General features: G+C 41.9%; 2 protein-coding genes, 1 non-coding gene and 1 pseudogene across 6 annotated transcripts; 2 read left to right on the top strand and 2 right to left on the bottom strand.

The window, feature by feature from the left end:
• Window positions 1-24,792: 24,792 nt before the first annotated feature.
• CNOT10 (CCR4-NOT transcription complex subunit 10) lies at window positions 24,793-89,787 on the bottom strand. Of its 4 annotated transcripts, none has more exons than XM_059939077.1 (19): window positions 89,507-89,787; window positions 77,015-77,109; window positions 75,944-76,105; window positions 70,657-70,807; window positions 68,054-68,196; window positions 65,047-65,133; window positions 64,409-64,492; window positions 62,825-62,942; window positions 59,749-59,898; window positions 57,429-57,631; window positions 52,918-53,039; window positions 50,965-51,141; window positions 49,933-50,013; window positions 35,236-35,349; window positions 31,641-31,771; window positions 31,040-31,075; window positions 30,716-30,843; window positions 26,199-26,274; window positions 24,793-25,233 (listed from the first exon to the last, which is right to left on the bottom strand). In XM_059939077.1, exons 1-19 carry the CDS (start codon window positions 89,526-89,528, stop codon window positions 25,082-25,084), a joined length of 2,232 nt encoding a protein of 743 aa, XP_059795060.1. In that variant the 5' UTR covers window positions 89,529-89,787; the 3' UTR covers window positions 24,793-25,081. The 4 variants fall into 4 exon arrangements, with proteins under 4 accessions (XP_059795060.1, XP_059795061.1, XP_059795062.1 ...); XM_059939078.1 differs by having other exon boundaries at window positions 49,933-50,010; XM_059939079.1 differs by having other exon boundaries at window positions 68,054-68,100.
• TRNAG-CCC (transfer RNA glycine (anticodon CCC)) lies at window positions 48,045-48,117 on the top strand. The gene has a single exon. It is a non-coding gene; the product is annotated as a tRNA-Gly (tRNA).
• A 25,640-nt stretch (window positions 89,788-115,427) lies between the features above and the next one.
• Window positions 115,428-115,976, bottom strand: LOC132374076 (small ribosomal subunit protein eS10-like; annotated as a pseudogene).
• A 3,987-nt stretch (window positions 115,977-119,963) lies between these two features.
• LOC132374075 (small ribosomal subunit protein eS27-like) lies at window positions 119,964-120,221 on the top strand. The gene has a single exon (XM_059937573.1). It carries the CDS (start codon window positions 119,970-119,972, stop codon window positions 120,219-120,221), a length of 252 nt encoding a protein of 83 aa, XP_059793556.1. The 5' UTR covers window positions 119,964-119,969.
• Window positions 120,222-136,845: the final 16,624 nt, after the last annotated feature.

The following is a 136,845-nucleotide window of genomic DNA, read 5'->3' as shown; positions in this document are numbered from 1 at the left end:
GTAGTACGCACGCGCGCCCCACGCGCCTCGAGTCTCCCGCGCGCCCGCCGAGCCCGGCCGCGCTGCCGGCGCTTAACACGCACGCGCGCCCCACGCGGCCCTGGGCCCTCTTGCCCCCGCCTCGCCGGGCCTGGGCGCCTCCAGCGAGCTCCTTCTCCGGTTTAGCCGCGCCGTAACGCGGGACCACAGGTCCCCGCGGGCCGTCGTGAATTATTCATCGGCAGGAAGATATTAGATGTACCCGCTGCCCGCTCCGCGCGAGCCGTCGTGCAATGCTATCCGAGCTCCGCGCGCGCCCCGCGCCCCTCCTCCTCCTCGCGTCCGTCCTCTCTGAAACCTTGGCAGCGAAGGGGGATCACATTTCCTTTGTCATCGGGCCATTTCGCCCTCGCGTTGGTCCCCCCCCTCCGATCCCGAGCCGCGGGGACGGAGCCTCCACCGGGGCGCGCCGGAATCAGTGGAACCGGCAATGGCCCAGCGCGGTGAGCTCGGGAGCCGCGTGGTCAACGCCGCCGGCCCGCTCCCGCGTCATCTTCTTTCTGAAACGAGTCGCCGAGCAAGACTCGGGTGGCCCCGGCAGCGCTGCTGCGCCTACCGGGCTTTGCTCGCGCCTTGCGCCCTGGCCTCCTGGGGCTTTGAACAACTCCCCAATTCGGGTTGCCTGCGTGCACGCGCGCGCGTGCCCCCTCTTTCTCTGCTTTGCCGCCTCTTCCTCCTCCTCCTCCTCTCAGTACGCTGGATATTGGGACTGATCGGAATTCGGAATCCTTTTAATCTCCAAAGGAGCAAACTCACTTCCGCCCGAGTGCTGGGAGGGGGCTGGGGGAGGGGACACAGGGGAGGGGGTTCCAGGCAAACAGGAAACATTAGCCCTCTCGGCACGGCTCGCTTTTGTGTGCTCCCTCCCTCCTCCCTCCAACCTCCTCCCTTCTCCGGGCCGCAGGGGAGATGAACGCCCCCGGGCTTCAGTGTGACGACCTTTGAAACCTTCCGAGCGAGGAGTGGAGAGCGACTCTTCCGTTTATTTAAAAAAGAAAAGATTTCATTCTGAATCCCGGTTCTGCAGAGGCTGATATCCACTGCCCGTGAGATCTGGGGTCCCCCCCAACCAAGACCTTTTTTTTTTTTTTTTTTCCTTTTTACGTTTTCTTAAAGACTGCATATCTGTGATCAACACCAAAACATCACGCAGTTGGAATTAAACGAATCTGAATTTTGATCTGCGGAGGGGCCGGTTTCTTTTTTGAGTTTTACTGGGGGGACGTGGGGGGCAGAGGGCAGCTGTTCTGGGGAGGTTCCCGGTGAAGGCCCCGCGGCCATCTGGGTGGTGCCCGAGGCTGCCTGGGCGGTTCTGGGAAAGGAACTCGCTGGGCCCTGGAGAGAGACTAACTTGGAAGAGTGGAGAGGGCCACATACCAGGATTTAGAGGGTATTTGGTGTGGAGGCCAGCGGGTGGAACAATTGTCCCCGTCTTAACACCATCAAGCTGTGACTGACATCTTGGGTCCCACTTCTACAAGCAACAACCTGGATGAATCTCAAAAACATCATGTTAGAAGAAAGGAGCCAAACACAAGTTCGTAGTGTGTGATTCCATATACAGGAAATTCTAGAACAGGCAAAACTAAGCTTTGAGGATAGGAAAAGAATGCTTGGGGGTGAGGTAGTATTGACTGGGAAGGGGAATAGGAGAGAACCTTCAAGGGTCGTGAAGTAGAAATATATTTGTGTGTACATTTGTCAAAACTTATAGATCTGCCATTTAAGATCTGTGCAAAATTTCACTGTATGTAAATTATACTTAAATTGAAAAAAAAATAACTTGGTGTCCAACCTAATAACCATGCCTGTATCATAAAAGTGAAAGAAAAAAGAAAAAACACTTTATACACAATTCCAGCTCCCCTCTGAATTTGCTCACCAGAATTCAGGGAGGTTTCTGAGGAAATATCAGCCTGGAAAGAACCCTTAGATCAACCTGCTGGACAAACATGCTGAAGGCCCCAGGCTGCAGAATCACCACACTAAAGGGAGAAAGCCATTGTGGGGCCCGGTGCTGTCCTGAGATGGGAAGAATTCTAGGACAAGCTAGCAGCCAAAGTCCTCAGCTGCTGTCAGGAGGGCTCTCCTCAGCACCTGGAGCAAATCTAAGCTCAGTGAACATTCACCGAAATGTGTGAGGAGTGCAAAAATTATTATCGAATAAACGCAGAACATGTCAATTGTATCTCAATAAAACTGGGGGGAAAAAGAACAGATTTCCTTCTTTGACCAATGAAAGAGAAGTAAACACTTTATACTTTAAATGTTAGAACTAACACAACATTGTACATCAACTGTACTCCAATATAAAATAAAAATTTAAATAAATATTAGGAGCTTTTCACGCAACTATTACCAATATATGTTTGTGTTTCTTCCACAGTTTGAGACGAGCGTGTAAATGCGTACATGCTTACACATGAATTTTCCTACAGAATTTTGTATCATGCTGGCCTTGCTTCAGCAGAGGTGTTGTATGTATTCTTTGGTTTTGTTTCTTTTCCTTTCTTTGATTGTTTTTAATTTCTTTCCTTTTCTTTCTTTCTTTCTTTCTTTTTTTTTTAAACAAAAACAAGAGGAAAACAGATGGGGGAAGAGAATTGCCAGAAGGAAGATGGCCCCAGAGGGTCAGAAAAGGGATGGGCCAGACCTGCTGTCTCCCTCTTGGTTGGCCCCACCCACCAGCATCTAAAAAGGTTTAAAAAAGATGACCAGAGAGGGGGAGGGGAGAATTAGCAGTCCTCCTGGTCCTATGACTCTAAATATCTTGCAAGTGGATGGCAGAGATGGAAAGTCAGCTGAGACATTGTGGAGGAGCAGGAAGGCTGTAACTCCAGAAAGAGGAATCAAACTCGACAGCAGTTGGTGGGTTAGTTTCCTGGGGACAATTGCTCAGAATAAGCCAAAAAGAAAAGAAAAAAAGAAAGAGGAGGAGAAAAAAAGGTCTTGATTTCTATTCATGAAGTAGCTTCCCCTTCCTTTCTTGAATTGACAGGACATTGCCAGGAAACAGAGCTGCAGTGTAAATTGTTAAATTAGCACTTTTCTAATTTCCATTAAGACTTAATTTACCATAGGTGGGAAAGAGGGAAATTTTTAAAGCAACTAATTTAATCCCAATTGTATAGAATTACAGTTATGATTTTTTAAAATATGGTATAGTGATAAAGAACAAATTAGGATGAGATTTTAATAAGACCATAGCTTATCCATGAGAGGAACAGGAGCCGTATATCCAGATGAAAGGCCAAAGACAGTCCCCTGCTGTAAACTAGTATTAGATTTTTCACTGCCATCCTAGCCAATAAACACCCTTTCTTAGCAAGGGAGGAGCAAGCAGCCGTCCAGTTTTCCCTAACATTAGAAAGAGAGTATGTATATATCTTTCCTAATCCTGAAAATAAATCATTTGTATTTTAATCAGTAACTACTTATCAAAAGAAACCAGCCCTAAAATGATGTAGGCAGTAAATTTGCAGTCTTTCTCGAATTCATCCATAACCATATTTTGTTTTCAAAGATGACACTGGCCCCTGCTGCTCCCTCAGGCCTGGGGCTGGGGTTCCACCACATTTCCATCGAAGTGAATCTGCATCTGCTTTTTGCATCTGATCCTTTAATCAAATATTTGATGCACCCGCTTGTTTTGATGTCAAAGTTGCACCTTTCACCATCATCCTAAGGGTGTTTTCACATAATTTTTAAATACATAAATCACCAGAGTATTCTTTTTAAACATTAAACACACATTATATCACAATAACTCTTTTAAACCAGTGGGGGTTAGGGCCAGGGGGTACCAGCCGAATAGACTACCCGTGAATCACTGTCTGCCTTCTGCCAGCTGAAGGGGAATAGCGTTCGACACACCAGGCCAACTCGTAACTCTGCCCTGACTCCGGCCTTGGGGTCATTATGAGAAGTGTGTCAGCCGCTTTCAACAACCCAGAGTTCAGAATAGCAACAAGTAAGAGGATATCATGTAAGCTCTAGTCACCTAGAACTTCATAGACTATAGTAAAGAAGCTTGAATTGCACATAGGACAGGTAAAAGTCAACATCCAGCTTGGTTAGTTAAATTAGTTCAGAGCTCAGCCAGGCTTATATCCCAGCTCAACACTCTTTAACTGTGTGACCTTGGGCAAGTTACTTAACCTCTCTGTGCCTCCAATTTCTCATGCGTATAGCAAGGGACTGGTGCAAGTACCTAGCCCATCAGGGTTAAATGAGCTACTAAATGTACAGGGCTTAATATAGTACAGATCACGTGTAACTGCCCAAGCACACAGTTAAATATTAGCTTTCTGTTTTCTTTATGGTTATTCAGCAGAGTGGTTTACTGCCTGCCTACCCCTTAAATTTGTCATTGCCTAATCACTACCCTCCCCTGGACCTCAGAATTTCAGGCAACCAATCATGTCCTCTTTCCCCTCCATAATAGAGAGTTGTGGTCTCATCTCCTGTCACTCACAGCTCAAGACCTCGCAGTGGCTGCCTGTGGCCCACCACGTTTAAGCTAAGCTCTCAGCCTACATTTTCTTTTTTTTTGGCCTCACGGTGTGGCATGTGGGATCTTAGTTCCCCGACCAGGGATTGAACCTGTGCCCCCTGCATTGGAAGTGCAGAGTCTTAACCTCTGGACCACCAGGGAAGTCCCTCAGCCTACATTTTCTAAAATGAAATGTGTATCTTTCATAATAAAGGGCAAAAAACTATAAAAGTTGTTTTTTAAATAAATATAGCAGAAAATCAAAAGCTACATAAATCAGTACATACTGTTAAGCCCGACCATTCCTTCTCATTCCTTCTGGAGAGACCCCGTGGAGGGTCCTGAGTCTACATGGAAAGGGAAAGGGGCCCATTTTAGCCCAGCCTCCCAGCCATCCCCACCAAGGTACCAGGCATGTGAGTGAAGCCACCTTGGATCCCCTGGACAATCCCAGCCTGAATATAACCCAGTTGGTTCCACAAGGCTTCACTCAACTGAGCCAGTCTAAATTCCTGACCCACAAAATTGTGAAATACAATAAAATGGTTGTTGTTTTAAGCCACTAAATTTTGGGGTCATTTGTTACACAGCAATAGATAATTGGGACACTCCACCCCCACCTGCCCCATATTTTCTGCCAGATTAACATCCCTAAGTTTCTTTTTTCTTTCTCTCTCTCTCTCTTTCTCCCCTTCCCTCCCTCCCTCCCTTCCTTCTCTCCTTCCTTTCTTTCAAAACAGCTTTAGGGAATTCCCTGGCAATCCAGTGGTTAGCACTCTGCACTTTCACTGCCGAGGGCCTGGCTTCGATCCCTGTCAGGGAACTAAGATCCCACAAGCCCCTTGGCCAAAAATTTAAAAATAAAATAAATAAAACAGCTTTGGACTTCCCTGGTGGCACAGAGGCTAAGAATCCGCCTGCCAATGCAGGAGACACGGTTCGATCCCTGGTCTGGGAAGATCCCACATGGCATGGAGCAACTAGGCCCGTGCGCCACAACTACTGAGCCCACACACGACAGCTACTGAAGCCTGCGTGCTGCAACAACTGAAGCCTGTGCGCCGAGAGCCCGTGCTCCACAACAAGAGGAGCCACCGCAATGAGAAGCCTGCACACCGCAACGAAGAGTAGCCCCCGCTCACTGCAACTAGAGAAAGCCCGCGTGCAGCAACGAAGACCCAACGCAGCCTAAATAAATAAATAAATAAAACAGTTTAATTGAGGTACAATTGACATACAATAAATAAACTACACGCATTTAAAGTATACAGTTTGAGGACTTCCCTGGTGGCGCAGTGGTTAAGAATCCGCCTGCCAATGCAGGAGACACGGGTTCGAGCCCTGGTCCAGGAAGATTCCACATGCCACGGAGCAACTAAGCCTGCGCACCACAACTACTGAGCCTGTGCTCTAGCGCCCGCGAGCCACAACTACTGAGCCTGCGTGCCACAACTACTGAAGCCCACGCGCCTAGAGCCTGTGCTCTGCAACAAGAGAAGCCGCCACAATGAGAAGCCCGTGCACCACAATGAAGAGTAGCCCCCACTTGCCGCAACTAGAGAAAGCCCGCATGTAGCAACGAAGACCCAACGCAGCCAAAAATAAATAAATAAATAAATAAATAATAAAGTATACAGTTTGATAAGTTTGGATATATGGCTATCACCACACCAAGAGAATGAATACATCTCACCCCCAAAAGTTTTCTTGGACGCCCTGAAAAACCCTCCATGTAACCTCTCCCCAGGCAACCGCTCATTGCTTTCTGTCACTATAGATCAGTTTGCATTTTCTAGAGTTTTGCATAAATGGAACTATATAATACGTATTCTTTTGTACACTTTGTACTTTTTTTCGGGTGGTGGGGCTCTGGCTTCTTTCACACAGCATAATTACTTTGTGATTAATCCATGATGTTGCATGGAGCAGTAATTCCTTTCTTCATATTGCTGAGTAGTATTCCATGGTGTGGATGTACTGCAATTTGCTGATTTACCTGTTTGAGGGATCATTTGGGTTGATGGGTCATTTGGGTTTGTTTTCAAGTTTTGGCTATTACAAATAAGGTTGCTCTGGGACTTCCCTGGTGGTCCAGTGGTTAAGACTTCGCCTTCCAGTGCAGTGGGTGTGGGTTTGATCCCTGGTCGGGAACTAAGATTCCACATGCCTTGCAGCCGAAAAACCAAAACATAAAACAGAAGCAATATTGTAACAAATTCAATAAAGATTTAAAAAAATAAGTTGCTCTGAACATTCATGTACAAATCTTTCTTTGGACACATATATCTTTTCTCTTGGAAAAATACCTATTCATGAAATGGCTGGATCACATGGCAGGTGTGGTTTTAAATAGTGGTTGTACCATTTTACATTCCTACTAGCAGTGTATGAGAGTTCAGTTTTGTCTACATCCTCACCAAACTTTGTGTAGTCAGTTATTTTTTTAATTTAATTTTAGCCATTCTTATAGGTGTATAGTGGTATCTCACTGTGGTTTTAATTTTCATTTCTCTGATGTCTAACCTTCTTTTCATGTGTTTATTTACAAATCATAGATCTTCTTTGATGTAGTGTCTTTTTAAAAAATATTTATTTATTTATTTATTTGGCTGCATTGGGTCTTAGTTGCGGCAGGCGGGATCTTTCTTGCAGCGCACGGGCTTCTCTCTAGTTGTGAGACGTGGGCTCCAGAGTGCCCGGGCTTAGTTGCCCTGCAGCGTGTGGGATCTTAGTTCCCTGACCAGGGATCGAACCTGTATCCCCTGCATTGGAAGGACGATTTTTAACCACTGGACCACCAGGGAAGTCCCTGGTGCAGTATCTGTTCATAGATTTTGTCTTTTTTAAATTGGGTTGTTTGCTGTCTTACTGTTTGAGAGTTCTTTATATATTTTGGATATGAGTCCTTTTTCAGATACATGCTGTGCAAAGATTTTTCTCTCAGTCTGTAGCCTGTGTTTTCATTTCCTTTTGAATGAATTTTATATTTTGATGAAGTTCAGTTTATCAATTTATTGTTTTTTAACAGTTTTCACAGCAAAATTTATTAAAAGAAGAGTGGTTTTGAAAAGTCTAGCATCCGGTGAGAACTACCATCCACAACATTATAGCTGGGAATTTTTCTCCAAAATGTCACGGTCAAGTAACACAATGGAACCATTAAATCTTACACATGCACCAAAAAACTAGCACATTTGACATACAGAGCAAAAAAGGGGACCTCATGGATTAAAGTTTTATGTGTTCATCACATACATTAAGACAGCTTATTTTGTTTTTTATTTTTAATTTTTTAAAATTTATTTATTTATTTATTTATTTTTGGCTATGTTGGGTCTTCGTTGCTGCGCACGGGCTTTCTTTTAGTTGCGGCGAGCGGGGGCTACTCTTCGTTACAGTGCGCAGGCTTCTCATTGTCATGGCTTCTCTTGTTGCAGAGCATGGGCTCTAGGTGCACAGGCTTCAGTAGTTGTGGCACATAGGCTCAGTAGTTGTGGCGCACGGGCTTTGTTGCTTTGAGGCATGTGGGATCTTCCCGGGCCAGGGCTGGAACCCATGTCCCTTGCATTTGGCAGGCAGATTCTTAACCACTGCCCCACCAGGGAAGCCTGAGAATTCCCTTTAGATGTAAGCTATCAAATATTAAAGCGGAAGAAGAATCTGTTTTGTTAACCACAGATAGTTCTGCAGAAAACCAAAGGAGTTTTAAAGAATAAAGCCCTCTAGCAGACAAGTCTTAACATTAAAGATGCAAAGGGTTAAAACACTGGAATTAAAAAAAAAAACAAAACAAAACACTGGAATTAGAACACATCAGAAGAAACTTGTCACTGAGGACTTCAAGGCTACAAAATATGCTGACAAAACTGTCTGCGATATGTAGACTAAGACTCTTGCTAATTTTTTGACATTTACTTACTCATGTTACAGCATCAACTTTGGCAGAATCACTACTAATAAACTCAGAGCATTCCTGGCCCAACTGTTCCATCACAGTGGCCAGCGCACAGAATTCTCTAAAGACACTGTGTAAGCTAGAACATTGAGGTCAGACACCCAAGGACCAGTGCTTGAATTTAGCAGTAGAATGCTGAAGAAGCCAGAGCCATGTCAGTTTATTCTTCTAGGGATTGTGCTTTTGTTATTGTATCTAAAAAGTCTTTCTCTAGGCCTTGTTTTCCTTTTCTATAAAATTGGGATAAAAATAGATGCTAATAAATTGGGAATTTGGGATTAACAGATACACACAACTTTATATAAAATAAACAACAAGGTCCTACGGTTATAGCACAGGGAACTATATTCAATATCTTGTAATAATCTATAATGGAAATGAATCTGAAAAAGAATATATAAAAAGAATATATATATATATATATATATATATATATATATATATATATATATATAGCTGAATCACTTTGCTGTACACCTGAAACTAACACAACATTGTGACAAGACCTTGCTCAGTGGGACACTCACCCCTGAAACCCTGAGCTGCTGTAATAGAGGTGCCATGTGGAGAGGTCCTGAACATTTGTAATGATGGATGGAGAGACAGACAGATAGGTAGACAGATGGTAGATGATAGATAGATAGATGGATGGATAGATAGACAGACAGATAGATGGTAGATGATGAATAGATAGATAGCTGGATGGATGGATAGATAGATAGATATCCAGAGAGCTCCAACTATTCATGTCATCCCAGCCAAGGAACCAGACAAGTGTGTGAAGTCATCTCTAGATGATTCTACCCTCAAACCCTTAGAGTCACCCCAGCCATTCAGGTCTTCCCAGCTGAGATTTCAGGCATCGTGAAGCTGACACAAACAACCTCTGCTGTGCCTTGTCTGAATTCCAGACCCCCGTAATCTGTGAGCATAGTAAAATGGTCGTTGTTTACACAACTACATTTTGGAATCATTTGTAAAGCAGCAGTGGATAACTGGAGCATATACCATTATTACCATATGAAAAAATGTGCCTATTCAAATTAATGAAATACACTGTATTTTGAAAGTAGAGCCAGTAAGATGTGCTGATGGCTTGGATGAGAGAATGATAAAAATCAAGAGGTGGGAGTGGGGATGATTCCAAAGTTTTTGGCCTGGGCAGTTGCATACATGGTGATACCATTTCTTGAACTACAGAATGCTGGGGGATTGAATGAGTTTATGCTGATCATGGCACTAAAATTGTGCAACTTACGTGTAGGACAGAATACAATTCCTGGAGAAGTCCTGACTGGGCTGCTTTGGGACCTGTGTGCCCTCAGATCTGTTCCCTGCCCTTCCCAGCTCCGTTCTGAGTCGCAGAGGGCCTGATCCTTGCAGCCCTACTCCCCAGGTTCCTGAGTCAGCTGGCTTCTGGCTGGGTTTGGCCAATAGGAGGCTGGCAGCTGATTAGAGAACTGGAAGAAGGGAAAGGCCAGGGCTTTCTCCCCATCACCCTCTCTGCCTTGGGTGGCAACTCCAGTCTCCAGCCATGATTGCATCTCTTCCTGGCTCCATCTCCAGGCCTGCTGTGATTTCAGCTTCTAGCAGGGGACCCCTGGGTTCTGATAGCTCCATCCCCTCCTTTGATCCTCCACCCAGCAGAGGTGTGGTAGCAGCTTCCTGCTCTAGCTGACCTCTGAGTTCTACCACCTGTCCTATCAAACCTCTCCATTCAATTCCCTCTGTTATAAATATGTAAAGCCATTTCTGTTTTGCTGGGTTGCCCCTGACCGTGGCACTCTAGGCTGAGGACTCAAGTGCAAGTGTGCAGGCTCCAGTGAGCGGCAAACACCTTGCCCAGCCCCACCTGGGGCAGACTCCCAGGCTCCAAGGTGTTTACCAGACCTTCACCTTGGGATTTGCTCATTCCTGACCTCTGCACTTTTGTACCAGACATTCCCCCCATCTGTGTGCAAAATGTGGTTTCTGCATATCCGAGGCAATCCCTGCTCCAACCCCAGCTCAGAACCCGTGGCCTCCTCTAAGCCTGTCACCAATGGCTCACCTGTCCAGCCTCCAGCCTGTGGCCTTGGCTCAATGAAAAATCACTTGCTGACAAATCGCTCAGTATTGCATCCTGTCTCCCACCTCTGTGCTCAGCAGACTGGCCCCTCTACCATTGCTCCCAACTTCCCTTTACTGAAAAATTCCTACTCAGTCTTCAAAACCTACTTCAAGTGTCCCACCTGGGGAGTAAGTAATTTCTGGCTGGTTTCCTCCCCAGACCGAGAAGCAAGCTTCCACATTCCTGCTGCTGTCCCGGTTCCTGGCAAACCACACTGCAGTCATTTTACATGTCTGTCTCCCATATACAACTGCTAGCTCCTTGGAGGCGGAGCTAAGTCATCAGCTCTGGTCTGGGCACCGGTGGCCCTCAGGGACTCTTGGTTGAATGCTGGCTCTGGACGCATGGTTGACCATGGATTTTCAGTGATTGTAGGCAAATGCCTTCAGTCTTCCCAGTCTGGTTACAAGCTTCTCTTAGGAGGTTCCTATTTCTTGTGCAGCCTGTTGGTACCTATTTTAGGGCTTTTTTCAGGCAGGAGGAAACCAATAAATGTTGCCATCAGACATGAACATTTTGTCTATTTCCTTTAGTACCACACCTTTTCTTCCTTCCTTCCTTCTTTTCCTCTCTCCCTTCCTTCCTTCCTTCCTTTCTTTCTTAGCTTTTATCTTTTCTTAATTTATTTAGTTTTACTGATTTGTATTTTTGCTAACTTTGTATTTTGAAATAATTTTAAATGTAGAGAAAAATTACAATAATACAAAGAACTCCCATCTATTCTTCTAAAGGTTAACCTTTTCCCCATTTTCATGATCACTCCCTCTCTTCCTCCCCATATATATGTATTATTATATACATATAATATGTATATAGTACATAATATATAGGTATTATATATGTATATATGTTCTATGTGTAGCTATGTATAAAATACAGATATCTATAAAATAAAATACGTATATAGATTAAAAATTGTTTTTCTGAACCATTTGGGAGGGGGTACGATGCCCTTCTCTATTCCTAATCACTTCCTGTGCCTTTCCTAAGAATACAAACATTATCTTATGTAACCAAAGTACAGTATCTAAATCAGGAAGTTTAGCATTGCTACAAGACTACTATCTAATCCACAGACTGTATTCACATTTCACCAGTTGTCTCAATTATGTCCTTTCCAGGCCCATTTGTTTTTCCCTTCCCAGGACCCAGTCTGGGATCACAGGCCGCCGTCCATGGTCCTGTCTCTCCAATCCTCTTTAATCAGGGCAGACCCCTAGCCCTCCTTTGTTTTTCGGGACCTGACTTTTTTTCTTTTTCTTTTTTTTGGCCATGCCATGCAGCATGGGGGATCTTAGTTCCCCGACCAGGGATCGAACCCATACCCCCTGCAATGGAAACCCGGAGTCCTAACCAATGAACTGCCAGGTATTCCTAGGACCTGACATTTTTGAAGCATTCAGGCCAGTTGTTTGGTTTCCTCACAGGTTTCAAAATGCCCCCTAAGATTTCACCTCTCACCACATTGTTACCCAACCCTCTTCTTGTCCAGACTCAGGGGAGGACTCTTTGCAGGGCCTTGTAAAACCTTAAATAAACGACACAACAAATTCCACTTTGACCGCTATCTTGTTAAAATTCCTCAAAAAAGTTAACTCATTGGCCCCAAAGTATCCTAACAAAAGCCAGGCTGTACTTGTATTCCCCCTTCCTCAAAGGGTTTTATGTGCTGTTTAATGATTTTTCACAAATTGTCTTTCTTGCCCTTAAAGTTGGATTAATTGAATTTTAATTCAGTAGGATCACCCTCTAAAAAGAGCGACACTGGCTCTGCAGGTCAAGTTAGGGCCGCTCGACCTAATTAAGGCCTTTCTTGAGCGGAGTGGGATTCTGAAGGTTAGAAAGTCCAGCCATGCAGCACCCTAAACTCATCTCTATTTTGGATCATAATGAAGAAATCCCTTAAGAATTCCCCGGCGGTCCAGTGGTTAGGACTCCGTGCTTCCACGGCTTGGGGGCATGGGTTGGATCCCTGGTTGGGGAAACAAGATCCTGTAGGCTGTGCAGCGCGGCCAAGAAAAAAAAAAAGGAAAGAAAAAGAAAATGAAATTCCCTTTTCCTTCTCAGCTAAGGAAAACCTGGATGGCCTATGAAGGGAAGCCAACCACCAGGGCTTTCTGGGCTCCATCTGCTTGCCTCTCATATTTAAGGCTCTCGCCTTCAATGGGCTGGGGGGGCTCCTCTTATTAGTCCCCTTGCTTCCTTTAAAAATTTTTTTGAACAACTAAACATAGTTGAAATTTCCAAAATACAAAAGACTATAACAAGAAAAGTCTAGACTTTCTCTCCCGAATTCTGGCCTCAATCCCAACCGTCCATAGCTGTTTCTGGCTCAAGCCGGTTTCCAGAGGACTCGAACCCGTTTGCTGTATGAATTTTACTGCATGAATCCATGGATGAGGGACCAAAGCTTGTTATTTCCTCCCAGAAGAATCCTGCCCACTGTTTTCCTCATCAGCCTGGTCTGGACTTGAGTTAAAGATAGATAGATACATAGATAGATGAATAGACAGACAGACAGATGGGTAAGACCACCCATACTCAGAGTTCTATAAAACACTGTGACATCAAGTGGAGAGGACAATTATCACAGTACCAGGCTAGCCAACAGCCACTCCACTTCTATGGCCTCTGAGGCCAAATGAGGGGCTGCTAGTGACCTCAGATTCCTGATCCACAAAGCCACTCTATTCTTTTTGTTTTTGTTTTTTGCCATGCCACGCACCTTGTGGGATCTTGGGTCCCTGACCAGGGGTCCAACCCGGGGAACAGCAGTGAAAGCGCTGAGTCCTAACCACTGGACCACCAGGGAATTCCTAGCTGCTGTTGGGTTTTTCAGGGGTTTTCACACTGTTCTTGGGAAAGACCAGAAAGGAAGAAAACACCTATTTCCTTCTCTGAGAGAGAAGGCCTGGAAAAGTCAGAGGCTCCAAGCAAGGGGCAGCCAGGTGAGGCCCTTTCCCTGAAAGGGAGGGTGGTCCTAAACCAGAGCAGGACCCTATGATCCTTGCCCCCCATGTCCTCAGCCTGCCTTTTTTTTTTTTTTTTGGCTGCACTGCGCAGCGTGTGGGATCTTAGTTCCCCGACCAGTGACTGAACCTGCATCCCCTGCATTGGAAGCACGGAGTCCTAACCACTGGACCGCCAGGGAATTCCCCAGCCTGCCTTTTGTCTATGGAAAAACTTTAGCCAAAGAATAAGGTTAATCTGAGAAGTGAGAAAATGCAGAGAATAAGTTTAATCTGAGAAGTGAGAAAATGCAGAAACAAAGGAAAACAGTCCAGCAAGACTAAATAATAATAGATTAGTCATTAAGCAGAGTCAAGGACCTTTAGTTTCTTCTCAAGGGGCTATAGATAATATTCTGAGCCATATCTATAAGAAACGGCTCAGAATATTATCTATAGCCGTCTTATAGATACTGAAACCCCCACCAGGTGGAAGAAGCTAACTACATGATGACCAGACTGTAGCCATGGCATAAGCTGCCACAATTCCAAGAATTGGCCTCAAGGAAATGGTAATAAACCGACCCTGGAGCTGAAAATTAGCTGTACTTAAAACAATCAAGATGATGGTGGTCAGCGCACCTATGGTCAACTAATCTATGACAAAGGAGGCAAAGATATACAATGGAGAAAAGACAGCCTCTTCAATAAGTGGTGCTGGGAAAACTGGACAGCTACATGTAACAGAATGAAATTAGAACACTCCCTAACACCATACATAAAAATAAACTCAAAATGGATTAGAGACCTAAATGTAGGACTGGACACTATAAAACTCTTAGAGGAAAACATAGGAAGAACACTCTTTGACAAATCACAGCAGTATCTTTTTTGACCCACCTCCTAGAGTAATGGAAATAAAAACAAAAATAAACAAATGGGACCTAATGAAACTTAAAAGCTTTTGCACAGCAAAGGAAACTATAATCAAGACGAAAAGACAACCTTCAGAATGGGAGAAAATATTTGCAAAAGAATCAATGGACAAAGGATTAATCTCCAAAATATATAAACAGCTCATGCAGCTCAATATGAAAAAAACAAACAACCCAATCCAAAAATGGGCAGAAGACCTAAATAGACATTTCTCCAAAGAAGACATACAGATGGCCAAGAAGCACATGAAAAGCTGCTCAACATCACTAATTATTAGAGAAATGCAAATCAAAACTACAGTAAGGTATCACCTCACACCGGTTAGAATGGGCATCATCAGAAAATCTACAAACAACAAATGCTGGAGAGGGTGTGAAGAAAAGGAAACCCTCTTGCACTGTTGGTGGGAATGTAAATTGATACAGTCACTATGGAGAACAGTATGGAGGTTCCTTAAAAAACTAAAAATAGAATTCCATATGACCCAGCAATCCCACTACTGGGCATATACCCAGAGAAAACCATAATTCAAAAAGACGCATGCACCCCAATGTTCATTGCAGCACTATTTACAATAGCCAGGTCGTGGAAGCAACCTAAATGCCCATCAACAGACAAATGGCTAAAGAAGATGTGGTACACATATACAATGGAATATTACTCAGCCATAAAAAGGAACGAAACTGGGTCATTTGTAGAGACGTGGATGGATCTAGAGACTGTCATACAGAGTGAAGTAAGTCAGAAAGAGAAAAACAAATATCGTATATTAACGCATATATGTGGAACCTAGAAAAATGGTACAGATGAACCGGTTTGCAGGGCAGAAATAGAGACACAGGTGTAGAGAACAAATGTATGGACACCAAGGGGGGAGAGGGGTGGTGGTGGGGTGGTGGTGGTGGTGGTGGTGGGATGAATTGGGAGATGGGGATTGACGTATATACACTAATATATATAAAATAGAGAACTAATAAGAATCTGCTGTATTAAAAATAAATAAAATAAAATTCAAAAATTCAAAAAAAAAAGAAAAGATGATGGTGGTCAGACCACCGATGACCAATTAATTTCAAGATGACGGTCAGAGCTGACTGTGCTGTTTCTGCATGTAGCCCCCTCCCTCGCTCTATAAAAGCTCTTGCCCACTGATTGTCAGTGGGGGGAGCGGCCTTTGGACAGGAGTCCGCCTATCCCCCTAAGTTTCCGGCCTCCAAAATAAAGCAAGCTTTCCTTTCCACCAGCCTTGCCTCTCTACTGGCTTTTGAGCAGCAGGCAGCTGGACCCACTTTTGCTAACAGATTTTGGTTCCCAGCGTGAGGCTGGGCTCTCGCGTTATCTGGCTCCCGGGTTTTCCCGAGTAGGGCCGTCGCCATGAAGACGCGCCGGGATGGTTGCGAGGAGCTTCCTGGTCGTGGCTTACTGGACCTGCCCTGAGAGCGGTTTGGCGGGGACATTGCTAACAGCTGCCCAAACCATTTGTTTCGGAGCTCCTCCCTGTTTCCCCCCTGCTCGGCACTGGCTGCCAATGTACGCTTTTCCTTGGTGGAACGGAAAGATGCCTCCGAACGAGCTGACGAGCTCCAAGACCAAGTAAGTCCAGTGGTGTGCACACGGCAAACTTCTCTTTTGAGCACGAAGTGCTATTTGGGCATTTTGCCAACTGGTTCTGATGTGTGTCTGACGTTGAGGACCGTTTGTGTTGGGAAGTGCACTTAGAGAAAGCTAGCTTGATAAAATACTGTTTTCAGAATTCTGATCCTGAGAGAACAAAAATATGCCTAGGAGAAAGCTTGAAGTTAACTCTCATCATGTCCTTAGAATACAAACAAAGCCCACTTTGCCTGACTGAGACTTAAGCCTTGGGTTAATTAGTAGAATTTCAAAAGATGTTTGGGTTTATTAAATATGTATCTTGTACCACATTAAAGAGAAATTATGATATGAGAAAAATGTAAGTTTTTAGAGGTTATAGAATATATTCATTAAGTTTGCCAGTCAGTAAATGCTGATATCATAGTTCAATTACTTGTTTCTTGGTTTTGTTAAGGCTTTTAAGGGTTAAAAATTGTAATATGTAATTAAAGCTACTAAAAATAAGGGAAGCATTTCAGTGTGTAAAGCAAGTAGGATATGTGTCGTCGGTGAGGGAAGGTATGGAGATATTTTTGTTGAGGAAAATGATGATAATAATTTTGTCCTAGAGCTGTTTGTTTCTGGATGGGAGAAAAATAAGGGATAAATCATATGGATACAAAACGTGATAAAACATTTGTGAAAAAAGGGAACTTTGAGAAAAGAATTTTATAAGTTGTCAGGAGCGATTAAGATTAGATTGGATTTAATTAGGTAAATAAACTTTGTTACTAATAGTAAGCTGGTACAAGACTGGAATTTGTGTTTGTTTTTTCTTGTACATGCAGGCCCCTTGGCCCTACTACTGACTGTAGCAACAGGAGCCACGAGGTCCAAGGACTGAAAGGAGGCTTCTTTCTTTCTACCCCTCCCACCCATGCCAGTTCTAAAAGCCCTATGTGAGCTGGAGGTCCCCAAAGACCTGTCCCCACCTGCAGATGCATTAACCCCCAACTCAGGACTGCTGTCCACCCTGTGTTTCACCATATGCGGGTCAGGCATGAACAGCCATGGCCAACCCCTTCTTTTTTTTTTTTTCTCTTTTCAACTCATTTATTTACTTGTTTGCTTGTTTATTTATTTATTTATTATTTTTGGCCACGTTGGGTCTTTGTTGCTGCATGCGGGCTTTCTCTAGTTGCGGCGAGCAGGGGCTACTCTTTCGTTGTAGTGCGCGGGCTTCTCATTGCAGTGGCTTCTCGTTGCGGAGCACAGGCTCTAGGCATGCGGGCTTCAGTAGTTGTGGCGCACGGGCTTAGTTGCTCTGCAGCATGTGGGATCTTCCCAGACCAGCGCTCGAACCTGTGTCCCCTGCATTGGCAGGCAGATTCTTAACCACTGCGGGAAGCCGGGCCAACCCCTTCTTACCACCGTGGTGCTTCTTCTGATTCCAGTAGGTTTCCTCCAACCAGCGTCTTGGCCACGGCCCTGGGTCTGCAACCACTTCCCATACCTCCCAGATCCTTCCCTTTCCAGTGCTCAGTGCTAATGAAAGCCACAATCAGTAAATAGCAATACAAAGTTGAGTTTCTCAATCCAGGAAGAGTGCCATTTTTAGAAAGGGAAATTTGGATGTCTTGGTGCTTTCCTTTTTGGGTTGTTTTGGGCGTTGTGTAAGGATAGGGGTGTTGGAATCTCAACAGACAGGGTAGCAAGAGCAGAACATTTAAGAAACCAGGGTCTAGGCTTCTGAGGAGAGGTCCTTCAGCTGGGGAGAGGAGGCGTCAGGAACGGAAGCAATGGCCCCCTCCTCATAAAGATGCATGTAGTCATCAAAAAATAATCAGATAAATCAAGATGGAGGAAACTTCTCGAAGACCATGGCCTGGAACCCTCAAAGCCATCAATGTCATGAGTGACCATAAAGGTTGGGGGAATGTTCTGAATTAAAGAGGACTTAGAACAACCAAATGAAATGCAGGATCCTGACGTGGAAAAACAGCAACAAAGGGCATTTTGAGGACAACTGAGAAAATTGAAATATGTACTGTGTCTTATTAAAGACAGTTATTATAATAAAATTATTATGGTTTTGCAGAGAATGGCCCTCTTCTTAGAGATACAGGCTTAAGTATTCAATGGTGAAGCATCATCATGTCTGCAGTTTACTCTCAAAAGTTCATTTGAAAAATAGAGAGAGAGGGAGACAGAGAGAGAGAGGAGAGAGAGAGAGAGAGAGAGAGAGGGAGGGGAGAGGTGTATGTGTGTGTAGTGTGTGTAGGGGAGAGAGAGAGAAAGAGAGAGGAAGAAAGCTAAAGCAAATGTTAGCAAAGTGCTAACTGGTGAATCTAGGGTATAAAGGTGTTCACTAAACCACTTTTTCATCTTTTCCATAAATTTAATCTTTTTCAGAATAAAAGGTTGAGGGATGATAAGGTGAAAATTCAGAAATGCAATTTGTAGTGCTTTCCAGACAATTAATAGCAAATAAATAGTGACTCATTCTCCCCTTCTCTGAAATTACATACACCCTATGCACAGGGTCTTTGGGGGTGGGTGGGTCACAAGCGCTATGACTTCCATGGGACCCAAAGAACCATAGTGTCTGAGAGCTGAGACTTCCCTGACAAATGACCCCTTGCCTACCTCAAATTACAGACCACTCTCCCTCTAGCTGAGACCCACCGCAGTGTGACAGGAAAAAAGAAAAAACACACACACACCATAGGAACTTCTTTCCTAGTTTTATCTGTAACATGCCCCCTATGGTCCAGTCACCTGTAGTTGTCTCCTGCCCCTCTACCTGCCCACCTGAAGTGACACTTCCTCCATGAAGTTTGTTCTAATTCTTGGGTCCTTGTCTCCCATCCTCATGTTGGCTTGGAGCTCTAGAGGCAGCTATCCAGAGAAGGTACCTTGATGGAGTTTGAATATTTGATTGACTGGACATGCAACGAGCGTTTCACATTGTGTCAACTGGAGAAATATTTATTAATGGCTTTTGGTGAACACATTTCCCTGGTCCAATTATGACATCAAACCTTGTCCCTGACTTTAAGGTGCTTCCAATTTAGTTGTGGAGATTAGACAAACACCTTGAATAATTAGCTGAGATTGTATTTATTTTCACTATTTCCCAAAACTCAGAGGCAGGAAAATACATAAACCTTAGAATAGGATGAAAAAGTTTTCCCTTCAACCACAAATAAAGTAAAATAAGAAAGTAAAAATAAATGAAATGAATCAATGAGATAAAATGAATAAAATAAAATAAAATAATAGAGAATATAAAAACAAAGCAAAATAAATGAAATTAAGTAATGAAATAAAAGTAGTAAACCAAAATGAATATGAAATGAAATAATCAAGTAAAATAACGAAGTGGAATAAGTGAAATAAAAACGAAATAAAAGGAAATAAATAAAAATAAATAAAGCTAACACAATAAATATAAGAAAATTAGTAAAATTTAAAGGAATGTAATTGAAGAAACACCGTAGCGATCGGAGGAAACAGTATGTTGGACAGGATCTCGTTTTTCCGCCTACATCTCTGGGGCCCCGGGTGTCGGCCAGAGCTAACGCGCGGCGCCCTCGGGTGGGGTGGCTTTCCGAGCTGGTAAACGTGGAGTCTCGCCGGGGACGAGGGGTCCCCCGGGTCGGCACTGTCTCAGCTCCTCTGGGGCTGGTTCACTGCGCCGACACTGCTACCGGCAGGTGGCGCTCTGGGCCCCGAGGCCCGCCCGCGGGACCACCGGCCCCGCTTAACCCTTTGGACTCTTCCCTCCCCCCGCCACCTGAGGGCTCTCGGCTGCGCCCTCGGAGGATGAGCCGCGTAATGGTTACTTTGGAGCCCATGCAGTGTCACATCAAACGCAGGGTTCTTGCCACAAGAACATTAGTGTGAAACGGGACTGCAGGATGGTTCATGCAACGCCTTGATCTTCCTCGATGGAATAAATTGTGTCATATAAAATAAAGTGTAAAGTAACATCTTGAAATTGGAGTAAAAAAATTCACCTGCCTGGTGCCTCAGGGGAAAGGATATTCATTCAGAAAATTCCAGAATAGCTACCTGTGGCTTTAGCGGGGACTCAGTGATGGCAGAGGACGTTTGCAGGCGGCCTTCCCTCACCCTCAGTCTCAGAAGCCCCCAGGAAAGCCGTGCTGCGGGGAGGGGAGGGGAGCGTTGGGGGTGGGGACGGGGACCGGGGCGCCCACATGCAAATGCAGCAGTGACAATCCGGTCGGGCGCCTCCGTACCTCCGGGAGGCCGAAGCTGGAACAAAGCGTTAGCATTTTCTACATGTGAAAAGCCCGCATTCCTGGGCGGGGAGGCCGCGAGGGCGCAGCCCCCCTCTCCCCATTCACCCTCCGGACCACACAGAGCGGCTCTCGCGCCAATTGCTCGAAGGTTCGCTCCAGCTTTTCTTTTGACTAGGGCGATGCATACGAAATGTAGATATTTCCCTAAACGCCGGCTTTGACATTTAATGCGATCCTAAGTAGCCAGAAATGTGGACGGGATTAGGAGGAGGCTTGGGGCCCACAGGGACACTTGGCCAAATCCGCCTAAATCCTCCAGGACGATTGTTTGTCACCACACGGATCCCCTTTGCCCCAAATGAGGGGACTAATGAACTTCGCTGCCTCCCCCACTCTGGGGCACTCCCACTCCCACCCCAGGGCCTGCACGTCGGCCCGGTTCTTCCCAGGGAGGAAGGGAAGCTGAGTGTGTAAACTGCTTGCTGTGTGTAGGTATAGGTTCGGTTACTTTAGGCTGGGCCAGCTGAGTCTGACCAGTAACCCACCCATCCTGGGTCAGTATTTAACTCACTTGATGAGGCTCAGAGGGTCAAGGATGCTGAGGCCCCGTGAACCCTGGGATTATGTTAATAAGCCGTCCCCACCTTGAAAGAAGTAGTTCCTGTGACACTGCCAGACCTAGAAAGAAAGCACCCAAAGTTCTGTTCTGCAGACTTTGTTTATCTAGAACAATCCACACACTGTATAATGCACAGCCCTGTCTTCAAAGTACTCACAATCCAGGAAGGGGAAGGAAACATGACAAAGAACAGAACATAGACTGAGCCTGAAGATCTGCCAGGTTACCACGGGGCTCCGTGAAAAGTTCACCAACCCGGAACACGCCTCCAGTAAGCACATGTGGAATGAATGAAGACTTGGGATGTAACAGGTATCTCCTTGGGAGTTAGTGTGAGACAGCCAGGATGTGTACACACTGAAACTGGAACGAAGTTCTAGGGAGTGGAAGAGACTGAAGCAAAGTCCTAGGGATGGGAAATGGTGACCACTTTTGGGAGACAGAAGATTCCAGTTTGGATAACACATGGGGTGTAAGGGAGGGATCAACAGCTCAGTAGGAAGAGGGGAGCAGTTACCATGAAGAGGCCCCCAGCGGGAGTCAGGGCTGTGCTGTAGGCAGTCACAGGCCACAGGCCGAGGTGAGGAGGAAAGGGTGGGGAAGAGACCTCTTGTCATCCAAGGATGAGGGTCTGGGTGAGGCAGGTAAGAATGGGATGAGAACACAGGATGCCAGTATCTACTGAACAACTCCTACAGCCCAGACACTGGACGTATCCAGAGTGAAGGAGACAGCCATTTACCTGGAGGAGTCCCCCTGCTCTCTACCACCCAACTCCACAGTGTCAGTGGCTCAGAAAACAGTTTCTGCTTTGGTTATCCCTTATATTACACAGTAAAAAATTATAATAGAGTTCCCCTTTGTACATTTGGAGTTCATATCCAGCAACAACAATGTCCAGGACCTTAAACCTCATTCCAAGCCAGTGAGGTAGGTACTGTCAGTGTCCTCCTTTTACATATGAAGAAACTGAGGCACAAAGAAGCAAAATAACTTGTTCCAGATCAAGCTTGTCCCAGTGAGAGAGCTGAGATTTGAAGCCAGTCCAAGAATCTGGCTCCAGGGTCCACAATGTCGTCGGTCACCTTTCTCCAGGTGGCTTCCAAGAAGGGGGCTGGATGGGAGCCTGAGAGAGGCAAGGCTGAAAGGAAGGCAGTGTCAGTGTCGAGGGTGACTGGGCTGAGCAGGTCCCTTGGGCAACAGGAGGGTAAGTGAACTCACCTGTAGTGAATGCCCACCCGGTGCCCTTTGCATTCATCATCTCGTCTTAATCTTCACACTAGGCCCTGAGGAAAGTTAGCCTCGTTGTGCAAACCCATCAAAAGCCTCGAGAGCGATCAAGTCATTTGGGCTGGGTAAGGGGCAGAGCTCCCAGCTTTAGTCGATAAGGGGTTCTGCGTGGTGGGAACAGGAGGTGTGTTGTTCTGAAAGTGGGGTTGGGGTGCAGGTGGGGCAGGAGAGGCCCCTGAAGGCGCTGGCTCCGCAGGGGTGTCGTCTTGTGGGGTAAGGGCCTGGGCAAAATGCAGGACTACTCCAGCTCTTCTGAGGGTTCATGCCTTGCAGTTCTGGGGACACTCACAATCACATTCTCTCTGGGTCTGTGAAGGGACCCATGCAGTGAATTTTGCCCCATTTTGCTGGTGATGGAGCCTGAGCAGAAACTAACGAGGCTCGTCTCAGAATTCACAACCCCATCAGATATGACACCACCCTTTGAGCACCTGCACCTGTTAAACTACAGAATACCATATACCATAGAAGAAAAGGTATGATCAAGGGACACAAAGGCGGGGGAGAAACTGGGACAGCTAGGAAACACTTCAAGGACGTGGCACCTAAAACTTCTCAGCACAGTTAGGATTATCTCCGTTAGCAGACGTGGTGCTAACGGATTGGGGCAGGAAAAACAGGTGGGAGAAGCCATCTGGCTGATGGACTCCATATGACAAGTCACAGAGGTGAAGAGCTTACATGTACTGTGCCCAGATCTGCCAAGGGCCACTGTGGAAGGCAAAGCTGGGCTGCTGGGATCATAATTTGACAACACATCATATATAGAGTTCTCCAGTTGGGAAAACACTTCACTGGCTTCCCCGTAAGATGTGCAGGGCTGTCCCAGCACCGGCAGCTAAGGATAGCTACATGACTTGCCCTACAAAGGAGAGGGAAGCCGAGGTCTGCTGGGGGTTTCTGGGAAAACTTTGTTCCTGATGGTCTCCTGTCACGATAGGCTGCCTTTGCCCTCTTCTTCTTGCCTTCAGTGCAGATGTAATGCTGGAACATCCTGTGCCCACGGGGACAAAAGCCCAAATGCTGAAGACAGTGGTGTGAGAAAAACAGAGCTGAGTCCCTGATGGCATCACTGAGCACTAGAGCCAAGGCCACCAGCTGCCTACAAACCACCTTCTCAAGTGAGAGAAAAACTACCTTTGTTTAAATCACGGATCCATTTTGTGCTACTTGCAGCCAAGAGCATTATTTAACACAGCGACGTGGGGCCTAATCTGCCTCATAGCTATTCCTGCTTTCCCCCCAGACCAACCTGCAAGCAGGAAAAGTTCTAATTTTTTTGAGATTTCTCCAAAGATGTACTGCCCTCGAGTACAATTACAGGCCTTCTACCACCATACACTACCCAAGACCCTGTGGGTTCCCAGCAGTTTATGAAGCATGTGGACTCTGTCCAGGAAATGCCCTGGCTAAGCAGTGCTGCTACCAGCCTGCAGCACACAAGGGGGTCCCACGGTGCTGCTGCTTGTCTGGGGCTTGGGAAAGCAGCACCTGCAGACTTGGACCAGCACCAGTGCAGCTTACGGGTCCTACTCCCATCCCATTTGGAAAAGCCTTCTTCAAGAGGCCCAAGGGAGCTAGGCCACCTCTGTTTCCTGTATCCTCCTGGAAAGAATCTACTCTGTATATAAAACAACTGCAACGTGGCAAAAGAGCAGTTGAGCCCTTGTGCACATCCATCCCGTGTTCAAGTGAAAGAAGAATTGCTCCCCTTCTCTGAGTCATCTGTGGGCAATGTCTAGTCACATCACAAATACTCAGTTCTTGTGTAGATCCCTAACTAAACTGTTTGGTATCAGCAACAGAATAATTCAGATAAAGTTTCGGATAAATTCATGTGCTTATCCAAACACTCCCCTCTCCAGTTGTGAAACCGAGTAACCATGTAGATTCAGCTAGTGTGTTTCCCTATCTGAACCTGGTCTCCAAAGTTGGGAACTGAAGAGATGTCGACAGCAAGGGATGATCCTAAACGGCAAGCTCTGATGAATCTACCAAATGTGCTCTTGACAAGGGGTCACCCAGTTTTTCTAAAGCAAGCCTGTAGTGTGTTTTGTTTTTCCTACTTACAGTTAGTGTATCGACCCTATGGACAAATTTTGGCCATGTCAATCCTGCAACACATACCTGTCTTGGAAAGAAGCTTTTAAGTTCCTGTTTGCATTTCCAAAGGGGTTAGCAATGAACCTTGAACTCCCTGCTAACAGGGTCCAGAACCGGTGCTTCTGCCTATGGGTACAGGAGGGTGAACAAGACCAGTGCCCTGAACTCTGTTTGTCTTCATCTGTAATTTTTAAGCAAACGATTGATTCCTATCAGATCAGTCATCTCTTCTTAACCCAATTTGACTAGCCCTATGGGTTTTATTACGCATTTTCTGGCCCTTTTAGTCCTAACTAGGCATACAACACACCAAGCTCCCCTCCCCTCTGATCAGCTTCTGGACTGGCTACTCATCTCCTGCTCATGCCGTTCTCTCCATTTTTAAAACTTTAACACTAAATCTCAGATGCCAAAATACTCTAACCGTTGCAAGAAAGACAAAATGTATTATACAAGACTGTTCTGGTAAGACTGTGTTTTAATTGCCTATGACACAGATATATCACATAATGGCTCAAAAATAATAGTCTAGCAAAGATTAAAGGAAAACCGATGAAAATGAGCTGTGAATCCTTAATTTGACGTAAGCTTCCGGCAAAAAAAATCGGGGATTAGAATCATTTCAAAATTGTGTCTTCAAAACTAGTATCCTTTACCATCTGTCTTTTATTCATTTTGCTGCGATACAACTAAAAAGGCCTGTAAATACTCCCCTGGGTCTCAGGTAACAGTTTTCCAAGAGCAAAATATCACTTTCTCTGTACAGTGAACGCCGGCATCTGGATGGGCTGGATCGGGTGGACGGGCTGGAACACCGGCTTCTTTCTCATTTCAGAGAGTGTTTTCACTGCAGGGAGCAGCTGATTCCTTTTGATGATCTGTAAGGCCAGCTGGGTATTACCTATAAAAACACTTCCCATCACAAAAAAAGCATATAACAATACCACCACATACAAAGCAAGCCATCAGAATCCCGCAAGGGGGTAAAAGGTGATGGAGAAAAGCAGTGGTCTGCAACCTGTGCTATACATTGGAATCACGTAATGCCCGCTGCACCATCCCCAGAAATTCTGATTTAAGAAGTTTCGTGTGTGACCTGGGTGACGCGATTTTTAAAAGCTTTTTGCACTGATTCTAAGGTGGAGCCCAGTTTGAGAACTTGTCTACAGGCGGACTGCACAAAAGAAGGGCTCTAAGACCATGTACTAACCCTACCACACCTTTTAGGAGGACAAGGCCTGCTGGGTGCCAGGCACTTAATGCTGCTTCAGCTATAAAAAGAGGGGAGCCTTGGAAGGATTTCAGCAAGGGGGTATGACTAAGAACTCTTAAAACTTCTGTACCCTCTCATTTCCCCCATTCAGCTCTCCTTTTCTACTTCATGCCTTCTCTTATGTAGGGCCCACAGCCTTTCTTCCAGTAAGCTATATCCTCGAGGTTGTATATGCCCCAGAGGCATGACCTGGATTTAGGTCTGAATAAAAAATTCTCAGCAGGAACTGGCTTACTGTAAAACTCATTAACGACACCTATGTTTAAAACACTAAGGCATACAACTCAAACCCACTGCATTCTGACTCAGGTTCTCAATTAGAGTCATTTGGATGCCTAAGAGAAAGGTTAATTAGTAGAGATTAATTATAATTGTCAGAAGTTACGCTATTCTGCATTTTCACAGATAAAAGGAAATATGCTTAACCTGCTAGAAGTAGGAATTTGCAAGATACCAAAAACTCCCTCGCTACATTTTTGTTTAGAAGAACTTGATGGGTAATACCTCTTAAATTTCGAAGAGAAAAAGCAGACACCAAAAATCTCGGGCTCTTTGCAGGGCTCCAGTCCTAACTCAAGAGAAGAATCACTCACCATTCTGCAGCTCAAGGTAGACGGCCAGCAGGATGGCTTCAGGGGGCACCTCTTTAGGATGGATCATTGAGGCCGCCTGTGCTCAAAACAAAAAAGAGACCCATGAAAAACTGATAGCTTAAGATACAAACTCCAAGTAATGTCAAAAAAAAAAAAAAAAAAAGGAATGTCAACCTACCAATGACAAATTAGCAAACTTAACCTCACTGGGACACTACAGTTTTGCTCGGATGGTCCTCAGCTGTCTGTCTTTTTTTTTTTTTTAAAGCTACTTCATTATAACTCTTTTATTTTTTATTTAATCTAATTTAAATATTTATGTTTTCGGCTGCGCTGGGTCTTCATTGCTGCAAGCGGTCTTTCTCTGGTTGTGGCGAGTGGGGGCTACTCTTCGTTGCAGTGCATGGGCTTCTCACTGCAGTGGCTTCTCTTGTGGCAGAGCATGGGCTCTAGGCACACGGGCTTCAGTAGTTGCGGAACGCGGGCCTTAGAGCGCAGGCTCAGTAGTTGCTCTTCGGCGTGTGGGATCTTCCCAGACCAGGGATCGAACCCGTATCCCCTGCACTGGCAGGTGGATTCTTAACCACTAGACCACCAGGGAAGTCCAGCTGTCTTTGTCTTGATCCCTCCCGATTAAACTAGACATGTTATTTTTAGTTAAATATTTATCTTCCCTTGCCTAATCCATAATGAGTTCTTAATAGGAGAAAGCTTTCCTTCCTTCTTGGTTTTCTTCTATCTCTTGGCTGTATTTGGTTTTGAGATGGGTGATCAGACACTCCTGACTCTACACTCCAGTCACCCATCCAGGTCTGCTGGTAGTTTTTCACCAGACACAGTTGCACCTCTATCCAAATCTGCATGTCTATTTTTTTTTCCTAAGTAACAACTTAGTATTGTAAGCTACAAATTCGCAATGTCAGGAATAAGAATTCAAACTTAAAAGGCTGGAAATATAAAAAAAATATACCACTAAGCATGTTAAGGACTTCCCTGGTGGCACAGTGGTTAAGAATCCGCCTGCCAATGCAGGGGACGCGGGTTCGATCCCTGGTCCGGAAAGATCCCACATGCCGCAGAGAAGCTGAGCCCACGCACCACAACTACTGAAGCCCGCGTGCCCTAGGGCCTGCGCGCTGCAACCACTGAGCCCACGTGCCGCAACTACTGAAGCCTGTGTGCTGCAACTACTGAAACCCGCATGCCTAGAGCCCGTGCTCCGCCACAAGAGAAGCCACCACAATGAGAAGCCCGTGCAGCGCAACGAAGAGTAGCCCCTGCTCTCCACAACTAGAGAAAGCCCGCGTGTAGCAACGAAGACCCATCGCAGCCAAAAAAAAAAAAACAAAAAAAAGCATGTTTAATGTCTCCGTTCTTAAGGACTGAAACAGTACAATTTAGTCAAATAAAATTATTTGTTTAGGCAATATACTGTCCTTTCCTAGATCTGAGAGCCATAACACCAGCCTGCAGTTTTCTGATTTAGTCCTGTTCTGGTTGAAGGTGCTGAGATTGTAGGTTTATTCCCTCAGTCTGGGCCCCTCTGGGCCGCAGCCTCTTCCTCATCTTACCATCAACTGGTATTTCCCCATCCAGATTCAGGTGCTTATGCTTCCAGACTGCTTTGTGTCTTCCCTTAATCTAATCAGAAAGTGTCCTTTACAAATATTTATTGACCAGAGGTGGGTGTAAGACAGGGACTTACCCTGATAATAAACAGCATGCAAATAACAGTAATCCAAACAAATTTACTGTTAGGGAGAGAGGAAAGTGAACGTAGTATGAATACGAAGAGAGAGAAGAGTTTCTTCGAATGCAGAGCTTTTGGGCAAGGGAAGCCCGTCTCTGTCTTCCAAGGGTGGATACCTGACAGGCGGAAAGCGGGGAGGCATGGCAGTGCAGGCCACGGGGTGAGTGTGGGAGACATCTGGGGGACCAGAAACGGGCACAAGGTCAGGTCAGGGCAGCACTGGAAGAAATCTCAGACTAGTGGGGGTTCTCGTCCAGAGCACACGCTCCCAGCTTCCTCGTGAATGAAGCAGGGAGGCTTTTTATTCCTCCTACCACATCACTGATGTACCACAGCTCAGTTCAGAAAATGAGATTTTATACTCTTGGCCTAGCTTTAAATAGGCAAGACCACCTTTACATCATTTTGTGGATATTAAAATCTCCATTTTCCTTCCAACTGGCTAGTTAACACAGGTCATCTATTGTTCTTTGCACTGACTGCAGCCTTTTCTAAAATACAAGAACTCATGGCAACAACTTTATAAGAGAATGGTATTTTGCTTACTGGCTGTTCATAATGGTTAGTGGTGGGCAGGCAACCTCGGAAACCTCTACTTGAGCCCTTTCCAACTCTTCACGCATCATTGTTCTCCCTCCCAGGCACGGTGGGCCTCCCCATTAACAAGGTCCAGCCACTGGATTAACCTAAAAACCAAGGGACCAAAACAAAACCCCCTTCAGACCCCAAACCAGGCCTGACCCCATCTGCCTCTCCCAGTGTGGCTGCCGCCATGGCCACCTGCTGCACAAGAACCTGAGCTAGAGTGTACACACTGCAACTTCACATCCAAAGCCTGTGTGCTGCAGCCCTTGAGGTCCATGGGCGCTTTCCAAAGGGCTGTTCAACAGCCCAGCCTTGCCACGGAGAACAGCGCAACATTTTAACTCTTCCCGTTTAACTCCTGCACTCAACTCCTAGATAAGATCAAACGTGTTCCCTGGACAGTCCATCACTTCGCTTTGCTGATTTTGGATCAGAAATGCTGACCAGATGCCACTAAGTTGACTAAATATCACTCATGGTTATTTTCCACGTGGTAAATCTTCACTTCTACACACAACAAGGTCACCTTCATAGGAAGCCGCCTTACCTCCTGAGAATAGGTTTAATTTCAGTTTCAGTTACTCTGGCAAACATATGGGGATGTGGGTTCTCTTATGTGCTGCCGGTGAATACACCATCTGGCACAAACTTTCTTTTTTTATAAATTTATTTATTTATTTATGGCTGCGTTGGATCTTCGTTGCTGCACGCGGGCTTTCTCTAGTTATGGCGAGTGGGGGCTACTCTTCATTGCGGTGTGCGGGCTTCTCATTGCGGTGGCTTCTCTTGTGGCAGAGCACAGGCTCTAGGCACGCGGGCCTCAGTAGTTGTGGCTCACGGGCTCTAGAGCGCAGGCTCAGCAGTTGTGGCGCATGAACTTAGTTGCTCCGCGGCATGTGGGATCTTCCCAGACCAGGGCTCGAACCTGTGTCCCCTGCATTGGCAGGCGGATTCTTAATCACTGCGCCACCAGGGAAGTCCCTGGCACAAACTTTCTATATTAGAAGTCTGAAAATTCTGCATAACCTCTGATCTTGCAATTCCCTTTTTAGGAAGACATCTCCTAACTGTAAGGTCCATGGGGGCAGGGTTCTATCACGTCCACTTATTTACTACTGTCTTATTCCCTTGGCTTAGCCCAGAAGTACGTGTGCTGAATTAATATCCTTTTCTTCCCCCTAATTTTTTTTTTTTTTTTTTTAACTCTTTTGGCCGTGCTGCACGGCATGTGGGATCTTAGTTCCCCAACCAGGGATCGAGCCCGTGCCCCTTGCATTGGAAGCGTGGAGTCTTAACCACTGGACTGCCAGGGAAGTCCTGAATTAATATCCTTCTGAGGAATTACCCCTTTCCAATTCTGGGAAACTCCTCTGGGGCTGCCAATGGCAGTACCTGTTCTCCTACTACAGGTATGCGTCCCTGCCCATGATCAGTCCAGGGATGGGCAGGTGACCTAAAAAGGCCCAATCAGAACCTTTCTTGAGACCTGCTGATGAGGCCCCTCTCAGTGGCAGAAGTCAGAGGTCTATTTTAGCTACACATTGCCAGGAGCTTTCTTTATTGTAGATGGAGTTTCTTTGGTACTGACTTTGTGAACCCTTCTTCTTAAAAGATGTATTTGTAATTTAACTTTTTGAGTGGACAGAGATTCATACAGTTCAAAGCTAAAAAGGATATGAGTATCCAGTGAAAAGTCTCCCATTTCAGTGCTCCATCTACACAGTACTTATCTTGCCAGCCCTGCAGCCAATGTTAACAGTTTGTGGTGTGTTCATTTGGAAATCTTTTCTGCATATACAGGATTATATAAAAACTGTTTTGCATCTTGTTCTTTTCACTTAGTATGTCTTGGATATGTTACCATTTTAGTATATAGGGTTTACAGCTGCATTGTGTTCAACTATATGGACACACCATTATTGATTTAAGTGAGCCCTTATTTAGATGGTTTCCAATCTTTTGAAATTTCAATGATTAAAATCTTCAGGAAAACTCTCCATTAGGTGCCTAGGTTCATTTGCAAGAACAATCAGTTGTGTACCTTCCAAGAATATGTCTGGAGGAGTAATATTCCAATGTTTAACAAACTGATCAGAAGCCTCAAACAAAATAACAGAGCCTAGAAACTCCAAACCCTCTGCTGGCTGCCTCACAAGATGGTCTGGCACTGGCCCAGCCTCACCTGGTGGAGACACTTCCGGGCTTTGTCATACTCGCTCCTCAGGCAGTAGGCGCTGCCCAGGTTGAACAGCATCACGGTCCGGGCCGAGTTGACGGAACTGGGGTAGCATTGAGGGGCCCGCTTCCCAGCTGGGGAGAAGACCAGACACATGTGAAGAGGCCAGGCCAAGGGCCAGGGAGCAACCCCCTCTACTGCCCGAACAGCTGCCCAGAATAAAGCCTAGCTCTACTCCTCAGGCGGACAAAGGAAGGACACAGCGGCTCGAGGGTGAGTCTTTGGGAAGCAGGCCAGGCTACTTAAGTCTTTACAAAACGTCTTACTTACAGGATTCCATTGCTTCATTTTCACCTTTGTCTGATCCTACAAAGACATGAAAATAAATCTGAGGGGGTCGGACAACAGAGTATACTTTCTAAAAACCTAATTTTCTTTATGAAATGGAAATCTAATATTAAAGCAATCTACCACAATATTTCCTTTTCATGTAGTAGAGGTTCTAATAAAAGATATGAGAGTGCTACCTACCACCACCACCACCATGGCCTGAGAAATAACCCTGAATAAAGTGAAAACTAGTCTCACTCCCTCAAAAACTTAGCCATGATTTAAAACTGACTTTTGAATGCCGTACTTTTACTCTCCCCTGGATTGTGGAATCCCTCTGAAGAGAAAAATATAAGAATCAAAACAAACTGTTCTAACACTATCAGCCTTTCAAAAGTTAGAATTTAGACCATGTGATAATCAACTCCTAGGTCTCCTCAGCAAACAATTAGTATAAAGTAAGTACAGCCAAAACCGTACAGTGCCGACCTAAAACTCCCTTCCCTTTACAACCGTGCCCTTAAATTTCCACACATCCTGAGTTACAACGGAAAGGCAGTGGAAATGGTGAAGAGTTCTGATCAAATGTGTCCTCATTAACCTTGGTCCTGCTCATTTGAAGAGATCCCTAAGGAGACATCAGTGACATTCTCCGGGTTCAAATGAGTAATAGCATCAGAGATTCTGTCCAGAGAGATGAGGGCTTCTGCAGCATATAAATGGCCCAGAAACCTAAAATGAAAAAAAAAAACGAACCAGATTCCAAACTGAAAAGTAGGTCATCACAAAAATACCCAAGTATAATAGAATTTGGTATATGTGTGTTTCACATATTTCAAGTCTTTGAATTGAAATCTAAGTTTATAAATGGATTGATTAAGGGTCATTTAAATTTTATCTCTTTAAAAATATCTTAAATATACAATAATTTTTATGTTCGCTAAGTAGGAACAAATGACATATCAATTAAGAGAGCAGTTTAGGGGCTTCCCTAGTGGCACAGCAGTTAAGAATCTGCCTGCCAATGCAAGGGACACAGGTTCGAGCCCTGGCCTGGGAAGATCCCACATGCCGTGGAGCAACTAAGCCCATGCGCCACAACTACTGAGCCTGAGCTCCAGAGCCCGCAAGCCACAACTACTGAGCCAACGTGCCACAACTACTGAAGCCTGCACGCCTACAGCCTGTGCTCTGCAACAAGAGAAGCCACGATAATGAGAAGCCCGTGCACCGCAACGAAGAGTAGCCCCCACTCGCCGTAACTAGAGAAAGCCCACACACAGCAACGAAGACCCAACAGAGCCAAAATAAATAAATTAAAAAAAAAAGCAGTTTAAAGTTGGCAGTAAATCAACTATATTTCAATAAAAATTTAAAATAAAATAAAGTTGGCAAATTTATGCTGTTCTGTTTATACAGAAAATAACATAAGAAGGTAATGAAGTTCTAAAATAAGAGGCAGCTCCAAGGACGGATTCCCTAGGAGCGGAGGATCAGAATTAGGGTCCTCCAGGGAGTTCCCTGGTGGCCTAGTGGTTAGGATTCTGGGCTTTCACTGCTATACCAGGGTTCAATCCCTGGTCGGCGAACTGAGATCCCGAAAGCTGTGCAGCACAGCAAAAAAAAAAAAAAAAAAAAAAAAGAGAGAAAAAAAGAATTAGGGTCCTCCAGCCTCTGCTGCTGGAACAGTCAAAAGGCACCAGGACGCCAGACCAGATCTGGGTTGGATCAGCTTTACTTCTATTCCAAAGGTGTCCTCCTTTTCACATCGTCTATTTTATGTCCACTGATGTTGGGCAGATGTGCTTTCCCCAGGTTTACAACAGCCTGCTTCTTCCAGTGTCTTACTTTGAGCCATTTTCCCCATGATCATCTGATTGATTTTTCAAAATTAAAACAGCCTCAGCCATATTACACCCTTGCTCAAAATCTTAACGACTTTTTCTACTTGAGAACAAAATAAGACAAACAAAGCTAAACTTATAGATTTAAAGCTCTCCACAATTTGGTCCCACTTTCCTGTATTCAGTCAACATTCTCATTCCCCCAAAGATTCTTCTGTTCCCACCAGACACGGTGTCCTGGGCGGGACACCCCACTGTGCTCCCTGCGGCCTTGCCTCCTGGGGTGCAAAGCCAGGCCAAAATCCAACTCCTTTTAAAGGCCAGCTCAGTTCTCACCTCCTTTAGTCGGCCTGTCCCAACTGAGTCTGTCCACATGGACCTTGGGTCCTCAAATCTTAGGCTCTTTTCAATTTGACCATTTTCTGGGATTTATGCACATTAATCACTCAAGAGCTATTTCTTTATTAAGCAATTTCTTTCTTCTAACTAGCAGGAGCTGTAATGCCCTTCTATTTTGCTTCCCCACCAAATACCCTAAAAGAAATGACAACTTTTAAAAAAAATCAGTAACCTCAAATGTACTTTGAAATAAGATATTTTAAAAAACGTTGTTAAAGCAGTATCTATAAGCCAATAATCATTATAAAACACAAACACACAAATTCAAAGAACTACTTCAAATTGTTTTCTGTGAATTTACTTAAAAATTTTTTTAAACCAAGTTAAATGCATTCATGACACTCAGAGCCCAGAACTCCAGATGAGGTGTACGGAAGGCAACAAGCAGCTGGGTAAAGCTGCTGTGGTATCTGGGCTGCCACAGGCAGAAAATGCTCATCCTCACTGGAAAGATAGTGGCCTGGCCAGTAATTAGAAACCAGTGCTTAGGATAGAATAGTTAAGTGAATTAAAGATGAAGTTATCAGACATGGCTTGGCCAACCCCTCAAGGTTGGCTAAGAAATCATAAAATCTAAGAATTTTATTGTTTTGACGTTCAGAGGGAAGAAGTTGATAAATGAGGTTAAAAACCCTCCAATAAATGCCAAGTAAAGAATCTAATTGGGATTATTTGAAAATAGTGATCACAATGTCAGCCAGAGGATTAAAAAAAGCAGAGAGGATTCGTGTTTCATTTTTGTTAAAAAGAAAAAAAACACACACAACTCTGCTCTACTGACAGCCACGCACACCACATCTGAGCAGCGCGGGTCCAGTGGGGCGCAGGCCGAGGTTCCTGACTGGTATTTCACGGGGCTGGGCCACGGGAAGGAGGGAAGGCGCCTTAGAGGTAACGCGACCGCCCTGACCTCGAGCTCAGGACCCTCCAGGCCTGGATATTAGACAAGGTTTTCTCACAGGCAAGCAGGAGCGCTCACACTTGAATTGTGACAAAGTCTCTTATGTGCCTGGATGCTCTTTTAATTTTGTTTTTTTTTAACACAAAGCATGAAAAAAAACAAAAAAACAAAAAATAATAAAACACAAGTCATGTTTGGGGAACACTGACCTGAAACAACCTTAATCAATGTTAATTTTAGATGCTTATATAAAGTAATACTTTTTTAAAAGACAAAAATAATTAAACATTTATAGAATTGTTCCTCTGAGTATGATCTCACAGTTCTAAATGTTGCATGTTACAAACAAAGGGTGCTAGAAGGCAAAAGAACATATTTTGGAAATTATAACTATATACCCACAGGATGAATGAAAAAAACAACTGTCCTAATGCTATGCAGAGTACTTGTGGTCTTGGATAAAATTTCTAGCATCAGCATCATACAAAGATTCAAAGAATGCTGCATCTTCCTCAATTTCCATAAAAGAAAAGATCATGTGCTTTAGAAAAATTTTAGAATGACAATGACACTAATATTGAAGAGGCATCTGAAGAGTTTAAATAAAACTCATGTACTCAGGAAATGGTACAGTAGTCTGGAAAAATATTTTAAAATTCTTATTTGTCTACTTTAATTGCATTCTTCGAAGCAGATTTATCCTGTTGACCAAACTCCTTTTTGTGTGGGTCTTCTCCCTGAGGACTCAGCTTGTTTGGGAGCTAATATGTGATAACATGCTCCAGTCAGACCCAGCAGTGGACACTAGAGAGCCCAAAGATTCTGCTTCCTAATGCTCAGAACGGCAAATGCCATTTCCAATAACCCTTGAGGTGCAACAAGTGAAAAAAATTTCACTACCAAACACACAATTACCAAATTCAGAAAGAAACTTTTTGCTTTCCCTAAGATAATTTTCCACTGGAGGAGTAAAAGAAGCAATATGCACCACAAACTAACTGAAACCCTCCAAAGGAAACAAACCAGGGACACACAGGGCAAGTCACACTTACTTCAGGGATCCTGACAGCTTGGGCTGCTGAAGAAGTTTATCTGCATGATTCAAAGCCATAAGGTTATCACCCAAAGCCAGAGCCACGTAAGCACTACAGGCGAGTATGGAGCATCTGGAACACAAAAGGCAAGGGCTGAAGACCTGAGTTACAAAGTGACAATGATGATATTTGTTAAACAGGAAAGAATGCCCTAATTATAGCTGTGGCAATCTGGACACCAGGAAAGGAGAGAGGAAGCCACGGTACAAATGGTAAGAATTAGAGTGATGTGTAAACTACCCTCTGAGGCTCAGTTTAGCTATTTACCTAAATCATCTTTAGCTTCCATCCCATCTCCAACAAAATAACCAAATGAAGTTACAATATATATTTAGCCTGTAAAAAATTAATATAGTTAATGGCCTAGTGAGAACTTACTTCCATAGAACATTTCTTTTAACATCCTAGAAACGACACTACGGAAGCACATTTGCGACTCTGCTAAGAAACACAATTAACTTACTAAAAAATCCATTTAGCTCAGCTTACTGTAAAGTGTTCTCCTCTGAAACTATTAAGAAGTCTATAGGTCTTGCTAAGCAACAGTATCAAGAGTAACTAAAAGAATTTCATTCACATAGGTACTATTATCCTAAGTGAATATTCAAGAAAAAAAACCAGGCTGAATAAATACATGTGAAGATAAAAAATTTAAGTTACACCAATTTTGCTAGGTTGGGTTGGAAACCTAAATTTCTGTTTTGTTTTCTACTTAAGGGTCAGCTCATTTAAAACAAGTCTAGCCAAAGACTTGACACTAATAGATCATTTGAATGTTAAACAACCGCTCCACAAAGCAATCTTAAAATAAACCCTTGTCAAATAGAAATGAGGTCTGAATGGCCGACCACAAATGACCTGACTCAGATACAGGGTTTTGAGTTATGTTTACAAATTACAATACATATGTATATCATGAAGTGCACTTGGGTTGTAATTTCAGTCTAAGGAAGAATGTAACCATCCTGGCAACACAGAGTTTTCTAACACTCTGAAATCCTCTGACCAGAAATGCCCCTCTGGTAAAAGCATAGCCAGGCAAATTCAGAAGCAGCCTGCTGTTTCCTCCTTACTGGCTCACTCCGGGTTGCTGGAACCTTAGAAAATTATCTACTAAACGAAAAGCAGCCCCTCAACTCCTAACAACACAGAAAAGTAGACTGGCACAAGGAAACTGGTATTTACGGCCTTAGGTTATGATGATAAGGGCTAGAAGATTGCCCACTGTGGGTCCTTGTTTTCTATCAGTGTAGAAACTGAGATCCAAAGTGATTAAATATATTCACTAGCTTAGAGTATGTGATTAAAGTCTGCTAACAGGCAACACTGTGGACTCTCAATTCACAGTTCTTCCCATCCTATCACACTGCTTCTCTGTCAATTCATAAGACTGCCCTAAAAATAAAGTAGAAAGAAAAGATTACATTATGATTTTCCTAATGCATACATAACTATGCATGCATATATAATCTGTCTTTTTAAAAAGGAAGAAAACAGAATTTAATTGAAACATTACAAGTTTACATTTTGTTACTGAGCACCTAATGTAAAATCTGAACCCTGTTCATAGAAGAGAGTAATTTAAGAGCAGGCAAGTAGTGTTATTTCCAAAGGGATTTTCCTGACAAGCCGACTGTCATCCTGGTGTCTCCAAGAGCTGTCTTCACTTAGCAAGGCTACCCTGTAGCTACAGCCCCGGGGGGGAGTCCTCTCCCTGATGTAAGACTCCAGGGCCCACAGGACGGAGGCACTGGCTAATTATCTCCCATTTTCAGGAGCACTTCAGTGCTTAGCTCTATGTGGTGAGATTAGGTGACTTAATTTCCTCTTTTGGTTTATTTGTAGTTTTATTTTTAAATGGCAATAAACATTCATTCATCAGCCAGATATGCATTATGAAGACAAAGAATGACGTTTAAAGGCCTAAGTCTCCAGAGGCCCAAGACCACCATCAGCTCATGGCAGTCATACAATTTAATATCCATTTTCATCTGTGACTTTGCCAAAGGCCAGGGTAAAACATAGCTCCTTAAAAGCAGAAGCCTGCATCTTTTGTTTCCTACACAAAGAAGAGAGCAATTTCTCACCATCTGCAGTAGGTGTTTAATAGGTAATCACTGGCGACCACAGCTTTCAACATTTTAGATTTACTTCTCCAGGCACCCAGACCCCCACCTGTCCTGCTGGCAGGCCACCTTGCTGACCAGGCCAGTTCCTTCCCGGTTCCCAAACACAGGGGAGTCACCCTGCACGCTCTAGGTCCTGGAGTCTAGGACAGGCCTCACCTCAGGCAGTCTTGCTGGGAAAAGCCTGCCCCGGCCTCTCCTGACAGTAGGGGGGCTATTACTGCTCCAGCCCACTGTCAAGCCCACTTTGGGTCCAGAAATCAGTCATGTAAGATTTGCAGCAGGATTCTGTTTCCCAAACTATAATTATGTATAAGGTAAAAATCTTGTTTTCCTTAGCTTTTACCTCTTTCCCCATAAGATACCATATCAAATTAGAACAGGGTGAAAGATTTATACTAATAATACAAGCCTCCTATTAAAAAATACTTGAATATGTGAATGCAAAACTTTGGGGCATTTATGCTCCTCTTCTCAGAGTGCCTTCCAACCCACCCTAACTCATCTCTCACCACCCTCTCACTCATCCTCCTTTTCCTCTTAGAAAACAACACTCCACTCTACATAGTTCCTGCAGACCAGTCACACTAGAAACACGCACGGCTCTCTCTACTGAGCCTCTGGAGAAATCACTTTACTTCTGATAGCTGCTACTTAAAATACTGACCCCCACCCACCCGCCTGCCCCACTACTTTCTTACTTCCTTGAGTCACTGTCCAATCTGCTTTACCAGCAGCTCAGTGGATCTGACAGTTCATCAGACTGGAAGAACTACACCTCAAGGGAAAGGACACGCTAGCTTCTCCCCCCCACTGCGGCGGATCTGACACAACCCCACCCTCTCCTCCGCATGCTGGAGGAGCTGGCTTTAGGTCCACAGAATGCCAACCCTTGGAAAAGAAAGGAACAAAAAGATGAAGGAGAAGAAAGAGAGAGAAATGGGGAAATAATTTTCCTTAAAGGACCAAACTACAGCAACAAGCTATGTTAAGACTGGGCATTAAAATTTGTCAAGCCATATATTCTGTGAGTAAAATGAACCAAGTGTCTGAAATAGCTCAACCCATATCAAAAGAGGCTAAAATGGGGGTAAATCCAGTCAGTCACCATCGGTCAAAGGAAAATAAATTCACAAAGTAACTTCATGGCAAACATTATTTGAAAAACTGGCTCAAAAAATCCTATAAAGAATTTCTTCCAATAAACTGAACATGGTACTGGATTTTAAAATTAAAAAAAATATACAAGCTGTTCCCATTTAGCTACAAAAATCTAGAAAATGTTAAACCTGTCAACTTCCAATTCAAGAAAATTTAAAAGTTAAATTAGATAAGTTTTTCACTTCATGTCTTCTGTAAACACTTTGCTTTCTTTCTTTCTTTTTTTTTTTTTAACATTTTGCTTTCTAATAACAGTTCTGTGCAAAAAGAATCTTACTGACAAACACACCCCAAATCCAACACTAATATAAGCCCAGCTCAAAGAAGCTGAAGAAGTTTTCCTCCTCAACCAAATCTAGCATCTCAAGGAACCCAGTCTTACCCCTGGTGGCAAATAAAATGCAACAGTCACAGACATTGCATTTTATACATGGACAGGACCTTAAGATCATGCAATCCAATTTGACAGAAGAGGAATGAAAGGCCCAAAGGGGTTAAATGATTTGTTCAATGTCAGCAGGAGCCCTGTGGGGTTTCTCCAGAGTGGGAGACCACTGAAGAATTATTCTAACCCTGGCTTGTGATCAATGTGATCATCAGTTCAGCTGAATGGGGTCCTGGGACTCAGGTGTGAATCATGCTGATGTAAACACAAATTGCTGATAAGGTGAAGGATATGTCACACAGGCAGGTTCCCGCTTTGGCAGAGTTTATTAGATAAAAAAGTTTCAGTAGGACCAGACCCAGCTGTAAGACTGAAATGGGGTCAAGTCTCTAGCAAGAGCAATATGAGATTCAAAAGATTATTAGCTATAATCCTGTTTTAGGAATGTCTCATGAGCTATAACAGAACCACTTGTGTAAGACCAAAAGAAATATGATTCCTTAAGTACACTAAAACTGCCTGTAATATTAATGTTATCAACCATTTGTTTGACTCATCTTCTTTTAAAACACTGGCCCATGGGAGGTCCCTTTTAACTGAATGGGAAATAATTCACTGAGTGTCACATCAGAGTCTAAAAGAACTAATTAAGGTTCCATAATTTATACCTGTGGAATAACTGGGCCTAATTAAATTTGGTCTGAACATTTCCTTTTATCCATTTTGAGCCTCTTATTAAAAAAAAGACAAATTGAAATTTCATTTTTATCTTGTACGCTTTAAGTCTGGCCCCAATGTTATATCCTACCCTTTTCTAGTTCTGTTATGCTCTTTTCCAGGTTCTAGAGAAGCCTCCAATTTAGTTTTAGAAACTAAAAGTTCACTAATATCACAATCTCAGAATGAATAACAAAGACGTCCTATATTATGCAACATATAAGACTTCGTACATATCCATGACAGTTATTAAAACACTATGCGACAATGACATTTTTTTTTTTTGGTTGCGCCACTTGGCTTGCAGGGTCATAGTTCTCCAACTGGGGATTGAACCCAGGCCACGGCAGTGAAATCGCCGAGTCCTAAGCACTGGACCACCAGGGAATTCCCTAAAATGTTAATATGTGACTAATCCTATGAACTTATTTCTTTATCATAAGATACCACTAGTATGCAAAAGAATTAATAAGTTGAGCTCTTACCTCATACTGTATACAAAAATTAACTCAAAATGGATCAAAGACCTCAACTTAAGTGCTAAAATTATAAAACTCTTAGATGAAAATATAGGGGTAAACCTCATGACCTTGAATTTGGCAGAGAAAAGCATGACCAATAAAAGAATAAAACATAAATTGAACTTCATCAAATGAAAAATATTTGCGATTCAAGGACACCTCCAAAAAAGTGAAAAGACAACCGACAGAATGGGAGAAAATATTTGCAAGTCATATATTTGACCATATATCAAAATCTTGGATCTCAATATACATTTCTCTAAAGGAAGAGACACAAATGTCCAATAAGCACAGGAAAAGATGCTTGACATCATTAGTCTTCAGGGAAATGCAAATCAAAGCCACAGTGAGATACCACTTGATATCCACTACAACGTATATTCAAAAACATGAATAACAAGTGTTGGTGAAGATGTGAAGAAACTGCAACCCTCTTACACTGCTGGTGGGATTGTAAAATGGTGCAGTCACTTTACAAAACAGCCTGGTAATTCCTCAAATGATTAAATAGTTACCATAGGACCCAGCAATTCTACTTGTAGGTATACACCCAAGAAAAAGAAAAACGTATGTCTACACAAAAACTTGTACATGAATGTTTATAGCAGCATTATTCTTAATAGCCTAAAGACAGAAACAATCCAAATGTCTATCAATGAATGGATAGACAAAATGTAGTATACACATACAATGGAACATTATTCAGCAATAAAAAGGAATGACGTACTGATACAGACTACAACTTGGATAAATCTTGAAAACACTATCCTAAGTGGAAGAAGTCAGTCATAAAAGCCCACGTATTATATGATCCCATTCATAGGAAAGTCCCAAACAGTGAAATCTATAGAGAAAGAAAGTAGATTAAGGCTGAGAGTAGACTGGGGATAAAGGGGTCACAGCTAAAGGGTGCAGGGTTTCATTGTGAGGTGATGAAAATGTTCTAAAATTGACTGTGCTGGTGACTGCACAATGCTGTGAATATACTAAAAAACACTGGATGGTACACTTTAAATGGGTGAATTGTATGGTATGTGTGAATTATATCTCAATAAAGCTGTTTTAAAAATTTAAGATATGAGTGACAGTCAATAAATGTTTGACTTAAAAAAAATAAAATATTAAAAGTAAATCCTCGGGACTTCCCTGGTGGCACAGTGGTTAAGAATACACCTGCCAATGCAGGGGGCACGGGTTTGATCCCTGGTCCGGGAAGATCCCACGTGCCGTGGAGCAACTAAGCCCGTGCACCACAACTACTGAGCCTGCGCTCTAGAGCCTGTGAGCCACAACTACTGAGCCCGCGTGCCACAACTACTGAAGGCCACGTGCCTAGAGCCCGTGCTCCACAACAAGAGAAGCCACTGCAATGAGAAGCCTGCGCACCGCTACGAAGAGTAGCCCCTGCTCGCCGCAACTAGAGAAAGCCTGGGTGCAGCAACGGAGACCCAATGCAGCCAAAAATAAATAAATAAATAAATAAATTTATTTAAAAAAAAAAAAGTACATCCTTATAACCAATCACTATATGACAATCATTATCTCCCAAATGCATGTGGCAACATTAATATTTAAATCAAAGCAAATGGCCAACATATCAATCCCACACATGCTTCTACATTCTAAGATTCATTTGGACCTTAGGCCTTTTAAAGACAAATTTTTCAGAAGAGATATTCAGCTAAATTTTGTGGCATGTGAGAAAACTGGCATAGGAACAATATTACACATTTGTAGAAACCATGTATCAACAAATACAAACACTTCAAACAGTTCTAAAACCTTAGAGGCAGCACTGTCCAACAGAAATATAATTGGGGCCACGAGTGTAATTTTATATTTTCTAGTAGACACATTAAAAAAAGCAGAAACAGGTGAAATTAATTTTAATAGATTTAAATTAATCCAATATATCATTTCAACATACAGTCAATATAAAAAATTACTGACATATATTACATTTTTTAAAGTTTTGAAATCCAGTGTGTGTCCTACATCTGACCTTTCACCAGCCACGTCTCATGTGCTCAGGGGCCACATGTGATGAGTGGTTCTGGTACCGGACACTGCAGCCTTAGGGTCTAAGGAATACACGTAAAATACAAAGAAAGGGTTTTTTTGTTGTTGTCAAGAAACCAAGTTTTCCATGTCGTATCACCCCATAAGTGATATATATGTAAGAGAAACTGACCATTTATCAATCATTAGTAGTTAAATTATATTTCCCCAAATAATATATTTAAAATTATATTAATTTTGAAAAATTTCAAAATACCTTAAAAATTTTAAGTTAGGTATAATTTTTATACCTTAAAATATATTATTTTAACTGCACAGTTTAATAAGTCTGAATATACACAAGTAGCCACCAGCCCAATTAAGATACAGAATATTTCTTTCACCCGAGAAAGATTCCTTCCAGTCAGTTCCCCAACCACTGTTCTGATTTCTATGAACATAAGTTGGTTTTGTATAGTTTTGCCTGTCGTATAAATAGTATAAATAAAAACATACAGCATGTACCTTATATTGAGTAAAAGAAGAAACACGAAATGTTTTGAGTTTCATATCACGTTGACTTGTGCATCAGCAGCTTGTTCCTATTTGCAGCTGAGTAGCATTCCAATACACGGAGTTGCCTGCAATATATTTTTTATTCTTTATTTTTTTTTAACTCTTTTTTTAAAATTTTGGTTGCACTGCGGGGCATGCGGGATTTAGTTCCCCGACCAGGGATCGAACTCGTGCCTCCTGCAGTGGAAGCGTGAAGTCCTGACCACTGGACTGCCAGGGAATTCCTGGCCTGTAATTTAGTTATCCATTCTCCCACTGATGCATGACTGGGCTATTTCTACTTTTTGTCTATCACAAGTAAAGCTGCTATGAGATTTTTCCATGGACAAGTTCTCATTTCTCTTAGACAAAACCTAGAAATAGAATTTTCTATTTTAAAAATTTAAAGTCATCACATTTATTTAACTCAAGGCTACAGAGTGTGTGTGTTTCTTTTTTTTAAAGAAATAAATTATTTATTTATTTTATTTTTGGCTGTGTTGGGTCTTCGTTGCTGTGCACAGCCTTTAGTTATGGCGCGCGGGGGCTACTCTTCGTTATAGTGCGTGGGCTTCTCATTGCAGTGGTTTCTCTTATTGCAGAGCACAGGCTCTAGGCACGTGGGCTCCCGTAGTTGTGGCACACAGGCTTAGTTGCTCTGCAGCATGTGGGATATTCCTGCACCACGGCTCAAACCCATGTCCCCTGCATTGGCAGGTGGATTCTTTTTTATTTTTTTTAACAAATGTGTCTTTTTTTTTTTTTAATTAATTAATTAATTTATGCCTGTGTTGGGTCCTCGTTTCTGTGCGAGGGCTTTCTCTAGTTGTGGCAAGCCGGGGCCACTCTTCATCGCGGTGCGCGGGCCTCTCACTACCGCGGCCTCTCTTGTTGCGGAGCCCAGGCTCCAGACGCGCAGGCTCAGTAGTTGTGGCTCACGGGCCTAGCTGCTCCGCGGCATGTGGGATCTTCCCAGACCAGGGCTCGAACCCGTGTCCCCTGCATTAGCAGGCAGATTCTCAACCACTGCGCCACCAGGGAAGCCCGGCAGGTGGATTCTTAACCACTGCGCCACCAGGGAAGTCCCTGTGTGTGTTTTCTTAATTGAATGAAACCAATGGCGTTGCAGAGCTTTAGGTGGTTCAGGAACTGAAGCAATATTCTCACAGTGTCATTATATATATGCTTTTCTTCATCATTATATCGGTATCTCTAAGTTCATCTGAGCCTCACAATTAAACTATTTAGTTGATTTCTGAGACATTTTCCTGTTTGGAGGACAAATTTCTGGTTTAATTGTGAGAATATTTTTCTGAAAGCTACCTTGATTTTAATACAGAATCTCACAATTGCTTGAGGTGTCCTATGCCTTCTGAAAACATACTTGTAACTCGGTTAGAATGAATTTTTTTTGGCCCCATCTTCTTTTACATACAAACGAAAAAAAAAAAGAAAATAGTCAAGAAGCTCTGAACCATATGCTAACAAGTGGCCATTAGGACAGTCATGATAATTTACAGCATATTAGTTATGCTGGAAATAGGAAATGAGGTTTTGCACTGGTGTCTTGGGTATTATAGAGCAGAGGGGTCAAATATAATAGTCCATAAAAACTAAACTATACACTAGTCACACACATTTCCAATCACATAAAAGAATTCAGGTCAGAAAATGGATGAAATCTCTAAGAATTCCAGGATCTCAACGGAGAACCACTATGTCAGACCCCTTTCTGTAGAAGACAGCTGGCTCCTGCCACAGAACTGCCCTTTAACACACCCAACTGTGCTGGGAGCTTTTATAGCTTTGAAAATTACGACACAAATCTTTTACGACTCCTTCCCCCACACCATTTGTCTGCACATTACCATTACTACTGTCCTGCAGAGCGGTTCTTTTTATAAATCTACCCTGAGGCTCCTTCTGTCTTGTTCCATTTCCCTTCTCCCATCTGCTCCATAAGAAAAAAAGGTTAATATATATCAGCAAACCCATCTTTACCTCACTTTATGATGATGGAATTCCCTATGGAGACCCTTTGCCCCTTTCCACAAAAATAGGGAAGTAGTTTTATTTTCTCTGAAAACCACCAATCCTCCTGCTAGGGTGTGTGGAAAGAAAACAGTTGTGAAAGGCACAAAACTCTTTGAGAGGAGGTATGCCACCCTGCACATACCCTTCTCTTTAATGCCACTTACAGAAGGTAAAGTTAAATTACACAACTCTGCAGCTGTTCAACCAGTGTGGAATCATAAACTTCTTAAACTGCATATGCATACATAAAGCAACCTTAAGATTAGTATTCATTCAAATATATTTGTAAAAATTAAGTTAACCTTAAATATCGTTTCAAATACCTTCATCATTAAGGATTCCCCTTAAAAACTGTGCACAATGATATTCACTGCAGCATTATTTGTAATAGCAGAGACCGAAAACATTATAAATAGCTAAATATAAATCAGTGTTAAATAAACTGTCATATCCATATAATGCAATTCTATGCACCCATTAGAAAGAATGAAACAGAGCTCTTTACTGATATAGAACAATCTCTAAAGACATACTGTCAAATGCAAAAAGTAAGGTATAGAGCAGTGTGGAACTCTGCAGCTGTAGTGTAAAATTCCCATATATACATATACTGGGATGATAATGAGAAATCTCACTGGAAGGACACATAGGAAACTGGTCAGCAGTTGCCCCTCAAGGGAGAGGAAGCAGAGGACTGGGATTGGCCAATATTCACTTTACACTGCAGAACCTTTTGTCTTACTTGTATTTTTACTATATAAAATAACCTATTAAAGATAGATGAACCCTGAGATAGCTATAAAATGCAGGTGGCTCCATAAACAGAGAAATGTATAGAAAATATTAGGCATATTGGGGAAGAAATGGTACTTTTTTTTTTTTTTTTAAATATTTATTTATTTATGATTTATTTTGGCTGCGTCAGGTCTTAGTTGCGGCACGCAGGATCTTTTTTAGTTGTGGCATGCGGGATCTAGTTCCCCAACCAGGGATCGAACCCGGGCTCCCTGCATTGGGAGCGCGGAGTCTTAACTGCTGGCCCACCAGGGAAGTCCCAAAATGGTACATTTTTTGGGCAAATTAAAGCATTTTCCCAAATATGGTCCTGGCTGAAATTTACAATCCACCCCTTCCCATCAGCTCACTTTATACCAAACCCAGTTTAGCTTTACTTAACTTGCTCTGTTTTTACACACTTCCACTTGGATGAAAATCTAGCATAGTGAGTTTATTTTAGTTATATGGTTGGAATTTGATTTTTTTTTTTTTTTTGGCCACGCCATGTGGGATGTTAGTTCCATGACCAGGGATCGAACCTGTGCCCCCTTAAGTGGAAGGGCAGATTCCTAATCACTGGACAGCCAGGGAATCCCCAAATTTGACTGTTTTTTTTTTTTTAAAAATTCCATTTTAGGGACTTCCCCTGTAGCGCAGTGGTTAAGAATCCTCCTGCCAATGCAGGGGACACGGGTTCAAGCCATGGTCCGGGAAGATCCCACATGCCGCAGAGCAGCTAAGCTCATGCGCCACAACTACTGAGCCTGTGCTCTAGAGCCCACGAGCCACAGCTACTGAGCCCACGCGCCACAACTACTGAAGCCTGCGCGCCCTAGAGCCCTCATGCCGCAACTACTGAAACCCACACGCCTAAAGCCCGTGCTCTGCAACAAGAGAAGCTACCACGAGAAGCCTGCGCACCGCAACGAAGAGTAGCCCCCGCTCACCACAATAGAGAAAGCCTGTGGGCAGCAATGAAGACCCAACGCAGCCAAAAAAAAAAAAAAAAAAGAAAAAAAAAATTGCTGTGGAGTGAAATAAAATGGAATTTAAAAAAATTTTTTTAATTTATTTTTGGCTGCATTGGGTCTTTGTTGCTGTACATGGGCTTTCTCTAGTTGTGGCGAGTGGGGGCTACTCTGCTGCCGTGCGCAAGCTTCTCATTGTGGTGGCTTCTCTTGTTGCGGAGCACCGGCTCTAGGCACCCAGGCTTCAGTAGTTGCAGCATGCGGGCTCAGCAGTTGTGGTGCGCAGGCTCTAGGGCATGCGGGCTTCAGTAGTTGTGGCATGTGGGCTCAGTAGTTGTGGCTCGCGGGCCCTAGAACGCAGGCTCAGTAGTTGTGGTGCATGGGCTTAGTTGCTCTGTGGCATGTGGGATCTTCCTGGACCAGGGATTGAATCTGCGTCCCCTGCATTGGCAGGAGGATTCTTAACCACTGCGTCACCAGGGAAGTCTCACAATATTCTTTTGTATGTTTTGTTTTTGCCATTGTTTCACCAGTAATTTGTCATAGTATTTTTTAATTTTCTTGCTATCTTATGACTCATACAAGAAATAAGAATTCAAGAAATTTTAATATAACTGAAGACTGAAAAAAACAATTACCTTTGTCAAGTTTTAAAAAACCAAAACACTGCTTTCAAAACCTTATATGACCAACGCCTCATTTCTAACTAAATTTGAGATTTTAGATTTTCCTCCATATAATCAGAAGATTAATGCTTCCCTCCTGACAATAGGATACAGTGGGAATATACACATACATAAAACCCAGGAAAGAAAGGTTATTACTGCAAAGTAGGAATCTGACAGAATAAAATAAAGAGATAAAAAGCTGCTGTTCTGTTGAACAGGGTGCCTGGAGCCCTGAGCTCGTTGACAGCAACGCAGTGCCATGAACACACTGACCTGACAATACATGACCAGAAAAGGGCACATCTGCTGGCCAGTCTTTCCTCTAAAGGGATTCACTAAGATTAATGAAGCAACTTCATTTTTTAAAAGCTGGAAGAAACAGATATCCAGTAAGAAGATAAAAATCATCAGTTATCCCACTACTAGGAAGATTCTGACATAGATCCCTCCAGACTTTTTTTATGCAAACAGACATATGTGTACGTTATTTTATAAAAATGTAATTTTAAACTGTTTAGACACAAACCTTAGCATTTTATAGCTCTGTTCCAAGATTTATTTGGAAAGTTAAATGACTTTAATCAAATGAACTATACTATGAAAAATTACACAATTATGGATAGAGCCATACCTTATTTGTTTATATAAAATAAATTCTAGATGAAACAAAAATTTAGATTCATGGTTGTGACAGTGTATCAGTAAAAGTGGTAGAAAACATGGCTAAATTATTTTTTAAATCTTGGAGGCAAGAAGGCCTTTCCAAACATTCCACAAAATGGAAAAAAAAGTAAAGAAGATTGATAAATATGATACTTAATAAATGAAACTCTGTTTTACAAAATACCAGAGGGACTTCCCTGGTGGTCCAGTGGTTAAGACTCCGTGCTCCCAATGCGGGGGGCCCAGGTTCGATCCCTGGTCAGGGAACTAAGATCCTATATACTGCAACTAAGCCTGTGCACCGCAACTACTGAGCCTGTGTGCAGCAATGAAGATCCAGTGCAGCCAAAACAAAACAAAACTAAACTAAATGCCAGAAACAATGTTACAAGACAAATGATAAAGGCCACTTTCTTTAATATAGAAAAACTTTTATAAAAACAAAAAGGATGAAAAACCCAATACGAAAATGGTAAATCCTACAAACAGGAGGTTCACAGAAAAAGTAATATAGGTGATCAATAAACCTTGGCATCAGACTAAGCACCTAGAATGGATTGAAAGAAATGCAAAATTTTAAAGTGAGGTCATTTTCCACTCATCAGGGTGATCAAATTATCATAAGAAGAAAAGATGCCCCAAATCTCACCACCTAGTAAGCTAATCTACTAAGTAATATAATTTTCTCCTAAGTGTTTGCCATCTGCTTTTGAGCGCAGTGCTTTTTGTTTTACCTCTGAATCCTCTGCAACTAGCACAAGAATGTTTGTTGGAAAAAACGGGAATAAACGAAATGCTTTCCAAAAGTAACGCATCAATTTACAGTGCTACCTGCAATATATAAATGTCTTAACTATACTCTTGTCACTTTTTGCAACTTAATAGGTGAAAAAATAAGCAATGATGGTTTTCTTTCCATTTTAATTTGCAGTCCTATTATTGAAATCATTCTTAAAAGTAATGCTGAACCATTAATCAATCCTACTTCCAAAATATGAAAAAATCATGGTCAAAATATCCCAAATTTGTTGAAAGATAAATTTATAGACTTAAGAAAGTCAGATGACCCCAAGGAAGATTAAAAACAAAGACAATCACACTTAGACTCATCATAGTCTAACTGCTGAAAAACAAAGACAATCTACGTTGACAGAAAAATGGCACCTACAATACAATGGCTGTGATCAGACAGTGGAGGCCAGAAGATAGTGCAGTGACATCCTGAAAGAGCTGACTGAAAAGAAAACAAAAACAAAACCTAAAATACTGTATTCAGTGAAAACATCCTCCAAGAATGAAGATGAAATAAAGACAATTCTAGATTTAAAAAAGAAAAAACAAACAAACATAAAAACACAAAACCTTAAGAAAACAAAGACCTGTACTATTAGAAATGCTGAAGCGAGATCTTCAGACTGAAGGGAAATGCTTGCTATCTTATATAAAAACTAGACTCATCAGGAAATGGTACTCATGTGGCTAAACATAAAAGACTACTCTGTTCCTTTAAACATATATATGACTGTTCAAAGCAAAAATAATGGGACTTATAATCTACACAGACAAAAATATAACTTAACCAAACTGACACAGATGAAATAGAAAATCTGAATAGCACTCATCGATTGAAGAACTTGAATTCATTATCAAAACTTTCCCGCAAAGAAAACCCTAGGCCAGATGGTTTCACTGGTGAATTCTATCAAACGTTTGAGGAAGGAGCAATACCTATCTTATATAAACTCTTTCAGAAAACAGAGGAAGAAGCACTTCCCAACTCACTCATATGTTCAGTATAACTCTGAAACTAAAACCTAACCAAGACACCTTAAGAAAGAAAAGCATGGACCACCTTTCCTTGTGAACACGGAAGCAAATATTCCTCACAAAATATTAATAGATCCAATCCAACAATTTATAAAAAAGGTAATAAATCCTGACTAGTATGGTTTAGTCACAAGATTGAAAGGTTGGTTTAATATTTGACATTTAACCAACATAATTCATAACATTAACAAAATAAAGGAGATAAACAATGTGCTTACTTAATAGATACAATGCTAATTTTGTTTAGGTACTTACTTTAAGTTTTCTAATTCCTGTTTTCTCAATGGGGAAGAAGGTGGAGCTGGAATGCATTTATCTCCATCGTGGCTTTTACTGCTAAAATAAAGATAGACTGCTAATTATGAAGCGCACAAATAAACAATTAAATTTAAAATTTTGTTTCCCTATACCCACTCCCATGCAACTTTTTATGAAAAAAGTGTAAAAGAACCAAAACACTGAAAAATGCTTAGTAACTTGGTATCACTAACATGTTAAAGCTACACTGCATATGAGTTTCTTTTTCCCAGTACATGATACCGCTTTAAAAAGTCTCTAACAGAAAAAATATCTCTACTATACAAAGGAAACCACTCCAGTATTTTCACACATTTCTCATTCTTCTGTCTTTTACTAAGTATAGTAAAGCATAACCCCTTGATGGAGGAAAAAACATTCCACAATTTTGTTTCAAATTTTCTATAATAAACATGTTTTTCTACTATAATCAAGAAAAAATGCTGAGATGGAAGCTTTGAGTTTAAAGGTGCCATGCGTAAAAAGAACTCTCTACGTATAATGGTGTTTGTTTTATTACTAGATAAACTCTCCCAATTTCTATAGATTGGCATAATATTTAATTGATAGTAGGAAACCAGAAATGTATAGAAATGTTCTGGAGGTCAGTGGTTTACAGTATGTTAAGAGAAAAGGCAGAAGATAGTAAGAAAAGAGAAGTTTTAGGGATTCAAGTATTTATTTTAATAAAAGTAAAAAAAAAAAAAAAAAGCCATCTCTGACAGCAACCAGATTTCTTGCAATGATTCCTCCTGGCAGTGAAAAGCTGTGACTTTCAACTTTTCTCATTTAAGGTTCTTTCCTCACTTAGGCTTCACCTTATTTCTCTCTTCCAGAAATACTTAAACATTCGTACTTTCCTTTCTTATTACTCAAAACAGAGAACTTTGGAAATTCAGGCTGCAGATTTCAGGAATTCAACTACAAGACCAAGGCTGACTAATGAAGTCCTAAAGATTTCACCAAGGGAGGTCAAAGGGGTCAGAATACCTGCAAGTGTCACTGCTTTCGCTGCTCTCTGTGTTGCCACCTAATTGATTACTATTTTTAGACCCATTTTCCTGCTTTGGATCTTGCTGTTCTTCAGGTAACAGCAACAAGGCATTTCTGAGACAAATGGCTGCAAACTCCATACTGGCTACAGGAATGGCTGAAGACTGTCCATCACTAAAAGAACAAAACCAAGTTAGCTAAGAAAACAAAAACAATAAATAAAACTTTTCTATTATCAGGAATAAAACCAATATAACTGTAAATAAAAACTTTGCCCTCTAAGAGGTAGAAATTTTAATATAAGCAGTTATAAGAGAATGCTAAAGAACCCAAATCCTAAATATTATATGGGCATACCTTGGAGATATCACGGGTTCGGTTCCAGACCACCACAATAAAGCAAAAATTGCAATAAAACAAGTCACGTGAATTTTCTGGTTTCCCAGTAGATATATAAGTTATGCTTACACTACCCTGTGGTCTATTAAGTTTGCAATAGCATTATGTCTAAAAAAACAATGTACATACCTTAAAAAATACTTAATTGTTAAAAAAAAATGCTAACCATCATGAGCCTTCAGCGAGTCATAATCTTTTTGCAATAGTACCATCGATGACCACTGACCACAGATCACCATAACAAATAATTACGAAAATGTCTGAAATATTCCAAGAATTACCAGAATGTGACACAGAGACACAAAGTGAGCAGTTGTTGTTGGAAAAATGGCACCAACAGACTTGCTCTATGCAGGGTTGCCACAAACCTTCAGTTTGTAAAAAACAAAAAAAGCAACATCTGCAAAGCTCAATACAGCAAAGTGCAATAAAAGGAGGTATGTCTGTGTATAAGACATAAAAAGTATAAATAATAGATTGCAAGTATATACATTAGACACCACATTGTGTCTATAGGAATGGGACCGAGGCTAGGAGACAACCTGAAGGATATCTGCAACGTCAATGTTAAACTAACAAAGGAGTTATAGACAAGGAAAATTGTAGTGAAGGCCAGGACAGGTACAGTCAGAACTGGAAAGAAAGGAAGAAAGTAGATTTTTCACATTTGAGCCTTGTTTTGGTTGATGTTTGCTTTTGGAAATACCTTATTTACACATTTTGAAAAAGCAGCGTTATTTGTCTTATAACTTTGTTGAGGTTTTATATAACTTCCTATTGGTTTTATATATCAAACTAAGTCAGCTTTATTAGGGGGAAAAAAATGAAAAGTAGTAACAATTTTGAAACTGTAGGAAAGTGATGCTTTAACTTGTCTTTTGAAAGAAATCTGCATTATTGTTGAAATAAATGAAGAGCAAAATATTGTGTGCCAGATATTGTGTGCCAAAGTTTTTTAAAACTCTGGGAAAACTTTTAAATGGTAGTGAACAATTTTATTTTTGGGAAAAGAAAAAAAGCAAGTTTTTTACAAAGCCTACTACTTTAGAAATAATAGCAACTCCAAATTGGAATCTTTGTAAAAGATAAAGATGTTCATATTTAAAAGCTGTTCAATTGAAAACTTGTTCTACATGTGACAGCTTTATAATACTTTTGTTTATATATGTGTTAGTACTTTTTTCTCCTGATACTAAGAATTAGCTTTAGGGACTATGAGAAAATAAAAATAACTAAATGAAAAGTATCAATGATAAACTATATAAAAAGGAAACATCAAGATGCCCTCTTCTGGACATTCTGAATAATGGCACTGAATAGACCAGGGTTTCTTAGGGCATCAACAATTTCAGCACCCATGGTTGTAATAAACCAAAATCATATGTCAAATAACATTCACCACATACCTATGTATAGAAGTCTATTTCTTGAAGAAGCAATAAAATCTAATTACAAAGTGGCTCCTCCTATGAAGTAATTCCTAAGCATATTTTTTATACATAACATTACTATGAAATATTATTATACACTTTCTCTTAGCAAAATACTTACTTATATACAGTATTTTGTATGGACTGTGATGCCAGAACTATCTTACGATGATAGCCTTGACCAACAATAGACTGTACAATTCCTTTTTTACTTGGAAGACCTTTAGTTTCTTGTTCAGAAGTCTACAAAATACAAATAATTTCCAATTAATTTAATGGAATTGTAAGATGGGGTATGAAAAATAATCCAGTACCTTTCACAATTACTCTAAGAAAATTCTTAAGATCCTTAAGATTCTTAAGATCAATGTGGAGTTTTGGGTGATACAGGAAATGTCTGGTAGTGAAGAGAAGGGTACATGAGTCTGAAAGTCTGCGATATACACTGCACTTTATTAGTATAAAGTCTGAGGTAATTATGAGGAAAAAAAGCAATTCAAGAATGACTCAAGTGGGACTCCACTGCAGGGGGTGCGGGTTCGATCCCTGGTCAGGGAACTAAGATCCCACATGCCACAAGGTGCGTCCAAAAAAAAAAAGAATGACTCAACTAACAAGGTCTTACTATATAGCACAGCACAGAGAACTACTTTCAATATCCCATGATAAACCATAATGGAAAAGAATATATATAAAAAAAGAATGTATTAAAAAAAAAAAGAATTACTCAAGCATTTATTTAGAATGATTTATTTGGACCATTCTGTGCCCCAGGCACCATGCTGCATGTGATGGGCACGTCGATGTCAGAGTAAGGAAAATAAAAGCCACAAAAACACAGTGAACAAGAGAAGGGAAGCAGCTACACTTCCTAAAACACATATCTTTTCCTTCTTAATTCAAAGTATTAATTAAAGTGTCAACAACATATACACACTAACAAGCTATATATGTCAAAATTTACGTGGGCACAATTCTTACCTTCTAGGAAATTAAAATTCTAAAGCCCTGTAAACATTAAACTGATAAAAGCTACTTACACATACACATAGTTTTTTTTTTTTTTTGATATTTCACTACAATACATCATCTCACTACAGAAGCTTGGTGGTGCCAGTTTCCTTTATCTTCCTCCTTCACTCTAAGTCTCCGATTTACCTGCATTTTGTAAAGTCCTGCAGATTCTCATACACAGGAACAAACTGGAGCCAATTCATAGGAACTTGCAGAGATAAACACTGCCCTGCAAAAAGTCCATCTCTAAACACAAATGTTTCTGTACTATTACTTCTTGCTCCGTAACAGAACTTTCTTATAGTTGTACTTCCATATATGTATGACTTTTAACAAGGATTCACTTGTAGATTCATTTTAGAAAGAAAGTATTACATAACACAAAAAATACAATAAAACTGACTGGAACTAATTTTGTCTTGAGGAGGCGGCTAAGGAACATTAGTGAAAAATAAGAAAGAGTGGATATTCTGAACCATGATAGGAAGGCCTTCTCTTCTGACCTTTTTTCCTGGTGGGGGGATAAGTTTGTGATGGTTTGTTCATACTCTCTTCCCTGATCCTTAAGGCTGTAGAAGCTGATCAGATGGCTAGATATAGATAGAACTAAAAATCCACAATAATATGCCATAGCTTCAATAATAGATCAGTAGCCAAAAAAGTGTGCCAAAACAGTCTTTCTTTTTTTTTTCTCTTCTTCTTTCTTTCTCTCTCTCTCTCTCTCTCCCCCTCCCTCCCTCCCTCTCTCTCTTTATTTTTTTCTTTCTTTATTGCTGCGTTGGGTCTTTGTTGCTGCGCGCGGGCTTTCTCTAGTTGCGGTGAGCGGGGGCTACTCTTTGTTGCGGTGCGCGGGCTTCTCATTGTCATGGCTTCTCTTGTTGCAGAGCACGGGCTCTAGGCGCTCAGGCTTCAGTAGTTGTGGCACGTGGGCTCAGTAGTTGTGGCTTGTGGGCTCTAGAGCTCAGGCTCAGTATCTGTGGCACACAGGCTTAGTTGCTCCACGGCATGTGGGATCTTCCAGGGCCAGGGCTCGAACCCGTGTCCCTTGTATTGGCAGGCAGATTCTTAACCACTGTGCCACCAGGGAAGCCCCCAGAACAGTCTTAATGTAAAATAATGATTTGTAATTTAAGTATTTGCAATTTTATAGTGTCTTGGCAGTAGGAACTGCACTCAAGAAATACAAGTTTCAGAAAAGTAAATGGTTCATGGTGATTTTTTAAGTAGCCTTCTCTCTCTTTTTTTTTTTTTAGAAAGAAGGAAATTCTACCATTTTTAATGAATGAATGAATGAATGAATGAATTTGGCTGCATCGGGGCTTAGCTGTGGCACGTGGGATTTCTGTTGCGGCGCTTGGGCTCAGTAGTTGCGGCATGTGGGCTTAGTTGCCCTGCACGTGAGATCTTAGTTCCCCGACCAGGAACTGAACCTGTGTCCCCTGCATTGGAAGGTGGATTCTTAACCACTGGACCACCAGGGAAGTCCTAAGTAGCCTTGCATTGGGTCTTCGTTGCTGCGTGCAGGCTTTCTCTAGTTGCAGCGAGCGGAGGTTACTCTTCATTGCGGTATGCGAGCTTCTCATTGTGGTGGCTTCTCTTGTTGTGGAGCACGAGCCCTAGGCACGTGGGCTTCAGTAGTTGTGGTGTGCGGGCTCAGTAGCTGTGGCTTGCGGGCTCGAGAGCGCAGGCCCAGTAGTTGTGGCGCACGGGCTTAATTGCTCCGCGGCATGGGGGATCTTCCCGGACCAGGGATTGAACCCATGGTCCCCTGCATTGGTAGGCGGATTCTTAATCACTGCGCCACCAGGGAAGTCCCTGAGTCTATGTTTTTTATCTAGCAAATCTTTTCTTATATATCATACACTGCCCAGGTAAACATAAACCCTGCATCTGCCAGAAGAGGTCTGAAACAACATGCATCAGATAATGAGGACAAAATGACCTCTTTGGCATCACCAATTTAATAATTAAATTGGTTCTGTTTATTAAAAAATGGATTTATTTTGGAAGGTACAAACTGCTCTGTTCAGCATCCTTTTTGTCCTGAGTAAATAAATGTTATGAAATTTTATTTGGAGTTCATAATTTCTCCTCTTGGGATTTTCCTCAAGTGTATTTTGGGGTTGTTTTTACTGTCTTTTCGGTCACCTCAGGTTTTATTTTACAGTCCTTTTTTTTTTTTTTTGGCTGTGCTGTGCGCAGCTTGCAGGATCTTAGTTTCCCAACCAGGGACTGAAACTGGGCCCTTGGTAGTGAAAGCACTGGACGGGCAGGGAGTTCCCCACCTCAGGTTTTAGAAAGAGGAGAAGCACAAAGATAAACAGATAATTATTTATAGCAAATTTCCTATTAGTAGCACAGACTGTGAGTGTTCTGGTATCCACCAAGTTATGACAACCAAGTCATCTTTACCATCGTTTAAGTTACAAATTTAGAACTTTCTAGAAAAAATGGGAGGAAAAAACCATCAGAATGGAATCCATAGAAGAAAGACAATCCTAAAAGTACTACTTCTAAAAATAAGTAATTTTAAAAGAAAATGTTAAACCTTACTAAGGCATCCAACACTGATTAAATTCATCACATTAAAGAGAATAAGCAATTTCTACAGATTCTTGTTTTAAAAAAGTGTAAATTCTGCCTAGAGTTGTTTATCAGCTAATTTAAGAATTATCTAATAAGAACGTTGTCCCTTAAAAGGGACAATGAAATAAACCATTAAAGCCTCAAAAACAACATTCATCTCTTCCCCCAGTGGCATACTCAAATCATAAACTACTTTAAGTATCAAGTGTGAAAACTGCCAGGCAAACACACCTCTTTAATCCCTTTAGTTCCTGTAGTTGCTTTTCAGGAAGTGTTATCACCTATGGTAAGCATGCCAGGCAAAACCTCAGGATGCCATACCCCCCACCTCCACAGACCTGATGAGCCTGAGTCTGGCAACGGCGGGGGGTAGGGGGTGGCTAGGAAATGGGGTGGTACAGACATCTGGTGATTCTGATACAACCTGTCTTTCCCCTACCTCCCACTGACCCCTCCCCACTTGAGATTCAAAAGGCTTTCACCAACTGCCGTTTGGAGATAATCTAGGCATGGACACTAGTGTAAACTGGCCTATTTCTCACGGCCACCGTGGATGAACACGTGTCAGAGAGAAACAGCCTGGTAATCCACTAACTTGACAACATTTACTGAATCAAAAGTAAACCCTGCCGGCATGGAGGAAGCACAGTGTAAAGCGGTTCTTTCCACACTCACTGTGTTATCAGCAGCCCTCCTTTAATCACTGGGCGCACACACCACTCTCACGCCAGCTGATGGCGTGGCCCCTGCCCCAGCAGCTCGCAGACCACTGTTTCAACAGATATGACCTTCTTAACGGCTTCAACTTTTCAACATGACTGCTGACACATGTTGCCGTGCTCACCAAGAGTCAGAAAGTGAACACATGACTTCATGAAACTAAATTTTGTTCAACTGATAAAGAACAGAAGACTATCTTTACAAATTCCCTGAGAGTTAAAAAGGGGAGGAGGTCTTTATGTGACCAAGTATTTATTGCTCTCCATGCAACAAGTGGGGGTGGGGTGGGGGTTCAAAAAGACAGAGACTCACCCCCTTATTGGCAGCAATGCAGCACTCAGCCAGCCTCAGCCAGAGGCGGGGGTTTGCATGGTAAACCTGAACAGCTTCAATCAGACACTCAAATGCAGCAAGAGGCCTTCCAATGTGAAGCAGCTGAATCCCACAGTTATACAGCAACTCATACCTCTTGTTGGTTAGTAATGTACACATGGGTCTTCCTGAAAATTTTTTGCCTGATGATAAAAAGCAGATGAGAATCATCAGATTTAAAATAACAGCTCCACTGAAAACATTTATACCACTAAGTACTCAACTACTGCCTTTTTGACACCAATGACCCCAATCCCCAATTTGAAGTTGTAAACAGCTCTCACCACAATGATGATTTCCATCCCCAACCCCACAAATATCCTCCAGAGGCATCTCAGTTGTCTGTGCTTGTGGGGCCAGAGATGTGTCTTCTCATTACCAGCTCCTCAGGCAACAATGTTCCAGGAAGGCAAAGACCCACTCTCACTCCACTGAACCTTACACTACCTTTCCACACTTTTAGAGCCTGCAAGAAGATTCCACTCTTTTTCACTTTCAGTTCAGTTAGCCATGTTATCATTATGTGTTTTCTTAACCAGAAGCATTCAGTTAATCTTAGGGTGTTGAGGAACTTTACCACGGAAATAAAAAATTAATGTACTATACCTACAATGACTATTGTTCACTCATTCTTTTTTTTAAAAAAATTAATTATTTATTTTTGGCTGCGCTGGGTCTTGGTTGCTGCACACGGGCTTTCCCTAGTTGTGGCGAGCGGGGGCTACTCTTTGTTGCGGTGCATGGGCTTCTCACTGAGGTGGCTTCTCTTGTTGAGGAGCACAGGCTCTAGATGCGCGGACTCAGTTGTTGTGGCTCGTGGGCTCAGTAGTTGTGGCTCGCAGGCTCAGTAGTCGCAGTGCACAGGCTTAGTTGCTCCGCCGCATGTGGGATCTCCCCGGACCAGGGATCGAACCCGTGTCCCCTGCATTGGCAGGCAGATTCTTAACCACTGCGCCACCAGGGAAGTCCCACTCACTTATTCTAACTTTTGCAGGCCATAATAAAATGAGACTAGGGAATTCCCTGGCAGTCCAGTGGTTAGGACCTGGCACTTTCACTGTCGGGGCCCAGATTTGATCCCTGGTCAGGGAACTAAGATCCCACAAGCCGAGTGGTGTGGCCACAAAAAAAAAAAAGAAAAAAAGAGACTGTGATTTTTGGGATACATTTTCCATCAATTAAAGTCTTTAAAATATTTTAAAAAGCAGGACTTCCCTGGTGGTCCAGTGGTTAAGACTCCGTGCTCCCAATGCAGGGGGCCTGGGTTCGATCCCTGGGCAGGGAACTAGATCCTGCATGCTGCAACTGAGAGCCCACACAAGGCAGCAAAGATCCCGTGTGCTGCAACTAAGACCAGGCACAGCCAAATAAATAAATACATAAATATTTTTAAAAACAATAAATATTTTTCAAAAAATTAAAAAATTTTTAAATATTTTAAAAAGCTAAATAATTGCCTGATTTTAAGCATTTCAGATCAAGGATCCACATCCTATGAATATTAAAGGAATAAACTCCAGGAATTTGCTTAAAGATTGTCAGGTGCTGTCAACAGTATCACATTTGAAACCGTGAAAAGAAGCTAGAATAAAACTAGTTTGGCACAGTCAAGAAATCTCAGCAAGGGCTTCCCTGGTGGCGCAGTGGTTGAGAATCTGCCTGCCAATGCAGGGGACACGGGTTCGAGCCCTGGTCTGGGAAGATCCCGCATGCTGCGGAGCAACTAGGCCCGTGAGCTACAACTACTGAGCCTGCGCGTCTGGAGCCTGTGCTCCACAGCAAGAGAGGCCACGATAGTGAGAGGCCCGCGCACTGCGATGAAGAGTGGCCCCCGCTTGCCACAGCTAGAGGAAGCCCTCGCACAGAAACGAAGACCCAACACAGCCCAAAAAATAAATAAATAAATAAATAATTAAAGGTGCTAATAATTAAAAAAAAAATAGAAACCAGGGATCTCTGGCTGATTTACCTTTAAAAAAAAAAAAAAAAAAAACTCAGCAAAATATTTTGCTTTATCACATTTACCATATGGGATTACTGACTTTCAAATCCATGAAAAAGTGAATGTAGCTTAAACTTCTTTAATTATTACTCAAAGGAGCAACATCTACAAAAAATCCCCAGAGTCAAATTTTTGGGCAGGATCAGTGTTAAGTGTATGTAAGAACACATGGCATGCATTTTAACCAGATGCTTGCTCTTTAAAATCGTATTTTCCTCAAATAGTAAAATATAAACTGTCCCCCTTTAATGGGCTTACCTGGATCAGTGCTACCTGCACTGAGCTGTGCACAGACGTTGTCATTCTCCTGCAGAGCCTTTTTAAAGTAGAAAATTCCCAAATTGTGCTTGCTCATGGCAAAATGGATACAACCAAGATTATTCCAGAACATGCACCTCAAGCATTCACCTGAGAAAAACATACGTAAGTTTATCCACAAATTTTATTGTTGATACACATCATACAAGAATCAGGCTTAGCGAGCAAGAGTTAATTATATATGCAATTCTACTCAGTCCTTACAGAACAGTTTATAAGGCATTTGAAATTTAGGAAACATCTGAAAATTTTGTAAACTCCTTTTCTCTTAAAATCTCTTATTAAAGGTGATAAATCAATCCTGCATTTTGATTTTGTTAGCCTGTTTAGTTTTTTCTTCTGATTTAATTTTTAATAATCATAGGCAAATGATACAAAAATGCAAAGGACAAGAAGTATTTATTAGTAACATAATATGTACGCACTGCATCCGCACAACAAAATATTATGTACAAACTGGAAGGAATGCAGCAAGCTACAGAAACAGTCAAAATATATTAAATGAAGAATAGCAAGTATATGTAAACAGAACATGTAAAATCCTGCTTTGGTTTGTTCAACCCTAAGTCTCCACTCTTCTTTCCGTTCACACTCCTTTAAATATGACTATGGCTGAGCATCTATCTTCCCATGTGTGTTGGGCATTTGTATTTCTTATCCTGTACACTTGCCTCTTCCTGCTCTTTACCCATTTAAAAAATTTGGTTACAGATGTTTTTCCTATTGGTTACCTGCTAGTGTGTATGTTATAGAAACCTTCTGTCACATCTGTTTCAATTATTTCCCTCCACTTCCAGTTTGTCATCTGTCTTGTGACTAGGTTCAGAGGGTGTGTGTATGCTTGTTTTCAATCATAAAAAGTTTTACATTTTTATGTGGTCAAATTTAGTAATCTTTTCTAAACTGTATGGTTCTTGGATTTTGGATAATGTTTAATCGAGGCTTCCCCACCACAAAAATAAAATATTCATCCAAGTTTTCTTTTGCTGTTTTTATGATTTTATTTTTACATTATAATCCTGCATCTCTCTAGATTTTATGTTGGTGTAATGAAAGCAATCCAGGTTTTTCTAAATTGTTTCTTTTTCTAAATGGTTTCCCAAACATTCCAAAACAATTTACTGATAGTCTGTCTTTTCCTCAATGATATAAAACACCCAACTAGATTGATAAAATTAATAATCAGAATATTCATTCAATGCTAAAAACTAAAGGTTGGCCTCTGATATATTTTAAAATTAAACAATGAGAATATTTAAGAAAAAAAAAACTAGGCTGAGGAAAAAAGAGTAAGAAATACACTAACATGTTTTAAAGGAGGTTGCTTCTGGCGAGTGGCATTATGAACAATTTAGGAGAAATTCTATTCCCAAATCTTCTCTAATAAGCCTATTTTATCAGCAGCAAACACTGAATTTTATGTGTGGGAAGCAAATTAAAGATTTTAAAATTAATACTATGAAAAATATCAATACATTAAAGTATATAACTATATATAAAATCTATCCTATTAGATTATCATAACTGTTGACTAGTCAACTACATGTCCTGCTCCATTTTAAAGACTGACAACATCTGAAATTCTGAAATCTGTGTCAAGACAATTCTAAGTAAAATTTCTGCAATGTATATTACCTGTTTAGTCTGAGAGACCGTTCCAGTTTGGGTGTTAGAGGGTCTCTGAGGGGAAACTATGACAATAAAAACATGAAAAATAAAAATTTAACAGAATCAGAAATGGGTACTCAGAACAAATGGAGTACCCAAGAGAATTATAATGGAAAAAACTGCCTTTCTCCATCCTCTATGACTCCACTGAACTGAAGGGGTGAATGGGGGAAGGTTTGAGTATGCTTGCATGTGTGTTCTGTGCATTGGTCTGAATAGAATCTCAAACAAAACAAACACTATATTCATCCTTTGCATTCTGAACTTGGTACAAAATATTTTCAATAGTTTAACCTTGGGGACTTCTCTGGCGGTCCAGTGGTTAAAGACTTCGCCTTCTAATGCAGGGGGTGCGGGTTCGATCCCTGGTTGGGGAGCTAAGATCCCACATGCCTCGTGGCCAAAAACCAAAACATAAAACAGCAGCAATATTGTAACAAGTTCAATAGAGACTTTAATTAGATTTCTTTTTTAAAATTAATTAATTAATTAATTAATTAATTTTTGGCTGTGTTGGGTCTTCGTTGCTGTGTGCGGGCTTTCTCTAGTTGCGGCGAGCGAGGGTTACTCTTCATTGTGGTGCACGGGCTTCTCATTGCAGTGGCTTCTCTTGTTGCAGAGCACAGGCTCTAGGGCACGTGGACTTCAGTCGTTGTGGCACGCAGGCTCTAGAGCGCAGGCTCAATAATTGTGGCGCATGCGCTTAGCTGCTCTGCGGCATGTGGGATCTTCCCGGACTAGGGCTTGAACCCGTGTCCCCTGCATTGGCAGGCGGATTCTTAACCACTGTGCCACCAGGGAGGTCCCAATAGAGACTTTAAAAACGGTCCACATTAAAAAAAAAAATCTTAAAAAAAAAAAAGTTTAACCTCATTTCTTGAATAGTTTAACCTCATTTCCTTCTTCCCCATAAAACAGCAATGATATGAACTTAAATGACAGCTGCAAATTTTACCTTTCATTTTACTATCATATTATTCACTGCTTTTATGCGAGAGAAGGGAAAAGTAAAAACATTATGATCTCATTTCCTTAAAAGGACTCATTTCACAAAGCAAAAGACCAAGGACCTTATGCCCTGGACATAATTTCGAAGCTGGTATTAAAACCAAAATGATAGAAAGAGCATGTGAAGTGAAAGAAAAGTAAAATAAGAAGGGAGGCTTCTTTTAAAATGGAAATGAGTAATAAAATAAAATACCAGGAATTTTCTGAAGCAGCAATAATAAAACATTTTCATTTAAAAAATTAGCAAAAATCACTCTGAAGAGCAGTCTAGGGAAAAAAACCAAGGAACAAGGCATAAGAGTCAGGAAGAAAATACCAAAACTTCACAATTTTCTTTTACCTGTTTTCATGAATCCTGGATGCTCAGCAATGTTTGAACTATTCAACAGCTTCACAGCTTTTCGATAATTGCCTCTTAAGTACTCAAAATTGCTTTTAAGAAACAGGGAGGGTGCGGACTGTAAAGAAAACATAAGTTTCTTACAGTTTGTACTCAGATGCCTAATGTGAGATCATAATCAGACTGTTGCACTGGCATGTGGTCAAGAGCATACATGAGTCACTTAAGCCACCGTCACAAAAACTATGGTCTCTGAGCTTTCCATTGCTCTCACAATCTAAAACAATGAAACCTGGCAGAGAGCACTTTACAAACTGAATTATTAAAGGTCTACCTAAAAAAATACATACAACATATATGAGTAAGAATACAGTCTGCAAAATATCCACTGTCTTCATCTATTACACTATTAACTGAAAGCCAATTTAACAGCAGAAACTAAGTCCTTCATTTTAATGGTTATCACAGAGACTGGTGATCTCCCTTACTTTTTAGGATATAAATACACCTCCATTAGAACCCAAAGAAGTACAAATAATCAAATGCTTTTCCAAGTGGGGGAAAAAAGTGTCATTTTATGAATGGAAAAATTCCCTAACAGAATTCCTTATTTTCAAGGGCTAATCTTGCTGTTACAAAAATCATGCTTTAGATCACAGACCACCTTTTGCTTCTCCTAAAACTTCCTCCTGAAGTTTTCCCTGATTTGGGTATGACTAACAATTATTTATTTTCCTGTTTGTCTCTCCCCTCTGACTATGGCATCCTTTAAGGAAGGGAATCATGTCTTTCCTCCCAAGAAAGGTTTGATAATGGCTGGCTGGCTACTTATACTTAAGCCTTTCCCTCTTAGCCTCAAGTCTACCCTTCAGGTCTAGGCTACAACTGTTCTCAAAAATCACTTGAGTAAAACTGACCCAGTGGCCAATCTGGATCCTGCCTGAGATTTCTAGAGTCAAGTTTCTTGAACTATTCCTTCTATAAACCGTATCTCTTTATGATTTCACACTTTTAGTTAACAGTTTTCCTAAACGTATCTGTCTCTTCCCTCTACTGTCTTTAAAAAAATTACTTATTAGTGGAGGGATGGGGTGGAGGGAAATGAAAGAGTAATTATAACTCAAGTACTCTGGCACTAATCAAACTGAAGGTATTGTCAAGCCAAAGATCATTTGGAAGGGGAAGGTTTGGGTTACAACCAAACTGTTTATCTTCAATAAATGTTTTGAGTATAATCTAAAAAAATCCTAAAGTGTCTAATAACAGTAAATGTTTAAGTGAATTGTGATAAACCACTCAAAGAATTCTGGATAGCTATTCAAAATGGTGGTTTTGAAGGCTATATACCAAAGGGAAATGCTTGTTATAATTTTAAGTGAGAAAAGTACGATGTTAAATTATAGACACAGTATGATCACTACTTCACAACTCAATATAAAGGTTTACAGCTGGCAGTATATATGCACTATAATAGACTGTGATAAATTATTTAAAACTGATAATACCTATTGTCCAAATAAGAAAATTTAGGACATAAAAGCTGCTAATCGAAAAAAAAAAGAGAAAACTCAAGAAGAAACTTACATTCCCAGCTGTGTTCATGACAGACTTGATTTCCCTTTTGCATGCCTTCAGGGACTTCATTTGGATATACGCTCTTACTTTGTACTGTCAAAGGAAAAACGCTAGTATGTAGGAACTGTAGTGGATTTACAGATGCTGAAGCAATTTTACTTTCTAGTTAAGAAAATTAAACCCAATCTGTTCACAACAGTTATACCAGTTACTTGCAAAAGTGAGTTTAAAATTATCTTAAATAATCTATTTTTATTGTACTCTTGGAATATACTTTTAAAAACTAAAACATGGCAGGATGAAATTTATAACTAAGTTCCAAGCAAAAATCCTATTAATTCTTAACTGCATATGCCTAACTAACAATGAATTTTAAAATTCTACAAACTAATTTTTATCATCCAATACATTCCCAGGCCATTTCTCTCAATTTTCTATAGAGAAGTAAAAGAAATGACATTGCATTATCATCTTGAGCAAAATATATTTAGAAGGATAAATGTGCTTCTAAACTGTAATACTTCAAAGCCAAATAAACATACATGCCTTGAATTATTTACTGCTCTCAATGATCTATCACATTCTTCATCATTCATAACTACTAGTAAATACATGTCACATATAACTTCTCTTAAAATTTATGCTACCTGATGTATCTTTGACTTCGCAGCTTCTATTAGAGCTCCACTTTCAGCTTTATGATTAGACCCATCTTTGTTGCTGTTATTACCAGTCTGTAGGGTGGTGAAACAAAGTTAACCAAAATTAAATATTTTTGACCATAATTGAAATCACTGATTTCCAAGTGAGCTAATCTAAATCACCTAGAGAACATTTTCAAAATTCGGAATCCCAGGTCCCAGAGATTCAGGTTTAACTGTTTGGAGTGGGTCACAGATGTAGAGAACAAACTTATGGTTACCAAGCAGGGAACGGAGGGTGGGACAAATTGGGAGACTGGGATTGACATATATACACCACTATATATAAAATAGATAACTAATGAGAACCTACTGTTTAGCACAGGGAACGCTACTCAATGCTCTGTGGTGACCTAAATGGGAAGGAAATCTAAAAAAGAGCGGTTATATGTACACGTATAACTGATTCACTTTACGGTACAGCAGAAACTAACACAACACTATAAAGCAACTATACTCCAATAAAAATTTTTAAAAAAACAGTTTGGAGTGGGTGACAAGAAACTCTACTTATAAGAAGCTCATAGTTTAGTATAGTGATGGGCTAGGTTTAAAAAGGCTGGCTATTGGACTTCCCTGGTGGCACAGTGGTTAAGAATCCGCCTGCCAATGCAGGGGACACAGGTTCGATCCCTGGTCTGGGAAGATCCCACATGCGGTGGAGCAACTAAGCCCGTGTGCCACAACTACTGAGCCTGTGCTTTAGAGCCTGCGTGCCACAACTACTGAAGCCCACGCGCTCTAGAGCCTGTGCTCCCCAACAAGAGAAGCCACCTCAATGAGAAGCCCGAGCACTGCAACGAAGAGTAGCCCCCGCTTGCCGCAACTGGAGAAAGCCCGAGCGCAGCAAGGAAGACCCAAAGCAGCCAAAAATAAATAAATAAATAAATAAATACATTTATTAAAAAAAAAAAAAAAAAAAAAAGCCTGGATATTACTTGGTCAGAACTCAGATTGTCTTTCTACAACCCATAATAGATCATGTCATTCCCTCTTTAAAAACTTTCTCTGGGGACTTCCTTGCTGGTCCAGTGGCTAAGACTCCACGCTCCCAATGCAGAGTGCCTGGGTTCGATCCCTGGTCAGGGAACTAGATCCCACATGCTACAACTAAGAATTCGCACGCAGCAACGAAGATAATGCGTGCTGCAACTAAGACCCGGTGCAGCCAAATAAGTAAATAAATTAAAAAACAAAACTAAACTTTCTCTGGTATCAACACTGCCAACATCATACCCTAAATACCTAGCAAAGTATTCAAAGTCCTTCATGATCTGACCCATATTTGAGCTGCCAATCTCACCCCAATGATCTCCATCACATCCCTCAGGTACTCCCCAGGTCAGATTACCAGAAATCCCTCCCACACACCACTCTCACTCCTTCTGTACTCTCTACTCTGCCAGGATGGTCATCCTGCTCCATCTTTCCTCTTCTGACTTGTTGAACTGTTACATCTTTCAAGGCTCAAATCAAACATCCAAACTGCTCTGAAACGTTCCCTAACCTCCTTCCTCCTTGTCATGAACAGATTTTGCTCCATCTTTCTCTTCCCACAGACGTGAGCTCCTTGAAAAGCAACAACTGCAGTGTTTTCATTTTTGTCACCTTAGTACCACCTCATAGAGCACACAGCATCTGCTGAAATGAGTTATATTTCATCAACTATTACAAGTACTGAATATAAAAACGAAATATTTTACTACACAACACTGTTTGGGAATAATGCTAAGATTATTTAACTGAACTCTCAGATATACACACTTGTAAAAAGTAATGCTAAATGTTTATTTTTAAACCTCAAGAACTTATACAGGCAGAAAGAAATGTATTGATAATCTGTTTTCTACAAACACTCCTTTTTCAACAAAGAAGCAGGAAGAGGAAGAAAGAAGGATCATCCCTTGGCGGCCAGAAGCACAAGCAAAATGAAAAACACAAGAATGAAGATGTATTCTTAATTTACACCAAGTGTCTCCAGAACGTGGTGAAGCTTAATTGTCATAAATATGTCCTCTTTTTGAAGAACTTTAATGATGAAATTTCCCCAGATTATGGAATTTTGTTGTCTTCATTCTAATCTTCACATTCTGTAAAACTAATATCTCACACATGAAAAGATGTGAACATATATCCTTGGTCATTAGGGAAATCAAAACTATTATGAGGTACTACTTCATACCAATTAGGATGGTTACAATTTTTAAAAGACAGGTAAGGGCTGGTGAGAATGTGGAGAAAATGGAACCCTCAAAAGTTGCTGGTAGGAATATAAAATAGTGCAGCTACTTTGGAAAAGTCTGGTAGTTCCTCCGAAAATTAAACATAGAGTTACCAAATGATCTGGCAATTCCACTCTTAAATACACACCCAAGAGAATTGAAAACATATGCCCCCACAAAAATTTGTACATCAGTGTTCATAGCAGCATTACTTATAACAGCCAAAAGGGAAAAACAACCCAACGTTCATCAGCTGATGAATGGATTAAAAAATGTGGCATATCTACATAACGGAATATTATTTGGCCATAAAAAGGAATGAAATACATGAAAAAGGAATGCTACAGGCTACCCATGGTAAACTGAAAATAATATACTAGAGGCCAATCACAAAAGGTCACATAGTATATGACTGCATTTATATGAAACGTCCACAAAAGGCAAATCCACAGAGAAAGAAAAGTAAACTAGTGGTTGCCAGAGGCAGAGGGAAGGAGGGAAAGGGAATCACTGCTAACAGGTACAGGGTTTCTTTCCGGAGTGAGGAAGTCATATAGTGGTAATGGTTGCACAATTCTGTGAGTATACTAAAAACCACTGAATGGTACACTATGAAACGGTAAATTTTGTGTATGTAAATTATATTTTAATAAAGCTGTTAAAATAATATTTAATAACCATAAATATTAATCATACTTTACATTTTAGTCTGATCACCTCAGAACACTCACCTCATTCTTTCCATTTTTGTTATTGTTGCCCTGTGAAATCATTTTTTCTAGAACAGCAAGAAGATGTAAAGCTTTCTCAGCTTGGTAGGTTAATATATACAGGTCTACGAGCAAAAAACACACTGCTTGGGCAAATTTTTCTTCTGGCGGGAAAAAACATGAAAAGAAAAGTCACAATCCAAAGTGAAGCAAGTATCTCAGACCATTCCCCACAGAAAAAGCTCTAAAAAGCAAAGCCTGAGTCTTGACTTAAAGGAATGTTTATTACCTAGAGCTGTGGATGGAACCGACAATGTCATTCTATTAGGCACCTCAAGGTCTCTCATATCAGGGATTCTACTGTCTGAAATTCCTTTGGCAAAATATCTACCAAATACCAGCATATGAAATGAGGAGTATTACTTTAGGTGGAAGGAAACCCTAGTTCCAGTGCCTGCTTGGCTACTTAATAGATGTGCAGCCTCTGCACATCACTGAACTACTTAGACCTCAGCTGGCTGACCTGTAAAACGGGGAGAATACTTCACATGCCTGAAGGCAGGGGGTGGACCAGGCGATCCCCTGAGGTTCCTTCTAACTCTAAAAAGGTCTATGACTCTAGGAAAAAGACTTCCTTTCTAGGCACAGAGATGGGGAAAAGAAACAGGGTGATTACAGACACAAAAGAAACAAGGTGTGGACTGGAGTATACCAGAAAATTGAAACAGCCAAGAGGAAAATATAAAGACAAAAACTTCAAAGGAAGAAGAGCCCAGCGAAGAGAGGTATATGTCTGGTATATGACATAACACTATTTTCCTTTCCTTTCAAAAGAGAAGATAAATGGAAAGGGTCTAAAAGAAGGCTGCTATAATCAAGAACTGAACATTGCAAAAGCCCTTAAGAGCCTCCTAACAAGTCTTCCTGATTCCATTCTTGCTCTTACACAGTGGCCAGAGTAGAATCCATTTAGAACTAAAGTCAGTGCAGTTGATGTGCAAAGGTCACACATCTCCAAGGGCTGCGCACCACACCTGAAAAACAGTGAGTCCTTCCCTAGGCTAAAATGCTAACCCTGTGCTCCCCACCTCGCTCCAGTCACCATGGCGCTCCTGCTGCTCCCCTCACTTGCCAGGACCACGCTCACCTCAGGGCCTCTGCACACGCTATTACCTCTGGCTGTGATGCTTTCCCCCAGCTGCGTGGCTCACCTCTTCTCTTCGTTCAAGCCTCTCTCAAACACTGTCTTATCCCAGGCCTTCCTCAATTACCTTATCTAAAAATAACATCCCCAGTCAATCCTCTTACCCAATTTTAGCCTTTCTTTGCAGCATTTAACTACCTCGCCATATGTATTTATCGTATTGCCTCTCTCTGCCATTAGAACATAAGCTTAATGAGGGTAAAGACTTTCTCTATTTCATTCACTGTATTATCTTCAGACCCTAGAACAGTGTCTGCTCCATAGGGTATGCTCAATAAATTTATGTTGTATGAAGAGCCAAGTAATAAAGTTAAAAAAAAAAAAAAAAGGTTTTCAAAGAAGGAGGAAAAGTGGATCTAAAAACTGACTAGTTGGTTGCTACATTCTGCTCAGCCATAGTAAAGATGAACATCATTTCATTAACTGTTCTGGAAATTCTAAAAACCAGCTTTCTAGCAAAAGCACATCTGTGCCATCCTAGAAATATAACTGATTTCCAGCTTTACAGGGGAAAGGAACTGGTCCCTAGTCACACAATCTTTCACCACTGAGGTCTCCTGCCTAGTCTGTCATCCTCAGGGCAGAGGGGCAGAAGAGCACCCGGAAAAGGCCTCCCTGGAGCCACAGTGAGAGCTCTCCAGCCAGCTGTCAGCACCAGGGACCCTGGAACCTTCCCAAAGCACCAGAGCAGGTACAGACCACCACCTGTCCTGTGGTGACCATAACAGCAGTAAGGGGTTTATAAATCAGGAATTCCCCCCAGTGTTTTGAATTTAAAAGAAAGGAGCCATGGAGAAAAAGACAATTGAAATCTGACTGCTTGCAGGCTGGAAACCAGTGGCCCTCTCAAACATTTCCTGGGTCCAGCTTTGCTGCTTTATTTGCTCCCTCTTCTTTCTTTGCCCTTATTGTCTTACTACTCTTACTTGAGGCTAGTAATTGTAAGCTAGTTAACAAAAAAGCTAATTGGGTTCTATACTATCTACTCTATGATTACCCACAAAAATTTCAATTAGGCAATATACAAAATAAAATACTACACTGTCCCCTAACATTCCAAAACACTCCTTCCTTAATACGCTACTCAAGAAAGAAAGGATCAGGTACATGGAGGTGGTGTTTAAACATCAAAGAAAAAAAAAAAATCAGTAAATCTTTTCAATTAGAAATAGCATTTCTAACAGTTATCATCAAAAATTGGGATAGGGGTAACAGTGGGATATTAAAGGAAAACCTGGATTCATCTAAAAGTGATATAATTTTTATTTTTTCTAACCATAAAGAAAACTCGACACAGCTTTTTTTCTTTCTTTAAACACTCACATGTAATTCTGATTCAGGTTATTATCTAGATAAAAGTATCAGAGACCTTCACAGGTATGAGAAGATAGGCAAATTTCTGATTTGACAGATAACATACCAAAAGGTTCTATGAACTGATAAAGTTTTTCACCAACGGATATGGCTTCTGTATACTGCCGGAGATGATACAGGATGACTGCTTGATTGTAATACAACATACTGTTTTCAACATCATCTAATCCATCCATTTCTTCAACAGCCGAGTGCACCTATTAAACAATCAACAGGGATTATGTTCTAACAGTAATAAAGAGCAAAAGTGAAAGAATCTAAATGAATAAACAGGAACACAGGCCAACATTTTTTACTCTAAAATTTTCCACATTTTTAATAGGACCTCTAGATTTTAATTACTCTCACATACTAAAAATTATTTCATTCATATAAAATTCTGCTAAGTAAAACATTCTGATGGGACTTTATTAAGTACCTCGCCCAAGGCAAGGTGAGTCTCTTCCTTGCCACTGTGAAGGTATCCTCAATGCTTTCTAAAAGCCAGTGTGGCTTCTGAGTTGGGTTCCCACTTTCCAGCCTCACGCAGCAAGAGGCTACATAGGGAGTGGGCAAAACTCAGAACGACCTTTCCTATGAGAACGTTATGAGGTACTTATACATAAGCTTGATTCCATTTTGTAAAAACCAAAGTAAATTTAAACATTAACAAATAATACTATTTAACTATGTGCCAGGCCTGCTACATTAAACCTTTTACAGAGAATACCTCCTTTAATCCTTCTCATACCTCAAGGACATAGATATTATCATTTCCATTTTATAAATAAGGAAACAGCAAAAAAAACCTTAATTATCTTGTCTGAGGTCATATGACTAGAAAGTATACTTTCTTTTCTTTTTTTTTTTTTTTTAAATGAAGAGATTTTTTTTTTAAATTTTATTTATTTTAGTTATTTATTTATTTTTGGCTGTGTTGGGTCTTTGTTTCTGTGCGTGGGCTTTCTCTAGTTGCGGCGAGCGGGGGCCACTCTTCATCGCGGTGCGCGGGCCTCTCACTATCGCGGCCCCTCTTGTTGCGGAGCACAGGCTCCAGACGCGCAGGCTCAGTAGTTGTGGCTCACGGGCCTAGTTGCTCCGTGGCATGTGGGATCTTCCCAGACCAGGGCTCGAACCCGTGTCCCCTGCATTGGCAGGCAGATTCTCAACCACTGTGCCACCAGGGAAGCCCAGAAAGTATACTTTCTGATTTTCCTACTATGTTCAGGTTTTATTCTCACAATTAAAAAAAAAAGATTTTTCAAAGTAATGAACAACAAAAATATACTTTGTCACACATGGTGGTGAAAATCGGCTTTTTAATGGCTTTACTAGAACCCTAACATCCACATCTGATACCAAAAGAAGAAAAGTCACAACACTTAGCATTTTAAAGCTAATGACTATCTGTATACCCACTTTCTGTAATAGGCTTTTAAATTTTTATCAAGTTTTACAACCATTCTGTAATTCCATGGAACACATTAAAATGGAATTCCACCTGTATTAAAATTTATCTTTCTTTGCCACCACAAAGACTGCAATAAATTACTGAGGAATGTTAAGTAATTAATTCTAAGACTGACATTTTCCTAAATTAAGCAGTGGAATTTTGACATACAGTTGGCCCTCTGTATCTACAGGTTCCACATCTGTGGATTCAACCAACCACAGATTGAAAACACTTGGGGGAAAAAATTCCATAAAGTTCCTAAAAGCAAAATTTGAATTTGCTGTGCGCTGGCAACTATTTACATAGCATTTACATTGTATTAGGTATTATAAATAATCTAGAGATGATTTAAAGTATACAGGAAGATAGGAAGATGCGTGTAGGTTATATCAAAATATCATGCCATTTCATATAAGGGACTTGAACTGTGGATTTTGCTACCGTGGAGTGGGGGATCCCCGGAATCACACCCCCGTGGACCTCCAGGTTTGACTGTACAGGGACTTAACAACCTTGGTCTAGCTAATGATAAGAAACAGAAAGTTCATGACACATAGTGATTTGTAATCAGACTTCTGCAGATTTCAATCACCCATGTGGTGAGCCTGACAGGAGGGTTCAATTGTTAACAATTGGTCCTAGCTAGCTAACAGCATGTGCATCTCAATGAGTTTGGGGTCTTTATAATTTTCACTTATCAAGTCTCTATCTTCAAGTGATTAAAAATAGTCTCTTTAAATAGAGAAAACTCAATTTCCAAAGAAAGATAACACTTCTAGGTAGTTATGCAATGAAGAAAGAATAAGCTAAGAAAGGGATAATTCTCAGCCAGAAAAAGGGGTTTTGGACAAATTAAGGAGTTTTCGTTTCAGCAAAGGTTGAACTTATGAGTAACTTTGCCACATTTTCTATGATTCACCAAAATAATCTAGTAATTGCTCCAGCCAGAACAAAATCTACTCACTAAATGAGATAAAAAGTCACTGGAAGTGGCATGGATTGACAAGGTGTGTCACTATGCCCAAAACATGTGACTGAACAGAAGTATGATTTAGAGAAAGCAAGGAGACACAAGTACAAACACTTGTAGGAAACTCAAGAGAGTTGGAAGGCACTGTGCGTGTGTGTGTGTGTTACTGAACCAATCTTATTAAGAATAAAGGCTGGGACTTCCCTGGTGGTGCAGTGGTTAAGAATCCGCCTGCCAATGCAGGGGACATGGGTTTGATCCCTGGTCCAGGAAGATCCCACATGCCGCGGAGCAACTAAGCCCATGTGCCGCAACTACTGAGCCCACACGCCTAGAGCCCGTGCTCCGCAACAAGAGAAGCCACCGCAATGAGAAGCCCGTGCACCACAACGAAGAGTAGCCCCTGCCTGGTGCAACTAGAGAAAGCCCAAAAGCAGCAACGAAGACCCAACGCAGCCAAAAATTAAATTAAAAAAAAAAAAAAAAAAAAAGGCTGATGAAAGGATTTCAAAAAACAGTTGTCTTGGCTTAACAGGAAGTTTGCAGGAACCTCTTATTCTTTATGTTTTTTAAAATTAATTATTTTATTTATTTTTGGACGCACTGGGTCTCCATTGCTGCATGTGGGGTTTCTCTAGTTGTGGCGAGCGGGGGCTACTCTTCGTTATGGTGCATGGGCTTCTCATTGTGGTGGCTTCTCTTATAGTGGAGCATGGGCTCTAGGCGCGTGGGCTTCAGTAGTTGTGGCACGCAGGCTCAGTAGTTGTGGCTCTCGGGCTCTAGAGAGCAGGCTCAGTGGTTGTGGCACACAGGCTTAGTTGCTCCGTGGGATGTGGGATCTTCCTGGACCAGGGATCGAACCCATGTCCCCTACATTGGCAGGCGGATTCTTAACCACTGTGCCACCAGGGAAGTCCCCAGGAGCCTCTTATTCTAAAAAAGGTTTTCAGGATGAACTTGTACTCAAAGCCCAAATTAATGTTCCTTGCAAGAAACTGTCTATGGGGTTGTAGGGCGCAAGTACTAGACATCAGCAAACATCATCTTTCCTTTGATTCTGGAGCTCCAGATAAATCATGGTTAATAAGACTAGAGCAATGATGTAATGTGATGACATACACATTTATAGAGACTGAGGCAGTTATGAGAAGAGGCTCAAGAGTCAGAAGGTCTGGTTCCAATTCTGCTTCTCCCCTTCCTAGCTGTAAATATTAAAATTAATAGGCTCTCTAAACCTCAATTTAAAATTGAGATAGGGGACTTCCCTGGTGGTCCAGTGGTTAAGAATCAGCCTTCTAGTGCAAGGGAAACAGGTTCGATCCCTGGTCGGGGAACTAAGATCCCACATGCCGAGGGGCAACTAAGACCTCACGCTGCAACTACTGAGGCCGCGCGCTCTGGAGCCTGTGCACAACTAGAGAGCCCATGTGCTGCAAGTAGAAAGCCTGTGCGCCGCAAGGAAGGATCCCGCATGCTGCAACGAAGATCCTGCATGCCGCAACTAAGACCCACTGCAGCCAAATAAATAAATAAAGTATTAAAAAAATAAAAAATTGAGATAACAAATACCTACCACAAGGGTTGAATGTGAGGATTATATGAGATATGACATAAAAAGCACTTAATATGAAATATGGAATCAAGTAATAACCATTTAATAAATGTTGGCTATTATTCTCCTTTTCATTGACGAATTTTAATAGGGTTGAAAAATTACTTTACTCCTATAAAGAGTCATGAAGAACCTGAAGGGGTCTCTTATTTCTAACCATGTCACATTTTAGGTGATGCTTCCACAGTATGGTGGTACTCATGAATCCAGGACAGGGGCTCAAAAAGGTCTCAAGAGCTTGTACAGCATGAAGCAGTAATTAAAAACACAAACAGAACTGGGTTCATGTAGCTCTTATTACTTAAAAGCTTTGTGTCTTTTGACAATTTATCCAAGCCATCTGTACCTCAGCTTTCCCATCTGTAAAATGAGAAAAAATATAGTAGCTACTTCACAGGGCTACTGGGAAGAATAAGTGAGATGTCCTATACGAGGTTCTTAGTTACGTAAGGTCTTGTTACACAGTAAGCACTAAAGGTCTGCTATTAGCCCTCTTGCATATCAAAGGTCTACCCTTGTGATGCTGTTATGCCCAATGACCAAGGCAAGTCCCAAACCATATATAAATCAGAATATCTTCTATTTGATCAGTTAATCATCTCCTAATTCAAAATGCTAAAACAGTTTGACATTATTATTAACAATCAGATCTTTGCAGTTATAAATAAGATAAAATCTCGGCAGCTACTCTTCTATTTCAATTCTTTCTCAAAACTCCAAAGCTCATTCAAATTTTGTGTATTAGCTTATTCTGTTCAAGTTCAAAACCAATAAAAGGACTTCCCTGGTGGCACAGCGGTTAAGAATCCGCCTGCCAATGCAAGGGACACGGGTTCGAGCCTGATCTGGGAAGATCGCCCATGCCGTGGAGCAACTAAGCCCGTGTGCCACAACTACTGAGCCTGCGTTCTAGAGCCCGTAAGCCACAACTACTGAGCCCATGTGCCACAACTACTGAAGCCTGAGCGCCTAGAGCCTGTGCTCCGCAACGAGAAGCCACAACAATGAGAAGAAGCCTGTGCACTGCAACAAAGAGTAGCCCCCGCTCGCTGCAACTAGAGAAAGCCTGTGCACAGCAACGAAGATCCAATGTAGCCAAAAAAAAAAAAAACCAATAGAAAATAAAATCACACAACATACCTTTCATTTCATGGAGTAAGAATTTTATACAAATAAAATTAATAGCAACAAATGTTTTATATTAGAAATTATGCTATTAATATCAGATAAGAAGTCAAATTAATTTTACTTAATTAACTTTATTTCACAATCTAGAGAGCACCACAATATTTTTATAATGAAATTCATTTATGTATCACCTGATTCTTCAGCTGGTTAAGTGTCTGTCTTAAACTATCTGTTGTTGTCTGGCTACTTTTGAAAAACTCAGCTACTGCTGTATTCAAAATTATTTTATAATCGTCTTTGTTTATATCTTGTAGGCAGGCAAGATGTTGCAGACAGACATCATAATTTCCAGCCTAAAACAAAAACACACAAACAAAATTACATACCAACTTTAAGAACTATACATTCATTTCCAAATATATTTCATTGATCTTTATTTAAAAATTCTTACAAAGACAGATATAATTCCCCTAAATATACTAATTAAAGTCACTAGATGAAGTGAGAGTCATGCCAATTAAGAAACTGTGATATGTCAATTATATCTCAATAAAACGGAAAAAAAATTGTGGATATTTATTTCCTAAGAATGAAACTCTAACAGTGATATATGTGCATTATATCTACAAGACACACACACACATATGGGTATGTAATACACCTATATATAATATATATTATAATCAGATAGAATATATATTAGTACATATTGCTAGCAAGGTATAATAGCCAAGGCTAGCCAAGAAAGGTAGTATGATTAATTACTCCAAATTTTAATTTCTAGTATACTTGGAATACCCAAGTATCAAGTTCTTCCACTTACATGTATGTAACTTGATGATAAAATAATGTTTTTTTTTCATGTCGTTTAATGTCAGAAAAGTTAAAGTTTTGACAATAAACTTTTGGGGTTCCATTTTAAAGCACAGTCAAGGAAGAGAATTGAAGAGAGTAGTAAAATGAAAAGACTGACCCACATATTTACAAATCTAAACTTAAGAGACTTAAAAACAACATTATGACAGTTAAAATATGTTTATGGAAACACAAAAAGTTGGAAATGGCTCAAATTACTCCCATTCCTTTCACCATATTTAAACTCTAAAATTAAAAAAAAATTTTTTAAACCTAAACCTACTCTCTAAACTTAAAACTCTGGAATCAGTACAGAACAAAAATTATAAATTAAAAAATTCACTGTGAAAATATTCATGCTTGACAGTTACTAAAAATGGAACAGATTAAGAGAAACCATTTCTTACTGTAAAAGCCTGGAAAGCACTGGTGGACAACTCCTTCTCTTGATCAGTGATCCCAGAGGACTGACCTGTCCCTTCATGCTTCTCTGCTCCCTGATCTGCAAACACACAAGTTTTATAGTTCTTTAGAAATAACAGTAATAACAGCAGTGAATGTGTCCCTAGTTTTCTTCTTCATTGTCTTCTTCCTAATGAAGTTGCCAAAGTTAGACCTCTCTCAACCACAATGGCTATTAGTGTCATAAGTGAGGAAGAAGCCATTCCTTCGAAAACTTAAGAAATGTTTCCTTTTGCTGTGGAAATCCTTATGTAAGGATTACAGCTCTGTCCGTCAGGTCATTCAGGCTGAGAATATTGTGTTCTCTTAAAAATATTAGATCTGTCCCCCAGCCATATACCAAAAATCCCACATATTCAAGAAAATATGCCAGGCCCTGCAGACACAAGGATTATAAATACATATACAATGCCTTCAAAAAGTTTATAATCCAGTTGGAACACAGCAACATTTAACAATGAGAAAACTACATTGATAAGAACTCATAGGTAATTTCCAGGCAAAGAAATCCAAAAGCCAAGATTAATACATTTAAAAAGCTTCCTTGGGGGCTTCCCTGGTGGCGCAGTGGTTGAGAATCCACCTGCCAATGCAGGGGACACGGGTTCAATCCCTGGTCCAGGAAGATCCCACATGCCATGGGGCAGCTAAGCCTGTGCGCCACAACTACTGAGCCTGTGCGCTAGAGCCCACGAGCCACAACTACTGAAGCCCGCGCACCTGGAGCCCATGCTCCGCAGTGGGGGAGGCCACCGCAGTGAGAAGTCCGTGCACGGCAACGAAGAGTAGCCCCCGCTCGCCGCAACTAGAGAGAGCCCGCGCGCAGCAACGAAGACCCAACGCAGCCAAAAATAAATTAATTAATTAATTAAAAAAAAAAAAAAAAAAAAGCTTCCTTGGGACTTCCCTGGTGGTCCAGTGGTTAAGAAACCGCCTTCCAATGCAGGGGACGTGGGTTCAATCCCTGGTTGGGGAACTAAGATCTCACATGCTGCAGGGCAACAAAGCCCACACCCCACAACTAGAGAGCCCGTACGCTGCAACTACCGAGCCCACATGCTCTGGAGCCTGCGTGCCACAACTAGAGAAGCCTGCGCGCCACAACTAGAGAGAAGCCCATGCGCCCAACGAAGAGCCCATGCACCACAATGAAAAGATCCTGTTTGCTGCAACTAAGACCCTACACAGCCAAAAAAACAATTTTTAAAAAAGCTTCCTTAACAGAACTGTCCATGTACATTCTAATATTCACAATTTCTACCCAATATACTCTTTAAAAAATTAGATTTTTTTAAATTTAAAAAATAAACATAAAAATCTCAGCTGAACCAAGTCTTAAACTACTCAAGGACAACACCTGTTGGGTCTGAGCGTAAACTGGTTAAGACCTCCTGGTAAGGAATTGCCAATACCTGTCTACGTACATAGCCTTGACCAAACAATCCCACTTCTAGGTATTCACTCTACAAATACACAGAGATGCTCACTGTAGCACTATTTATAAAAGTGAATGTCTAGAAATAACACAACTAGAGATATCCTTAAATATCCCTCAGTTAAGAAATTGCTAACTATATATTCCAATTTAAAAAAAATTGCTAACTAAAGCATGGTATAGGAATACAATGGCACACTAAACAACTGTTAAAGAAGCTGAGTCTACATGTGTTGACATGGAAAAATATCTTCAACATCTTAAAGGAACAGACTGCAAACAGTTTTTTAATTAATTAATTAATTGATTAATTTTTGGCTGCATTGGGTCTTCGTTGCTGCACGCAGGCTTTCTCTAGTTGCGGGAAGCGGGGGCTACTCTTCATTGCGGTGTGCGGGCTTCTCATTGCGGTGGCTTCTCTTGTGGGGCATGGGCTCTAGGAGCGTGAGCTCAGTAGTTGTGGCTAGCGGGCTCAGTAGCTGTGGTGCACGGCCTTAGCTGCTCCGCAGCATGTGGGATCTTCCCGGACCAGGGATCGAACCCGTGTCCCCTGCATTGGCAGGTGGATTCCTTCCTTCCTTATTTATTTACTTATTTTTGGCTGAGTTGGGTCTTTGTTGCTGCGCACGGGCTTTCTCTAGTTGCAGCGAGCGGGGGCTACTCTTCGTTGAGGTGTGCGGGTTTCTCACTGTGGTGGCTTCTCTGGCTGTGGAGCATGGACTCTAGGCGTGAGGGCTTCAGTAGCTGGGGCTCACAGACTCTAGAGCACAGGGTCAGTAGTTGTGGCACACGGGCTTAGTTGCTCCGCGGCACGTGGGATCTTCCTGGACAGGGCTCGAAGCCGTGTCCCCTGCATTGGCAGGTGGATTCTTAACCACTGCGCCACCAGGGAAGTCCTGCAAACAGTATTATACAACTGAACTTCATGTTTTGTAAAGATATATACATAGATATGTACTTCTGAATATGTACAGAATAAACTTTGGAAGGATATACATCAAACTCAGTGATTACCTTCAGGGAGTGGGATGGAAGAGGGAGAGATTTTACTTCCCTTCCTATTCCTTTCAATCGTGAAACTGAGCAGGACCCTGTCTGTGGGGCCCTCCTGGATACAAAAACCCTTCCAAACACCCCTCCCACCCTGTTTTCTTGTTTGTAGAAAAAAGCTTCAGGCTCCTAGACCTTTCCTGAGTACCAAAGGGCAGATTCAAACAGTAATTAGAGAAGGGAGGGAATGCAGAAACAAAGGTGGAGCAGTCAAGAAACAACAGTGCAGAGTCCTGGTTCCTCCTCAAGGAATATATATAACACATCTCTTGAGTTCTTCTGCAGGAACTAAGGCCCCCACACAGGTGGAGGATGGTAACTTCAGGCTGAGCACAAGATTCCTGGATACCACCCTGTTACCTCACTACCAACCAATCAGAAGAAAGCCACACACCCTGCAGCCCTCACCCCAAATTTTGCCTATTAAAAACTTTTTTCCAAAAACCATCAGGGAGTTTGGGTTTTTTGAATACAAGCCACCCAATGTCCTTGCTCGGCCCTGCAGTAAACCTTTCTCTGCTCCAAACTCTGACATTTCGGTTTGTTTGGCCTCACTGTGCTTCAGGCATATGAACTTGCATTTGACAACACTTGTTTAAATTTTTATAATTTACATGGGTTACCTTTTTTTTTAAGTTTTAGTTTTAAATGCCTGCCTAAAACTAATACAAGGTTTTAGAATTCAGATAAGGGGTTACCTTCAGGAGTCTAGTGGCTGCAAGATGCATGGGGTGGAGAGTGGGGGGTGCTTCTGGGTGTGTGAGAATTCATTAAACTGTATGTACACTTATGATGTGAGCATTTTTTGATAACCACCTAGAAACCTGTTTTCCAGGATCATTTCAACAAATGAGTCCTCAGTAGAGCTGACTTTGGGAAGCCCTGGCCTGGCACATATCAGCAGTAAGCAAAGACCCCCAATTTCCCTCTGTCAAGATGACATCATGGTATAATGAAAACAAACGTCTTGGAATCAGTCACATCTTCAGTCTGGTCTCCCCTTGACCATCTAACTCTCTTAACTAAATATTAGCTTCCTTCCCCCTTTCCTTTTGACAGAACAACTAAGGATTCCATTGTGGGTTTTTTTTTTGTTTTTTGTTTTACAAAATACTTATTTCTGCACCTTAAACATACAAATAAACAGTGAAATTAGATTTAGTGTGAACAGCTCCACAGATCACTGCAAAACCCCTATTATTACAATACTCTTGAGAATCACCACTTACACTTAAAAACAAAATATAATTTGTGCTTAAGTGAACTTATCTAAGACTTAGATCTGCCCTACAAAAAAAGGTATTCTGGTATTTGGGGTTTTTGGGGGTTTTTTTGTTTTTGTTTTTTTAGAGGTAAATTTTATTCACAGTGTTGTTTTTTTTTAATATTTATTTTTTTAATTTATTTATTTTTATTTTTGCCTGCATTGGGTCTCAGTTGCAGCATGCGAGATCTTTATTGTGGCACGTGGGATCTTTTCACTGCAGCACATGAGCTCCTCTCTAGTTGCGGTGTGCGGGCTTTCTCTTCTCTAGTTGTGGTGCATGGTCTCTAGGGTGCATGGGCTCTGTAGTTGTGGTGCGCGGGCTCCAGAGCGTGAGTGCTCTGTAGTTTGAGGCACGCGGGATCTCTAGTTGAGGTGCGCAGGCTCAGTAGTTGTGGCGCATGGGCTTAGTTGCCCCGCGGCATGTGGGATCTTAGTTCCCTGAGAAGGGATCAAACCCGCGTCCCTTTCATTGCAGGATGGATTCTTTGCCACTGGACCACCAGGGAAGTCCCTGGCATTGGGGTTTATTAGAAGTGTTACCTCTGATAATTAAAGTTAGATAAATTAGTATTTCATTTCCACTTTTGCATACAAATAAATAAGAATTTATTCGTAACAGGGAGGACAAAAACCTAACAGTTTAATGGAGAGAGCTCACTGGTTTAAGAGGACCCTGTCAAACAGCTTTTTCTTTAGAAAGCCAGTAACAGTGAGTTACTGTTAACTGTTTACACAATACACCTGCTTTGCAAAACTTTCAGGTGCACAATAACAGTAAGGACCATTTTCTTTAAAATGTGTAAAAATGGGGACACAGGATTTCAGGATCCCAGAAAGCCAGGTATGAGTTTAGATTGAGACAGAACCTCAACTCTAGGTATATTCATCGTAAAATTTTAACAATGAACGTAAATACTTTGAAATTTTTTAGGAAACCTAAAGTGTTAAAAAACTTTATCTCCCCTCATAAAGAAGTACACTAAATTTAAACCAAATGCCCAAAATTCTTAGTTTGCCATTAAGTTATCTCCATAGTTTCTTCTAAAATATAGCCTCTCTAAATTAGATGACATTCTTTCATGGGACTTCTTGGCTCAACTGTCATTTATAAATTATGATTATAAATACAAGGCAGAGGGAAACACCCAACAATTCACCAAGGCACTGAAGAGTTTAAGCTTCCACTTTCCACCAGAAGCAGATTGGCTTATGTGGCCACTGCTATCATTATCCTCTAGGAACTGTAAAAGTCTTCTAAAATCTTCCAAATAAGGAAAGAAGCTAACTTTAATAAGCTAGACTCTAAGGATGACAAGAGTCTCTGAAATAGACATTTTAGAGAACTGAGCTCAGTAAACAGCCTTTTACATGTTAACCAGCTATTATTTTACCTACGTTCTTTTACTTCAAGATAAAACTAGGGGAAAAAAACCCCACTCCAACAGGATTACTATTCCTATTTTCCTTATCTTTCTGCACTTTTCAAGTTTTCTGCAAGGAACAGGTATTATTTTCACAATCAGTCTTTAAAACATTCACTTTCTTAGTAACTACTGACTTCTTACCAGAAAGAGGCTGCACATAATTCCACAACGTGTCTTTATTTGTCCAGAAATAGTCTCTCTTGCCAATTGAAAGAGTATATGACCGTTCATCCATAAACCTGACCTTCCTTCTACTCTGGCCTAATGAACAGGGCTGACCATCTAGGCGAACAGAGCTCATCGGCACATAGACCTTGATGCTTTTTAAGCCAACAGGCTTCATTTCTAACCAAACAATTAGGTCTAGACTAAGTAGAAAAGAAACATACTGCTTTTCCAAAACTGGAAAAAGTCAGTTAACGGAAAGCCCAGACACATTCCAACACAGAATGTTAAGAATTCAAATCTGATTGGAGGGGTTTCCCTGGTGGCACAGTGGTTAAGAATCCGCCTGCCAATGCGGGGGATATGGTTTCGAGCCCTGGTCCGGGAAGATCTCACATGCCGGGGAGCAACTAGGCCCGTGCGTCACAACTACTGAGCCTGCGCTCTAGAGCCCGTGAGCCACGACTGCTGAGCCTGTGAGCCACAACTACTGAAGCCCATGCGCCTAGAGCCCGTGCTCCACAACAAGAGAAGCCACCGCAATGAGAAGCCCGCACACCACAATGAAGAGCAGCCCCCTCTCGCCGCAACTAGAGAAAGCCTGCGTGCAGCAAGGAAGACCCAACACAGCCAAAAATAAATAAATAAAACAAATAAATTTATTTAAAAAAAAATTCTGATTGGAGGATCTTCCACACAAGCTACACTTTTCAAAATACAGCTCCAATGATGTTCAAGAAAAGAAAAATTTTCCCAAAGTAAAAGAAATGCAGGCCTAAGGAAATCTACTGCTACCCTCGCAAAATAGTGTTGATGCGTTTGTGAAGGAAAAGTTTAAATAAGGAGGATGCCATTTCAAAGAAAAAGAATGCAGGTTTACTAAAGCCACCATCCAGCTAAGGTTCACACACCTCACATGTGGTTTTCTATCACATGACTTAGCAAAGCCGTACATACGATGGCTGATTTCTCCATAGCTCAGAGCACTAACATGTGACCAGCAACGCTATAGACTTGAGCACCCTGTCCAGCAGTGCAGAAACAAAGAACAGAATACCAAGCTTCAGGAATATCAGCACACTTTGGGAAAGACAGGCAAAGCAGAATGCTACCAGTGCTGATGACTGTTTTTATTTTCATATCTGAGAGTAGTTTTTATGCATGGAGAAGAGATTTACTCTAGTTTTCAAATATTAACACTTATTAATTTACAGTTCAGAATGACTAGATTTTCCTCAAACTTTTACATTCAATGTTGACATCTTACTCTATTTGGATTTTTCATTTTAAAGGGCTGTGATGAATGTTTGATTTCACTTACACCTTCAAACAAAATTATAACTACTTTAAATAATTTAATATATTCCATTTTAACTACAACCTTAAAACATTTTAAGTACAGCCTTTGACTTAAAAAGACAAAATTTCTGAGAACTCAAATAACTTATAAATCTAAAAAATTAAGCTTACTGAAAACAGTGACTCTTTAATGTCCATGCAATAACATAGTAAGGCCTCAACTTATATTCACAAATATAAATCAATTATTCATTTTAAATTGGAATCATAAGACTCTAAATTCTTAAACATTAAAAACACCTAAAATACCCAATGCAGAGGCTTCTCTGGTGGCGCAGTGGTTAAGAATCTGCCTGCCAATGCAGGGAACATAGGTTTGAGCCCTGGTCCAGGAAGATCCCACATGCTGCGGAGCAACTGGGCCCGTGCACCACAACTACTGAGGCTGCGCCCTAGCGCCTGCGAGCCACAACTACTGAGCCCGCATGCCACAACGACTGAGCCCACGTGCCTAGAGCCCGTGCTCCGCAACAAAAGAAGCCACTGCAATGAGAAGCCTCCACACTGCAGAGTAGCCCCTGCTCTCTGCAACTAGAGAAAGCCCGCATGCAGCAACAAAGACCCAACGCAACCAAAAATAAATAAACAAATTTATAAAAAAATAAAATAAAATACCCAATGTAGGTCACTTAGAGAAGATACTTTATGTACAGACTCCATTAACTATACTTCAATTTTAAAAATGCACAGATTCTTTACTGGACCTTGAAAAAAGCAAATGGCAAGACAGTATTGCACAGTTTATTTCCTCATTTGCACGTGTGTGTGTGTGTGTATATATATATATACACACATATATATATTTTTTAGTCGATGTAAGCTTGGGTAGGCATAGAAAAAGTCTGGAAGAACACACAAACTCAGTGTTAGTTACCTGGACAGTGAGACTGGGTGGGTAGAAGTGATAGAGGACTTCATGTTTTTTACCTCATACAGTTAATAACAATAAAAAGGTTGGGGTGTTTTAAATAAAATAAAAATAGCCTTAACTTAAAGTTTTCCCATTTTGTTTGTTCTTCCTACCATTTTTACAGTCATCCTGGCTCAAAATGTCAAAGCCATCTTCAAGAACTCTTCTCCCGATTTCATATTACTCATCTGGTCTTGTCTTTCCCTTATTCATAATGTCATCAACCTTTTCCTATTAAGCCTACTACTGCCATCCTCACAGTCCAAATTCTCAGATAAATTCAAATCTAGGATTTTGCATCCTAACTCCAGCCACTTTCTCCTTTCAAATAACTATCAGAAGTAAAGTCAGGGCTTCCCTGGTGGCGCAGTGGTTGAGAATCTGCCTGCCAATGCAGGGGACACGGGTTCGAGCCCTGGTCTGGGAAGATCCCACGTGCTGCGGAGCAGCTGGGCCCGTGAGCCACAATTGCTGAGCCTGCGCGTCTGGAGCCTGTGCTCCGCAACGAGAGAGGCCACGACAGTGAGAGGCCCGCGCACCGCGATGAAGAGTGGCCCCCACTTGCCACAACTAGAGAAAGCCCTCACACAGAAACGAAGACCCAACACAGCTATAAATAAAAAAAAAAAAAAAAGTAAAGTCAAATAAATCACCCTAAAATATTGCTGGTGTTTCACACCACTTTTATGTTACATAGGGACATGAACCTTGGAACTTTCAACTGCCCCTTCAATGTTTATCTTTGAATCATAAAGGGAGGATGGGATCAGGGTGGATGGGAACCCCCTCCCTTTATGATTTGGTTGAAATACAAATCAGGGTGTGAGAACTGCTGGCTGATCAGTCACTAAGAAGCCATGCAACCTAGAAGCACAGGTAAATTAGTTCTCCAGGAGGTGAGTCTTGACCAACTGGAAACAGGAAATGGGAGAAAGCTGGACAAATAAATCATCCCTTCTTTGTCTCTCATATGGACTATTCTAAAGTGTAATTTCTCCTCGAAAACCTTACAGAAAAGTCCCATATGCAAATGGCCTACTACGTCTCTTCACAGGTCACGGTGGAACAGTAGCTAGGGCTGTAATGTAGTTCATCTTCCTTTGCCTTCCTTCCTTCTCTCCCTCACCTTCACTATCCTGGGCTTGCACCTTCCAAAAAGTGAACACCTTAATAGGGTTCTGCTTCCCAGAGGATGTGGGCTAAAACATACAACTCACCTCAGCTGATCCTCACAAACTGTAACCTGGGGAGGTAAATAAACTAGAAAACTATTAGGAATAAATTAGAAGATTATTAGGACCCCCATTTTACAAATGAAGAAACTGAGGCTCAACTCAGAACCTTTCCCAAGGAGCAAGGCTTTGTGTTCACCTACTACCCCCGATCAGTCACAAATTCTGCCAATTTTACTCCCTCAGCGATTCTCACACCTGCCTCTCCTCTCCATCAACCTCTACCCTAAAGTAATAATAGCCAGCAACTTTTTAAAACCAGGGCCTAACCTGAGCTCATTTAACCCTTTTCCAACACTGTGAGGTTGATGTAATTATCATTCTCATTCTCTACACAGGAAAGCTAAGGCTTAACAAAATGGTTTCTTAAAAAATACACAAATACCAAGTGATACAACTAGGATGAGCCTAGGCTGTCTGATTTCAAACTCCATGCTCCTAACTCTTCATCACTTCTTACCTGGTTCAGTTAAAACATGAACTAAATCACGAGATGCCCCTGCTGAAATCTCCCAATGGCTTCCCATTAGTTAGAAAGAAATTCCACCTTCTTCCATGGCCTACACAAGGCCTGACAGAAGCTGTACCCTGCCACAACTCTGACTTCGCCTCCTGCCGTGCTTCTTCTGCTCACTATGCTATAGATATGCTGAGTATAAATATGCTGGCTCCGATATGCCAGCCGTTGGTCTAGGCGCTGGAGACAGCACATGACTAACACAGACAAACGTGCCTGTCCTCAAGGGGCTTATGCTCCAGGGGTCTTCTTGCTGTCCAAGGGGTCTGTACAGTTGATGCTGCTCCCACCTGCATCATTCTTCCCCCATATGGCTGGCTCTTTCAGGTCTTTGTTCAAATGTCACCTCTAAGAGAGCCCTTCCTTCTCTAACCAATCCACTCAAAGTAGGGTCCCTGCTCTCAGTTATTCTCTATCCTTTTACTCGTTTTTTTCTTTTCTTCACAATATTCATCACAGCTTGAAATCCGAATTATTTCTTACTTTGTTTACATGTTTATCTGTCTTTCATACTACATTACAAGCTCCTCATGGACAGAGACTTTGCAGTGTCTGGCAGAGCAGGCTGTTGGTGAATATTTAATGAATAAATTAATATCACAACATGAGCTGGACTCATCTAGTTTCTGAGCTTCCAGTCTTGTTTCATTTAAATTCATCCTTGGACTTCCCTGGCGGTCCAGTGGTTAAGACTCCACGCTTCCACTGCACAGGGCACAGGTTTGATCCCTGACTGGGGAACTAAGATCTAAAGGCCGAGAGGTGAGGCCAAAAAAAAAAAAAAAAAAAAAAAAATCCATTCTCTGCCACAGTCAGTGTGATAAGGTCACTTACCTTCTTAAATCCTTTCATGGGCCTCTTTCTTACCTAATGAAGAACAAGCTCCATGAAAAGGGTCTTGGGCTCAGGAGCTCAGAGTTGAAGCAGCATATAAACTAGATTTTGAATGAGGGGCATGTTCACCAGATAGAGAAGAGAAAGAAGGGCATCACTGCTCAGAAGCTCAAAAGAACAGGATACTTTCTAAGAATCATTTCTGGTGTGAAGAGCTAGATGTGATGATACAGAAGTATCAGATGGAAAAAAGATTGTGAAGAGCCTCACAAGTGACATTAAGGAGTTAGGATCTGATGCACAAAAAATGGCACAGTCTTAGAAAGTTGATAGGCAAGGAATGGTATGATCTAAGTAGTGTTTTAGAAATAAAGTGAAAACGCAGCAGTGAGAATGGACTGGATAGGAAGAGAGAAAACCATTCAGAAGGATGCTCGATGTGAAATAGACCACATCAAGAGACAAAGGCCAGATGTATACGTATAGCTGATTCACTGTGCTGTACAGCAGAAACTAACACAATGTTGTAAAGCAACTGTACTCCAATTTAAAAAAAAAAAAAAAAAAAAGAGAGAGAGAAAGGCCAGAACAACAGCACTTGAAATGGGGATGCAGAGGAGGAGTGGAGAGATTCATGGGGCCACACTAAACACTCATCTACTTAATACAAATTCAACCTTATTATCTAGGTGGGAAGTTTCCTACATTGTGGCCTATAAGCTTAAACCAATCAAAGACATAGGCCCCAAATCACTCTGGACCTTATTCTTCTACTACATATATTACATAGCTCTTCCCAAATGGGAGTGCCACTATAATAGGGCTGACTCTAACGGACTGAATAGCAGGTCTTCAAAAGCAGGGAGTGTGTCATATCCATTTCTTTAATATCAAAGGCAGCGCCTGGCACTCAATTTTTGTGAACGAATGAATGAATAAGTAGAAGAATGCTTTATGACTGAGGTAGGACTTTAAAACGACATAGGTTTTAGGCCTAAAAAGGTCATTCCAGGCAAGTGCAATGGTATGGGTGAATAGAAATGGTAAACCTGGGGGAGAGACAATGTCCTAAACTAAGATGGAATATGTTGGTCCTCTTGGTCCAGCCTTGGATAGGCCATGCTTATTCCCTGCCTGGAACTTTCTCCCACCCACCCCTCCCCATTCCGTACGGCTCACCCCTTCATTTCACTGGGGGTGTCTGCTCAAATATCACCTCACCAGAGGCTTTCCCTGACCAGCCTACCTAAAATTCTCTAGCACCCTCTAAAGGTTTAGCCTCACTTTCTAAACCTTTTCTCTTGTTTTTCTTCTTAGTAGATAACTGAAAAGATGCTCTGACAATTTCATTCATCTGTACCTGTATTAGGCTTGGCTCACTTTAATTTCAAATCAAGTTCGTCAGTTATTGAGATCAGGACCTAATAAAAAACTTACAGCACATTGAGATTTTCTTTTCCTTTTTTAAAAAAATTAATTTTACTGTAAAAAGTCTAAGTGTTGACCACTTCTAAGTCCTGTCATTTAAGTTCCTTCCAACAAAACCTGGATGGATGCCACAGAGAACATTATTTTCTTACAGGAAATATACGCCAGACCGTCCCAGAGTAGGCAGGAAAGAATTTTATATTCCTCAATGGAGAAGATTCTAGGAATGGAGCAGTAATCCATAAAGAAAATCGTCGAGATTAACCTTGAGGGGAAAACAGGTTCTAAACGCAAGATATTATAGAGAGCACAGCTCGAAGTGAGACACGATAATGTTATGCTTATTTCAGTAAGTTGTTTTTACAAAGCTAATTACACAAGACGTCGCTGACCATAGGCAGGCTGATGTGGCCGAAACCACCCAGATGAGTCCTAGCCCGAGCCGGGGGCATCAAGGTAGCTGCGTCTCCGGGGTGAACTTTCCTTGCTCTGCCTTCCTCAGTGGGAAGTCGAAAAGTCTGTGAAGCGGCCATCTAGATTTAAGCTTTTTAAACCAGAGATATTCCGGAGAGCCGGGCAAAGGCGGCCAGAAGCGGCTTCATATTGCACTTGGTAAGAAACTATCGGACCTTGGGCCCAAAGACTCACAGTAGCGACGGCCGAGGGAGGGGATGGGGGAGAGAAATGCACGCCCCAATTAGAGTCGCCCTGGAGTCCGCATCCCTCGTCCCCACCCGGGGCCCCGCCACCGCAGCATAGGGTCTGCCCGCCCCCGCGGGTCCCGCCGCCCCAGCGCGCGAGGCGCCGGCGCCTCACCTGCAGGCTTGTCTGCGGCCATCTTCCCGCCTCGGCTCGGGTCCTTCCCCTCAGGTGGCGTGGCCTCCACTCCAGCTGCCCGGCTGACCGCTATCCTGGACCTCGGAGGACGACCCTGCGCCCACCCCGGCTCCGGGCCCCTGGGTTCCGGCCTGGGGAGTGGGCAGACGGCGGGCTGAGGAAGTGACGAAGACTAGTTTGTGTCGTCTAGCAACAGCACCAGCATCTCCGCCCCGGGCGGCGCCACTACCTCCAGCCATGCACGGCTTCCGCCCCGCCGCGTCCCTTGACACACTACTTCCGGGGGCCGCGGCCGGCGTGGGAACTGCGGCTGGCCCCGCCCCACGCTGGCGTCCCCGGCGGCCCGCCCCCTGCGGCGTGAGCGCGCGCGCCCGGCCGGACGTGCGCTCACCCGCGCGTCTGCGCGTGTGTCTGGTGGGCTGGGCGAGAGTTGCGCGCCGCTGCCGTGTGCTTATCCTGGTGAGAATTCTCAAGTATCCGAGCTCTTGTCCCTCATTTTACATAAAACCACAGTAACTACACCTGACATCTATGTGGTAAGCATTGAGCCTTGCACTTGGCTTGTACACTTTTAATGATTTCTCACAGCTCTGTGAGAAGGCACAGTTGCGATTCCCCGTTTGAAAACAAAACGAAACATTTTATTTTAGAGGTTTTAGATTTAGAGAAAAATTACAAAATGATACATGGAGCTCTTGTATACTCCTCACCTAGTTCCCCCTGTTGTGATCGTCTTGAATAATTATTACATTACTGTGGTACATCCATCACATCTAAGAAACAACTTTGGTTGGTACATTACTATTAACTAAATTCAACATTTAAAAAATGAAAAAAACTTTTTTCAGTCAATGTCGCTTTTCTGTTCCAGGGTCTTGTCCAAGATACCACATTAAATTATTCATGTCTCCTTAGGCTTTTTTTTTTTTGCGCTCTGCTGCGCCGCTTGCAGAATCGCAGAATCTTAGTTCTCCAACCAGGGATCGAACCTTGGCCAGCATCCAAGTCCTAACCACTGGACCGCTAGGGAATTCCCTCCTTAGGCTATTCTCGTCTGTAATCACTTCTCAGATTTTCCTTGTTCCTGATGACTTTAACAGCTTTGAAGAACACTGGTCAAGATTTTTGAAGAATGGACCTGGATTTGGGTGTATCCAGTGTTTTTCATGGTTAGACTAGGGTTACAGGTTTTTAGGAGAAAGACCACAGAGGTGACTTGCCATTCTCATCACATCAAGAGTACGAGCTAACAGAATGACTTACTGATGATGCTGACCTTGATCACCTGGCTCAGGTAGTGTTTGCCAGGCTTCTCCACTCTTAAGTCACCTCCCCACACTACTCTTTAGAATCATTAAGTGTAGCTCCCAGTCGAATGGTGGGGGGTGTTAAGCTCTGCCTCCTGCCATGGGGAGTCTGTGCATAAATTATCTTCTCTAAGGGAGATTCGTCTCTTCTCCTCCATTTAGTTACTTATTCAATTATATATTTATGTCCGTATGGACTCATGAATGTTTATTTTATTTATTTAAATTGAAGTATAGTTGATTTACAATGTTGTGTTAGTTTCTGGTGTACAGAAAAGTGATTCAGTTATCCATATATTTATTCTTTTTCATATTCTTTTCCATTATGGTTTATTACATGATGTTGAATATAGTTCCCTGTGCTATACAGTAGGGCCTTGCTGTTTATCTGTTTTATACATAGTAGTTTGTATCTGCTAATCCCAAACTCCTAATTTATCCCTCCTCTGCTATCCCCTTTGGTAACCATAACTTTGTTTTTTATGTCTGTGAGTATGTTTCTGTTTTGTAAATAACTTCATTTATATCATATTTTAGATTCCACATATAAGTGATATCATATGATATTTGTCTTTCTCTCTCTGACTCACTTCACTTAGTATGACAATCTCTAGGTCCATCCATGTTGCTGCAAATGGCATTATTTCATTCTTTTTATGGCTGAGTATTATTCCATCGCATATATACACCACATCTTCTTTACATGAACATTTATTTTATATTGTGGTTATAATCCAATACTACATTATTTTGTTGCTCAAATTGTTTCAGCTTTGCTAGTTGGGAACCTTTTCAGGTTTGCTCCTATGTCCCTTTGACATGGTTGCTCATGTTTTAAAAAAACCTTCTAAAAAATTCATATTAACATATACACAGAAAATGCACAAAGCATAAGCACAGTTTTTTGAATTTTCATCAACTAAACATATCCACATAACTAGCACCCAGAGAAAGGACAACACATTACCCGCATGCAGAAGCCCCCTTCATGTCTCCTCCCATCCCTGCACAAGGGCAATTCCTAACCAATGGCTAATACCATTGGATTGAGTTTTATACTCGATAAAAGTGGATCACAATATATTTTCTTTAGAGTCTAGCTTCTTTTGCTCAACCTTACAAGATTCATGCATGTCATTGAATGAAATTAGTTTCTTATTGTTATGTAATGTTCCATTATGAGAATGTACTGTAATTTGTGTATTCATTTTATTGTTGAGTAGTTGGGTATTTTGTCTATATTGAATAAGCCCAATATGAATATTCTAGTATGTCTTTTGATTAGTATGTTAGAGCCCACGTAAAAAGACACCTGCAGTGTTTATTGATCTTGCCACTGTAAGGAGCCTCTCAATAAAAAAGGAATTAAAAGGAAATTGAGAGAATTTGGGCTTTTGCTGGATGATTTTAAAGAGGGATTAGGGAAGTTGAGGGGTTGGCAATTTTGGATTGGAGGCAGTTGGGAAACAGACAATTCAGTGATTGAGTGTCTTAGTTTTTATCTAGGAGGCAGGAGGATTAAAGCAAGGCTAGAGAGTTGTCATTGGTCAAGGAGCTGCATCACTCATGTTAGAAGAAGTTGTTCCCTCATTTTTGTGCGTACGGAGGGCTTCATTTCTGTCTTGTCCCAAACACAATTATGGTGTAACCTTCTCTAAACATGTTCGTATTCTGTGAGTGTAGTGTATGTCCCGCTAGGAATGTTCTGCTAGCAGAATTGTTTTTCTCTTAGTCTCCAGGCTTGTCAGCAGAGCCACTTTTCACTTTCTCACATGTGGTCCCACCTGTTGGACCTTATCCATTTCACGGATATGGAAAATGAGGTGTTAACCCACTTTCCCAAGTAACAAGACTAGTAAGCAACTATTATCTTAACTGTTACATTCAGCTTTAAAGGTTCTAGAATTCTCCTATGTGGAAAACATCTTGGGTCTCTTCTCTCACCTTTCCATATCGGCAGCTCTCCCTCGTTTACAGGGAGGGAGAAGAGTTAATTCAGATGTGGGAGGTGTGGGACTTCCCCGGTGGCGCATTGATTAAGAATCCGCCTGCCAATGCAGGGAACACGGGTTCGAGCCCTGGTCCGGGAAGATCCTGCATGCCACGGAGCAACTAAGCCCGTGCGCCACAACTACTGAAGCCTGCAGGCCTAGAGCCCTTGCTCTGCAACAAGAGAAGCCACTGCAATGAGAAGCCCGTGCACTGCAACAAAGAGTAGTCCCCTCTCGCCGCAACTAGAGGAAGCTCACACGCAGCAACGAAGACCCAACGCAGCCAAAAATAAATACATAAATAAATTAAAATTTATTAAAAAAAAAAAAGAAGTGGGAGGTGGAAAATCTCAGTGGGACTCTGCATGGTCAACCATGGCGAGTCAGTTCACATCCAGCTAGTGATGGTACCACTGTGTACCCACAGTGCCTCAAACCCAATGTGGTCCTTGCCACTTGTGGAAGACTGTCTCCAAGAATGGTTGTCACCAGTTCCTCCCATCCCAATATGAACATTGCTGCTCTTCCCTTCCCTTTGAATATGAGTTGTGACTTGCTCCAACCAGCAGAATGCAGAAGTGATGCTGAGCCAGTTTTGGTTCTAGCCCTTGAAAGGCATGGCAGTGTCCACTTTTCCTCCCTTGTACTCAGCTACCATGCTGTAAGGCTATAAGACTGTCCTGCTGGAGCGAGACCATGAGAAGGGGAGCCAAGATGTCCCAACTGACAACCAGCACCAAGGTTCTGGGCATAAAAATGAAGCCTTCTTGAACCTTCTAGCCCAACCCAGCTGCCAGCCCAATGCAGTCACATGAGTGATCCTAGCTAACATCATATGAAGCAGAAAAACTGCTCAGGGACTTCCCTGGTGGTGCAGTGGTTGGGAGTCCACCTGCCAATGCAGGGGACACAGGTTCGATCTGTGGTCCGGGAAGATCCCACATGCTGCGGAGCAACTAAGCCTGTGCGCCACAACTACTGAGCCCACGTGCTGCAGCTACTGAAGCCCGCGTGCCTAGAGCCTGTGCTCCACAACAGAAGCCATCATAATGAGAAGTAGCCCCCGCTGGCCACAACTAGAGAAAGCCCGTGTGCAGCAATGAAGACCCAATGCAGCCAAAAAAAAAAAAAAGAAAAGAAAAACTGCTCAGTCAACCCCCAGAATGGTGAAAAATAATGTTATTGTTATTGGACAATGACTAATTAAAAAAATTGAGATATAAGCATATACCATGCAATTCACCATTTTAAGGTATATAATTCCATGGTTTTTAGTGTATTCACAAAGTTGTGCAGACATTACCAATATCTAATTGTGTCAAACCAGCAAGGTAGAGTGGGGTTTTTTTGGGGGTTTTTTTTTTGGCCATACCTTGTGGCATGCAGGATCTTTCCCCACCAGGGATCAAACCGGTGCCCCCTGCAGTGGACGCATGGAGTCTTAACCACTGGACCATCGGTCCTGTGTTTTTTGTTTTTTGTTTTTTAATGACTCATTGGTGCCTTCTCCTTGAGGACATTTCCAATTTACAAGTGAAGAAAAAAATATGTATGTTAAACATATTTTTATTACTCTCTAAAACCTGAATTCAGAAAGATTATTCAACTATAAATAATGGGAAAATTGAGTAGTTAAAATTTTATCATCATCGTGAGGTATTTCAGAACACAGAAAAGTACAGAATATATTATGACAAGTTTTGACAAATGTCAACGTTTACCACATTTGCTTCAGGTCTTTCTTTTGAAAACCGTTACTGGTACAGATGAGTCCAATTTATATTCCCTTCCTGATTGCATTTCCCTTACTCTCTTCCCAGAGGTAGCCACTTCTCTGAAGATAGTATGTGTCCTTGTAGTTCATGTTTAAAACACGATATACCCATAAACAACATTTATTATTATTCATTCAACTTTAAATATCACACTGACATTATCATTCTGAAACTTGCTTTTTAATTTTTTTTATTTAAAAAAATTAAAAAGGGACTTCCCTGGTCGTGCAGTGGTTAAGACTCTGCACTCCCAATGCAGGGGGCCCGGGTTTGACCCCTGGTCAGGGAACTAGATCCCACATGCCACAACTAAGAGTCTGCATGCTGCAACTAAAAGATCCTGCACATGGCAACAAAGATCCCGCGTGCTGCAGCTAAGACCCGGCACAGCCAAATAAGTAAGTAAATAAATAAATATTTTAAAAATAAAAGTAAAATAAAATGTTTTAAAAAAATTTTTAAATTAAAAAAAATTTTTTTTTGCCACACCGTGAGGCTTGCGGGATCTTATTTCCCCAACCAGGGATTGAACCCGGGCCACGGCAGTGAAAGCGCCAAGTCCTAACCCCTGGACTGCCCGGGAATTCCCTGAAACTTGCTTTTTCAACTCAATGCTACATCTTTGAGATTGAAATATATATTCATAACATATAATATTTATTTTAAATATATATTTATATAAACATATTATAAATGTATTATATATATAGTTTATAGTATTCCAGTAAATGATGATCACTTAGGTATACTTTTGTAGCATGATCCCTACATAAAAGTCTCATCGGGACTTCCCTGGCAGTTCAGTGGTTAAGACTCTGCACTTCCAACGCACCGGGCTTGGGTTCAGTCCCTGGTCGGGGAACTAAGATCCCACATGCCTCGCAGTGCAGCCAGAAAAGAAAAGTCTCATAAATAATAAAGGCATTAATTATCTCACTGATGAGAAATCTGCAGGTAGACTGTTCCATTGCTAAGTCAGTGACTCAGCAATGTCAAGATGCAATTTGGCATCCCTGGGATTCTATCTTCCTCTTGTGGTCCCAAGATAACGGCCATAGCTCTGAGCATCATACCCTTGCCTGTCGCGGTATCCAAAGGAAGTGGAGGAAGGGGGAAAAGAATTTTCCTTTTCCAGCCTTATTCTCTAACATATAGGTACCACATTTCATCAAACCCAAGATCCTATCAATTTACTACTAAAAATAAAGAGTGCTGACAATTAAACTGGCTTAATGCTTTCTTATCCCTTAGAATTTATGTTTAAATAAATAGCTCTTTGAGACCTAGACATAAAAATTTTAAAATTATATATTACTCCTGAGTATACAAAACTAGAAAATAGAAATGAAATAAATTGTTTAAGGTATTTTCAGAACGTCTTCCCACCAGAGTTCCACTCTAAATTACTTTTCAATTCAGTGCCTTCCCTGCCTGTGTTCATCACCCTCTGTGCCCTCATGAACACTGGCAGGACAGCAATCTCCTCACAGAATCACCACTGTTGTCTCAAGAAGGCCCATTCTGCAGGTTTTAATTCTGGCACTTTCTGGATCTTACCAGAAGTCACGAATGGTAGGTTTTCAGATCAAGTTTGCACACGCATGTGGAACGACAAACACACCATAGCAGCCATCTGACAGAGATTGTGAGAAGCCTGATAATTTCAGAAACAAAAGAAAGAGTTTGTGTTTTAGAATCAATGAAGTACAGTGAATCCTTCCCAGAACTCTCTCACCAAAATCTCCCCTTAGTTCTCCTCGGTGAAGTTGGTTGCCTGCCCACCACTGGATCAATTACTGGCAAAAGAGATTCCAACTTATGCCTTGGATTCATCACAATGCATCCATAAAACATTTATGTGGGGGATAAATAAAATCAGGATTTTATTAACCAGGAGGAGCAGGAACGGACTGCTGAAAGGACAGTCCCTTATCACTTTATCACTGTTTGTCTCTTATTGACAGACTCAAGTCATTTCCAATTTTCATTTTACAAACACAACTGCAGAACCACCCTTGGACATGGGCACTGTTACGAGAGCTTCTCTAGGATACATACTATAAGGTGGAATTTATTTGAAAGTATAACAAATCCTATGTGTCTATCCCCTAGCTTCATTTCGTCATAGACTTATTTCATCTCCCCTGTCCTCTTCTTATGTTTTTGTTGCTGGAATATTTTAAAGCAAGTCCCAGACATCATACCATTCACTTCTAAACACTTCAGTATGCACCCCAAAAGGAATATCCAAATACTTTCTTGCATAACCACGCCATTATCACATCTAACACAATTCAAAATAATTCCTTAATATCATTCAATTACCAAGCCATACTCAAATTTCCTCTATTGTATAAAAATACTCTTTCTGTAATTTCTGTTTAGAATCAGGATCAAACAAGATCTCTTTTATTTGGTTATGTCTCTTGTGTTTCTTATAAGTCTTTTAAGTCCTATGTTTCTCTTAATCTAGAACAGTCCCCTACCCTTTTATTTTTTCTTTCATTGACTGGTTGATGAAATTAGAGTCCAATATAAGATCCCTCCTTTGAGATCTGGTATATTGCTTCCTTGTGGACTACATCCTTTATGCTCAATATTTCCTGTGGACTGGAGATCAGTTTTAAAGGCTTGATTATATTATGATTCAAAAAAACTTTTCCCTGAGAATCTTTTCCTAGGTGGTGCTGTGTACTTTTTGCATCACTGTCTGGAGGCATGTTATACTTTGTCTCATTTTTGGTGACATTAAGATTGATCCTTGGGTTCAGAGAGTAACAGTCTGATTTTTTTTTTTTTTTGCTGCGTTGGGTCTTCGTTGCTGTGCACAGGCTTTTCTCTAGTTGGGGCGAACGGGGGGCTACTCTTCGTTGCGGCGCACGGGTTTCTCATTGTGGTGGCTTCTCTTGTTGCGGAGCACAGGCTCTAGGCATGCGGGCTTCAGTAGTTGCAGCACCTGGGCTCAGTAGTTGTGGCTCGTGGGCTCTAGAGCACAGTCTCGGTAGTTGTGGCACACGGGCTTAGTTGCTCTGTGGCATGTGGGATCTTCCTGGACCAGGGCTCGAACCCATGTCCCCTGCATTGGCAGGTGGATTCTTAACCAGTGCACCACCAGGGAAGTCCCTGACAGTTTGATTTTTATACATTTCCTACCAGCCTTTCTCCTAGTGGTTTCTGAAGCACTAATGACCACTGCCTTAATCAGTTATTTCACTAATAGTTGAAACAATTTTCGACTTTCGACACTCCTGCCTCTGTTAACTAGAATCAGGGCTGAGAGCCTCCATGAATTTTATACACTAGGCATCTCCCTTGCCTTAACTTAGTCCTAGCCCTAGCTAGAATTCTTCTGCACTGAAAAACTTTCCCTTGTCCACAGTGATATTTGGTTACACTGAAATTCAGTTTATATCAGAAAGGTAGGATAAATGCTTAGTTCTTTCCCTATAATTATTGATGTTCCGAGGAGTAAGTTGATGTCCCAACAATCTCTAGACTATTTCTTTTCTAAAAAATTATTCTGAGCTCATATATTTTTTTATATGTTCAATATGTTTTAATCAACTGCAGTCCTTAATCTTTCTGAAATTAAAATTATTTCATGTGTGGACTTCCCTGGTGGCGCAGTGGTTAAAAATCCGCCTGCCAACGCAGGGAACACAGGTTCGAGCCCGGGTCAGGGAAGATCCCACATGCCATGGAGCAGCTAAACCCGTGCACCACGACTGCTGAGCCTGTGCTCTAGAGCCCGTGAGCCACAACTACTGAGCCCAAGTGCCACAGCTACTGAAGCCCGTGCACCTAGAGCCCGTGCTCCACAACAAGAGAAGCCACTGCAATGAGAAACCCGCGCACCGCAACGAAGAGTAGCCCCCGCTCACAGCAGCTAGAGAAAAGCCCGCGTGCAGCAAGGAAGACCCAATGCAGCCAAAAATTAAAAAAAAAAAAAAAAAAAAAAGCATTCTCAGAGAACTGTAGCCCTATCCTCACCTGCACTCCCCATTCCCATTATCTACTCTTTTTACCCTTTTCCACCCACCCACCCCTGGTAATCAACTTCTTAAGTTCCTGAGAACTGCAGTTTCCCCCCACCTTTTAGAAATATGTAAAATGTGAACATTTCTGAAGTAGAGACTCTTAGCCACCTACCCCAAATGAGTTCATCTTCCAAAGTCATACAGTCAGTGGTGGGGGGAGGGATAAATTGGGAGATTGGGATTGACATATACACACTGCTATGTATAAAATAGATAACTAAAAAGGACCTACTGTATAGCACAGGGAACTCTGCTCAATACTATGTAATGACCTGTATGGGAATAGAATTTTTAAAAAGTGTGGATATTTGTGTATGTATAACTGATTCACTTCGCTGAACAGCAGAAGGTAACACAACATTGTAAATCAACTATAGTCCAATAAAAAAATAAAGCATTGAATATTAAAAAAAAGTCATACTATCTATAATTTTCACTTATCAAAGGCTTCCTTCTCCTACTCTCCCTGGCAGCTAGGTGTAGTCACAGGACTACTGCTTTAAAAGGTTTTTGCATGTCTTCTTTTTCTCTTTTTTCTTTTCTTCCAATTCTCCATCCTGCTGCCTAGAATGTAAATGTGATGGCTGGAACTCTAACAGCTATCTTAGATCCTGAAGCCAAGAGTCTGAGGGATAGAGGAGTGGAAAGCTTAAAGAGCCTGCATTCCTGATGATATTGTAGACGCTCCATACCAGTTCCAGACTGCATTTGTGTGTGTGTTGCATGCAAGGCTTATTCATTGTTTTTTGGTTTTTTAAAAATTTATTTAATTTATTTATTTATTTTTGGCTGTGTTGGGTCTTCGTTGCTGCGCATGGGCTTTCTCTAGTTGCAGCGAGCGGGGGCTACTCTTTGTTGCGGTGCGCAGGCTTCTCATTGCGGTGGCTTCTCTTGTTGCAGAGCACAGGCTCTAGGCATGCGGGCTTCGGTACTTGTGGCAAGTGGGCTCAGTAGTTGTGGCTCACGGGCTCTAGAGCGCAGGCTCAGTAGTTGTGGCGCACAGGCTTAGTTGTTCCATGGCATGTGGGATCTTCCCGGCAAGGGCTTGAACCCTTGTCCCCTGCATGGGCAGGCGGATTCTTAACCACTGCACCACCAGGGAAGCCCCTATTCATTGTTAATTTGGGTGTTCTATCACATAAATCTGAAACTAATCTTTTTTTTTTAAATTAATTAATTTATTTGCTTGCGCCGGGTCTTAGTTATGGCAAGCGGGCTCCTTAGTTGCAGTTCTTGGGCTCCTTAGTTGCAGCTCGAGGGCTCCTTAGTTGTGGCATGCGAACTCTTAGTTGCGGCATGCATGTGGGATCTAGTTCCCTGACCAGGGATTGAACCCGGGCCCCCTGCATTCGGAGCGCAGAGTCTTAACCACTGTGCCACCAGGGAAGTCCCTGAAACTAATCTTAACTGCTTCAGTCTCTAAATGAAACTAAGCAAATAGATCTGATTTTATTTTTGCTTGTGTCATTTAAATTTATTATTTCATTATTTACGGTCCCACATAAATCCTGTAATAACTCAGAATGAAAACCATAAGTTTGCATTAGAAATTTTGGTATTGTGATGTCGTCAGGGCTAATATTGATATATGGTTAGTGTTCATGCGTATGGTTATGGGGGCTGTTTACAGATGACCCCAGTACTGAATGAAAAGTGCCTATGCCATATTTCCTACTAAATATTTCAAAAATCACCCCAAATAAGAATTGCATTCACTGATTTGCACATTTAACAAATAGTTATGGAATGTACTGTGCTAAAGTGTCAATTCAATGGAGAATGAAAATGAACACAGACCCTGTCTATTTACAAACCAATGAGGCTATAGATATTAACGAAGAGTCATAGGTATGTATATACATTTGATTGTGTATATTTGTTATTATGTTATATAATATGTTATGACAAATGAGAGGTAGAAGGAGCAGAAAGATGCGATTCTGAGAGTGCTTTTTGTGGGATGTGACCTAGCCCAGGAGTCAGGAGGCTCAGAGAAAGCCTGAAGAAGCTAGATCTGAAGGTAGAAATTAACAAGGTAAAGGGAAGAGCAGGTACAAAGGCCCTGTGGTGAGAGGGATCCTGCTGAGTGTGAAGGATGAACATATGTTCAGTGTGGCTGGGGCAGAGAGAACGAGGGGCAAGGGGAGGTCCCTGGGGCAGGGAGGAGCCAGACTGTTCCTGGTCACACAGGCCATGTTAAAGAGTCCTGTTTGTTTCTTGTCCCACAAGGATCACTGCTTTTTATCACCTGATGTCCAATGTTTTGAAAACCATTATTTTTCATATTTTTAAAAATTAATTAATTAATTTATTTGTTTATTTTTGGCTGTGTTGGGTCTTCGTTTCTGTGCAAGGGCCCTCTCCAGTTGCGGCGAGCGGGGGCCACTCTTCACCGTGCGCGGGCCTCTCACTGTCATGGCCTCTCCCGTTGCGGAGCACAGGCTCCAGACGCGCAGGCTCAGTACTTGTGGCTCACGGGCTCAGTTGTTCCACGGCATGCGGGATCCTCCCAGACCAGGGCTCAAACCCGTGTCCCCTGCATTGGCAGGCAGACTCCCAACCGCTGCGCCACCAGGGAAGCCCATATTTTTCATATGTTTTTGAAATATATTTTCTCTACCTTTTCCTCTAATGGTTACTTAATATTTCATGGTATAGATGTGTCTTGATGTATACAACCAATCCTGCACGGTGATCACTGAGATATTTTCTAATTTTTTGCTGTTTCAAAGTGTTACAACCAACATCTTTACACATGTACCTTCTCTTCCATTGCATGATAGCTGTGCAGACACAATTTGTCAATAGAAGGCGCTGATGGAAGAAAAGTCAAATGCAGACACCCTTTAAGTAAATTGAACAAGACTTCTCTCTTATGGTCATTTTTCTTTCCAGAACCTGCTGTCTCTCACTCCAGGCCAGCCGCCTTCGGGAAAGCCCAGTTTACTAGGTAGGTTGGTACCTGTAAACCCCTGTTATGAATTGTTTCAAGTTCCTTCTTTGTGTGTAGGACTGCTCGGCCATTGGCAGTTAAGAGGTAGAGTTAGGCAACTGTTTTATTTATTTTTATTTTATTTTATTTTTAAAATTTTGGCCACACCGCGAGGCGTGTGGAAACTTTGGGAATCTTAATTCCCAAACCAGAGATCGGACCTGCACCCCCTGCATTGGAAGGCAGAACCCTAACCACTGGACCACCAGGGAAGTCCCTAGGCAACTGTTTTAAATGTCCCTGAACCTTCTATGATGAAGAGGAGGCCATTCTGACCACAGCACGTAGGAGTTTCTAGAGCCTCACTTCCTCACCCGGGTTTGTCAGCTGTATTGATGAATGTCAGTAGCTGGCTCCGAGGGAAGGAAAGCCAAGGCCAGTCACCCCCTTGGGTAAATCAAACAGGTTTTACATACCTAGGGGATCCATAAGGAAGCGAGCAGTCAGAAACAAATCAATCAGCAGCAATCTTTGGGATGGACAGAAGTGCAAGCTTCAGAACCTAAACAATCTCACCATAAATGTGTGTGTGCTGGTGGTGGGGTGAGGTGCAGATGGGAACGTCTGGGTCTCCAGGGCCACATTCAGCCTCCAGGAAGCTCAACTGCCCCCTGCTGGGCCCAGACTGCTGTGTGTATGTGTCAACCTGATATGTGCTGGGCCAGGTGACCCTCACCAATCCTGGGGCTAAACACTATGGGGTTTCACTGTGGGGCACCATTTACATACCCTCAGCATGACTGATCATCACCCTGCCTGACCTCAGGTAAGCCGCCTGGTCTACAATGTTCCTGAACTCAGAGCTGTGGACACAGGACATGGCTCAGTGTGTTGGAGTCTCTGGGATCATCCAGCAGATATTAGACCAGATGAACGGCCTGGCTGTAGGCATACAGGGTCAAAACCTAGAAGCATCTTTCACCGTCCATTCTTGGGAAATGCCTGTTACAACCTTTGCCCATTTCCATAGCCACTGCTGCACCTTTTCCAAGACCTCATCATACTAAGCCTCAGAATTGGCCTTGGACATGGCCTTCGTGGTCCCCGGCTCTCCACACACCTCCCACATATGTGGCTCTCATTACACGTGTACTAGCGTGAGTTTAGACCTTTGGGATTGGTGTACATACCTACACCCCTAACTTGAAAACGTAAATTTCCCACATCCACTAGGTGACACCCCATTACAAGTTATACATTTAGGCTCAGCATTTTAAGACTGCTTGCTTTGAGAATATGTGATCTGACCAAGATAATACCTCCCTTTGTACTGTCAAGTTTAAACATGGTGGGTCCAGTTCCAATATGAATTTCAAGAGCTTGACTGAACGATATACAGAAGAAACCATATAGAGAGACTGGTTGTGATCTCTCACTCTGCTCCTCCATTCAGTCTGTATCTGTTGAAAGGATGTATTTGTTGCATGGATTAGCCACTGTCTTTATATAGAAACATCTCCTCTATGACTTGTTTCTCTCTGGAGTACCGGAGACCCTGGTGCACGCCAATCTCAAGTCTCTCCTCCTCAGTCCAGCTGGTTTAGTCTCACAGCTTTGCCAACTAGCAGTATGTCTTCCACCTTTGCCCTTTCATTTATCAATAAAACAGGAGGAAGAACAATAGGGCCACAAATCCCTTTCCTTAGGCAGTACAAGGAGGCCAAGGCCATGCTATTTATAGCAGGTAATGCAAATGGAAATAAATCAAGATATTTTCTCCTGTGGGTAACTTTGATTGTTCTGGCTCCTGGCTACTGTTTAACTTCCTTTGGTGATTGTAGCCATATTTTATAAACCCTTCCAGCAGCTGGACCTTGCTCAATTGCAGCAAATGCTGGGAAATCAGACCCAGCTCTCTCTATATATACCTTGTCCTGTGCACTTGCAAACCGACAAGGCTTGCTCTCTGATTTCCTGTCCTGACAATTTTGCTTTATTTCATGTCCCTACCATTAAATAAATTTTTTTTTAAATTGAAGTATAGTTGATTTACAACATTATATTAGTTTCAGGTGTACGATATAGTGATTTAAAATTTTTATAGCTTATACTCTATTTAAAGTTATTATAAAATACTGGCTATATTCCCTGTGCTATACAATATATCCTTGTGGCTTATGTATTTTATACATAGTAGTTTGTATCTCTTAATCTCCTACCCCTTCTTGCCTCCCTCCCTCTCACCTCTCCCCACTGGTAAACCACTAGTTTGTTCTCTGTACCTGTGAGTCTGCTTCTGTTTAGTTATATTGATGAGTTTGTTTTATTTTTTAGATTTCACATATACATGATGACATACAGTATTTGTCATTCTCTGTCTGACTTATTTCACTGAGCATAATGTCCTCCAGATCCATTCATATTGTTGCAAATGGCAGAATTTCATTCTTTTTTATGGCTGAGTAGTATTCTACTGTATATATGTATACCAGATCTTCTTTATCCATTCATCTGTTTATAGACACTTGTTTTGCTTCTATATCTTGGCTATAATGCTGCTATGAACATTGGGGTGCATGTTATCTTTTCGAATTAGTGTTTTCATTTTTTTTGGATAAATACTCAGGAGTAGAATTGCTGGATCGTATGGTAGTTCTTATTTATTTATTTATTTAGGCCGCACTGTGCACATGCAGGATCTTAGTTCCCTGACCAGGGATCGAACCCATGTCCCCTGCAATGGAAGCTCAGTCTTAACCACTGGACTGCCAGGGAAGTCCCTGGTAGTTATATTTTTAGCTTTTGAGGAACCTCCATGCTGTTTTCCGCAGTGGCTGCACCAATTTACATTCCCACCAACAGTGTACAAGATTTTCAAGTTTACTCTACATCCTTGCCAACATTTGTTATTTATGGTCTTTTTGATGATGGCTGTTCTGACAGGTATGAGGTGATATCTCGTTGTGGTTTTGATTTGCATTTCATGTCCCTACCATTCTTGATTTCAGCCCGAAGTATGTGTCAAGGCTCTGTTTGTACTGTACACTGGCCACTCTGTGAAGGACTTTGCCCCCAGCAGGGTATTATAGAAGGCAGAGGACTTTAAAGTAGGGAAAGGGGAGGGAAGGACTGACAGGTCAGTTTCAGTGAGAGATAGCAGTCCTGCTAACAACTGTGGGCAACCCCTGATGGTCTGTATTCTGTTAACTATTTTGAGAGAAAACAGAAAGTGAGAAACCAGCAAGGCGTGAAAAGATACTGAGGGCTAACCTACTTTTGGTTTGTGGGATTAAAAACAATTCTTGTTTTCTGATCATAAACCTCAGGTTTATCTGTAGACAGTAATTCATATACACAATGCAGCAACGATATAAGGCTTTGGCTTTATCCAGAGTTGGCAAATAAAATGACAGTGGTTGAGCTTAGCTGTGTGAAGTCACCAGGCAAACTAGACTGTCACCCTGACCCAGGGTAAGATGGAGGCTGGTTAATTGATGATATTAGGAAATGAAAAGGAACAGGTCAGTGGGAGGGGTTAGGGTCCATGTAGAAATAAAGGAACACAGTGACAGAAGGAGGCTATGAGAAGGTCAGAAGCACAGGTCCAGCCCTGCCTGGAGAAGCCAGTGCTTCCAACATGATTGCCCTTCTTTGTGGCAAATATATTATAATGACTGCTATTTTCATCGAGGCCTCCTTTTCTTTTTCTTTTTAAAAATCATTTATTTATTTTTTATTGAGGCATAATTGTTTTTAATTAAAAAAAATTTTTTTAATTTTTGGCTGCACGGCATAGCTTGTAGGATCTTAGTTCCCCGACCAGGGATTGAACCTGGGCTACGGCAGTGAAAGCGCCAGGTCCTAACCACTGGACCACCAGGGAACTCCACTGAGGCATAGTTGATTTACGATATTAAATAAGTTTCAGGTGTACAACATAGTGATTCACAATTTTTACAGGTTACGCTCCATTTATAGTTATTATAAAATGTTGGCTATGTTCCCTGTGCTGTACAATATATCCTTGAAGCTTATTTATTTTAAACACAGTAGTTTGTATCTCTTAATCCCCATACCCGTATCTTGCCCCTCCCCCCTTCCCTCTCTCCACTGGTAACCACTAGTTCGTTCTCCATATCTGCGAGTCTGTTTGGGCCTCCTTTTCTTTATCTGTGAAATAAGGAGGTTAAACTAGACAATGTAGGGGAAACCGTGAAAATCATTGAAATGGAGCAAAATGATTACTGGGTGTCTTCAGTGGAAAAATAGGCAGACATTATCTGAACACACCCTGCTGGGTCATCTAATTCTAATGGAGTATCTGCACCTTTCCTTGTCTTTGAGCTCTTTTGTAAATTCATAAATTGTAGATAACTGATGGCAATGCAGATGATTCTTGTCCATAGGCATGCAAGTAAAGTTTGATAGGTGGAAATGCAATTGAATTCTTTCTCTCCCTGCGTTCTTACAATCGTTTATCAATTTGTAAGTTCATTATTACCGATTGCTTATATATGTGGTTCTTTGTATTATCCTTTGACCCAATTATAATCTTATTAGTCCTCTAATTTGTTAACGAGTTAAATAAAATCTTTGACCTATTATTATTTTATATTTTTATGAGTGTCACGATTTTACCGTGTTTAAAGAACTATCCTTTAACGACAATTGCTCAAAAATCCAATGATCACAAAACTATTTGGTAGAAAACCATAGTTTTTTTAGGAGGATACTGTGGTGAAAGTGATGAATTGCTTCCAAAATTGCTTAATTTAGCCTGTGGTTATAATTATACACCAGAAAGATATAGATTAAAAAGATCAAATGCTTGCTATACACCTGAAACTAACACAACATTGTAAATCAACTATACTTCAATTTTTAAAAAAAGATCAAATGCTAGAGAGTAGTGGATTTACCAAATACCCCAGGTGTATGCCTGAGTCATGTAGAAGCTAATTGGTTCAAGGTGTTTTCTGAACAGAAATTTTATTGGCCAGGCTTGTACCTGAGATCATTCAGGGTAGAGACTCTTCCAGCCTTTGCCTCGGCTATACTTTGGTAAATATGCCTTTGTCATGTGCCATCTGTGTCCACTTGGGGCTTTCTGTTGACAGAAGCAGCTACAGCTTACTACACTGGGGTGGTTTCAAGCAAGACCATTGTGCAAGAAATGATAGTGGAGTAAGATTTGGGGTGGGCAGCCTTGAGAGGAAATGTACATATGGGAGAAGGAATTCTGGAAGGGATCTTCACAAATCAGTCAACACTTGTACAGAGCTATCTGTAAACCAGGTATGAGCTTTTTCTTTATCCAAACCTGGTCCTAGGAAACTCTCCACGAGGTCATGGTGTGGCTTGATGGAGGGGCGGCAATGCGACAGGAGTGGGTGTCACAGGAGAAGTAGGTGTTGAATAAGTCCTAGCCATATGCTTACACACCTTGCGTATGCCTTTTAGACCTGCTCCCATCTGCTCTCGTGTGTACGTGTACCACCACCATCTGAGGATGCGATGCTGCTGCACACGCCTGGCCTCATGGCTTGGCGGATCAGAGAGCACCCAGTCTATAGAGTTACCAGATTTCTCACAGCCAAGCAGCTGGTCCTATCAGGGCTTAGTAACAAACCAGAAACTTTTTCTCAAAAGCACAATAGTTAATAGCAGAAGAGGGCATGGCTTTGCTCCAAAATTGTACCTATTTAGACTATGATTTTCCCACTGGGGCTTTGTCTGGTACTTTTATTTACCAAAAACATTCAAGTGCTATGCTGTGTCAAAAGGCCCAAGTGGCAGGGTGGCTTGTACCGCAGCCTGGATTCACTGCAGAGTTTTATTGCTCTGGGACCCCACTTAAAACTGGCTTCTTTAAGGCAAGTGGGCTGGAGCAGCACATTCAAAGGTGGTATAATTTTGCCTTCAAAATCCAAAGAAGCTAAAACTATAAAACTCTTAGGAGAAAACATGAGTATGAATCTTTGTGACCTTGGATTAGGCAATGGTTTCTTACATAGATATGTGGTTTAAGATATGACACTTCAAGCACAGCAACCAAAGAAAAAAACAGATGCGTTGGACTTCATCAAAATTAAAAACTTTTGTGCATCAAAAGACACTATCAAGAAAATTAAAAGATCACTCACAGAGTGGGAGGAAATATTTGCAATTACGTATCTGGTAAAAGTCTAGTATCCAGAATATAAAAAGAACGCTTACAACTCAACCATAAAAAGACAACCCAATTTAAAAATGAACAAAGGGGGCTTCCCTGGTGGCGCAGTGGTTGAAAATCTGCCTGCCAATGCAGGGGACACGGGTTCGGGCCCTGGTCTGGGAAGATCCCACATGCCGCGGAGCATCTAGGCCCGTGAGCCACAATTACTGAGCCTACGCGTCTGGAGCCTGTGCTCCGCAACAAGAGAGGCCGCGATAGTGAGAGGCCCGCGCACCGCGATGAAGAGTGGCCCCCGCTTGCTGCAACTAGAGAACGCCCTCGCACAGAAACGAAGACCCAACACAGCCAAAAATAAATAAATAAATAAATTTAAAAAAAAAAAATGGACAAAGGATCTGAACAGAAGTTCCTCCAAAGATATCCAAATGGCCAATAAGCACATGAAAAGATGCTCAACATCATCAGTCATTAGAGATGCAAGTCAAACCATAATGAGATACCATTTCACACCCACTAGGATGGCTATAATAAAAAAGATGGGCAATAGAAAATGTTGGTGAGAATGTGGAGAAATTGGAACATACATTGTTGTTGGAAATGTAAAATAGTGTAGCCACTTCCAAAAGCAGTTCAAAAACTTAAAACCCAGCAGTTCCACTCCTAGATAGATCACCCAAGAGAAGTGAAAACAAATGTTCCCACAAATACTTATACATAAATGTTCATAGCAGCATTATTCATAATATCCAAAAAAAAAAAAAGGAGACAGCCTGTCAACTGATGCATGGATAAACAAAATGTGGTATACCTTATACAATGTAACGTCATTTGGCCATAAAAAGGAGAAAAGTACTGACACATGCTACAACATGAAAACATGCTAAGTGAAAGAAGCCAGTCGCAAAAGACCACATACTCTATGATTCTGTTCATACAAAATGTCCAGAATAGGGAAATCCATAGATACAGAAAGTAGATCAGTGGTTGCAGGGCTAGGAGGAGGGGGATGGGGAGTGACTGCTAATGAGTTTGAGAGTTTCTTTGCGGGATGATGAAAATGTCCTGGAATCAGAGAGTAATGAGGATTGCAAACCTCTGAGAATAAACTAAAATCCACTCAATTGTACTTCGTTCTTCTTTAATCTGAAAACAGTTCTTCAATCTGTCTTTGTCTTCTATGACATTGATGCCTTTGAAGAATATAGGCCAGTTATTTTGTAAACTGTCCTTCCATTTGAGCTTGTCTGCAGTTCCTTCATGTTTAGATTCAGGTCATGCATTTTGGGGCAGAAATGATGTTGTCTTTCTCAGTGCCTTATTTCAGGAGGCACCTGCTGTCAGTTTTCCTGGTGTCACTTTGTCTCAATACTGGTGATGTGAACTTGGATTGCGTGATAAAGCTGCTGTCTGGCAGGTCTTGCCACTGTCAAGTTACTATTTGCCCCTTTACAATCAATATGTAATTTGTGGGGAAGTACTCTGACACTATGTAAAAAACCTATTCCTCGTGAAACTCTATCATTAGCTTTAGCATCCATTCACGATTTTCTGAATCCTCTAAGGTTTTTTTGTTTTGGTTTGGTTTTTAATTAAATTTAATTTATTTTTGGCTGTGTTGGGTCTTTGTTGCTGCCTGTGGGTTTTCTCTAGTTGCAGCGAGTGGGGGCTACTCTTCGTTGCGGTGCGCGGGCTTCTCATTGTGGTGGCTTCTCTTGTTGCAGAACATGGGCTCTAGGGTGCGGGGGCTTCAGTAGTTGTGGTGTGCAGGCTCAGTAGTTGTGGCGCATGGACTTAGTTGCTCCACAGCACGTGGGATCTTCCCGGACCAGGGATTGAACCCGTGACCCCTGCATTGGCAGGTGGTGAATCCTCTAAGGTTTAAAATGACTTGTTTCTACTCAGACTAGAGGCTGTTTAAATAATTGTTGTTTTACTCCTAAACTAATACCAATTCCTCTACAAAAGGGTTTTTTTGTTTGTTTGTTTGTTTTTAAAAGTCTTGATACTCTCCTGATCACAAGAAAGGCATCCAGGCAGAGAAAAAGTTTGACACAAAGAATTAAAAAAACAGCAGGGTGCTTTCCTTTTTCTCTCTCTTTTGTTTTCAAATGCAACCTCTGTGTCTAGACATGGAAATAAACACACAGTTGTTCAGTGTAATTATATCTATTGTTTACGGGGCTGAATCAGGCTGGTGGGGAGGACTCGCTAATGTAGAGGTTAACACTATTTTTTCCTTCCCACTCAGCGCCCATTGGAACAAGTACAGCTTTGGAAACGTAAAATAATGTTTTCGATGTCTTATGAAGCCCATCATTTGATTTCCTTTTTTGGTAGTCCTGGTGATGGTGGGTGCAGATATTGGGGAAGCCAGTGGCTCAGGAGACATTCTGGAAATAAAATGCTACAGGAACAAGTGATCAGATTCCACTGATGCATATCTCAGCACGCTGCTTCCTGGCTACAGACAACCTTAACTTCAGTTTTCTAAGCCTCAGTTTCCTTATCTGAAAAGTGGGAGGGGATAATAATAGTACCCAACTAATTGTTTAGCTGATTAAATGAGATAATACACGTGAAGCACTCGGTATGGGGTTGGCACCTAATTAAGTACTCTGTAATGTTTGTTATTATTATCATTATTCAGTGGTCTTAACTGGGCAGGGATTATTGCAGTGACTGCTTTAGGAGGAAGACTAAATTGCCAGGCTGGATGCTCAATCCTAAAATCCTAATACCACTGCCTACTAATTTCATCAGTGTAGCCTCAGCCTGTTTGGGCTTTGAAGGGCTTTGTAGCTCCAGGTGTTGCCAATTAAAAGGCAAAGGCCTGAGGACATGTTCACCTCCTGTGCTGCCTTAGAGAGCAGAGCCCTGGGAGGGACAGAAATGCAGGCAGGAGAGCTCCAGCTCTAGAAGGATGGTAAGGGAGTGTCTGTAGCATCAAAATATCTGGGTTTAAATCTCACCTTCCAGGAATGAGTGGTGTGAGTTTCATTACTGTTTATTTTTTTTACTGGAGTATAGTTGATTTACAATGTTGTGTTAATTTCTGCTGCACAGCACAGTGACTCAGTTTTATATATACATATACATATATATATACACACATATATGGGAAGCTAGTGGCTCAGGAGACATTCATGGCCATATGTGTGTGTGTGTGTGTGTGTGTGTGTGTGTGTGTGTGTGTGTGTATGTTTTCATATGCTTTTCCATTATGGTTTATCCCAGGACATTGAATATAGTTCCCTGTGCTATACAGTAAGACCATGTTGTTTATCAATTCTATATATAATAGTTTGCATCTGCTAACCCCAAACTCCCAGTCCATCCTTCCCTTACCCTCCTCCCCCTTGGCAACCACAAGTCTGTTCTCTCTGTCTGTGAGTCTGTTTCTGCTTCGTAGATAGGTTCACTTGTGTCATATTTTAGATTCCACCTATAAGTGATATCATATGGCACTTGTCTTTCTCTTTCTGACTTACTTAACTTAGTATGATAATCTCTACTTGCATCCATGTTGCTGCAAATGGCATTACTTTCTTCTTTTTTATGGCTGAGTAGTATTCCATTGTATATATGTACCGCATCTTCTGTATCCATTCATCTGTCGATGGACATTTAGGTTGTTTCCATGTGTTGGCTATTGCGAATAGTGCTGCTATGGACATAGAGGTGCATGTATCTTTTTTTTTTTTTTTTAATTGTGAGAATGGGTACCATTTTATTTATTTATTTATATTTTTAAAAAAATTATTTATTTATTTATGGCTGTGTTGGGTCTTCGTTTCTGTGTGAGGGCTTTCTCCATTTGCGGCAAGTGGGGGCCACTCCTCATCGCGGTGCGCGGGCCTCTCACTGTCGCGGCCTCTCTTGTTGCAGATCACAGGCTCCAGACGTGCAGGCTCAGCAATTGTGGCTCACGGGCCTAGTCGCTCTGCGGCATGTGGGATCTTCCCAAACCAGGGCTCGAACCCGTGTCCCCTGCACTGGCAGGCAGACTCTCAACCACTGCGCCACCAGGGAAGCCCGCATGTATCTTTTTGAATTACAGTTTTGTATGGATAAATGCCCAAGATTATATATATCCTGGGATTGCTGGGTCATATGGTAACTCTAGTTTTCTGAGGAACCTCCATACTGTTCTCCATAGTGGCTGCACCAACTTACATTCCCACCAACAGTGTAGGAGGGTTCCCTTCTCTTCACATCCTCTCCAGCGTTTATTATTTGTAGACTTTTTTAAAAAAAAAAATTTATTTATTTATTTATTTTTGGCTGCGTTGGGTCTTTGTTGCTGCATGCGGGCTTTCTCTAGTTGCAGCAAGCGGGCTTCAGCTTCAGCGGGCTTTGTTGCGGTGCACGTGCTTCTCATTACGGTGGCTTCTCTTGTTGCGGAGCACAGGCTCTAGGCGTGCAGGCTTCAGTAGTTGTGGCGCGTGGGCTCAGTAGCTGTGGCTTGCGGGCTCTAGAGCACAAGCTCAGTGGTTGTGGCGCATGGGCTTAGTTGCTCCACAGCATGTGGGATCTTCCCCGACCAAGGCTCAAACCCATGCCCCCTGCATTGGCAGGTGGATTCTTAACCACTGCGCCAGTGGGGAAGTCTCTGTAGACTTTTTAATGATGGCCATTCTGACTGGTGTGAGATGATACCTCATTGTAGTTTTGCTTTGCATTTCTCTAATAATTAGTGACATGGAGCATCTTTTCATGTGCCTATTGACACATGACACTGCCTATATGTCTTCTTTGGAGAAATGTCTGTTTAGGTCTTCTGCCCATTTTTTTTTTTTTTTTGGTCAGGGATCAATCTCTTTATTCACAACAGCATTTCAGAAAAAGGCAAACTTCGCCTGATGCCCTTTGATGAGGTGTAGACTCTGCCCCCACCGGGCGTCTCCATGGAGCTCTGCACCCCTTGGGGACCTTCCCTGAACCCCCAGCACGTGGGAGCCCCAAGGGATGACGGCCAGGGAGTAAGATGAGGTCGGCATCACAGAAGAAAAACCAGGTGGCTCTTGAACCCCATTCTCTCTGGCCTCACACCACAGTCCAGAGCGCCAGGCAGCCCACAGCACAACTTACTGTACAGAACACCCAAGGGCTCCAAGTCCAGGAAGAATCAAACACAGAGAGCCAGGGAAAGCTCTCCCACATTTCTGTCCACAATAGCCAGTACTGTGAGGACAGACGGCCAGCCAGAGGCCTCTGGTCGGCACCGTTCTGCTCATGTTTTTGATTGGGTTGTTTGATTTTGGTGTTGAGTTGTATGAGCTATTTGTATATTTTGGAAATTAAGCCCTTGTCGTTCACATTGTTCGCAAATATTTTCTCCCATTCTGTAGGTTGCCTTTTCGTTTTGTTTATGGTTTCCTTTGCTGTGCAAAACTTGTAAGTTTGATTAGGTCCCATTTGTTTATTTTTGTTTTTATTTCTATTGCCTTGGGAGACTGACCTAAGAAAACATTGGTACAATTTATGTCAGAGAAGGCTTTGAGTTTCATTATTTATATCATTCTTTGGTTCATCAGTTTCCCCATTTGTAAAAAAAGGAATAATATTAATAATAGTATTTATTATATGTTGCCCTGTGGGATATTTGAAAAAGGCAACAGGTTCTGGCTTTGTTAAATCCCCAGGAGCTGGACGCACACAGTTTTCCCTCCCATCCAAGGAGGGTGCCTGGACTGGATTGTGTATGTGCACAACATGGAACTAGATTATTACCAGAGGTAGGTGATGTTGGTGGATATAAAACAGATCTGGGTTAATCTGGACCAAGAATCAGAAATCCCAAGTGGCCTTGATAATAATGGCCAGTATTTTTTTTATACCCCTTACCCTGTGCCAGGCAGTTTAAATACTTTACAGAACCAACTCATGACTCTTTACCAAAAACCTATGACGTAGGTTGTGTTTTGATCTCTGTCTTAGAGACTTGAAGTCTCAGGCACAGAGAGGTCACAGCTAGTAAGGGGTGGGGCCGATTCAAACTCAGGCAAGTTCATGCTTTTCATCAAAATATCCAGAAACACAAGGAGGGTAGAACCCAATGTCACTAAAGAGCGAGATCATCACAGACAGTCATCAGACACTTATGTCTTGGTTTACGGAGCCAGGACCTCGCTCCAGGGGCCTTGCATCCTGGGAATTCACCGCTGCCTTGGGGAGTTTGTCCAAGCGGGAGCCTCTGTGCAGATATAACACATCATTGCTCTCTCTGCGGGGGTTTGTACATGCAGGGGAAAAAAGCTCCTTGGTGCTTTTTACAAAAAATAAAAGCCTTGAAGATCCATAACTCTGAGTACATTCTCGGGGTGAAAACAAGTTCACCTCAATTTGCTAAGTCTGGCAACCCCAGGCAGTGGCTGCCCCGGTTTCCCCCTCCCCACCCATCTTTTCTTCCAGAGGTTGCTGCAGGCACTTGCTGAGAGCAAGTGTAGCCTGACTGCACCTGGCCTCGACTGCCTTGAGTCTCTCTTTCTTTCTGCTCCGGGGGCAGCTGTGTGGGGCTCCGCTGTGTTTTGTGTTTCCACTCCCACAGCGTGAATACTTAGATTGTGTCCAATTATCTGTCAACACAAACTATACTATGATAAACGCTCTCATCCTGGTTCCCATATGGGCCAGGATGAAAAATCCTTTGGGACATATAACCAGGGATATATTCTGTGGCCCAGGGTGTGTATATTCTTATGTCACTAAGAAATGCCCGATTGCTCTTCAGAACATCTGCACCACTCCTGCCAGCAGGGAATGCAGGACCCTATGCCCCTAATCCCAACCAACACGTGGCATTATCCATCTTTCTAATTTTTGCTGGTCTAAAAAGTGTAAAGTGAACTCTCAATGCTGTTTCCTTTTGTATTTCTCTAGTTACTAGTGAGTTTGAGCATCCCAGCATAGGCCTTTTTCTTTGTCTCCTATTAATTGCTCATTTTCCCATGGGGTTCCTTCTTGTTGATTTGCAAGAGTCTCTTGTACATCCTAGATATTAGTCACCTATCAATTTTAGACATTATAACTGTCTTCTCCTATCTTTGTTATTTGTTAACTTTTGCCGTACTGTTCTTCATTGAACACAAATAGGTCATCAGCTTTATCAATTTTTTCCTATGGTGTGTGCTTTTGAGTTTCATTGAAGTCCTTCTCAACATAGACAGTCTCTCACATTTTCTCATTTTAAATTTATATGCTTATCTTCCCATTTAGGTCTTTAATCTGTCTGGATCTCACTTTTGTGTGTGGTGTTAGGTAGGGATCCAGTTTTTTTTTTTCTCTAAAACGTGAGCCTTTTTTTTTCAGGACCTTTCACTAAACAACCGCTCTTTTCCCATTGCTTTGTGGTGCCAGAAGGTACCATGTTTGTCCTGTGCCTTCTTGAGATTAGACAAACCAGAAGAAGGCAGAACCTAGTGGGGGACAGAGGGGAGAGATGCCGCTGTTTGGACTCCAGATATTTCTACATCCAGAAATCCTCCCACCCCAACCCTGCCTTGTTTTGCTTTAGTTTTTGTCATTTGCAACTGAAGTGACTATTACAACCATGATGCCTTAATCTAGCTTCTATCTAGGAGAGCATACCCTCTTGACTAAGGCTGCCCGGGTTCCAATGCCAGCTCCACTACTAAGTGGCTGTGTGACTTTTTTTTTTTTTTTTTTTAATCTTTTCTGGCTACACGTTAATTCAAGACAAAACAATCTCTTCCAAACTTTACTGAGGTGGCTGACCACGTCCACGACCAAATCTGCCTCTAAACTGGAATTTGGTTGCTGACCCAGCCCCAGCCTCGGCTTTCTTGTCGGCACCAGAGGGCACAGCGCTTCATCTGTAGGTGTCTCTGTCGGCTTCCCCTCTTGTGAGTCTTGCAGGTCGTTCTCCCTCCAGACCTTTGGGCCGTGGCCTGCCAATCTCAGGACGACTGCGGCGCAGGTTAGCAGGCACGATCTCAGGGGGCAGGTGGAGGTAATCCCAGAGATAATGGATACCCTCGTTGGTTAGGTACCAGTAGAAATGTCTCCAGGCAAACTGTTCCTTCATGTAGCCTCATGATTTGAGAGACTGCATGGCCTTCATGACGTGAAGATTGGGCACATTCTTGTCTGCCAGCTCGGGGTGCTTAGGCATGTGGATGTCCTTCTTGGCTACCATCACTCCCTCCTTAAAAAGGAGTTCATAAATGGCAATCCGGTTCTTCTTGGGCATCAACATCGCGACGGCTGCTGGGTCCGGGGTCGGAGCTGGAAAGGAAGGGGTATCGGCTGTGTGACTTTGTTATAAGTTACACGATCTTTCTGGGCTTCAGTTTCTCCATCTGATAAAATCAGGGTAGTAATAGTACTTAATTCATAGGATTATGGTGAGGATTAGATGAAACAATACTTTAAAGCAGAACAGCGCCTGGAATGTAGTAAATAATAAATGTTATTCACTTGCATAATCCTATGTTCCCAATTAGCTGTGAGTAAATCGTGTATGATTTTGATCTATCTGGTTATATTCTAATTACACCTGAGAGGCCATTTAGGAAGTCATCTAGAAAATTAATTTTTTTGGCATACAAATAAATTACCTCCTAATCGATCTATTTAAAAAGTCCTTTTCAGGAAGTCCCTGGTGATCCAGTGGTTAAGGTTCCGCACTTCCGCTGCAGGGGGCGTGCGTGTGATCCCTGGTTGGGGTTCGGGCTGGGGGAACTGGGATCCCGCATGCCACACCAAGCGAGGCCAGAAAAAAGAAAGTCCTTTTCCTGTACTGCCTTCTTGGGAACTGTGACAGTCGCCGTCACTAGGTGGCGCCTGAGTGGATTCCGGGAGCGTGAAACAATGGGTCTTAAAGCAGCAGTCCCCAGCTTTTTGGCACCAGGGACCGGTTTCGTGGAAGACAGTTTTTCCACAGTCCCGGGTGGTGGGGATGGTTCCGACGGTAATACGAGCGATGGTTCAGGCAGTAAGACCGATGGGGAGCAACGGGGAGCGGCAGATGAAGCTTTGCTCGCTCCCCCGCCTCTCAACTCCTGCTGTGTGGCCGGGTTCCTAACAGGTACCGGTCCGCGGCCCGGGGGTTGGGGACCCCTGCCTTAAAGAGCATCTGAGCCAGGGTCAGCTCACCATGTGCCAGACGGATTCATAGGTGAGGTTAATTTGGCCTGCAAGGAATTCACAAAACGTTTTGAAGTGCATCTGCTAATATTCAAAAATCAGGAGATTCCATATAAAAACCCGACTTCCAGTGCCTGGATAAATAGGAAAGCCTGGTAACCTGGGACCTGCAGCGGTGCTTCCTTGAGGGTGGGTGGGCTCCTCCAGTCCAACACAGCCCCATTTGTTCCTGTCATTTGTCCCTCCCTGGCTCCTCTAGGCATTTGAGTTTCTAACCCCTAATTATCCCAATCCTACCCTTTGCATATTGGAGGCTGAGGTCCTATAGAGAAGGGAAGGGCTGGAACTGGAATCTTTCCCGACAGACCAGGGCTCTTTTTTTTGTTTGTTTTTCTTTCTGGCTGTCCCTCAAGGCTTGTGTGATCTTAGTTCCCTAACCAGGGCTTGAACCCAGGCCCAGCAGTGAAAGCATGGAGTCCTAACCACTGGACCGCCAGGGAAGTCCCCAGGGCTCTTTTTTATACCCATGTTGTCTCTTTTACACTTGGTTGTTTTCAGAGACTGACTGAAGCTAAAAAGTGGGTAAGACATTGTGGAAGAACTGAAATTTGGGAATTTAGGGGCACCAGTTAGATGATTAAAATAAGGGGGGACTTCCCCGGTGGTGCAGTGGTTAAGAATCCGCCTGCCAATGCAGGGGACACGGGTTCGAGCCCTGGTCCAGGAAAATCCCACACGCGGTGGAGCAACAAAGCCCGTGTGCCACAACTACTGAGCCTGTGCTCTAGGGCCCGCGAACCACAACTACTGAGCCCGCGTGCCACAACTACTGAAGCCTGTGCACCTAGAGCCCATGCTCCACAACAAGAGAAGCCACCGCAATGAGAAGCCCGCGCACCTCAATGAAGAGTAGCCCCCGCTCGCCGCAACTAGAGAAAGCTGGTGAGCAGCAATGAAGACCCAATGCAGCCAAAAATAAAAATAAAATAAATAAATAAATCAAAAAAAAAAAAAAAGAAGAACACCTTCAGCGTCATCAGGACAAGCCAGTCATTTAATCAGACTTTGCTCCATCTGACTGATGACTGGAAAGATGGGGACCAGCTAATCCGAACCCAGCTTGCACATTCTAAATTCTGTATGATTGCTCACAGTAGGTGCTAATAGGAACAATCTTTTTTTTTTTTTAACATCTTTATTGGAGTATGTTTGCTTTACAATGGTGTGTTAGTTTCTGCTTTATAACAAAGTGAATCAGCTATACATATACATTTATCCCCATTTCTCCTCCCTTTGTGTCTCCCTCCCATCCTCCCAATCCCACCCCTCTAGGTGGACACAAAGCACGGAGCTGATCTCCCTGTACTATGCGGCTGCTTCCCACTAGCTATTTATTTTACATTTGGTAGTGTATATATGTCCATGCCACTCTCTCACTTCGGCCCAGCTTACCCTTCCCCCTCCCCGTGTCCTCAAGTCCATTCTCTACATCTGCATCTTTACTCCTGTTCTGCCCCTAGGTTCTTCAGAACCATTTCTTTTTTTTTTTGATGACCGTATTAGTCAGGTTTTTGCTGTGATAATATTACATAGTAATCAGCTCCCAAATGTCAGTGATTTATAACTACAAACGTTTATTTTTCTCCCGCTGGTGTGCGCGCAGCATGTGGGTGGCCAGGCTTCCCCTGACCTTAGATCTGGGTCTGCTCCATGTGTTTCTCATTCCAGGACCCAGGCTGAAGGGGCAATGGCTATGCGGGTCATTCTCTCCTCATAGCAAATGTGCAGGAGGTCAAGCCAAATTTCACAAATTCATGTAGAGCCTCTGGTCAGACACGACGTTTGTTACATTCACCCACATTCTCTAGACCAAACCCAAAGTGAGTGAGTTAGAGAAGCGTGCTCTGTCTGTAGTAAGCCATGGCGAGGATGGGGAGGGAAGAAAGAGTCATGAGCAAAAATACTATCTACCACAGGGACCAACCAGGATGGGAGATAAAATGAAATTTAGACTAAGACCTATCGTTAAGCCTTATAAATGCAGTTTGAACCCACACTGCTTGAGAACCACAACTGCCTCATCTAGTGTGTCCCTTAATCAAAGAACCTTTGTCCTCAAAGACTCTTACTGAAGGCTCCTCTCTGATCGTACTCACTCTGCCTTTATATTTTATATGCTTTATGCTTTTGTATAGTATATGCTTTTTATGCTATTTAAAGTTATGAAGACCTCACCTGGGTCTTTACAAAAAGGAAAAGGTTAAACTGCCCGATCAATTTTTGATTGCCGAGAGAACTATTTTGTCCTTTCCCTTTCCCTGCCAAAGTTACGCCAATCAGCAAAAATAAATTTTCCTGTGAGTAAAAACAAGGAGTATTGCTGCCAGGCAACAAATGAGAGAGCACTATTTTTATGTTTTTTGGAAGGTGTAGCATCTTGCTCCACTGTTACCATGGAGAATCCCAATTGTCAAGTTTAATCAAATGCTGGAAAATTGAAATTTATGCAAAGAGACTAGCTTAGTAAGCAATTACCTTTGCTAAGTGACAACTAGGAGAAATATTTTGATGAAACCTCTTACCACAAATCAAGCATTATCCCTTGGTATCAGTTGACTCAAATTAACACTTTCATGTGTGTCAACTGCTTTTCTAAGGCTATTGCAATAATATTTCAACAAAATCACAAATTGCATGCACACCACTTCCAGTATAAATCACCATGGATGTTTGGAGCACATATGAACTGCATCAGCATACAGTAAGGAATATATAAAGAATGGTTGTAAGCAGGGAATTCCCTGGCAGTCCAGTGGTTCGAACTTGGCACTTTCACTGCCATAGGCCCAGGTTCAATCCCTGGTCGGGGAACTAAGATCCCGCAAGCTGCGCAGTATGGCCAAAAAATAAAAAAAGAATGGTTGTAAACAAAGGTGTCTCTTTTGTTAGTGTGGTAATGTATCAGTTTCTAAAGTTCTTCCCAATAAATTAATAAGAGAAAATACTCAACGTAATTCAGAAAAAGTAAAGGAAATGGAGGGAGGGTGGAGTTCAGAGACCAGTCCTATCAGATATTAAAACATACAGCCTTTCCGGCAGTGACGACCTTCCCACGAGAACATGCCTCTTGCAAGGGATTTCTTTCATCCCTCTCCAGAAGAGAAGATGAAACACAAGAAGAAGTGCTTGCTGCAGAGCCCCAGTTCCTATTTCATGGATGTGAAATGCCCGGGATGCTATAAAATCACCACCGTCTTTAGCCATGCACAAACAGTAGTTTTGTGTGTTGGCTGCTCTACTGTCCTCTGCCAGCCTACAAGAGGAAAAGCAAGGCTTACAGAAGGTTGCTCCTTCAGACAGAAGCAGCACTAAAATCACCCTGAATCAAGATGAATGGGAAACCATCCCAATAAACACATTTTGGATACAAAAAAAAAATTATTAAAACATGCAGGATAACCAAACGTAAAATAGATAGCTAGTGGAAAGCAGCCACATAGCACAGGGAGATCAGCTCGGTGCTTTGTGACCACCTAGAGGGGTGGGATAGGGAGGGTGGGAGGGAGGGAGACACAAGAGGTAAGAGATATGGGAACATATGTATATATATAACTGATTCACTTTGTTATAAAGCAGAAACTAACACACCATTGTAAAGCAATTATACTCCAATAAAGATGTTAAAAAACAAAACAAACAAACAAAAAAACCATGCAAGATAAAAAAGAAAGGTATCCTTCTGATGAAAGAATAGGCAGCTAAATGGAATAGAATAGGGAGGTATGATAAAGCATATGATCTATTTCTATGGTATATACCCCAAATAATAAAAAATTAGGACTTGAACAAATATTTGCACACCAAAGTTCATAGCAGTGTTGTTCACGATAGCCAAAAGGTGGAAACAACCCAATATCCATCTACAGATGAATGGATAAACAAAACGTGGTATGTACATACCATAGAATATTATTCAGCCTTAGAAAGGAAGGAAGTTCTGACACATGCTGCAGATGAACTTTGAGGACATTATACTAAGTGAAATAAGTGAGACACAAAAGGACCTGAATATAATTTTAAAGATCCTAAATGCTGCTGTTGTGCTATTGCATATTTATTATAATTATGGGCTTTGTTTTCCTCTTCTCCAGTCAAGTTCTGCTCCTGACAAACTGAAGACTTTTCTCTCGTATTAGAGTTAAGTGATGTTTAGAAGGTGAAGTCAGATAATTATCTGAACTGTTTCAAAACTGGGGAGAGTTATACTGACTGGGACACAGGATCCAATATACCTATTAGAAATATACATGAACTAAAAAAACAAAACAAAACAAACAAATAAAATGGAATCCAAGAAGTTGTGTGAGGGGTCCTGTCCCTGTGAAGTGAAAAGGAGAGGTGGTCTAATACCAGCCCAGGCAGTTGGCTATGAACCACAGTGCTTTGGGGAGAGGAAGTTCCAAGAATAGAACCTCCAACTGCAGGCAGCCCTCCTTACCACTGGGAAGCCACAAGAGAGGGGAATGAATCTACATCAAGGTCAGAGTCCTTCTTATGGGAGTCAGTGAAGGCCAGTCATAGGCAGCAGGCAACACAAAACATGCTGGTCATTCAAGAATGACCCTGTGTGAACAACACATGGCACAATAGCCCAGAGCAGAAAGAGAAAACTTGGATGTCCAGAGGGATCCACTGATGGAGTAAAAGGAAGGGCTCAGGACTTGACTAAGGTGGGACCGGAAGGAACCAGCCCTAGATCTCCCTCTACAACACTCCCCGCCACATGTGATGGTCCAGGTTCCACTCTAAAGAAAAACAGAAAACTGAGACAGAGTACTAGGTTGTCTCAAAATATATGCACCATAGGCTCGCTGGAGTGATTTTATGAAAGACCCGGAGGGACTCAACTGGCTTTCCTAGACAATCTGCAATTATTCTACCTGCTGGCTTCTTCTTGGGCTAACAAATGAACACTGAAGGCTGAGTGTTAGTGAGTTAGCCGTTTACACCACTTTCTGAGGATCAGTTTGACCAACTTGTTTTCCTAAAGTTGAGTTGGGATTCAGTCAGGGGGTGGGAGTTTTAAAGGGCAAGAAGGAGAATTCGGGCAAGGAAAAGAGAGAGAGGGTAGAAAGATCTTCAGAGAAGGAGGTGTGAGAATAAGACCAGGAAGGAAGTTAGGAAGAAGAAAAGGCAAGATGGGCAATGGAAAGGGAGGGGCAAAAGAAGAAAAGTGTACCCACAAGGTTTTTGTTCAAATGGACCTGCCTTACAGCCCTCACACAGCAAAAATATCATTCAAACCTTGACTTTGTGTCCACCATGTTAGACTCACCATAGTGTCTAGAATTATGTCTAAACTATAGAAAATGGATTTCTGTGTCTTCTATTTAGACAAATATTTCAGCCCATAAATGTATTGTTTTCACTTGTATGATACCAAAAAACTAAAGCTAGAATCTTGTTTGACTTAATTTTTTTCTCATGAACTAAATGTGGTTCCACAAAGACCCAGATACGTCTCTTTCTGTTTAGAGGAATAACGCCTTGTTTGGAGAAATGGCATTATTCCAAATAATGTCATCATGGCTGGAGGCACCCATAATGGTCCAGAAACAGTCACAAACCTAGCTAAAAGCAGAAAGTGGCTTTAGAGCTAAAAGGAAATACTTGCCCTGAAGAGCCAGAATCATCTTGAAAAAGAAAAACAAAGTTGAAGGATTCAAACTTCCTGATTTCAAAACAAACTACAAAGCTACAGTAACCAAAGTAGTGTGGTATTGGTATAAGGATAGACAATAGACCAATGGAATAGAAGTCCAGAAATAAACCTACATATTTATGGCCAACTGATTTTTGACAAAGGTTTAAAGACCATTCAATGGAGGAAAGAATAGTCTCTTCAACAAAGGGTGCTGGGGGGAGTTCCCTGGCGGTCCAGTGGTTAAGTCTCTGTGCTTTCACTGCTGGGGCCTGGGTTCAATCCCTGATCAGGGAACTAAGATCCTGCAAGATGAGACATGGCCAAAACAAAACAAAACAAAAACTAAAAAATAAAACAAAGGGTGCTGGGACAACTGGATATCCACATGCAAAAGAATGACTCTGGGTCCCTACCTCACACCGTATGCAAAATTATCTAAAAATGAATCCACAATCTAAATATACGAGCTAAACTTTAAGACCCTTAAAAGAAAACATAGGCTAAGTTTTCATGACCTTGGATTTGGCAATGGATTCTTTTTTTTTTTTTTTGGCTGCATTAGGTCCTCGTTGCTGTGCGTGGGCTTTCTCTATTTGCGGCAAGTGGGGGCTACTCTTCGTTGCAGTGTGCAGGCTTCTCATTGTGGTGGCTTCTCTTGTTGCGGAGCATGGGCTCTAGGCACACAGGCTTCAGTAGTTGTGGTACACAGACCCTAGAGCTCGAGGGCTTCAGTAGTTGTGGCACATGGGCTCAGTAGTTGTGGCTCATGGGCTTAGTTGTTCCACAGCATGTGGAATCTTCCTGGACCAGGGATCGAACCTGTGTCCCCTGCATTGGCAGGCGGATTCTTAATTAACCACTGCGCCACCAGGGAAGTCCCTGGTAATGGATTCTTAAATATGACATCAAAAGCATGAGCAACAACAACAAAATAGATAAATTGGATTCATCAAAATTAAAAACACTGTGCATCAAAGGACATTATCAAGAAAATGAAAAGACAACCTAGAGAATGGGAGAAATTATTTATTTATTTATTTATTTATTTATTTATTTTTGGCTGCATTGGGTCTTTGTTGCTGCACATGGGCTTTCTCTAGTTGTGGTGAGTGGGGGCTTCTCATTGAAAGGCTTCTCTTGTTGCGGAGCATGGTCTCTAGGCACATGGGCTTCAGTAGTTGTGGCGCATGGGCTTCAGTAGTTGTGGCATGTGGGCTCATAAGTTGTGGCTCATGGGCTCTAGAGTGCAGGCTTGGTAGTTGTGGTGCATGGGCTTAGTTGCTCCACAGCATGTGGGATTTTCCTGGACCAGGGCTTGAACCCATGTCTCCTGCATTGGCAGGTGGATTCTTAACCACTGCACCACCAGGGAAGTCCCGGGAGAAAATATTTTGTGATAAGGCGTTAGTATCCAGAATATATAAAGAACTCTTACAGTTCAACAATAAGAAGACTATCCAATTTTAAAATGGGCAAAGGACTTGGGTAGACATTCCTCCAAAGAAGATGTACAAACGGCCAACAAGCACATGAAATGATGCTTATTAGTAATCTGGGAAATGCAAATCAAAAAAAAATGTATAAATACACATTTCCATCTCTTTATATTTTGGAGGGTTGAAAACTGTCTTCTATTATTTGTTCATATGTCAGATGAATGCATTTCCAAAACAGTTGGAGCACAATCACAACTAGTCAATCAAGCAAATCAAGAAATTCGGTCCTAAGACTTTGTTTCAATTGCTATGGTTGGGGGAGCAAAGATGAGTTAGAGGTAGTGCTGCAGATTACAGGATGAGGGAGATACGGATGGATGGAGATTGAGGAAAGACAGCCTAATAAAATAAGGAACAATGACACACATCAGCAAAGCAAGGTCTCAATTGCCCCCACTCCCTCCTCCGCCTCATTTTTGGAGGGAGACAACCCATGCAGATACAGGGACTCTAATGTTATTTTAATGTTCATACAATCTTTTCTTAAGAATCTGCTGTTTATTTTATTTATTTTTGGCTGTGTCAGGTCTTAGTTGTGGCATGTGGGATCTTGCGTTGTGGCGCGCGGGCTTCTCTCTAGTTGTGGCACGCGGGCTCCAGGGCACGTGGGCTCTGTAGTTGTGACGTGCGGGTTCCAGAGTGCGTGGGCTCTGTAGTTTGCGGCACACAGGCTCTCTAGTTGAGGCGTGCAAGCTCAGTAGTTGTGGCACGTGGGCTTAGTTGCCCCACGGCATGTGGGATCTCAGTTCCCTGACCAGGAATCGAACCCACATCCCCTGCATTGTAAGGTGGATTCTTTACCACTGGACCACCAGGGAAGTCCCAATGTTCATATAATCTTTACCAGAGTGTTTTTTTCCTGTCTTCTCTGACTACTACATAAGTATAACCGGGTAAGCCAGTTCTCCACCCAGAACCATTAGGGACGAGGCAGCCTCGAGTCATCTTGGAAAAGAAATAAATATATGATTCAAGCTAGATGAGAGCCATACTTGCCTCTGGGCAAAATATAAGAGAATATGGCTTAGATGAGATTAGAAACAAAAGATCAGAATAAACACTTCTTTAATCTCTTATGAGAATAAGAATTTCGAGCCTCTCTCTGGAACTTTCTACCTGGCCTGTTCAGCTATATATATACACATCAAAAAAATTAAATCATATTAAAAAGTTCAAAATCACCCTTCCTTGTCCTTCCGTCCTATTCTCTAGGAGCAACTGCATTTAATACTTTAATTTGTTTATTCTTTTATTGGTGCAGGTTTCTAAATAATTACATTAATATTTTATTTATCAAATTTTGACATAATTTATGGCTTTCTGAATCAGTCAGTTTTAAGTCAGAGAAATAAAACCCTCACCATTTAGTAGAGAAAATGTAATAAAAAGGTTGGAACGGTAGTTCTCAACTGGGGGTGATTTTGCTCGCCAGGGAACATCTGACAATGTTCTGACAATGTCTGGAGACATCTTTGTTGTCAAAACTGTGTGGAGGCTACTGGTATCTAATGGGTATATGTATGTGGGTATATATATATACATATATATATGTATTTGGCCATTCTATTACCAGGTATAATCAAGAGAGAGGCTCAAAATACTTATTCTCATAAGAATATTATATATAATATTCTTGTATATATATCATATATAAATATATAATATTATATAATATATAATATAAATTATACATTATATATAAATATATATATATAATGTTATATATAGAGAGAGAGACAGAGAGAGAGGTGTCTCCCAGATTTTAGTTACATTTATATTTATGTCACTGAGACTAGATATCTTTACTCATTAATGCTGTCAATCATAATTTAATGAGCAATGTTGTTTATTCATGTTGTAAATGTTAATCATAGTTATGTTTCTTTTCTTGTACAACTTTTTGTTCTTTCTTGGAATTAACAGTAGTCTCTTTTTTTGTTTGCTTAGTTTTCTGTGCATTTATCACTAATTATTCTCAAATTCCCCATTAGGTCTATAAGACTTCTTTGATATATGTTTTTTTTGATGCATTCCTTCAAGTGCATTAGAAAGTCTATTAGTTTCTTTTCTTTTTTTTTTTTCAGTGATCTCCTTCCTGTATATCTTTCTCCTTTAGTGTCAGTCCTTTGACTATATCCGTAAGTTTCATTATCTTTTCCTTTTTGAAAAATGGTTTACTTTTGTAAAGGAGCTGTTATTATCCTCTAGAACTAATCAGAGAAGTGATGAAACATTAACACTTTGCCTCCTCCAATAAAACCTAAGTAGGGTTATTAGATGGCTCAGCAGGAGAAGAGTTAGAAGTGATTTTCTGAAAAAATTCTATACCAGGCTAAGGACATTTTTGACACTTGAACCACCAAAAGAAAGTTAAGTATTCTCCTTGTAGTTGAGTAGGGAGGCCAAGATGAAGTTAAAGTGGTAATTAATGGCCTAAGAGGATGAGATGAAAAGGTACTTAATTTGAAGACATTTTTATTTCTCTTAATACTGTTCTATATTGTTCCGCCTTGTTTTATCTCATAATTAAGAACTGCTAGTTATATTGACAAAGAGTTATGTTTTTGTAGGAAAGCGTATAAGAAGCTTGAGGTACATTTCTGTTTCATGCTGATAATTCATGTGCTGGATCTTGGGGCAAGCTGCATCATTCACCTGGTGAAGGCTGATACTTTATTTTTTAATTTTATTGGAGTATAGTTGATTTACAATGTTCATTTACAATGTGTTAGTTTCAGGTGTACAGCAAAGTGATTCAGTTATACATATACATGTATTCATTTTTTTCCAGATTCTTTTCCCATATAGGTTATTACAGAGTGTTGAGTTCCCTGTGCTATCCAGTAGGTACTTGTTAATTATCTATTTTATATATAATAGTGTGTGCAGGTTAATCCCAAGCTCCTAATTTATCCCTCCCCCCCATGTTTCCCCTTTGGTAACCATAAGTTTTTTTTGAAATCTATGGATCTGTTTCTGTTTTGTAAATAAGTTCATTTATATCATTTTAAAAGAAATCAGATTCCACATGTGAGTTCGTCATATATTTGTCTTTCTCTGTCTGACTTACTTCACTTAGTATGATCATCTCTAGGTCTATCCATGATGATGCTGCCAGTGGCATTATTTCGTTCTTTTTTATGGCTAAGTCATATTCCACTGTGTATATGTATCACATCTTCTTTATCCATTCCTCTGTCGATGGACACTTTGGTTGCTTCCAGGACTTGGCTATTGTAAATAGTGCTGCAGTGAACATTGGGGTGCATGTGTCTTTTTGAATTATGGTTTTCTCTGGATATACGCCCAGGAGTGGGATTGACGGATCATATGGTAGCTCTACTTTTTGTTGTTTTTTTTTTTTTTTTTAATTTATTTATTTATGGCTGTGTTGGGTCTTTGTTTCTGTGCGAGGGCTTTCTCCAGTTGCGGCAAGTGGGGGCCACTCTTCATCGCGGTGCGTGGGCCTCTCACTATCGCGGCCTCTCTTGTTGCGGAGCACAGGCTCCAGACGCGCAGGCTCAGTAATTGTGGCTCACGGGCTCAGCTGCTCCGCGGCATGTGGGATCTTCCCAGACCAGGGCTCGAACCCGTGTCCCCTGCACCGGCAGGCAGATTCCCAACCACTGCGCCGCCAGGGAAGCCCTACTTTTCGTTTTTTAAGGGACCTCCACACTGTTCTCCATAGTGACTGTTACCAATTTACATTCCCACCAACAATGTAGGAGGGTTCCCTTTTCTCTACACCCTCTCCAGCATTTATTGTTTGTAGACATTTTGATGATGGCCAATCTGACCGGTGTGAGGTGACACCTCATTGTAGTTTTTTTTTTAATAACTTTTTTTTTTAAGAGTGTTAAGATCTTTATTATTTATTTATTTATTTTTGGCTGTGCCATGTGGCATGCGGGATCTTAGTTCCCCGATCAGGGATCGAATCCGTGCCCCCTGCAATGGAAGTGCATAGTCTCAGCCACTCGACCACCAGGGAAGTCCCCTCATTGTAGTTTTGATTTGCATTTCTCTGATAATTAGTAATGTTGAGCATCTTTTCATGTGCTTTTGGGCCATCTGTATGTCTTTGGAGAAATGTCTGTTTAGATCTTCTGCCCATTTTTTGATTCGGTTGTCATTATCTATTTCTTTTAAAGAAATTTTTACCTCTTCTTACTCTCTCTGTTGGGTGTCTCTCTGTTCATTACATTATTTTCCCCAATGAGACAGTCTACACAATAATTGATCCCTTTCATCTTATCTGTTTCAGAATTAATAGCAGTCCCAGGGTTATTACATCAGTCTACAGATGGGAAACCCTGGATTTAGTGAATCAAATCCAGCTACCTTGCCTTTATTTTTATGGTTGTAGTAGACAGTGCTGGTGCCCTACCCTGATCCCATTTACTGTGCTAGCGCCCCTCTTCCCAGCCATTCTAAGTGTTGCTGATAATGGCTCAAGCTTATACCTGTCTCTGGAGATTTATCCTTGGCCAGGGGGAGCCACCTTATTGGGAAATGCCTGGGAAGTGCTATTTCCCCTCAGGGCATCAGGCAGCCAATGACTGACTAATACGAGGATACAAAAACTGTCCCCTTGCCTCAAAGGGGACAACTCTGTGGTGACATTCACACTCCAGAACTGGGATCAGGCTGAAATTAGACCTCAGCTGAAACCTCATCTTTGTTTAGCCTCTTCCCCTGCTTCCCTTACCTTTTTACAAGTTTCTCCTGAAAGCACGACTTCAGGGTGTCACTTGTATAAGAATCTCTGCCTCGGTCTCTGCTTCTGGGAACCCAACCTAAGACAGTGGTGAACTTTTTTTGCCTTCTTAGCATTCATCCTCCCTTCTTAATAGCACCAGAGTTTCTTCTTGGGAAATGACTTTCCCATCACCCTATTATGGACAGTCTTGACGTGACTAAAGCTAGGTACCTGCCCTTCCATCTTGGAAACTGAAGGGGTTTGTGGAGGGTCCTTCCAGTAAATTCTTCCTCTTACTGCCTTGGGACAGCAGGCTCAGGCTTTTGACTTAAACTCCGCCAATGTGACATTCTCTCCAGGGATTATGAATCTTGAGTGAGCAATACAAAGATATTTGAAGTTCGTTTTTCTCATCATGGGCTCCTGCTAGCCTGTTTCTCCTTCTCCACCTTTCTGTGGTTCCTGCCTCTTAACTTCCAGCACCTTGATTCCTGCCCACTCCCAAGCTATTTGGTTATCCTTTTGTGAGTTATCCCAATCCTTCCAGTAGTTTCCCTTTTGTGTAAGGTCTCTCACTCAGGTTCTCTTGCTTATAAGCAAAAGAATCATTAGCGATGCAGTTACCTTAGTCTCTTTTATCTAAGTGCAGAGAGGAAAAGGATCTGGGACCACATCACTAATTCAGAAGAGGGGAGACTTAGGGCTTCTGAGCTTGGTGAGTAAGAGCCTACCTGGACAGCTCTTCTTGCTCCAACGAAGAGGTAGGAGTTTGCAAAGCATCTTTCAACTGAGTAAATTATACTTTGATCTTAGGTGAGCTTCTGAATTAATTTCTTCTCTTAGAAAGCTGGTGTCTGGGGACTTCCCTGGTGGCACAGTGGTTAAGAATACACCTGCCAATGCAGGGGACATGGGTTTGAGCCCTGGTCCGGGAAGATCCCACATGCCGTGGAGCAACTAAGCCCATGCGCCACAACTACTGAGCCTGTGCTCTAGAGCCCGCGAGCCACAACTACTGAGCCCACGTGCCACAACTACTGAAACCCGTGTGCCTGGAGCCCGTGCTCCTCAAAAAGAGAAGCTACCGCAATGAGAAGCCCGCGCACCACAACGAAGCGTAACCCCCACTCACCGCAACTAGAGAAAGCCTGCGCACACCAACAAAGACCCAACGCAGCCAAAAAAAAAGAAAAAAAGAAAAAAACTGGTGTCTGGCTTTCAGCCGCAAAACATACATCTCTGTCTGAAACCTCCTCTCAGTTGGCATTTTTCCTTTTCTTACATGTTAATGCATTTTTCCTTCTCTTTTCTTATATGTTCATGTAACAGTCCTAAAAACAGAGCAATTCAACTGCATGAAGAGAGCTGTACTTCTTAAAAATATCTTCTGTAGGAAAAGAGACTTTCTTATGAGTGGAATTCTTCTCCCTAAATTGTTCAGTTCTGGGATTGTAGGGAAGGAAATGAGCTCAACAGAAAAACCAAAATAGATACACTTGATTCCAGAGGAATCTAAAGACAAACCTCTATTCTGAGTTACCAGGCAACTGTTTCTCCAAGGATGCTGTCATTTGGAGTTTATAGAATAATAGGGTGCCTGAATTTCTGCCTCAAGAGATTTTGGGATAATAATGAGTTCATCTTTTATTTTTTTAAAAAAGTATAAGGAGAAATCTCTCTCTTGCTTGGCACACGTTTCACTCTTTTTTCTTTCAGTTTCTTTTTTGTGTGTCTTCAAAGCAAACAGGTTTTCATCTGTTTGGGATTTTTTAAAAATTTATTTTATTTAACTATAGTTGATTTACAATGTTGTGTTAATTTCTGCTGTACAGCAAAGTGACTCATGTATGTGTATATATATATACATATATATATATACACACACATTCTTTTTCATATTCCTTTCCATTATGGTTTATCATGGGATGTTGAACATAGTTCCCTGTGCTATACAGTAGGACCTTGTTGTTTATCCCTTCTGTATATAATAGTTTGTATCTGCTAGTCTGTTTGGGATGTTTTTGTTGGGTCCTGCTGAGAGTGGACATGGCTGGAAGACCACTCAAGATGTTGATTTTTAGCTGTTTCAGATTCTCATCTTATGGTTACTAAGTTGTTTTATCCACAAGGAACAAAAGAAAAAATTGCACGTAAACATCACCTAAAACAATAGTCCTGGGAAGCTCAGCCTTAGGCCTAGAAGCAAGGTCACCCACACAGGTAAACAAACTATTATTGGATAAAGAGCTGGACAAAGAAACAGACACATAGATGAGTCTTTTCATCAGTATTTGAAAAAAGAAATCCTTGCAGAAACACAGTTGTTTGTTCAGGTACTTGTGTATTAATCTCAGAATAGAGTTTTCTAAAAAATTCCATGGCTAATTTTCCAGTGTCTTTTTGTCTGTACCATGATTTGTTACTTTTTATTCATTTGTTTCTTAGTGAAAGCCTAAATTGTGCAAAGGTCTCTGCTGGACATGAGTCGACTCCAGTGGAAGAGTCCACAGTCCTAGGCTTCAAGGCATCTACTGTCTAGAAATGCGAAGAGACAGGCCAACAACTCTTGAGCAATGATACAGAATGGAAACTAACGCAACAGAAAGGGAATGTAGGAGAAGGATGTCAGGGGAACCAAGTGTGTACAGCTAGGCTTGAAAAGGTGCAGCCTAAGGGGCTCCAGGAGGCCATGCATCAGGAACCCCAGCAGAGGCCACACTTTAGAAGAGTGTAGTCAGCAAGTCCCTGCTGCCTGCAAGGAGTGACCTCCAAACCGTCCCCTCCTCCAGGTGTCATTCACTCCAAATTCCAAACTCTAGGAGAAAGCACCCAGCGATCCAGAGGTCCAAGCCCTCTGTCTGTGTTGGGCTAATCAGGGAGGACCTTCCTTTTAGGAAGCTGCCGAGACTTTCCACTAAGGCCACACATGTGGGGCGTCCCCCAAACAGAGAGCAGCAAATAGGAAGGTGAGGTTAGAGTCTAGAAACAAAGGGAAAGAGCCAAGCGTCCACTGCATGTATTATTTATCTTTGGATCTCAAAATCTAGGCAGGGTCTAGACACGGTGAAGACAATTCTTAATGTTATTAGGGGAGAAATTATCTATAGAAGATTGGAAGTAAAATCATCTACCCCAACCCTTTTATTTTAGAGTTAAGGGAACTGATGCCTTAGATGAATGTGGCCTACTGACATCGAGCCAGTTGAAGAGGCTGGATTGCTATTCACTGTCTCAGTCTCTGGTTGCCATACCCTGCATTGTTTTTAGGGCTGACATCCAGCTGGCACACACGTGATTGGCTGTACTGATTGTCAAAATATTGAAATACTTCTGAACAAGTTGGTAAGCAGCCACTGCCCTGATCCCACTGGTACAGACAATGTCAGGGCTCCATCCTCCACCTGACTCTCTGGGTGGTTTCACCTCCAGCACCTGTTACTCTGCAGCAGCTGCTCAGCCAAGGCACAGAGAGCCAGACGTGCGTGGGGAGGAGATCCCTGCCCGACGTGGCCGTGAAACAGTGACCAAGAAGGGCTAAGATAACAAGCGGCTGGCTCCCTTGCCTCTGGTTGGGAGAAATCTGCAGCGTAGCTTCAATCCAGAACTTCACTTGTTTATTAGTGAAAGCCTAAACTGTGCAAGGGTCTCTGCTAGACATGAGTCTATTCCAGTGAAAGAGTCCACATTCCCAGGCTGTGGCATCTGGGATGAGGCATCCCTGAGGGCATCTGTGATGGTTAATTTTAAGCATCAACTTGACTGAGACACAGGGTGCCCAGATATTTGGTTGAACCTTATCCTGAGTGTGTCCAGATGAGATTAGGATTTGAATAGGTAGACTGAGCAAAGCAGATGGCCCTCCCCAATGTGAGTGGGCCTCACACAATCTGCTGAGGACCTGAATAGAACAAAGGAAGGGTGAACAAAGAGACAGAGGAAGGGAGAATTCAATCTCTGTCTGATTGCTGGAGCTAGGACATCAGTCTTCTCCTGTCAAGGACTGGGCCTTACACCATCAGTGGTCTTTGTTTCCAGGCCTCCAGATTTTGACTAGAAGTTATATCACCCATTCTCCTGAATCTCAGGTCTTCAGATTGACTGCAACTGTCTTTTCTGGGTCTCCAGCTTGCAGGCAGCAGATGGTGGGACTTCTCAGTTTCCATAATCATGTTAGCCAATTCCATATCTATATATATGGAATCATATATGTGTATATATATTCATTCCTCCCTCAGTATCCAGGAGCCCTCGCATATACCAAAATCTGCAGATTCTCAAGACCCATAGACAGCCCTGTGTTTCTGCATTTGTGGATTCACCCAACCCCTGATTGTGTAGTACTATACATATTTATTGAAAAAAAATCTGCGTATAAGTGGACCCATGCCGTTCAAACCCGTGTTGTTCAAGGGTCAGCTGTACACGTGTATTCCATTGGTTCTGTTTCTCTGGAGAACCCCAATATAGCACCCTTGCTTGGCTTCCTCTCCTCCCCTGTCTTGCTTCATCCACTTTCTTAATGGCCTTCCCTGGGAACATTTCCTTAATAAATCACTTCCATGTAAATCTGCATCTCGGAATCTACTTCCAGGGCACCTGAACTTCTAGGAAAATTCCCCAAAACCCCACCTCTCCAGGGCCACCCTGGCCCCTTCCATAGTATGCCCCATACCTCCCCATGACCTAGTAACTACAGGGTTAATGCCTGACCCAGCAAGGACCCTCCTGGACCTTATTTCTAGCCTACAACCAGCATTGGTTGGACTAGTCACTGCCTGGGTCATAGCAGTTGTTAAATATTTTGAATATAACCCTGAACCTATTGAAATGTTAGGGCTACAAAATATAGAAACTAACGAGTGTCTGCTCTACTCACAAAATCTTTCAGTTTCTGGGAAGACTCAAATATGTCAGGGCAGGTTCAAGCCACATGAGCTGGCCATTCTGGCCATGGCTGACTGGACCAGGGATAGACACTGCACCTAAGCTGAGCCAATGAGTTTCTCTCTTCAGAAACTTGACCTGAAAGACACAGCAGTTGGGACTTGTTGGGGCTGAGTCACCATAATGACATCATTGCCCAAAGGGGAAGGTCCATGAATTCCTGGTTCTGCCCTACCCAGGGTTTGGATGTTTAACTCTTCCAGTAATAGCTTTCCAATAAGTTCCCATTTTTGCTTACATTTGCTGGAGTAGCTGTTTCTTGTAACCAGAAGACGCTTAACTAATATCCTATATTAGCATGTGGAATGACTGCTACTCGTTTGTCTTGTTCACAGCCTCCAGCACCTAGCATAGTGCCCAGCATGGATTAGACACTCAAGAAATATTTGCTGCCTCAATAAACAGCTCTCTGTAGGAAGGAGAAGAGCACCTTGAATCTATCTATCTATCTATCTATCTATCTATCTATCTATCTATCTGATTTGGATAAATATATAGGGTTGAAAATGGGGAAATTTCATCCACATTGCTTGAGTATGTATGGTCTCTGGAGGAAAAACAAATTTACGTGCCTCTTGCTTTTGCTCGTATTTTTTTCTTCATTAAAGTTTCCTCCTAACTAATTAGCTTATCTCATGGTCTATCTTCATTTCTTAAATGGAAAACCTTTAATATGCTAATTAGTGTCACATAGCTTTAAGGTAAAAATCTTTTTATAATCTTAATTTTTATTTTTTGGCTGCGTCGGGTCTTAGTTGCGGCATGCAGGATCTTCGTTGCGGTGCACGGGCTTCTCTCTAGTTGTGGCTTGCATGCTCAGTAGTTGTGGCACGTGGGCTTAGTTGCCCCGCGGCATGTGGGATCTTAGTTCCCCGACCAGGGATCGAACCCACGTCCCGTGCATTGGAAAGTGGATTCTTTTTTTTTTTTTTTTTTTTTTTTTTATGGCTGTGTTGGGTCTTCGTTTCTGTGCGAGGGCTTTCTCTAGTTGTGGCAAGTGGGGACCACTCTTCATCGCGGTGCGCGGGCCTCTCATCGTCGCGGCCTCTCCCGCTGCGGAGCACAGGCTCCAGATGCGCAGGCTCAGTAATTGTAGCTCACGGGCCCAGTTGCTCCGCGGCATGTGGGATCCTCCCAGACCAGGGCTCGAACCCTCGTCCCCTGCATTGGCAGGCAGACTCTCAACCACTGCGCCACCAGGGAAGCCCTGGAAAGTGGATTCTTAATCACTGGACTACCAGGGAAGTCCCTAAGGTAAAAATCTTAATTCAACATGAATTTAGGAGGTTTCTGAAATACATATCATGTTGGTGAATACATATTCCCAGCTAGTGAAGTAAACCATTTGGGCACCATCTTTGATGTCCCTATGTCACTACTACTTACTCCATTGATTGCCTTTCTTTAACAGCTCTAAACTCTACACCTCCCACTGCCCAGTTTTGATCTCTTAAGTTAGAAAGGGTAGCAACTGCAGTTTAGGAATTTTGCTTAAATGAAGAGAAAGTGTGCTCATGATAAAGTCTTTTTTTACAGTGGTAAAACAAACTAGCTCTATAAGTAAGGAGAAATAAATTTGGGGATATAAGGTAATGAATGAACCATACAGTTGTATGTTCTTCCCAGGCATCTTGAGAGAGAATTCTAGAAATTTCATTTCCAGAAATCAGGTTGTCGCCATCATCATAGAAAATCACCTCAGTCAAAGGCTGTTCTCTGACACAAAACAACTGGTTTTGCTGGTGGTGGCTTCTGTTGAATCATCAGTAAAAGTTAGACAACATGTGGGTGTAAACTGCAACAGTCAAAACAAGCAGAAACCCAGAGAAAGAAATCTGGGTTGTTCTCTCTCCTGCCTGTCAGCAGAGCAGTCTCTAGTTATTGCAAAGCAATCTGAAGGTTTGAGCAAACAGAATAAGTCCTTTGAAGGACTTGCAGGTATTGCTGCTTAATGAGGATGTTTGGGAAAACCAGAGGCTTAGAAATGGGGCACGTAGACGCAAAGAAAATGCTTTTGTGTGTGTAGGAGCAGAAAATGGACTTGAACCCATAAGAACTGTGAAATGTTTTCATTTTCTGCCATTGGAGAAGGATCTGTGTGTGCCAAAGGTGTCACAGGAACTTAATAATAGAAAACAGTCTATGAAAGACACCTTCACATCAGAGGGTGTGACAGCTCATGAGAAAGAGCCTTCTCTTCATGACTCCAGAGCATTACCTCATTTTGCCCTGGGGTGGCTCAAGTGTACCCATCAAAGCAGAGCAGCCGTCTGAACGCTGGGAGCACGCCCACGAACACTGCTGTTTATTAACTTGGGACCTGTGAAGACAAAGCCACGTCCTCACTTGGAACATGAAAAAGCTGAAGACATCGGGCTCTTGCTTATGTCTCTTGATTCCACCCTTGCAATAGTGAGACCAGGTACCGGTTACTGAGGGCTTAGATGTGCTGGGCACTCAGCTGGGCCATCCTACACACTGTGTCTCAAAATCTCCCAGACAATTCAGTGGGGCAGGTATGAACCCCACCCCCTTCTTTACAAATGAGGGAACTGAGTCTCAGAGAGGTAAAGTGACTTGCCCAGGACCACCCAGTGGGTGGAGAGCTCTATCTGTCCCCAAAGCCCAGGGTCTTCGCTGCACGGAAATGCCCGGAAAAATTGAGGGTTGCTTGCTGCCTCTCAGAGCTGCAGGAAGATGTCCATCGCTTCTCTCTCATCTTCTTTGCTACTTAGTAGCATTTCCTGGCTAAGTGTGGTCCCCAGACCAGCAGCATCAGCATCTTCTGGAGGCATCTTAGACATGCAGAAACTGGGGCTTCCCCCCAACCCCAGACCTGCCCTCCAAAGTGGGAGGAGAACTGATCACCTTCCTCACTGTACATTCATTTCAGGCCTTTGATAATGTGCTAATTATCCTGTGAGTTACCTCAGAGCAACTCTGAGAAACAGTTTCTGTGTGCTTCATCAAATCTTTGAATTTCAAAGTGTGTTCCTTCAACTGAAAAAGGGGTATCACTTCTGCTGATCTCTTGCCAGAACAGAAATCTGTTCAAATCTCCATCAAACAAGCAGGGGAAAGAAGCAAGGGAAGCATTCCAAAAGGTTGTCTGATGAGGCTGTGGGCAGCTGCATTTACCAGCACCTGGGTATT

The sequence above is a fragment of the Balaenoptera ricei genome, chromosome 11 (genome assembly GCF_028023285.1).
Source record: "Balaenoptera ricei isolate mBalRic1 chromosome 11, mBalRic1.hap2, whole genome shotgun sequence".
In the NCBI taxonomy this organism is placed as follows: Eukaryota; Metazoa; Chordata; class Mammalia; order Artiodactyla; family Balaenopteridae; genus Balaenoptera; species Balaenoptera ricei.
This window is presented reverse-complemented; position numbering and strand designations above follow the sequence as displayed.

What these genes read in the sequence shown, in the direction of transcription:
- CNOT10 (XM_059939080.1), bottom strand. Translation starts at nt 89,766, where the DNA reads ATGGCTGGAGGTAGTGGCGCCGCCCGGGGCGGAGATGCTGGTGCTGTT. An exon ending in GAAAGCAGTGACACTTGCAG is followed by an intron (nt 50,014 to 50,964) that starts GTATTCTGACCC and finishes TCTTTATTTTAG; the next exon opens with CAGTAAAAGCCACGATGGAG. An exon ending in AAATGAAGCAATGGAATCCT is followed by an intron (nt 30,844 to 31,039) that starts GTAAGTAAGACG and finishes TCTTCTCCCCAG; the next exon opens with CTGGGAAGCGGGCCCCTCAA.
- LOC132374075 (XM_059937573.1), top strand. Translation starts at nt 119,970, where the DNA reads ATGCCTCTTGCAAGGGATTTCTTTCATCCCTCTCCAGAAGAGAAGATG.